The 144,179-nt window shown below is 44.6% G+C and overlaps 1 protein-coding gene across 3 annotated transcripts; it reads left to right on the top strand.

Annotated features, from left to right (window-relative positions):
* The first annotated feature begins 30,138 nt into the window (after positions 1 to 30,138).
* LOC311585090 (uncharacterized protein) lies at positions 30,139 to 143,440 on the top strand. 3 transcript variants are annotated; one of them, XM_084759884.1, is made up of 5 exons: positions 30,139 to 30,521; positions 33,167 to 33,306; positions 49,948 to 50,047; positions 142,852 to 142,960; positions 143,037 to 143,440. In XM_084759884.1, the coding sequence occupies exons 2-5, from the start codon at positions 33,277 to 33,279 to the stop codon at positions 143,101 to 143,103; spliced, it is 306 nt and encodes a 101-aa protein (XP_084616010.1). In that variant the 5' UTR covers positions 30,139 to 30,521; positions 33,167 to 33,276; the 3' UTR covers positions 143,104 to 143,440. The 3 variants fall into 3 exon arrangements, with proteins under 3 accessions (XP_084616010.1, XP_084616009.1, XP_084616008.1); XM_084759883.1 differs by having other exon boundaries at positions 30,139 to 30,562; XM_084759882.1 differs by lacking the exon at positions 33,167 to 33,306 and having other exon boundaries at positions 30,139 to 30,562.
* Positions 143,441 to 144,179: the final 739 nt, after the last annotated feature.

Raw genomic sequence — 144,179 nt, 5'->3', positions numbered from 1 at the left:
CAGCCAGGGCTCCAAAAGAGTGACAAAGCGTATGTTTACCAGGAGTGCCATATAAGGCCCCAAACCTGTCACGAGACAGGGATCTGTCCTCGGTGGCCTCTGAGGCTAGTAATTTCTGTGTAGCTACCCAGTGCTGTGAGTAAAACTGAGATCAGACACAGGAAATGTAATATGACAAACGACGATCATCTCCAGGGCTGTGCCAAAGCTCTGCCACAGGGTCCTCTCTCTGCCTCAGGGAGAAGCTGTGAGTGACCCCAGGTGCTGGACTGTAAGCCCATTTCCCAGTTCTGTCTGAGCAGGCGCTCAAGGCCAACATTTCTTGAGGGTTGTTGCTCTGAGCAATTGGTGCAGCTGGGCAGACTCAGCCCCCTCTATCAACTATGGCTCTAGCCTGCAACCCCACCTTACTTGCCTGTCCTTGCCCAGAGGCTTGGCTCCCTCTCCCCACTGCCCCACCCCCTTTCCTGATAGCCCCATCAACCCTGTACTGGAGATGCTTTTGCGTTCCAGTGGCGCCTGTATTTTCTCTCCCCCATATATTTCCCATAAGTCCCTTTTGTGTTTATGTCCCCATCCTGGTGTCTGCTTCTTTGAGGGCCAGCTCTAACATGCATACTAATTAGGGGCTGATGTCAGTGTGGTGTGGAGTCAGTACACTGTTGGTTTCTCTGCTGTGGGCATAGCTGTTCCCTTCTTTATTGTTTAATACTGGGTAATGGTCCTGGATCCTGATGCTGGGCCTGCAGATGGTTCTAGGAACCTGGTGTGCATGCAGACACAGATGCATGCACAGAGACTCGTAAGATAACAGTTAATGTCCACATAAAGGAATGCAAAATCCAGACGTGGAAGTCGATTACTTTGCCAGGAAGGAACGGAATGAAGGCAGGAGATGGGCAGGGAAGATTTCATTCAGAAAGGATATTTGGAAGAAGACAAGAGGTGAACACCTCACCTTCTCAGACAATGTCTTCAGCGTGGCCTGGGAGGAAAGGAAGAATAGGCCAGGCTGATGTCGCATCACCTTCCCCGGGTGGGTTTTCTTGCCTCTCTTACTCTTTCCTGCAATGTCGCTGAAGTACAATTGTGCAGTAGATTTGAGAAACTTTGTCTTTCCATGCTAAAAGAAACACAGATGTCATGAGTTTTCCCAAAACTGTAAGACAAAGTGTAGGCAGGCTGGCAAGCAAGTCTGGGAGGCTGCAAAACAGACAAATTGCATGCACTGGAGCCCTCAGTGCTGCTCACTGGGACTTGGATAGGCCCGGGGCTTGCCCACCTAGTCAAATGGGGCTCTGTTACAAGCCGAATCCTCTGGCTTCCTTACCTCACCATCAAAAACTCCATATGCCTGAGGATGGGACCCTGTTTAGAAACAGTGTTTAAAAAGCCCAAGAAGTTCTAACAAGGTCATTAGGATGGACCCTAGCCCAGTAAAACTAGTGTCCTCTCATGAGGACACTGCCACAGCACCGACTAAACAGGGATTGTAGGGGCTCACAGAGACTGAAGTGACCAATCATAGGGCCTGTATAGGTCTGACCTGTGTCCTCTGCGAATATGTTATGATTGTGTAGCTTGGTGCTCTTGTGGGACTCTTAACAGTGGGAGTGGGGGATGTCTCTGATTCTTCTGCCTGCTCTTGGGACTGTTTTCTTCCTCCTGGGTTGCTTCAGTCAGCCTTGATATAGGTCTTTGTGCCTGACGTCATTGTAATTTGTTATGCCACGACATCACTGTAGTTTATTATGCCATGACATCACTGTAGTTTGTTATGCCATGACCTCACTGTGCTTTGTTATGCCATGCCATGTTCAGGTGATATATCTTGGAGAACTGCTCACTTCTGAAGGGAAACAAAGGGACAGTGGATCTGGGGGAGAGGGCAGGTAGGGAGGGGGGGCTGGGGGGAGTGGAGGGAGGGGAAACTACAGTCGGGATATAATACATGAGAGAATTAAAACCACAACCACAACGAACTAGTGTCCTCATGAAGAGATGAAGTTCAGACACACAGACCGAGGGAAAACAGTAGAAAGAGGCCCAGAGAGAACAGCCATCAGTTTTAACAAAGCAGGGAGAAAGGTCTAGAACAGGTTCTTCCCACAACCCTCAGAAGGAAGAAACCTTGGGAGACCCTCCCCAGCTCAGACACACAGGCTTCTGGTGTGAGAGAGTAAGACCACTGCCGCAGTTTTGAGCCAAGCTTGAAGCAAGCTTGAAATACTGGCCAGGATGATGGACTCTTGCCAGGCCCATTCCTACGTTCCCAGAAAATGGTGATGAGTCACATTTTGCAGAGACTTAAAAAGGCAAACCCTTAAGACCACCACATTTCCCATCAGGTCCAATCAGGGACAAGCACACATCCTGATGTACTTCCAGCTGTGTACCTACCATCTACAGCCAATCAGGAACAAGCATACATCCTGATGTACTTCCAGCTGTGTACCTCCCATCTACATCCAATCAGGAACAAGCATACATCCTGATGTACTTCCAGCTGTGTACCTCCCATCTACATCCAACCAGGGACAAGCATACATCCTGATGTACTTCCAGCTGTGTACCTCCCATCTACATCCAATCAGGGACAAGCACACATCCTGATGTATTTCCTGGCTATGCATCTTCTGTCTACATGGGTCCAAGCACGTCCAATGCAGTTGGGTCAACCCAACTTGATTAGAGGAATGAAAACCTGTGATTTGTTATCTCCCATAGACACTAGCCTCCAGCATTTCATGGAGTAGCTGTCCTTGGGCGAGGGGCTTTCAGGTTAGAGGCATTTTTGTTTCATGGCTCTCTGAGGCACTGTAATTAAAACTTCAAACATAAATTTTGGTTCTCATAATTCCTGTTGCCTAAGCTACTTGAGTTTGTGACACTTTGTTATGGTAGTTCAGGGAAAGGCAGACAGTGTCCCTCCTGTTCCCGTCAGCTCTTCTTCCACCCTCAACATGAAGCTTAAACAAAGATGGCCTCTGGCCTCTGGAGAGTCATAGAGGACTTGGGGACAAATGAACAGGCTTCTGGGTGAGGACTTGGCCATGCAGATGAATTGACCAAGAACTCAGGTCTCAGAGGGCACAGATGTTATTGCAGAGGGACAGGTTAGATTAGAGCCTGGTTCTCAACCTGTGGGCCATTGCCCTCACAGGGGTCACACATTAGATAGTCTGCATATCAGATATTTACAGTATAATTTGTAACAGTAGCAAGTTTACATTTATGACGTAGCAACACAAATAATTTTAATGGTTGGGGCTTCACCACACCATGAGGGACTGTAAAGGGTTGCCACGGCATTCAGAAGGTTGAGAACCCCTGGGTTAGAGAGATGAGACCCGGGTTAGAGATAGGACTTCAGATAAAGTTCGTGGTAGCTCAGTTACACTGCAGTCCAAAAGGAAGAAAAATGAGGCGAGAAGAGGGATGTGTTGAGGGATTAGGAACCTAAAGGGCAAGCTGTGTAAAAGGTTCCCTTTGTCCCCGGGAACTCAAAATGGGAGTTTCCCAAGACAGGCCTGAGTGATACCACAAACTCACATCTTGACGACGTTGCTGAAAAGGAAGGCCTGGCTGGCCCTGGGTCAGAACCAAGAAACATGAGCAATTTTAACTTGCTAGGTGTGATGTGATGGTCCAGTCACTTTCCTGGGGGCAGATCAAGGCTTCCTGTGACAGCTACTACGTTATAGCAGATCGCGACTGTCGAGAGCTAACCAATGCCCCAGGCAGGGGGTGCGATGGGGGGTGGGGGGTCGGGGAAGGGGGGCTGCAGTATCTTATGCCCAAACCAAGTCCCCGAAGTAAAACATTTCACAACATTGTTTTATTCGCTCTGGTGTTCTTTGACATCTGGAGGGGCAGTTTCCTGCTGAGGGATTGCTCGCTTCTCGGCGCCCCCTCCTCGAGTGCTTCCAATACAAATCTGAGGGCGTCAAGCATAAATCTTCTCATCCAAGGGCGCAAAGGTAATATGTGCGCTTTCTAAAAATGTCTCTGAGGTGAGATAACGGCGCCCAGTGCATGTAACATGCTTTCAGGACTTTCTTGTTTACTTTCATTTGTGGAGTCTCCCTCCCCTGACCCCCTCCCCCATGCCTGGTGCACCTAGGAAAAGAACAGGAAAAGTGAGAGAAGAAGGACATTAATTAGCATAGGAATTAATCATCAAGCATTTCCATTCTCAGCCTAGTTTTATAGAAGCCAGAAGCCTCAGGTAAGGGCAGGGAGTGGCAAGCCCTATAGAAGGAATCTCTTGTATATAGTATGGAAGCAACACCTGTCAATCAGAAAACCCACCGGCCTATGGCTGAGGCAGGAAAGAGGTGGGACTTCTGGAACCAGGTGCAAGGGATTCAGCCAGTAAGATGTAAGGAAGATGGGTGCATGGTGCCTGAGCTTAGGTACTGAGCCATGGCAGAGTGGAAATTAGTATGAAGAAAGTACACATATGCAGCCTCATGATTATTGCAGCATTATTCCCAGTAATCAGTGTAAGTGTTCACCAGTAGAGGAGCTGATTTACATATGTGTGTGTGTGTGCACATGTGTGCATATGTGTACTTTCTTCATAGTTAACAGACAAACATACAAACAAAGCCAATCTCTGAGCCTCATTGTCGATATTCTATCAGTGGAGCTCCACCCATAGCACTAATTTAAATACATTTACATTTTGAAATAAAATTTATCATGTAGATTTATGGTTTAATACATTGTAAAATATGTAAATATATAAGAAAATTACCGTAGTAAGAATAACAATATGTTTGACATGGATGATTTTTTTTTTTTTTGGGTAAGCGGTTAAAAAAACAATTTAACAAAAAATCATGATGACAATATATTTTTAAATTTATTTTTTATCATTTTAAGTGTTTTGTGTGTGTGTGTGTGTGTGTGTGTGTGTGTGTGTGTGTGTGTGTGTGTGTATAGACATCAATGCACTTCCCACTGAGAAACCTACAAGAAGAACATTATGATGGGCGGATCTGGGCCCAGGTGCTCAAACTATGGCACCAGCCAAGGACTATACATGCAGTAAATATCAAAGCCCGACTCAGATCTAGCCAATGGACAGGACATTCTCCACAGTTGAGTGGAGAGTGGGGACTGACTTTCACACGAACTCTGGTCCCCTGGATAGGGAGGCCTGGTGGCACTCAGAGGAAGGATAGCAGGTTACCAAGAAGAGACTTGATACCCAATGAGCATATACAGGGGGAGGAGGTCCCCCTCAGTCACAGTTGTAGGGGAGGGGAGTAAGGGGAAAACGGGAGAGAATGAGGAATGGGAGGATACAAGGGATGGGATAACTATTGAGATGTAATATGAATAAATTAATTAAAAAGAAAAAAGAAAAAAGTGTAGGACCCATTGGATCTGAAGTTACAGGTGGTTGTGCGCCACCCAATGTGGGTGCTGGGAGCCAACCTTCAGTCTCCTGCAAGATCAGTACATGCTGTTAACCACGGAGGCACTTTTCCAGCCCTGTGCTTTTGTTATTTGTTAAGACCCATATTAGAGTATTAGAACTCTGAATTTAATTGGGCAAATAGAAGATCCTTTTGTTCCTTAGCTCCTGAGTGGGGCTTGGAACTCAAATCTTATATACTAGGATGCTTTCTCTGCTCATATTCCACACCTGGATTTTCATCATTTGCATAAGAATCTAAATTGTCTGTACACAAGAAGTCTTTGAACAACACACTATTCAAAGCAACACTCCGCGCAAGACCCAAAAGCCACAGGAAGTACAGAGGAAGGGAAAGTGAGGTACCCGGGAGAGATGCAGAGCCGCTTGCTCTAATGGAAGTAAGAAGGGGCTGCATTTACAGGAGCGATCTGACTTCCCCATGGTGGGTGGGTGGGTGGGGCTGGTTGCAGGGGAGAAAGGATGAGGAATCTCCTAACGGAAGGCAGAGTTGAAAAGTAAGTCCTGATAATCAGTAGACTTGGTTGCTATTTCCTCCGAGGCACTGCCAGCCTAAACTCTGGAATTATTCTCGAGGTCGGAGGGTTATCGTTTTTTTCTTAGATGGGATGCACAAATTAGATGAGAAAAGAATGGGTGGGGGAGGGCTCTGAGAACGGACCCCACAGCTGAGGAGAACCCGCTCCTCCTGGTCTCACACTCCAAGGGTTACTCTACAGCGGTGTCGCCTTGTGGACGCTTTCCCTCTCAGCTTTGGCTTTGTAGAGCGGCGTTTCTCTCAGAGGCACAGGACGCTCTCAGTGGGTTGTGATGACTAAAACGCAAGGGCTGGAAGCATTTTCGGAGGTATCCAAGTGCATAAGGTGCGACTATTATGTAACGAGTTGGAATTTTAACAATCCTCAGCACACACACACACCCTAACGAGCTCGATCCCCAGGGGAGGAGGTCAGCGCTTGTTGCCACGATGCTGCCATTACTTGAAAACATCCCGAGAATGCGCGCCTTTCTGGAAATTGTCTTCAAACCTCCTGTACTTTCTTTTGAATTGTCTTGATGATGGCAGATCTGAGTCTTTTGAGTCTGAATTCTTGCTCATATGTAACAGGTAATTTTTGAGCCATACCAGCCCAGGGGATATAGTCAACGAATTAAATAATGACATAAACCTATTACTCAACAGTCAGGCCCACCAGCTGCTGTGGTGGGGGTTCAGACTACCTCACCCTGGCTTAACTTGAAACGGAAATCTGCACAGTCCACAGTTTATTATGTGTCTTATAAGGAACCAGAGGAGAAGACGCGAAGCTCATCAACGCAGGTGATGGATGTGTATGGAGAAGGAACTGCTAACGGGCATGATCTGAGACTTGAGGATGACACATCCCATGTACCCCAAAAGCCCACACTTTACCTTACATGTGTGCTCAGTTATTAAAAAAAAGGTGGGGAAAGGGGTTCTAAAAAGACGGTGCATTTCATAAAGTAGCCACACAAGTCACTCTGGATGTTCCTTTGTTTCTGCTCTAACATCATCTGCTTATAAAACCTTTGATCTTCTTAAACATTAGCCCCCCCCTTTTTTTTTTTGGCTCTTATTGCAGCCTTATTGAAGATCTTGCTATGTACTATAGTTTCTGTTCTACTGCTGTGAAGAGACACCATGACCAAGGCAATTCTTTTGCCCGGGGGTGGGGGGGGGGGGGAAGGCACTGCTTACAGTTTTAGAGGGTTCGTCCATTATCATCACGATGAGAGGCATGTGTCAGAAAGGCAGGCATAGTGCTGGAAAAGCAGGCACCTCTCTGCCTCTTCATGTGAGTCCTCTGAGTCTCCTCTCCTGAGGTGGCCTCACGGTAGCTGGCATTCCCCAGGATGTGTGTTGCAGTTGATTGGACAAAAGGTGGATGGAGTCTTGTGATCTCATCTTGGAAGTCTCAGAATATCAATGTCAACACATGGGTGTATCAAACAAGGCATAAGACCTTTCTGTATCCAAAGGGAAATGAATCAGATTCCACTCTCTCTCTCTCTCTCTCTCTCTCTCTCTCTCTCTCTCTCTCTCTCTCGTTTTTCGAGACAGGGTTTCTCTGTGTGTCTTGGACTCACTTTGTAGAGCAGGCTAGCCTTGAACTCACAGCGATCTACCTGCCTCTGCCTCCTGAGTGCTGGGATTAAATTGACAGGTCAGCAAAGTGTTTGGCATCCTCTTTAATATTCACAGGGGGCTAAGAGCTTTGCCTGGCCTACTTTGTTCTTTTAAACTTACAGAGTGGATGCAGTGATTCTTTCTACTTTGCGGGTCAAGACACTGAGACCTTGAGAGACGGTAACACCCCTCATAGCCCACAGTTACGCTTTATACACTATATGTTACCCATTGTTGGGTAATAAATAATTCAAATTCAGTTTCCCCTGAATTTGTAGAGTGAACAGATAGGAGTCTGCCTTCTTGTAAGAGGCTTCGGGGCAGACAGAGAAAAGTGGAATGCGTGGTGGGGGCGTGGGGAAGAGCATTTACGTGCCTGCAAGAAGCAACGTGTCTAAACGCCGGGGACACCGTAAGTCATCCTTGAGCTCTGACAAGAGAGAGGGTTTGAAGCTTTGGAGGGGGTGTTCAGAAGCTCTCGGATGGAGGAGCTATGTCCCAGGGTGTCTGTGAACCACGGCTGGTAACTCCAGAGTGAGGCATTTCTTCTTTGGGGGGGGGGGAGGCAAATGAAAAAAAATACATATGCCAAATTGCTTTTTCTATTCCTCCTTTAACCTTAAAAACTCACCATCAGGTCTCTGGATCCCTAGCAATCCCGTTCATGAACTGGACCGACCAGTGGGACCCATATTTGGAATGGAAAGATTGGAATAGAAGAAAAGGAAAATGGGATTTCTGGGCCCTCCCTATTTCCCTCCTTCCTCCCTCCCCCCTCCCTCCCTCCCTCCCTCCTTCCTTCCCTCCCTCCTTTCCTTCCCTCCTGTGTGTGAATGTTATGGGAGTTATAAGCACATGCGCAGAAGCATCATACTATAACTTCCTAGCATCCGTCGCCATTTTCCCACTTGTTTGAGACAGGTGCTCTTCACTGCTGTGTGAGGCAGAGTAGCCAATCAAGAGCTTTTTGGAGAGCCTTCGGTTTCTACCTCTCATCTCCCGCTAGGGGTGCGCCAGGATGAAAGACACCATTGAATTCAACCTTGACAGGAACTCTTGAGAGTCTGAACTCGGATCCTCTGTGGGGCTGCAATGACAAACATTTGGCTTTGAGAAACTTGGAGGGAATTCCCACTCTCAACCCTTCTCCAGGACTGTGTGCTGCTGCAGAGGCTCAAAGCGTTGTGGAGGCTCCAACCGGACAGTAGATGCTGTCAGCGGGGCTGAGCTCTGCCCCTGTAAGGCAGCTCATCTCGATAGGCTTATCAAGGTCCCACTTTCTGCTTGATTGCTTCATGGATGCTACCTTGACTGATTCACAACCTATTGGAAATGATGTGAAGCAGGGCCCTTTAATAGCACTGGCTTTAGTCAATCTGGTTTAAGCTTCCATATTTGATAAGCAACAGGTTTCAAAAGGGAAATTCTAGTATATATCTGTATATATATATATATCTGCATAGATATACATATATAGTATGTATATATGTGCATATGTATAATATATATATATTCATTTTGAAAGACTGAGTAATTTGCCAACTGTTTATCTAACACAGTGCTGCACATGCGGGACACTTTATAAACAGCCCTTCTTTGCTTTTTGGCCACACATGTTCACTTAGATGTTTGTGACAGGCCAGACCCCCATACTAAGCCTTAGGGAGGCACTCATGCACAAAATAAACTTAGTTCCTGCTCTCATGAAGATTACAGCCCGAGGAGGAAAAGGACATTGAACGTTGCCCCCTAACTACTACGGACAGGTGGCTGTAAGTAGAAGATACAAGGTAGCAAGTGAAAGCATGCGTGCACTGATTTACATAGAGGGCCTCAACAGTCAGCAAAGAGGCATGAAAGGGAAGCTGGTTGACAGGTGACAGACAAGCAGAGACCTGGGGTGAGAAAGGACTCAGATTAGGGTGGAGGCAGGAAGAGATGGAACTTGGTGGTGCAGGATCTGACCCCAAGAGCAGCATTTTGAGTTTTAAATTCTCCCTGTAATGAATTTGGTTTAAGCCATGCCTTTAACATTGTCAACTTGACTGAAAGCAAAGACCTGGTTATTAAGCTAATCAGAGGCCGGAACATTCTATTCATAGGTGAGGTCTGTCTTTGCCCAGGCTGCTGGCTTCTGTCCACACTGGAGAACTGGAGAGCGGGGTTGGATGGAGGTGTGTTTTGGGGGGCTTGGGGTGGGGTGTGGAGTAATATCAAAGCACCAGCCCAGTGCAAAGATGAGATTCAATGTGAATGCATGGTCTCACTTATTATTTTAAATGGCACCATCTATTTTTAGTTCCCCATAATCAAATATCACTGAGTACACCCTTTATGAAAAGTGCCTTGAGGAGTCAAATAAGTCTGAGATGCTTCCGTTCTCTCTCTAGGAGTTTAGTGGCTCAGCAGATGAGCCAGCTTTGCGAGTCACCTCATGAAACCACAGACTCGTGCACTGAAAGTGACACTCTCCTACGTCCAACCTGGGACAGGTGCACAGATCTGTTCTCAGGAGTCACAGAGCCTTACCGCCATTTTCTTCTAATCTTGTGATTTCTGTATTGATCATAATGTGATATATATTTTCCTGGCTATACTGAAAAGAAAAGAAAAAAAAAAGCCTTCCCTTGTTTGCAGTAATGATTTCCAACCAAAAAACACTACGCGAGGAGACTACGTCCTGAAATGAATGTTTGTTAGATTAAAGACTTGGGAAACTTGAGGTCACACAGATGTATTTTCAGGTGTTTATGCGAATGCTGTTCCCCTTATCTTAGAGTTTAAGGCCATTATGTGTAGAGGACTGTTCCAAAGTGTTGCCGTCACAACTAAGAAAACCAAGGCCTGGGAAAAGCAAGGACATTTCTGCAGTATTTCGGGATTCCTTTTATTAGCTACAGGTTGTTGTTTTTAAGGTTTTGTTGTGTTATCTCATTATTTTCTTGCAAATGTCCATGAATAACACAAAGCAGTGTATCATACAAATGAAGATATCAAGGCTGCATGTGATCAGGAACTGCACCAGTTGTTTGTTTGTTTGTTTTACTTATTTATTTAGAAAGAATAGTTGATTTGAGATGAAAATATTCTGATTCCCAGGCTAGTGTTTATTGCCCCTCTCTGACCCACTAGAATCTTTGTAACAGATGTAATTATTGGCATCTTTATCTTTTAGCCTATGAGCATATTTTATCTTCCTTTCTCTAATTACAGTGCATGACAATTACTCCTTTGATCATAGCCATCATAGGATACCGTAATAGTTTTCTTTGCCTTGCTGTCGGAGTATCACGATATCCCAGGAGCTCTGCAAATGACCACAGAAGCTGTCTACCATACACCTCCAGTAGTGACCATTCAAGAATGTCACAGTCTTTCCAATAAAGGGCTAGGAGATGCAGTGATGGCTCCGCAGTGAAGAGCGCTGCTTGGTCTTCCAGAGGACCTGGGTCCTCAGATTCCCACTACCCACCTGGTGCCTCACAACTGTCTGTAACTTCAGTTCCAGGAAAGCCAGCATCTTCTTCTGGCCCCATAGGCAACACACACACACACACACACACACACACACACACACACGTACATGCATACATGAAGGCAAAATACTTATGCATGCAAAGTAAAATAAAGTAAAAAGAACTGAAGGACTGAAAGGGATTAGTTGCTGGCAAGCATCTCCTACTATGTTCTTAGTATCATAGAGGCTTGAAAACATAATAGAAAGTAGTCTGGTTGGGAAGACAAGATATCCAGGAGAGTACGAAATGTGACAGAAGGGTAGCACACATCCAGATTCATTCAAGGAAGTGTAGAAAAGTAAATCAGGAAACGGGTAGTTTGGAGCAAAGCATTGTGGGTATGAGACACACCATTTACAGTCTTCAATGGATAAGGCATGTGTAAGGGACGGATGGTGAGAATAGACCAAGACAGTTAAACAGGCCTGGCTAGCGAATCTTGGGATGGTAATGAGTATGGCTCTAACTTTGTAAGTGCATTCTCTGTTAAGAAGGGAGAATATGGCAGGGGCCCAGGGAACCTAATTATGGAGCTCAGGAGCCATGATGCAGGCCAATTGCTACGTATTTGTTATTGAAGTTAGAAAGCTGGGAGATGTTTGGTACCAAAGTCCTTAGTCATGGTAATATGGACCATCTCTCAGAGTTTACTTCCCGGGATCGTGGGATTCCAAAATTTAGTGGAATCAGGAAAGAAGCATCCTGTAGGTCAATAAGGGCATGATGCCTTGTGCACAGCGGTAGTTGATGGTTATGTAGGTGGTCACTGTGAAACTTGAGGGTCTGATTGAGGGTGTCTGATGGTTAACTGAACTTGGCCTAACAACGGAGATGTAGAGACACCCCTATCTTAGGGTTTGTATCACTGTGAAGAAACACCATGACCATGACAACTCTTATAAAGGAAAGCATTTAATTAGTGCTGGCTTACAGTGCAGAGGCTAGGCCCGTTGCTGACATAGCAGGAAGCATGGTGGCACGCAGGCACACTTGGTGCTGAAGAGGGAGCTGAGAGTTCTGTGTCCGGATCCTCAGGCAGCAGGAAGAGAGTGTCACAGTCGGCCTGGCTTGAGCATCTGAGACCTCAAAGGCCAACATCCTCCAGTGACACACTTTTCCCAACAAACCCACACCTATTCCAACAAGACCACACCTCCCAATAGTGCCAGTTTCATTCAAACTACTACACGCCCCTCCCTTCACCTACTCCATAACTTTGCACTGGACTCATCTAACTCAAGGTTTTCAAATATGTACTTTAGGATAGTGAAAATAATTATAGTGTTATGGGCTAAAAATTTGTCTTCGTTTCAAAAATCCATTCACTGGGGTCTTAGTACCCAGTGTGGCTGTAATGGGGATCAGACTTCAAAGAAATAATTAAGATTAAGTGGAGTCATGACGGTGGAACCCTATAGTGGCCTGATACAGAGATACAACAAAGAAGCACGTTCTGCCCCTCTTTCTCCTTTCTTCTTCCCTTCCATCCCTTTCTCTCTCTCTCTCTCTCTCTCTCTCTCTCTCTCTCTCTCTCTCTTTCTCCCCCCCCCTCTCTCCACCACACAAGGAATGGTTGCATGAAGACACAGCCAAGAAGGCAACTGTCTGACAGTCAGGAAGAAAATCTTCACCAAGAATCACACCACTCAGCAGTTTGACCTAGATCTTGGCTCCAGAGTTTTGAGAAAACAAGTGTGTTGTTGAAGCCAGCCACTCTACAATCTGTCATGGCAGCCCATGGCAACAGAGGTAGTGGTGATGTGCAAGATTTATGGAGCTCTTATTATAGGGGCTGAGTACTTTATATCTGCCTTTTACATACAAGAGAACTGGGGCCCAGTTGCAGCTTTCCAGAGGAAGTGTGGCTAATGCGTGTGTGAAAGAGAATTCAGTCTGAGGCCAGGCTCCCAGGATCCTTTCCCTACACTGTTGGCCACAGAGGTATTCACAGGGAACCTTACCATTCTGGATTAAGGTTCACTGATCATGGACTCAGGACCCTGCCTAGCATGTTGCTCAGGTCGGCATTGGAGGTCTTCTCTCCCCAGCTTGCTAGCTTGATCTTTTCATTAGAAGCATCAGCACCTTGTAATGTTCAACCTGATTCAGGTGCTGTTGTGAATCCAGAGCCATTCCTAGTTTTCTCTGAAAGGTAATCATTATTCGGACACTCCACCCAGGCTAGATGTTAGGGAATGCAGAGCGAGAATATTAAGGTAACTTTGAAAAAGTACAGAAATATGTCTTCTAATAATTTCGAATCTCTTCACCCCATTAATCTGTTGGATAAAACAAAGCAAAACAAAAAAGTAGTCTCCTAATATGGTGCTTTGTTATATACTATAAACAGTCATTTCTATGGGACAGAAAGGCTTGAGTTGTTGACCCTCTAGAGACATATTTTTCTTTCTATTTTCTTCTCTGTGATGTGATATGACATTATGGAACAGTAAAGATGGCGTGGGGGGTGGGGGCGACTCTTTCATGCTTATACATTTTTCCATTGCTTTTCTCATGCTATTTCAGTTGAACATTACTTTCCCAGAAAAAGAATTATTATGAACTATTTGGAATGGTCATGTTTTTACTGGGTGCTAAAGATTTTTCTCTCTAGTTTTGTCACCAGCAATAGGGAATCTGGGGAGGGGGGGCGGGGGAAGGGTCACTATCCCATAATAACTCAGTGGTGGAACTAAGAATAGTGCTCCAAAGTTCTAGTGTCCCTCCAGCAGGGGTGGAGAGGTCCGGGCAAAGCCGCACACCAAGCGGTTCTGCCTCATCACATTGCGCTAAGGAACCCTTGGCTTGGTGAAGTCAAGATGGACTTGGCGCCGAGAGCTTATCGTATGCTTTGGGAGTCACACAAAGTCATCTGGCTGAGCTCTGCACCAGATGTAGGCCTTCCGTCTTGAGGCTGGCAGCATTTACCTCAGGGGTCCACTTTATAGAATGGTTGGGTTGATGGGTTCTAAGACCCCAAGTTCCCTGAAGCCCACCCTTCACTCCACAAGTTTTTCTAAAGTTTTCTGTAGCTGTTCTTCTGTTATTTCTGTCTCTTTTTTTTCCTCTCAACACTTTGGAAATTGTTAGAAAGATAGTCGCCTTCACTAGCTCCGTCCCCTGCTGGAACTGGCAGTCTCTTGGCATCCACTCAGTCTTTGCTGCAGGCTGTATAATGTAGAAGCCATCAGCTGGGACTTTTAGTGAACTGCTCAGACTATAAGTCTCCTGAAGAAGTGGCTGACAAAAACCGAGGCAGATTTGCTGACTCCCTTTTAAAGAAAATGGTAGTCTTTTAGCACATGCGTAATTGTGGCATCTTCACATTAAGATGTCATTTTCAGAAGAAATACACCAACTAAAGGACATTGTAGAATATATATTAATAGCAATTCTAATAGGCACCATTCCTTGAGTGTTATTTAAGTGTTTTTGTATACAGTTCCACTTAATACTCTCTGGTTAATTTGGCTGAAATCCAGAAGGGGGTTGTACACTTAGCACTATTTACAAGTATGAAGATAGATTAGAACAACTTCAGAGTCACAGGGGAAGGATAACGAACTTTGAGTACAGAAAGAGCATTACGAAGCCAAAGATGGAGCCAGGGGAGTGGCACATGCCTTTGTTCCCAGCACTCAGGGAAGTATAGGCAAGTAGGTCACTGTGAGTTCAAGGCTAGTCTGGTCTACAAATCCAGTCCCGGACAATCAAGGCTACATAGAGAAACCCTGTCTCGAAGCAAGCAAGCAAACAAACAAACAACAACAAAATGAAGCCAAAGATGCTGTGGCTCCTTGAATGGTGTGGAACAAATAAAATAGAGATTATGAACAGTGGCAGAGTGTGGAGGTAACACCAGGAACGGTAGATGAATAAAAGGGGGTGGCTGGCAGCATAGGTAGCCTGATCCAGCAACTCTATCTGCCTATCCATCACCATCACCTATCCATCACCATACTGAGTCATCTTCGAAGGTTGAAAACAACTGTAAAGAGTCAAACATGTGCCGGGTGCAGTGGGGCACCCCGGTAACCCCAGCACTCAGGAGGCAGAGACAAGTAGATCTCTGTGAATTTGAGATCAGCCTGGTCTACAGAGTGAGTCCCAAGACAGCCAAGACTACAGAGAGAAAAACCTGTCTTGAAAAAACAGAGAGAGAGAAAGAGAGAGAGAGAGAGAGAGAGAGAGAGAGAGAGAGAGAGAGAGGCAGAGACAGAGACAAAGACAGAGACAGAGACAGGGACAGAGAGATAGAGACAGGGACAAAGAGACAGAGACAGAGAGAGACAGAGACAGAGACAGAGAGAGGAGCTGGAGCTGCTTGGGCACAGGGCCATTTAAGCATTCATGGGATGGAGGGCATAAAAAACTACCATGCCAAATAAAGCCAGGACTTTGTGGTGAGTGACATGGGAAATTCGGGCTGAGCCCTTAGCCCTTCTTTGAGTCCTTGGGCCACTGTTCATTGGTTGTCCCTTCCCCACTCCCTCCTCCTCCTGCACCTTCTGATCTTCTGTGCTGACCTGGCTCCTAACTCAGAAAACTGAGTGAGGGACCACAGCTCTTCTGTTCAGCTCCACACACCTGCTTCCCACATTCAAGAGGATCTTTGGTGGGGAGATTAGGAGGGACCAGGGAGGACATCCTGCAGAGATTCAATACAGAAAGCAGCCTGGACTCAGAGGGGACACAGGCTACAGAGGTGGTAGGAGAAGCAGAGACATTTCCTTGTCAGCTCATCTTGTAAAATAGAGCCTCTCACTTTGAACTCATATTAAAACAGGGAAGCAAATATTTTCATCCCAAAGAAAAATATAAGGGAATTCTTAAACTGCAGGAATCAATTTCTATCAATAAAGTTAGGTTTCAGACCTCTGGCAAGTTAACATATGAAAACACAGTTGTATGAATTGTTAACTTTGTTCAGATGCTCCATGTAGGTCAGTGGGATTCGCTGCCGCTGAGCACACTTCAGGTTCTTTGGGGGAGAGGCAGGAAGTTACCCTTCAGAGAATCGACAGCCTTGATTCGCAAGCAGGATGCTTCCCACAGCAGCGATCCTATATAATCGACTTCGTGGTGACTGTATGGGGGGACTCGTTTCCTTAACTACGTTAGTAAATCCTGAGCAATTCTTAGGAGAAGCCAGTCTCTCGCAAACAGCAGAGTGTCAGCCTCTGTGAGGAGTTAATTCAAAAAAGGGCTTCGTAGGGTCTCCCCCAAACAATAGAACACGAGCACCTTGCTGACATTCTTCTTTACTTATATAGCCTTTGGGTTTCAGTGGGAAAACCAAACAAAATCAGGATGCTTGCTAGACAACCCCGGCACATGCCAGCTTGGGGTGGGAGGAAGGGAATCTGGGAGAGGAATGTGGGTAGGTGTGGTCAGACCCAGCATTCAGGCCCTCACAGGGAGCCCCAAGTCCTAGTCCCCTCCATCCCAGCCCCATGGACCCCGGCAGGACAGTCTCAGGTCACTGGGCTGGAAGGAAGTTGGGTAGTGAGTAGAAGCTCTGGGTTTTCCCTCCGTGACCCCAGTTTCGGGTAAACATGTCTATTTAGCTACAACCACAGCCACAAGGGCCCTGGACAATTTTCTTGGAAGTCAATTAAAACAAAGTGAGTCACAGTAGGAGATAAAAATAAACAGATACCAGTTGGCTGAGGCTTACCAGTCCCTGGATGGTTTGTTTACACATTAAGAGCAAAATAAAATAAAATACGGTCAAATACTCTAGTAGTTCCTCATAATTGTTGTAATTTGACTTGTGCCACCCACAAGCCAGGAGGCTGGTCCCACTTCTAAGGGACAATTGCTGTTACCTCACTCTTAGCACTTTGCAAACTTTTTTTAGTTTGGTTTGGTTGTTGTTGTTGTTGTTGTGTTGTTGCTGTTGTCGTCGTCATCGTCATCATCGTCATTTTCTGTTTGATGCACCAGCCTATTGAGTTGCTGGGAGAAACCCGTTTTCTCCCTAGCACCCATCTTCATTGTCTGCCTCGCTCCATTTTTTCTGCTGCTATGTAGTGAGCAGGAAGAGCAGTTTTCCATAGGATCAAGAGGGATTGCCGTTTCTGTGAATGGGAAAGTACTTAGAAAGCCCACAGCCTGAATAGCAGTGGCCTGTGGTGGCCACATCCCTTATGAGAGACTCCCACCCTCTTGTCTGGATCACGTGCTGAACTGGTCTGGTGTGCTCTGTGGGTCACCCTATACACACCAAGTTGCAGTAATCTTGTAGCCTTCTCGGCCGATCCTGGAAGTCCTGTCTGAACCCTTTCCCTGTTTAATCGCGCAGGAATGCTGTTCCAAAGACTTGGGGTCATAAGGGTGCAATAAATCAATCCAGATACACCCCTAATGAATGGCAAATTAAACAACATTTGTTTTAAGTTCATAGGTCCTCTTGGAAGATGCTATTTTAATGCAAACAAAATTCCTGCCTGTCAGGTATAAAGGGCTAGAAAGGGTACAATGCAAATGCCTTGTAGTCTTCTGTGCCTTTTAAGATGAAGGGTTTGTTTGGTTTTGTTTTGTTTCTTCATCACCAGAAATATCCACAAAGTTACTTTGCCCAACTAATTGGTGATGAGGTCTTTCCGTAGCTCTTATTCTGGGACAGAAATTTTGGGTTATTGGGCACTCTGGGGTAACTTAGATCTTTGGTTCAGTTTTTACCTTGGCTTATTCAGCTGCCTCTGGGGTGGGCTGGATAGATGTTTCTGGGAGCTTGCCATTCTCCAGGCTGCAAGGTTTGAGCTAAAACAAGTCTTCCAGTCACACACACACAATTCTGCAATAATCACAGAGACACGGACCCATGGTACTGAGAAGATTAAATCAGCAAGCCCAGCTGCCGCCCTTTCCCACACCACCCTCCACCTAGGGGCTGGAATAAACTTGTTAGAACTTCATTAGGGAAAAAAAAAAAAAGACTAGCTTTTAGTCTTCCACGGCCCCTAAGCATTTTGGTAATAAATAATAAAAGGTATTTATTACACGTTACAGTGACATGGTGGAATTCAAATGCTTTTAACCATAACACTTTCTTCCTCAAATGTTGAAAAGAAAAGAGTATTAGAATTTGGGAGGGAGGAGAGCAGGAGCAATGCCTTTAAAACTTAAGGAATGTGGTAAAGAGAGCCCTGTGTGTTTTTTATAGTCACAGAATGGGGGGGAAAGGCAGGGAGAAAACACGGGCAGGAAGTCAGGGGATTAAGGCTCCAAGCCTGGCGGCTTTGCCACTGTCTGGCTGTTACCTTGGGCAGGAATTCTACCTTGCCTTGCTCTCTGCTTCTCATTTCTCTTGTGAAGAGTGAACAACCTTCCTGTTTGGTTAGCTATTCAGCCTCCTGGACCACACTCTGACCCAGGCTTTCTTTCACCTCAAAGGAGCCAGGCTCAGTACGGCTACTGGACAAGAGGCAGAGACCCAGGCTTTGTATACCTTTTCCCCTCAACATTACATACAGACTTGGCAGGAATGCCTCCTCACACGGATGTAGGCTCCCTCCCCCAAGCATCTGGTTTCAAACACAGGTTCTGCAGCACGGAGTCCAACGAGGGGGCTAGCTCTGGGTTCCCTGTAAGCAACTGTGGCCATTAGAGCAAGGCATTTAGCTTCTCCGTGCAATCAAATTCTTTTCTGGAAAATGGGGTCCAGAAAAGGGATAGGGGGTACCATAGCTCCTATGTGCAGATATTCCACTTGTGGTAGGCAAAAAGAAATCAGCAACAGTAACAAAATGATTCTACTGGGTGCAGTGATTCATGCCTTTAGTCCTAGCATGCAGGAGGCATAGGCAGGCAAATATCACTAATTTGAGACCAGCCTGGTCTATATAGCAAGTTCCAGGCCAGCCTGGTCTACACAGTGAGATCATGCATTTAAAAAAAGAAAAGAAAAGAAAAGAAAAGAAAGAGAGAGCCGGGTGGTGGTGGTGCACTCCTTTAATTCCAGTACTTGGGAGGCGGAGATAGGCAGATCTCTGTGTGTTCGAGGCCAGCCTGGTCTATAAAGTAAGTTCCAGGACAGCCAGGGCTACACACAGAGAAACCCTGTCTCATGAAAACAAAATAAAAAACAAATAAGCAAACAAACAAACAAAAAAAAGAAAGAAAAGAAAAGAAAAAAGAAAAGAAAAAGAAAGAAAGAAAGAAAGGAAACAAGACCCACAGTCCTTAAGTTCTTAAGTTTAATCTTTTTATTTTAAAGCATGGTGGCAGACACCTGTAGTCCCATCACTCAGGGAGGCAGAGGCAAGTGGATCTCTGTGAGTTTGAGGCTAGCCTGGTTTACAAAGCAAGTCCAGGACAGGCAAAGACTACACAGAGAAACGCTTTTTTCAGAAACAAAAAGAAAAACAATACCAAAACCAAAAACAAAACCCCCCAAACAAATACAAGCAAACAAACAAAAGACCCAACCAAACCACATCTCTGTGTTCTAGTAACTAAGGAGTGTGATGCTGCAAAGATGCAGGAATCCGACATCCACTGGCTGCTGTGTGTGTAGGACACAGAGGTACCATGTCTAGATTCTAACCTCCACATCTAGAGTCTGGAAGACAGCTGGAAGAGAGCTGTAGGACGCGGGAGTACGAGCCACTTTTCCTCCATTCAGCTCTCAGTGACCTGTGATGGCACTGAAGACAAGAAGTCAGAGGAAGATGAGCACAAGGAGCATGGCAGGAAGGGTGACTGTCCTCCTGCTAGTGTGAAAAAAAATTAAAATGTCAGGAAGCCGTTGCATCCCAGGCAGGCCTCATGGTCCATGATGCTGGTGGAATGCACCAGGGAAACAGCACTTAACCAAACCAGGGAGGGCTTCTTTCCTTTGCCAGCCTTGGAAAGGCCTTCTATAGCGGGGACCTGTGGACCTGTGGGGGAGATTGTGGCAGGCCTTTCATCACAGGGAGCAGAGCCATTGGCCTGCAGTGCAGAACCACCCCCTCTATCCATCTCTCCTCTCTCTTCCGACTCACACTGCTTGAGGGTATAGACCTGATAGGCTGTGGCACATAATATACAGATACCCCATATTAAGCAGGTAAGCAGAAAAAAAACCCCTAAGGCTTCCCAACACCCCCCACCCCCCTCCCGCTCTCCTCTCCTCAACCAAGACTCTATACCACTGGGCTTTCTACTAGGAGGAACTTGCTTTAGGTACAAGATGAAGGGCCACCCCTTTTTTTCTACACAGTCCAGCCGCCTTCAGATGATCACAGGACTGAGCGGCTCGCTGTAGTGATGCAGCCTCTCGGCACTGGCCTGCGCGCATGCGTTTGCGGATAGACGCCAGCTGCCGAGATGACTTTTTTTTTCCCCTCTGTGAAAGAACCTATTTCCCCAGAGAGGCCACATCCTTTCTCCATGTTCTGGAGAGGCTGGTGAACTAGGCAGATTGTTTCCCTTCCCTTATCCATTAAACGGTAGCTCTGTGCAATGTTTATCTGTCTTAACTTGTCCTTGCCTTGTGCGGAGCCCATCCTGGAAACGTGAATGATTCTAAACCAGGAGGGCACGTTTTGTAGCTCTTCAGCTGGGACTCACACTGGGGAAGGTGCTTTCTGGTTTGCTATTGGAGACACACTGGCAAAACCTTCTTTGTTTGTTCTGCACCTTCTCCCAGCAAAGAAAAGAACAAGCAGCGGGAGGGAGCCTCGCATTGGTTAATAAGGCTCTACCGCCATAGATAACGTGGCTAATGCCTGTTGCTCAAAAAGAAGCTACACTTTACAACAAGCAGAAAACTCTCAAGCCGTCTTGCCAAGGCTTTATACTAAGTGCCAAATCCTTATTACTTTCTTAGGCATTTATTGTAATAACATGAATCATGATGCACCACTCTGGTATTCACGAGGCTGCTCAGTGTTAGTCCCCGGGACCTCCGTGGAGTTGACTTTATTTGGTTTTCCACTTCCGTCTGGGAGCGAGAGCTGCATGAACTCAGACAGGAAGGCTCACAGGAGCCTGAGTGGGCTGTCCTTTCCGTTGCTGTTTCGGTCTGCCTGCGCTTTCGACTTGTGAACTGTGCAGACCCGAAACGCAGCAGGAGACACTCAACTGCAACAGGCTCTCCTTGCCCCTGTCTCCAGGCAGGAATAGGCCAGGGGTGCTACAGAAATTTGCCCAGACAATAGCAAAACTCTGGGACACTTGAGAGGACTGTGGTCACAGTCATGAAACAGTGATGTGTACGTGTGTGTTCCTGGAGCTGGGCCAGGCAATAAAACCATGTTGATGAGAGGGTTCCTAGGAGAAGTTACTCCCCAGAAAACATCCAAGGGCTCAACGGCAAGCATCTGATGTGATGGAAAGAGTGGCGTCTACGCAGGAAGAATCCTAGAACTTGTTTCAGAACCCTGCATGGAAGGCTGTGTTCTTCTACATTGTGAATGCTCATTTGGTGTGGCCGGGCTACTCACCTCGAGAGGCTGAAGTACTCTGACAGGCCCTCACAGGTGACAAAACGATCTTGAAAGTATTTAGTGTGGTCAAGGACAGAAAACGAATGGAGGTGGCAATTGAGGAATGGTGGCTGTGAGCAGCTGAGTGCCAGCCCTAAGAGTACCAACTACCACAATGCTGAGGCGCAAACACTGAAGCTGATGGTTCATTCATAGCTTGTCCAGTGAATCTCTCTGTTTTCTATTCAGTGGGAGACACAATGTCCGTTCCTAGCCTCCTTCGTGCTAATAGTTTGGCCTGAGAGACAGATACTAGTCAGATAACATAAAGTCACTCAAAATATCAATGTAGGCAAGGGTCACTCTAGCTGGGGATGGTTCGACTCTTTCAATACCTGAAAGAAGAGAAAGAGTTTGTTAAGTACTGTGGGAAAGGGGAGTGCTTTGGGCAGGGAAGACGGCATGCACTTGTGAGGCAGAATAGTAAGCCTAGCTACTCAGTCAAGAGTCACATCAGAACTGCACAGAGATCCCAGCTTGGGGGGGTGGGGTGGCGTCTATAGTATCCTCATGACATAGAACTTTCTAGAATGATGGAAATGTCCTACTGATGTGCTATTGAATGTAATAGCTATTACAAGCCACAAGTGTGGCTAGTATGAGGAGCTGACGTTTAATCCCATCAATGTAAATAAATATATACGTATGTATCTATGAATGTACGTATATAAAGCCAAATTTAACTATATGTTAGAAAGCACAGGTCTATAGAGGCACATCATAATGCTATCTAGGTTACATGGGATAAAAGACTTGTGAGAAGTGGAGGAGAAGGGGCTGGAGAGATGGCTCAGAGGTTAAGAGCCTCTTCCGGAGGTCCTGAGTTCAACTCCCTGCAACTACATGGCGGCTCACAACCATCTATAATGAGATCCATTGCCCTCTTCTGGCCTGCATGCCTACACCTGGACAAAGTACTCATCCACTAAAAAGAATACATAAGTAAATAAATTAAAAATAAAAAAGAAGTGGAGATGTTTTCCTGAGGTGGTGAGAGGGACACTGACCTCTAGGAGTTTTCATTAATTAACTTTTAGTCAAAACCAAAAGTTGATTGGGAAACCACTATGTGCCAGGCCTAAGCCTGAATCTGGAGATTCTCTGATTTAAAAAGAGCAGATTCCTTCTCTTGAGTCACTCATAGAGGGACAATGCAATGTGGCAGAGTTGACAAAGGCAGCTCGGGACAGGAAGCAGGTGGTAGCTATTCCCTGGGTCCCCCTGTGTGTGTCCAATCTGTGACAAAGGTCACGGTTTCTTTCCACAGCTCCATAGCTTAGGTCTTTGCATAAAGGGAGAGCACTCTATAAAGTGCTACACGTTTGAGAAAGAGTCCCCACAAGGTCAGCATATCAGTATTTCCAAAGGCTGCAGTTCTTCAATGTAGGTGTCGCTGCTGTGCTTGCAGGAGGGAGGCAGTGCTGCTTACAGTCTTCCCATACAGGTCAGAGGATGCTACCCAAGGAGCCGGCGAGCAGCTCTGGGTTTTAGTTAAGCCAACTGTGCTGGACATTCAGACAGTGATTTCTGCTTCTCACCGAGGCTAAGGAGGGGCCTAATAACTTGTACATGTTTTTACAGAGCACTTTTCTCTCAAACGGTACTGCTCAAACACTTCAGCACTTAAGCCTTCCTGCTATTACACGGAGAACGCCAATGGTTATTACATCATTGAAGAAAAAAAAAAGTAAGAAGAAAAACACTTCCTGATACTCAATTAAACTTATTAGCCTAAATATTCAATTCCTGCCAATACCCAATTTAAATCGTCACTTCAAAATAATTCATTTCCGATGATCAGGATCTACTAAATTACCTCCTCAAACCAATCACCTGGATAAACACTACATGCCAGGGAGAATATGGAGGATTTTCTTATTTGAGTCCCAAGATGCTTGGGACTAGGAATCATCTCCTTTTGGCACACTGGTTTTCCGATGTGTCCTGGCTCACAGCTTCTCTCTCCATCCTAGGGGTCCAAAAGGAAGAAGGCAGAAAACAAGTCCCCACCGAGCCTAGTATCCATGATGACTGCTCCGAAAAATTAGCTCAGAGGATGCAGGCTGTGTTAAATCACACAGAAATAGAGACCCTTCCAGACACTCTGAGCAGGAACTACTAAGAAACGTCTGGAAATAGGTATTAAAAAATTTCCCCCCAAGGGGATTCAGTTTACAGCCAAGAAAAGTCTTCCTCAATTAACATAGTTTATACTGTTAAACTTATGACATCATTTTCAAAGTCTGAAGCTTATCCGTGTGACCACATCTGCTAAGGTAGATAAATGTCTCTAGACTCATGAATTCCAAAGCAACCCGCTTCTACTGTGGTGTTGCTGACGTGGCATCCTATGTCCACAGTCGACGCCGATGGAAGCTTTTCCAACATGATTTGCTTATTTGTATTTGCCAGTGTGTTTTTGTGCCTCGCTCTTCCCTTCTGAGTTTAGTTTTGTTCTGGAATTTGGTACATCCTTTGGTATTTCTCTGAAGGTCTTGGTATGAAGCAGTTTTAGCGGCTCAAAGTCTGGGAGGACCTGTATTTTAATCTCATTTAAAAGTGAAATCTTAGCAAGTTGTGGAATGCTCAAATAAGTTGGGGCCTTTTAGCACAAAAAAAAAAAAAAAAAAAAAAGATTTTCTTCTGTTGTTTTCTGGGATCCACCATTTCTGTGAAGTCAGTTGTGACTGGTGAGCTCTACCCCGTTGCCATGGCACTGTCTGTAAATAATGCTCATCTCCATTAGCATTCCCTTCTGTTCGACTTGATCATTCTCTTTATCTCTTAGAGCTGTGATTCCTCGTACCAACCTCTGATTTACTCATTTTTTTTCTTTAGGTCTACTTGCAGTTTGATTTGTACATTAAAGCTTGGCAGGTTTAATGGTGATCTTTCTCACACTAGAACCTATATTGCCTCTTTAAGACAAAATTTTTCAGCCTGACGTGGTGGCGCACGCCTTTAATCCCATCACTCTGGAGGCAGAGGCAGGTGGATCGCTGTGAGTTTGAGACCAGCCTGGTCTACAAAATGAGTCCAGGACAGCCAAGGCTACACAGTGAAGCACTGTCTCAAAAAACAAAAACAAAACAAAACAAAACAAAACCACAACAACAAAAACAAAAACCAAAATCAAATCTTTCCTTTTTAGTCCAGTTTTTTTTCTTTTCTTTTCTCTCTTAAATAGTATTTTAAAAGCTCCTAAAGAACCTCTTTAGATTGCTCTGTGGTCTCTGTGATGCATTTGCTAACTCCCTTTCATGGAATTTTCCATTTTTGTTTTTGTTGTTTTATGCTCTGAGCCACCACTACCACCACCATCTCCTCCTCCTCTTTCTTTTTCTTCCTCCTCTTCCTCCTCCTCTTCTTCTTCTTCATCTTCTTATTCATAGAAGCATCTCTATGCAAAGGTTCAGAGTTCACTTCTGGACCATTTTCTCCTGTTCATTCTTCATTAATTATCAAACAGGTAGTATGAATTTGGAATCTACTCCTGGCAGAATGGTTTCTGGATTTTTGTTTTTATTTTTGAGACAGGGTTTTCCCTGTGTAGCCCCTGTCTGTCCTGAAACTCACTCCATAGACCAGGCTGGTCTTGAACTCAGAGAGCTGTCTACCCCCTCTGACTCCTGAATAGTGGGACTAAAGGCATGTATCACCACTACCTGGTGGGCTTTCTAGTTTTTGCACGTACTTTTTCCTGCATTTTCAATACCGCATCCCTGAACTGGTGGGCAGTTCATTAAGACAGAATTTCCTGGACTCTATCTTAGGCAGGATCTCAGGTCTGGTTTGATAACCATAGGGTGGGAGATTTCAACTCTCTTCCTGCATAGCTACCCTGCCTCACTCCCAGGTGTTCTATCTGACATGGCAATGAGAAATTTCATTTTCTTCTGCTACAGTGAGTGCTGTCACTGTAAATAAAAATACAGAGCCTAGATTCTGAGAACACCACCGCTGTCATTTGGTATATGGATAATTTTTGGGGGAAATTACTTTGTCTATGCCTTGTTTTCCTTAACCACAAGACAGGAATGGTAGTGGTGTCTCCCAGGAGTTATGAAGCAAGTTAATGAACGTGAGGTGCTAAGAATGGTGCCTGGGGCATGGTAGCAAGCATTAAATGTATTTATCAGCATTATTCCCTGCTTTCAAATTTGCGTATTTAAACATAGTACATTTAACTATATAGTTGTTACATACACATATTTTAATATAGCAGTTTTGTTATTTGTTATGCACATTTTTGTTTTATGTTTTCTTTTATGATTGAGTATACACACACACACACACACACACACACACACACACACACACTGCACAGATCTTCACTGCTTGCAGGAGTTGGGCCTTTCTAAGATGGAAACACAGTAGCAGGGAGCAGTATATGGGCTCTTGCGTCATACTCACTTGCTGGACATAGTTCCGGGGCCCCTGATTTCCCGAGGGCTGAAATCCTTCTTCCTCATTAAAAGCTACACTAGTTTCTGCTATCCTCCTCTGCTTCACATGGCTGTCACTGCTAATCTTCGCAAATTCATCTTCATCCTGAAGGTCTCAGAACTCCCGAGATGCTTAGATATATTTGAGCTGGCAAGAGACTTATTTTACTTCATTCATTCCTACTTACAAAAGGGTTTTCATTTTGAGTTTTACCATTTTATTTGACCACACCGGCTAGTCTGTTTAACTGAATGTGGTATTTTCACAAGGAGTAATGATCTGAGGAAAGGGGGACTTGTTCCCGAAAGTGGGATTGTGGATGCTAGTCTTGGCTCTGTTTCTGGGGTTTATTAAAAGAGTGTTTATAAAACCATGCTATTTGTATTTACCAAGAATATTAGTGGGAGGAAGGGGTAAAAAAAAATGGTCTGGGTCTCAAAATTCTCGAAGGACAAATCAATCACAAATAACTGAGACTGGCTGCAATGTGTTACCTTCCCAGCTGCCAGCCATGGGTCAGCAAGGATTTAAATGCACAGCCAGCCTTCTCTCACTCCTCAGAAGGGAATGAAAGGTCGTCTGCACACCAGCATTCTGCTCCCTGGACTCTTAAGATGGAAAGTCTGAGAGAATTATTTCACAAACCTTGTGTTGCTCTAAACCTTCCCAAGACAATTAGAAGCCCCAGGGGGCTGACCTGCCTGCCCCACCTCGAGATATGAGAAGTACATGTCTGTGTGTCTCTGTCGTTTCTTCCTTCCTTTCCTCCTCCTGTACTCTGTAGTAGTAGCTTTGCACATTGTGGCGGTACTCCAACTGTTAGGGGCCTTTACTAGGCACTAAATATCTCAGTTGAAAGAGAAGCCTCCCCGATATAATTCTGAATGTATAAGGAGTTTGACTGCATGAACTATGAAGGGGTATGCAGAACCGTGTGTGAGCATGCACACATGCTTTGGGGGCTTAGACTATGGGATAAGGCATGGGGCAGCGGAGGTCATAGATCTGCTTGCCCCATGAAACTGTCTCTGAGTGTGCGATCGTTCACCTCAATGCTAAGGGAGCAATCGCTCACACAGAGCATGGCCTGGACACGTCACAAGACAATGTTTCAGAGCTACAGGACTGATGTGAGGAAGGGTCTTTATTTGTTCTGACTTCTACAGCTAAACTTCTTACCGGCCCTCCGGTAAGAAGTCCAGGCGTGGTGGGTAGCGAGGTCAACATTTTAATCCCAGCTCTTTGATATGCATAGCATTAATTCACTCCACGATGAATCCACCAGCTATTGACCAAGTATCTACGATGTGTGAGGCTCATAGTATGCTCTGGGCAACAGTGAAGAACCATCTGGATTTTTCCAAATTGTGAGCTTACAACCAAATAACCTTGTCACTCTGAGATACATTTATTCCACTTGATAAAATGGAAAGGTCGTAGTCAGGACTAAATGAGAAAGCATGTTTGAGAGAGCTTTGTGTATGTTGGAGACCACACCCTCGCATGCACATGCACCCACACACATACCCAGGGACAATTATTCTCTAGCCTTCTCAAAGCACAGTGAAGGCCATTGAAATTGAAATGAAAGAGAGTAAGTCATAAAGACCAGAGGTTGGGTGGAGACTTTCCCAGGATACACTGGAACCCTGAAAATAACAGAATGAACCTTGTAGCGCTCACCCTTGCTTCCAGTCTGAATGTTCTGGAAAAACACATCAAGGATAACCTGTGAGAATTCGAGGTTGAGCGTGGGAATGAGGCAACACAACAGGCAGAATAATGAAAAGAGTCTAGCTGCAGTGAGAGCTAGTGCAGGCTTGTCATGCTGGCATCCGCTGCAGAAGTAAGAACATGCTCTCAGAACCAGGCACAAGTGGGCCTGGGAAGAGGCTATCATGTCTGTGCTCAAGAGGGCACTGTAGATGGGGCCAAGTAGAGAGTGGGGCAGACAAAGAAGAGCAGAAAAATTGCTGGGAGTCTCTTGCCAAGAGAGGCCACTGGGCTGAGGTCTCACGCCAGTCAGTTGTCTGTAGTTCCTGCTATCCCAAACCATGGGGGTACACGAAGAACTTGCTACAGTGGCAGGAGAGGGACAAATTATGTACTGTACTCCAAAGTACTCACACCATGACAGGAGGGTGGGGTGGGGGGGACAGAGAGAGACAAGACAGAGATAGAGAAACAGAGAAACACACACACACACACACACACACACACACACACACACACAGAGTCAGAGAGATCTATATAGAGAGACAGAGACAGAAACACACAGAGAAACAGAGAAGGACACACACACACACACACACACACACACACACACACACACAGAGAGAGAGAGAGAGAGAGAGAGAGAGAGAGAGGGACAGAGAGGGACAGAGAAACACACAGATAGAGACACACAGAAACAGAGAGACAAACAGAGACACAGAGAGAGGCAGAGACAGAGACAGAGAGAGACACAGAGACACACAGCAACAGAGAGACATATCGACACAAAGACAGAGACACAGAGAGAGGCAGACAGAGAGAGAGAGAGAGAGACAGACAGACAGACAGACAGACAGAGGCAGAGGGATATACAGAGACAGAGAGACAGACAGAAGCACAGAATCAGACTGACAGACAGACAGATATTGGTACTGTTTGTCTATTTCCATAACCTCTATGCTGCCATGATGGAGCCATCACCAGCTCTGTCTTTCCATGGGTTCTGCAAAGCCTCTCTTGTTAAATGGTTACTGGCAACTTTCCTTAATGTATCCTTCATTCATTATGAACTCAGTTTTGTTTTGTTTTATTTCCAGCTAACTTCTGTTTATACATTTATTGATCTTAAAATTATTCAGTGTGGCCAAACCCTAAATCCGACCCTTAAGACTGTCAAAGGGACCAGGCATGGTGGTGCACGCCTTTAATTCCAGCAGTCGGGAGGCAGAGGCAGGTGGATCGCTGTGAGTTCAAGGCCAGCCAGGTCTATAAAGCGAGTCCAGGACAGCCAAGGCTACACAGAGAAACCCTGTCTCAAAAAAACAAAACAAAACAAAACAACAAAACCAAAACCAAAACCAAAACCAAACTGTTTCTTTCTTTTTTTTTTTTTTTTTTTTTTTTTTTTTTTTTTTGGTTTTTCGAGACAGGGTTTCTCTGTGTAGCCTTGACTGTCCTGGACTCGCTTTGTAGACCAGGCTGGCCTCGAACTCACAGCGATCCGCCTGCCTCTGCCTCCCGAGTGCTGGGATTAAAGGCGTGCGCCACCACGCCCGGCCCAAACTGTTTCTTACAGGACATTCTCCACAGTTATGTGGAGAGTGGGGACTGACTCGGACATGAACTCTGGTGCCCCATATTTGACCACCTCCCCTTGGTGGGGAGGCCTGGTGGCACTAAAGAAAGAATAAGCAGGCTACCAAGATGAGACTTGATAGCCTACGACCATATAGTGGGGGAGGAGGTCCCCCTCTGTCATAGACGTAGGGGAGAGGAATAGGGTGAAAGTGGGAGGGAGGGAGGAATGGGAGGATACAAGTGATGGGGTAACAATTGAGTTTAATCTGAATAAATTAATTAAATAAACTTTTTAAAAAAGAGAGAAAAAACTGTTGAAGGTTCTTCTCCACATTGCTTTTGCTTTTTGTTTGTTTGTTTTTTTAAATCTTGTTTTTGCTTTGTTTGCTTGTCTGGAGTAAACTTTCCGAGCTTCCTCTGGCCTCAGCACTCACCCAGTCGGTCCATCTCCTCCACTGCCTGGACAAGCCCCTCCTCAGCTGCAAGAGCCCTCCTTTACATCGCGTCTGAGGCGAAGCTTTTTCCTCTACATAAAAACCTCCTTACCTCTCTCAGAGCACCTGTCCTGCTCTGTCATTTCTGCACGGACCAGCTGCTTGCTGTCCGTCTGTCTCCCTGGGTAAACTTGAAGCTCTAGGGAGCTCAGATTCCTTCAGGTTTCTTCCCAAAAAGCATCAATGCTTGATCCTCAAGATGGCATCCAATAAGTATTTATCAAGGGAGTTCATATAATCTTGCATCTCCTTCCTCTTACAGAAACAAAGCAAATTTGTGGGGGTGGGAGAGAGGGCTCACTATGCCTCTGGGCCTCTCTGTATGGCATCGCATGTCTGGACCGCTTTTCTCACTGATTGTACCTCAGGAGCCATGCCACTCTTCCTGTGGTTGTCTCTTTTGCTATCTTCTCCCGTATTGGTGTATCCACGCTGTCTCATAGACCTCTATTAACTTTTATGATACCATGCGCTAATGTTGTGTTTCTACTTCCGGCCCCTCCCCTTTCTGTTTCCAAACTCTCTTGGGAACAGGAAGTACGTCACATAAGCGCCAGTGCCATGCTGCAGTACAGCTACCTAACCCTTACGGATTGGTATCCATATTACAGAAAGATACAGGGGTCACTCGTGAAGATTCCGCCCAGAGACAGGATGCGTGGCAATGTCTGTCCTCGGTTCTTCCTGCCTATGAGCAAGGAGGTGGGATGCTTGCTCTCCTCCTACCGCCCGCCCGTTCACAGGTAAAAGCAACTTGTGTCCTTGCCGAGATAGGCCTTTCGCTTCCTTCGCGAGGACAGTCTTCTTCAGGCAGATTTTTTGAGCTGAATTCATCCAGAGCAAAAGCTGCTTGCCAGCTGTGGCCAAGCAGCCCGGTGCCCCTCCCCCACAGGCCTGGCCCTGTGACTGCCTAATGAGAGAGGGGTGTGAAGGCTTCCTGAGAGAAACATCTGGTCAGGACCACTGTCATCTGGGGGGAGAGGGAGAGCTCCCCTGTCTGATTGTGTGAGACTTTGGGAGACGCCCAGGCAGTAGAGGAGAAAGTGAAAAGAGGGGAGCATCCAGGCCTCCTCCTTTGCTTAACATTAAGCTTACATTTGGGCCCATGCCTGGCAACTCCAGTCCTTAGCAACGGAGCCTCACTTTCTACTAAGTACAACAAGGGCTGGACAGGAGGCTCTAGGTACCACGATCACAAAACCAAGCACGTATGCACTCTCGGGGGTCCACTCTTCTGCTAGATCTCCTGACATCTTTTAACAGTTTCCTTGAGCTCTTTACCAAAGACCTCCATGTTCTCCCGTCAGCTTCACCCCTCTCCTCAGCAAACAGGGCTGTGGACTGACTGGTGGTCCTTCATCTCTCTCCTCTCCTAACAAAACATTTCAGAGCTATTATGGAAACGGTTCTTAATGCCTATCTAAGTTTAAGGCCGAGTGAGTTGTTGTTGTTGTTTTCAACGTCTTTAGAAGACAAAGTAAGTAGCAATTTCAAATTCTGGTGGGACATCCCAGATCCCTTGGATGATTTCTTTTTCCCTTACACCCTTGGCTCTTGAGGCTTGCACTCAGATGAACGTGAGTCTGGGTTATTTAAGGGGCTAGGCTGGCTAGTGAGTTATCCATAAACTTAGAGGCCTTCTCACAGAGTGGACATTATCTTAATGGTACTGATAGATCAGGCATGTCACACATCATTAAAATGGCTGATTGATTAGGGAAAAATAATTAGCTTGCCCTGCCTTGCTGAGCAGCCTTTTGACATCCTGAGGAGGAGATAGGGAAGGGGCAGAGGCCGTTTCATCTCTTGATCATTTGTTTTCCCTTCAAGGTGATGAAAAAGGCTGCGATAACCCTCGGGGAGGGGAAAGGATATAAACAAGTCTTACTTGTTTGCCATTTCCTCAGAGGGAAGCTCTCTGCAGGCTTTCTGGAGCGTAGTCTGTTTATTCCAGCTACATAGATACACTCTTTTAAATCAAACACTCCGTTAGTGCCGCGGAGTTGTAAATCAGTGGTTCTTTTCAAGTGACTCGATAGAATGTGATATTCTGCTTCCCCGTGACAGGATATAAACAGGGAAACCTAAGTAGTATAATCCAGGCCACCACTGGCAGGCTGTGAGGCATGTAGATTCCAGTTGCTCCTCTGGGCCTTTCTCCCCTCCCCTGGCACCTTACGGTGGCTGGGCAGCATTCACTCTTTATCTGTGTGGCAAGAGAGGCTGAAGCTTGCTGTTAATGTCCTGGCGTGCTGTGGGAATTTCATGCTCAGAAACAGTCACAGCTGGGACACTTTGAGAATTTAGTGTGAAAGGGTGCCTCCGGAGGGGTGCTGCCCCTTACTGTCTGAGTGACCATAGGCACAACACTTACCAACCAAACAAGATTGTTGTCTGACTGTGCATAAGGTAATTAGTGTAAGAGAAAAATGCTTAGCCACTGGATAGAAGATTCCCTACCTTTAAAAAAGTAACGTGGGTTTCATCTGGGTAAGATTTGCTGCCTGTAAACTGGGGGGCTCTTTCAAACATGACTGAACTAATTGTCTTACTTGTTGCTGAGACAAAAAAATGCCTGGAAAATAGTTCCGAGGGAAAGGGCTTATGCTGGCTCACAGTTTGTAGGGTACAGTCCACCATGGCCGTGGGAAACAAGCAGACTGCAGAGCTAAGAGCACGAGGTGGTTGATTCCACTATGGGGGCACCGTGATCTTGAGCCTGATATCCACGCAATACTCCCCAAAGACGCTCATCTGGGGGACTCGCCTTGGCTAGCCATGCCTCCTGCTCCAAAGACTCCACAACCTCCCCCAAACAGTATTGCACACCTGGGGAGCAAGTGAACAAACATACTAGCCTATGGTGGGACGTTTTACACCTAAGCCACGGCAATGAGTTTTACTGGTTCTTAGCTGAGTGAACAAATATTATGTTGGAAGTTTGAGGAACAAAAAACATAACAGGAAAAATATCTGCAGGTTCAATTTAGGAAGGATAGCTTATTTAAACACAACAGTTTTGTTTTGCCAGGATGCTTTTAGTGTGTGTGCCCTTTCTCCCCTCTACCCTGCTTACCATGTTGGCCTTCATGCCATACGTTCCATGTCGTGATTTTATTTTCTAATGTATTTTCATTTTATGTGCGTGAGTCCCCCCCCCCCCCCACACACACACCTGGGCCCGTGGCGGTCAGAAGGGCTTATTGGATCCCCATGGGACTGGATTTAAGGATGCCTGTGAGGCACCATGTAGGTTCTGGGAACTGAACCCAGGTCCTTTGAGAAAGCAACGAGTGCTCTTAACCACTGAGCCATCTCTCCAACCCCCACTTTCTTTTCTGTTTCAGTATGTCTGAATGGTTTCCCACACCATTGAAACACATAGTGTCTGAAAGCATGTGTCAGCATGCACACGCACTTGACAACTGCTATCATCTCTGGGGAAGTCCATTAGGAAATGACTTCTAAGAGCTGGGAAGATGGCTCGGTGAGTAATTGCACTTTACCACTAAGTCTGATGATCTGAGTCCCCAGGACTCTGTGGTGGGAGCAGAGAATTCACTCTACAAGTTATCCTCCGACCAACCTCCACACATGGTTGTAGTATATGAACCTCTGTCCCATGTTAAATGAATATAAAAAATTCTTTAAATGAAAATGACACGAGAGATAACATTCAAGTTTCTCTAAAGGACACATGTCAACCGTGAAATGGCTGTCTTCAGGGCAGGGTGGGCAGCATGCTGCTTTCCAACCCTGGTACTTGTTGGTGAGGTCTTCAGTTTCTGTGTGGGCTTTTTCCTCTGGTATAGCTTTGTGTAGGAAAAGAGGTGGAATGTGGCCGTAGATTTCCGCCTACTTCACTTCCTACGAGTGAGATGTCTCTTCTGTGTTTGGCGACAAAAAGCCACATTCCAAATGCTGTTTTGGAAAATTATTCTTCAGTCTCCACAACTGGGCCCTGGGCACTTTACATCTGGGACATGGGGGTTTAGAGTGAGTAAGTGTGGTAGGCAGAGGGCGTCTACTCTCTCAGAAATAACAACTCTGTGTGGGTTAATGCTGTTCTCAGCGTGAGGTTGAGTCATTTTTAGCTATGGCTTTCCCTGCACCTTGGTTTCCTTACTTCCTCACCTGCAAAATGAAGATGAAAGCACCCCTCTCTTGAATTGTTGGGGTGAACACACGTGAAGCACTCTCAGTGCTGCTTGGCAAAGAGCAAGTGCTTTTAAGCTACCGTTATGTTCATCATCTTCACAATGTATTCCAGAATTTCTACAGTTAGACCAGCCCCACCCCCAATAGTCAGGACATTAAAAAAAAAATTTTTTTTTTAAAAAGGCAACACACAGTTATAAGAACATAAAAGGAAAGAGAAGGGAAAATAAAACGGAGGGAGCTAATTGCAGAACGAGCAGGCTTCAGGCATGAGAATGCCAAGCATGTGTACTTAAAAAGAAACTTGTTCTCTTTGTGTATGGGGGTGTGTGCACATGTGAGTGTAGGTGGCCATGAAATCCAGAAGAGGGCACTAGAGTCCCTGGAGCTAGAGTTCCAGGCAGCTATGAACTGCCAGAAATGTGTGCTGGGGACCAAACTCACGTCCTGTGGATGAGAAATACTGTATGTTTGATGGCCGAGCCACCTCTGAGCCCCAGATGCACATCTTTAAAAAGCGCCATGGAAGTTGGTATGCAGTGAGGACTGAGACCTGCTACTGGAGCACTGTGAGGAAGGGGCTCCCAGGCCTTCTGTTTTGTACCCCTTTACCCAGCCTGAAAATGGCAGGGTGGAGAGCCTAGGGAGTAAGGTGCTAACAGGAAGGTGGGAAAGCTGAAGCTGAGAAAGTAAATCAGCTAGGGTGCCTTTGTGCCTTTGGCTAAAATGCAAGTATTTATGAGTATGAATTAATGACTGGCTTTCAGGATATCCACCCAATACTGCCCACCCCAATTTCCTTCTACATTTGAGACCTAATGGTAACCACTGACCCTAGAGTTAGAAATGGAAAGATGGGCATACTGGCTCACACCTGTACTCCTAGTGCCTAAGAGACTGAGGCAGGTGGTTTGCTATGGGTTGAAGGTCAGCTTGAGTTTCATAATGAGTTCCAGACCAGCCTAGGATATCACATATGACATTACTACAAACAAATAAGCAAGGGAAAAAATAAAAGCAAACAAACAACAAATTGGACTCTGTGCCTCGGCCATTACGGCGGCCCTATTTTGGAGATAAGACAAAGAAGGGAGGCAGAGGTATAACAAAGGCTGGAAGACTGGAAAGCATCCACATTGCTTTCCCAAACCTTCTTGACCTCTGTGAACTTGAAATGATCGTATCAGGTCCTAAGCCAACTGCTTCATGAACTAACGGCTCGCCATGTTAACTCGTATAAAATGTAAGAAAAAGAATTAAAAAAAAAAAAGAATCAACAGGCTATGTTAGTATCACAGTAGTCAATTTATAGGAGTTTATAAAGCGGTTGACCAAACAAGGCTGAGACCCCCTTCTCTTCCAGGCTGGCGGCCTTTGCTTATGTAAGCGACAAAGCTTGTGGAGGGTTCACCAAAATGTAATTCCATCTCGGTCTTTTGGCATGTATAATATGTGCTTATTATTACAATGTGCAAATGTTGACCATGTTAATTAAGCATCTCTCAGCATGCTAGGGCATCTGCATTGTTTTTCTGTCACTCATTTTACAGATCGGTCCAATGTGGGCTTGGAACAAACCCAGAGAGTGATCTGGTTGCCACTCCTGAGTGTCTTTCCAGGCTGTTGACACCATGGCAAAAAACAAGACAAAACCCTTTTTTGTTTTTTTGTTTTTTAATTGAATGTGATAGAAAACAATATGATATTTAGAACATAGAAAACACACACTTGATTTCAGAAAGACAGTTTAGTAATGTTTTTTGGGGGGAAAGCTGTAGGCTGCAGTTTTCTGTTCTCTATTGCCATGGGCATCAGAGAAATACTCGGGATATATCTGCCTGTGCTGTGAACAGAGCCCAGGGATGGTGGAGCAGCTAAGGCTGGTGCAGACCCAGAGATATGATTCTCTGAGGAGATCTTACACTCTTTACAAAGAATGTGTTGTAAAAATCAGACCAGTCTGGACCAGATCCGTTTATGTTTCTAGAAGTAATATTTTCTTCCTGTATCAGGACCTTGCAGCACTGGAGAAAGTAGACGTCTCTTTGTGGTTATGGGTTTGTGGCAGTTTTGAGATACATGCCTAAATGTGTTACTTTTTTTTTTTTTCTCATCCCTGTTAGGATAGTTAACTTGTTAATGGCTAGAGACTTGTTTGTGAGCTCGCCCAGGCCTGGGAGTTGAAGCAGGGTGCCCACTGAAGCTTCCTGGAGCTGGAGGGACTGTTCCCTTTGCCACTCTGTGGCCTCTGACATGACTTCAGGGCTATATAACTTGCAACCAGCAGGTGGCGTCTGGCATCAAGCTGGTAGAATGCACACACACACAGGGACGGGAAGCCAGCTTTTCTCAACCACAGGACTCCTGTGTGACGGCTTGCTGCATCTTATTTTCTTGTGTGTGTGTGTGTGTGTGTTTGTGGTGTTTACTTGTGTGCGCGTTTGTGTGTGTATGTTCACACAAACGCACATGCAGGCCAGAGGCTGGCATCAACATGGTCTCTTCTTTCCTTTAAAAAAAAAAATCAATTCCTTGTCACTTTTCTACACCTGCTCAACTCCCTGCTACGTTTCTTATCTTCCCCTTCACTCCCACCCGCCACCACGAAGTTCCCGTTCCTTTTCCACATCTAGCTTTTTTTTTTTTTAACCCAGTAGGTTTAACCAGGGTCCCTTGCTCTCCCGGAGCTCACAAGTAGACTGTCTGGAACCAGGGCAGAGCTCCCTAAACTATAGTTAGATGCACTAAAAGATGTCTTTTAGAGCTTTGGGAATACATTATCTCAACATGTAACCAAGCAGAATCTTATTTCATTACCGTGCTATGAGCCCAGTCTCATGGCCATGACTGCCTTGAAAACTAGTGTCTGCAGGCCCCGACCTTCTTGATAGAGTTATGTGGTTCTAGACAGCTTGAGGAGAGAAAGGAGGGGCTAGGAAGAGTTGAGGTTGAGTATGTGGAGGAGGGGAAGGGGGGAGGGAAGGGGGGAGGGGGAGGGGAGGGGGAGAGGGAGGGACTCAAGATATTTAGCTGCCCTGCTTTCAGCCAGCCCATGTTGCCCTTAGAGGCCACAGGTTTTGGTAACTTTAAGGGCCTCAATATAAAAGATGCTCGTCCTCTTTAGCAGACTCTGACATTCTGGAAAATGACTGCACTGCGTTTTCTTTGCTTGCCACAGTGAGCTTTACCTTCCTCTTGCAGAACTCTCCAGCATCCCTTCCTTATAGCGAGGAAGCAAACGCATCTACATGAAGCTTGTATTTGCAGGCCTGAGCCCGGGAGTAGGAGGTGGCTGTGCTGGGGGCAGAGGCGGGAGGAGCTTTTGCTTTCTTAGCTAGCTGACTCAGAGGCCACACTCCTGTTGGCCACTTCCCACCCACAGTCATTCCTAGAACCCTTCACTTCTTTTCAACCTCACGAGATAAATAAGCTAATAAATAATACTGTAAAGAAGAAGTAGAGGCCAGCAAGACCTGTGTGGAGATAGTAGACCTCTGAGGAGAATCCAGGACTGGCGTCCATGTCACTTAAACTGCCTTCAAACTCCGGGGTTCTCTAATGAAAGGTTTTTGGCTACTTCAGACAATTCAGAGTCTAATATTTCCTCTCTAACTCTGACCCACCCCCTTTTGGCTTCTTTTTCCCTTTACTTCCTGCTTAAGCAGGACACGCTCGCGTAGGCAAAGCCCACTAGTTTGGCCTGGTTTTAAATGCAGAACAGTTCGACCTCCGTTCCCTTCTTTCCTCTTCCTCCAGTTTCCATTTGCAGCACCCATCAGTCTAGTAAGAAACCCGCAGGGAGATTGGCCGCCTCAAAAGAGTTTTGATCCAGTTAACATGTCGGTGACATCAACTGCTTTGTTTATTCAGTTTGCTTTTTATGTACGGTTAGAATGGGTCTCATTTTCACAAAAAGGTACACACACACACACACACACACACACACACACATACACACACACACGCACACACGCACACACTCTTCAAGTACAAAAGAGAAAGTAAAAACCTGTAGCATCCAAAATGTGGTGCCTCCAAAGACAGTCCTCAGGCTCCTCTTCTCTAATCAAAGAGCAGTTGGTTTGACATTTTAAGCTGAATTATTGACTAAATTTGAGAGAAATCAAGATCCTGCATGAGATCCAAGGAGGCATTTGTTAGCATCCAGGGCCGCCCTCATCTCCATGCATGCTGCACTATTTGGCAGGGTTTTTGTTTGTTTGTTTTTTCTTTTTTTGTTTTTGTGGGTTTTTTTGTAGTTTGTGCTTTGGGATTAGAGTTCTTTTCTTCGTTCATGATGCTGAGAGGGGTTTTCCTTCTATTTTTGTTTGTGTCGTGTGGGATGGCATCCGTGTTTTTTATTCTTCTGCCTTCAACAAGAAGACTTACTTCTTAAAGTCATTATATGTCTGCTTTTAATTTTCTACCCCCCCACCCCCCAAAAAAGTTAAGGGAATCATGTCTACAATTCTAGTTCATTCTGAGCTGGTGAGGTCCCTGATAAAGACGACCTTCCTAAACTGCGGTTGTGTCTCTTCGGATGATGCTTTTCCCAGAGCCCTGCCAGTCACTCAGTGCTTGAATTTTTACAGCAAAGATGGCCCAACTCCCTGGGAGCTATCAGCGCAGATTGCCCATGCTGAGAGAACAGACCGCAAATTACCCCAGCTGCTGACACTTACACAGCACGTGGAGAAAGAGCAGAGGCCAAGGCCCAAAGATGGCGGGGAGTTCCAGGGGGAGAGCCTGCAAATGGTGCACCCCTCCGGCTGCCTCCATGAGCAACCACAAACTTCTAGGTTACCCAGAGAGCATTTTGGGAGGAAGAAGAGATGGAGAGGGATGCTGAGGAGACAGGATCTGCTTTGCTAGGGAATTGCAAAATTGAGTTTAGTCAAGTAACTCCTTACCCTTTGTGTCCAGAAGAGACCGTTACTTCCCAAGTTTTAGATATCTCTGCCATCTGCCAAAACAAGGGCTTTTTAGCAAGATTACATCAGTTGTATAAAGTAAATAAGCTTCTGTTTTTCTACATCTGATGTGTGAGGTGTAAATCTTGACCTTGCAACTTCTGCGATTTTAGCTGCCTCTTTGAGCCAGAGGGGAGGGGAGCTCAGCCTTTTCTGAGCTGTGCTGCCACTGACTTGGTGTGTGGTGTGGGTCAAGGCACTTAGTATTTTAGTGTTAAATTTCATTGACTCTGAAAATAAGAGGGTGGGCCAGATCAGATCTTTTCAAATGTTCCTTTTATTTTGCCTTTGTTTCCATTGGCTACAAAGTTCGTTTGCTTAAAAATCTTACTTAGATAGGCACAGTATAATAATAGATAGTTAGATTTTCACTGGCAAAGTGAGTGGGTGGGGGGATCCGAGACCACTTTTGTTGGGGCAAGGAGCTTTGTCTGGGGTTCCCTTGTGAGCCAAGTCACTTTCACAGAGCTGTTCCTGTTCACTTTGGAGATGACTGAAAGCTATGGCTTCTCTAGTCATCTGTATTCTCTTACACTTGAATGTCTGTCTGTCTGTCTATCTATCTATCTATCTATCTATCTATATATCTATCTATCTATCTGTCTATGAGGGGGAATAAATGCCATGCCACATGTGTGGAGGTCAGAAGAGAGTACTCACCCATGAAAACAACCCCCACCCCCACCCCCAAGTTAACCATGAACTCAAAAATAGAAGCACTCACTGTAGGCTAATCTGTACGGTGGGATCTTATCCTGGGCCAAGCAACAGCCATGTGCACCAGGAGCTCCATAATCCATCCACCCCTTAGCCCCAACAACACCCCCAGAAGGTGGCTGTGATCCTCACGTGACAGAGGACACTGTAGCCCCCTAACTTGCACAATAAGATACTATTACAAAGAGAAAGGAATGTTTAAAACGCCATGTACTATCACGAGGGGGAAAAAAAAGGCCCAACTTTGTAATCAGTGAATTAAAGCAATGGGAGCATCTCACCCCCAGAGAACCTGCCATCCACTAATTCTCTGGGTGCTTCTGCATGTAAGATGGGCAAGGGAAATGTTAGAGACAGACACTCAGAATTTTAGAATTTTAAGTGTACTCAAACTCCCCGCAGCAGGGAGAAAGCCTGTGGGTATTCTGGAGAGGTTTACAAAAAAGCAGGCCGAGTTTCCCCCCACCCCCACCCCTCCACTCTGTGGACTTATATTTTAAGAAGTTCAGCCATTCCAGTCCATGCAGAAAAATACTCTCAAAGGAGTATTTACAATGTGGATCTTATATTAAACATTTGGTTTTATATACTTAAATATTTATAAAGACATATGTGGAATACATTTCAACCTACAAACTGAAGTGAGCAAAACATATCAATTTCCCTATTTCTTTAAATCAATGTAATTTTTTGTGCCTCTCGGTCTTCATCCCTTTTCAAAGATGGCAAAAATATTTACCTCCCGCCTGTGGACCCCCTCTTTCCCAGAATGTAGAATGTTTAATTGTAGTGAAGACAGGCAGCTGGGGGAGGGGCTTTAGGCTCCAGTCTCTGTGAACACTGGTATCCCACTGGGAAGCCCCTCGGCTGTACCCTGAATATTGGTGGCATCGCCTGGGTTAGAGAACCTTTCAGGGAGTCTCTGCTAGGCACATCAAGAATCCATCTCTTCTGGGCAGGGCCAGCTGCCTGAACACAGTCCCTATGGTGTCCATATCACTACCTTCCTGCTTAATGCTCTCTTGTGGGATTCCAACAAAAGGCCCCGTTTTGCCTGGACCCTTGTAAACTGATTCTGCCTGCAGTCTCCACCTGTCTCTGTTGCTCACTTCCTCAAGGGCCTTTAGTTTTTTGTTCCCATCTCCCATCAGAGAGAACATCCTCTCTCCCAATGCCTGATCTTTAATGCCTTCACTTGTCTTCCTTGGAGTCTGGGGTATTTATCTCTTGAATGGCCGTAGGTTTTTTTTTTTTTTTAATAAGTCAAGAATAGCAGCAGGTGACTTGTGGGGTGGGGAGGTTGCTGTCTTCTATCTTGCAAAGGTCTGTCTTTGGTAGCTGACTTTGTTAAATCTGTCATCAGTTTTTGATGGTTTTGTCACCTGAAAATGAGATGCTGGGATTAGAGTTCCAGTACCTCTTGCCACACCCAGAAAAAGCGAGGTGAGAGCCCAGCTGTTGTGGTTCACACCTTTAATCCCAGTCTCGGGAGGCAGAGGCAGGCAGATCTCTGTGAGTTTGAGGTCATCCTGGTCTACTGAGTGAGCGCCAGGACAGCCAAGACAACAAAGAGAAATGCTGTCTCAAAAAACCAAAACCAGGGCTGGAGGGATGCCTCAGTGCTCAAGAGCACTCTCTGCTCTTACAGAAGTCTTGAGTTCAATTCCCAGCAACCACGTGGTGGCTGACAACCATCTATAATTTGGTCTGATGTCCTTTTCTGGCATCTGGTGTACATGCAGATAGAACACTCATATACATAAAAATAAATAAATCTTTTAAAAAAACAATCAAACACAATAAAATGAAATAAAATAAAAAAAGCCAAAACACACACACCCACCCAAATAAAATGATAGCGACCTCCGAGACAATCTTATATGTATCTCAGCTCAACCTGGACGCTCTAAAATGAGAAGAGAGGGGACTCTGTTTACAGCACATCAGAGCAGTAAACATGAGTTGGGGCCACTACAAGGTCACGGCTGTAATGTTGGAGAAAGGATCTGGCCTATGTAACTCCCACTGTTTTCATATTCACTGGGAGAGCCTCTGGACCAGGAGCTATCGCTGTGACCTTGTTGAGTCAGTTGGAGAAAGAACAGCTATGCTCACATGGAGAGAACCGCATTCATGGGAAGGCCTGAAACTGCGTTCATGGGAAGGCCCGAAACCGCATTCCTCAGTTGCAATTGGCCAGTGCTCCAGGCATGAAGGAGGGAAGTTTCATCCTCAATATTTACTGAAAACAGACGCTGAAGTTTGAGAAGCAAATGTAAAGTGCTCATTCCAAAAGCCTTTTTATATACATGTTAAATCAGTTTGTGGGAAAGAGACCACAGAGATTGTTTAAACATTCGTACTGATGACACTATGGTTCTAAAATATGCAGTTCCTTGTAGTTCTATGTGGAATCAATCACATATGGAGGAAGTCGTCTTTTGAAACCGGATTAAAAGGAAATAGTTCATAACTCAGTGATATCAACATGCGCACCCGGGACTCTCTCTCTCTGCCTCCTTATCTCTCGCTGTCTGAAGACGTCGTTTCCTCACTTGGGGTGTCACGATTCAGCTATGTGGCTTTGCAGAGAGAGAATATCTAAGCGTGACTGGAGACTGGAGCAATTAGGAGTTCTCCTCCTGACCCTAGATGCCGGAGCTGAGCTGTGCTCTCTGGTTCCACTGTGAACCGAGAATGTAGGAAAATGGTTGCTCTCTAGCCTTGACCTTCACCGGAAGAAGACTGCAAGTCATTCTGTGCAGAAATCCCTCCCCAACCACTAGCATCCTGATACCCATCTTTAACTAAGTTGCCCTCAGTGCTTGACAAGGCCTCTTGTTAACCACAGGCAGTTAGCCAGCTAGGGAAAGAGCCCCTGGTCAGTTGTACTCTTTGGGAGAAATCTGCATTGGTTACCTAGACACAGTCTAAGTACTGGTCCAAGTCTCTCACTGCCCCAAGACATCATCTGCACCGAAGCTACATAAAGTGCTGGTAGGTGACCCCCTCTCCCCCTGCCCCCCATGTGTCCCACTCATGGCTTCTAAGGCAGCTGTTGTTTTGTTTTGGTTTGGTTTCTTTTCAAGACAGGCTTTCTGGGTGCAGCCCTGGTTGTCCTGCACTCATTTTGTAGACCAGACTAGCATCAAACTCACAGAGATCCGCCTGCCTCTGCCTCCCAAGTGCTGGAGTTACAGGTGGGTGCAACTGCACTTGGCTTGGCTGTTGTTTTGAAATAACAAGTCTGGTTAATTCCTTCCTTCCTCCTCCTCGTCCTCTTCCTCCTCCTCCTGCTCCATTCCTCCTCCTCTTCCTGCTCCTCCTCCTTATCCTCCTCCTCCTGCTCCTCCTCCTTCTCTTCTTTCTCTTCCTCTTCTTCCTTCTTCTCTTCTTCCTCTTCTTTCTTCTTCTTCCTCTTCCCCTCTTCCTCCTCCTCCTCCTTCTTCTTCATGATAACAGTGAGTTGAGAGTACGCACATTCACTTTGAAGTGCCCTCCCTTAATGCGAGATTGGGTGTGCGTGTGGAGATTGAGACATGAGGCAATCCTGAAAATATGAATGAAAGAGCATAAATATTTCCCCAACCTCTGTAGTCTTCATTAAAACACACGAGAGGAAGAAGCTGGGCGGCTCGTCTATATTTAATCTGGACTCTAACCTCTTTGAGCAGCATGATTAATTCTAGCTTATCATATGGAATGCCTGCCTACCTATAAATAAGTCTATTCATCTTTAGGAGAGCATAAATATGCCTCCTGTTTTACAGCCATTTAAAAAAAAATCCCTTTCATATAATTGTAATGAGATCTCTGTCCAGGACAATAGCTCAGTCAGCCACATTTCCCTCCTGCTTTTCTTAATTTCATGGTTGGGGAACCTAAGTGAAAATATGTTTCCTTGGGTGGTTGCGAACACAGTGCTAAATGGAGTGAAATGAATAATCAAAGAGAAATGAGAATCTGAGCAGATCTGAAAAGAATAAGAGAAAAGGAGGGGAAGAATGCGAAGGGAGAGGTGGAGAAGGGAGGGGGAGGAGGAAGTGGGAGGGGCTCGGAGGGAGGGGGATGTGAGAAAGAAAGGCAACAAGAGCGCGGGTGGTGTAAACTTAAGGTAGGGATGTAGACATCCTGTTTTTTAGTTGTTTTCTCTGCAGTCCCCTAAAATGCTGGGAATACCTCCCCCACGTTAATTAACAACTGTCTTACTCTTTATGTTTTCTCTTTCTTTCTTTCTTTCTTTCTTTCTTTCTTTCTTTCTTTCTTTCTCTTTTTTGGTTTTTCGAGACAAGGCTTCTCTGTGTAGCTTTGGCTATCCTGAACTCACTTTGTAGACCAGGCTGGCCTCGAACTCACAGTGATCCGCCTGCCTCTGCTTCCTGGGTGCTAGGATTAAAGGTGTGCACCACCACCACCCAGCTGGTTTTTTTGTTTTTTTGTTTTCCCCCTGAGACAAGGTTTCTCTATGTGGCTTTGGCTGTCCTGGACTCTCTTTGTAGACCAGGCTGGCCTTGAACTCACATCCATCTGCCTCCCGCATGCTGGGATTACAGATGTGTGTCTGCATCTTCTTCTCCTTCTTGTTCTTGTTGTTCTTGTTGTTCTTCTTCTACATAAGATTTAAAAATTATTTGTTTATTATAATTTCTTCACGTTACATCACATTACATAACCCCCTCGCTCTTATCTTCCTATTCTCATCCCCCCTCCCCTCTTCCGCCCCATTCCCCCCTCCCCTCTTCCGCCCCATTCCCCCCTCCCCTCTTCCGCCCCATTCCCCCCTCCCCTCTTCCGCCCCATTCCCCCCTCCCCTCTTCCGCCCCATTCCCCCCTCCCCTCTTCCGCCCCATTCCCCCCTCCCCTCTTCCGCCCCATTCCCCCCTCCCCTCTTCCGCCCCATTCCCCCCTCCCCTCTTCCGCCCCATTCCCCCCTCCCCTCTTCCGCCCCATTCCTCCCTCCCCTCTTCCGCCCCATTCCCTTCCATTTGCATGGTCTTGTACCCTAGAGTTCTCTAGACTGATGCCCACACCGAAATGTATTTTGCCTATACGGAACAGCAAAGAAGGCTGGGTTGTCAGTTGCCTTGAGGCTCATATTAAAAGATATTTTCAGGGGACTTGGAAGTGTGGCTCAGTGGTAGAGGACTTGCCTGAATTATTCATCACAATTTTAACAACAAATGCCTCAGGCAGGCGATAAATGCAAACGGTTAGGTGCGAGACGGACATATTGGCTTCTTAAAGATCATATTATTGTAGAAAAGTGTACCTAGTGTTTCTAGGACTACAATCCACTTCTTGAACTCAGGCCCTTAAATGAAAGCTCACACATAAAACTCACACATAGGAAACACATCACCAGATTTCCTTTCCTTCCTAGGTCATCCCCCATCCCCACCCCCACCCCCCTTCTTAAAAAAAAAAAGACTTTACTTCTAGAAGATAAAGAACTTGCCTTTTTCCTGAGAAATCTCTCCCCATTGATAAATAGTGAGTAAAGACAGTGTTCCCGAGGCCTGCGGAACTGTCTCGTGGGAGCCTGGTGGAGCTTATCTGTCTGTCCTACCCACAAAGAAAATGGAAGCTCAGGGCGCGGCTGAGCGCTATGCGACAGGAGGCTTCGCCTTGCCAGGCGTTTCTGACCAGTTCCAGGTCCTTACACAGAAGCCTGCTCAGGCCTGCCTTGCAAAACCCTGGAAGCACCAGCAAAACAAACAGGCCACTGCTGCCTCTCCAGCCCAGGTTGCTCTCCGTGAGACATGTTAACACGTATTCACAGAGCAATCGGGACTCGTGAAAGATGTTCAGGCGATGAGCAACCCGCAGTCTTTTCTACCACAAGTCAGATGAAACCAGTGATCTCAGCGGTTAAATGTAGGAAGACACGGCTACGGAGTGAGGAACCAGCAATCGGCTGCCACCCAGGTGCTTCTAGGCGCAGGGTCCAGACTCCAGACATTCGCCCAGAAGTGGTGGCAGCGATGAACATTGCCTTTGTCTAAGCCAGGAACCCCGGTAGTAGGAGGAGAGGGGCTTTCTGGGTAATTTGATCCAATGAAATAATGCTCCGGAGTCATCAGCGATCTCGCAAAGCAGGCCTTAGCACCAAGTTACAGGGGAGACCGTGTTTGCACAGTGTCCTTCAAAGAATCCAGTAACTAAACTCCCCTGGACGGGAGCCAAGACAAGCCTTTTTAATGCCAGATTCCACTACAGTGGGTCATGTCATGTTATTGGATGGCTCCAGTGAACTTGGGACAGGGAAAAGGGCCCGTTTCCTTTTAAACTTTTTTTTTTTTGACTGAATTATCTGGATAATCGTTTCACTTTTCAACCAAGCTTGCAAGAGCAGAGAAAACAATCTACTGATTTGGTATTGTCTTTTGGATTACCTGTAACTCTTAGAAGTAAGTGCTGTTAAACATATAACTTTTACATATTTCAAATTTTTTTTCCTGTGATTCATTCAGAAAAAATTTACTGAACCAAACTGAAGGTATGTGCCATGCCATTTGTTTGGAGTGCTCCAATGAGCTGCAAAATCCTGAAATGCTATTTCCTTAAAGACAAGTCAATATTTTAAAACACGTGCCTTTAAAACCCATGTGGGAAAGAGTCACAGGACCTTTTATGCCTTTGAAGATTGACAATGTGGAAACTTTCATTTTGTCTTTTTTTAAAAATTATTATTAAACTAGCTACCTGTCTCTTACCTGTTCCATTCATTAAAACTGTCTGGAAAGTCCTAAACAAATGAGGGTCCATGGAAAAGTGGTGTTTTTATCCACAACCTTTCATGACTGCTTGTTCAATATTCATTTCTAAATCTCGCGCGCGCGCGCACACACATGTGTATGTGTGAGAGTGCATCTGTGTGTTTGTTTTGAGACAGGGTTTCTCTGTGTAAACAGCCCTGGCTGTCCTGGAACTCATTCAGTAAACCAGGCTGGCCTCAAAACTCAGAGATCCCCTGCCTCTGCCTCCCGAGTGCTGGGACTAAAGGTGCGCACCACCACGCCCGACTCATTCCCAAATCTTAGCAGTTGCCTTGAAAACAAAGTGATTCTCATACGGCCATGGCCCATGTGTTTGTGGGTTTCTTTTCCTGGTATGATATTGACTATTGCTCTCTGTGTCTTGTAAGCATAACAACAAATGACGAATGGATGGCCCTTTGTTAAATACAAATTATATTACCCAAGAGTCAGGGACAGAGAAGTTATAGTCTGGGGGTGTTCAGTTTCCACGATAGACTTGCTGATAACCTTTGCATTGGTAAAACAAAAGCTTGTAATTAAAATATAATCACACCATTCTCTCCCCTCTGTTCTCTACAATATATCACCATATGTCTTCATTCCCTTTGTTTTTTCTCATATTCATGGTCTCTAGCCTCTCTTTAAAATGCTTTAATTTGTATATATATATATAAAACAATCTGCTCTGTACATATAATCTTACTTGTATATACATTATTTCAAGACTGTCTGCTTGGATTTGGATTACTAATTGGGGGATACTTCCTTGGGGAAGACTTTTCTCCCATTCTCAGCTTTTCGTAATCACCTAGGGATTTTCTTAATTGTTTAGGGAAGGGGCTCCACATTAGCCTACCTGTTGGTATCCCCTTTGCTCGGGTCTTGTTTATAGACAGCCATGCACGTGAGACTCCATGGGCATCGGTTCCTCTGGAATGGGAGTTACAGGTGTTTGTGAGTCTCCGTGTGGGTACCGGGAGCTGAAGCCAGGTCCTCTGGAAGACCAGCTAGTGCTCTTTACTGGTGAGCAAAACGAACCGGTTTCCATTTATGACCCACTGAACAGGGGCCACATTAACTTCCATGCTTGCAAACAACTGCCAAGGCAGCTAGTTTTCAGGGCAGAATGCTCTGGACTGAGGACTCTGAGGTTTACAGAGAGCTCCTCATGAGGACTCAGCTGGGCATTGACCAGTGCAGAAGAATACAGAACCATCTAGAACTAGAGGAAGCATTGAAGGAAATAGCTGAGCGTCTAGAAGGATCAGGGCTCAATGTCTGTTCCCAACACCAAGGCTGGAAAAACCTCTTGTGTCCACTGGGCCATTGAGAAGCATCTTGCTTCAGAATTAAGGAATAAATAACCAAGACCAAATGCTGCTCTGGCTCAGGCTAACACATTTTAAAAAGTTCCAAGGAACGTAACTGCATTGAAGAACAAAGCTCCGGATTATTTATGGGTATACAAAAATATCCAGGACCCAACAAGGTAAAATTCACAATGTCTGGCATCTAATAAAAGAGTGCCAGACATTCTAAGAAGCAGAAAAATATGACTCATTATGAGGAAAGTAATCGATCAATTGAAATCCGCCCAGAACTAACACAACATTAAAATGATCAGCTATCAATGTTGAGTTACTGCCACAGTAATCTAAAAGCTTAAAAATGGATATATACAATGCATAAAAATAAATGAACAGTTAAATATTAGAGCATAAAACTAGAATGTCTGAGATGAAAAACTCACTAGATAAGACCAAAAGCAAATAAAGCAGTATAGAAGAAATAGTGACGAGAGCTGGGGAGATGGCTCCATGGTTAGGCACGCGTGAAGACTAGAGTTGGGTCCCTAGAGCAGATGCTGAGTGGAGGCTGGGAAAACGCAGACAAGATTCTCAAATCAGGTTGGCTTGTGAGATTGGCTATGCTAGTGTAAGCTCCGTGTTTGGTTGAGAGGCCTAGCCTCATTGAATCAGGAGGAAAAGCGGTCAAGGGTGACTTTTGACCTCCGCATGCACGTGCATGCAAGTGTGCATACATGCTCATGCACTCTCATACAATATGTCTACACATGCACCTGCAAACACAGTTACACACTGTAGCAGTGTACACATAGGAAAAGAAAGAAAGGAAGAGGAGGAGAAGAAAGAAAAGAAGAAGAAGAAGAAGAAGAAGAAGAAGAAGAAGAAGAAGAAACAGTGAACTTTTGAGTAGTAACAGAATCTAATTAACACAGACAGAAAATGTCTTATAAAATCATAAAAGCTTTCGTTGTCTTGGCAACAGCTCTTGGGAGGTGACTGGCGGGTCCTTCCAGCTGCTCGGATGCCCAGGGCTTCCTTGCTTCTTCTGTCTGGGTGCAGTGACATGCGTCTTCCATGTGCATAGCTTCTCCATCTTTTCATTACACTCGTTTCCCTTTTAGCCAGAATCTCTTTCTGTTGATTGTGACCCAACAAACCCCGAAGTGATTTGTCTGGTAAATAATTTTTCTAATGAGAGCAAAACGCACCTCTCTAGCGTCCAGGTGAATGAGGGCGACTAAACCTAAACAGAACTATATTACTTTCATCTTGTAGAATGCAAACTCTATTAGTTTGGGGTTTTTCCTGAAGTTCCTACCTCTACACCACTGGTTCTCAGCCTTCCTAATGCTGCCACAGTTCCTCATTTGTGGTGACCCCCAACCATAAAATTATTTCATTGCAACTTCATAAATATACTTTTGCTACTGTCATGGATCATAATGTAAATAGCTGCATTTTCTGCTGGTCTTAGGTGACCCCTGTGAAAAGGTCAACTGAACCTCAAAAGGGTCGTAACCCACATACAGGTTGAGAACCTCTGCCCTACACTGTTGGACTGGGAATCATTTTATGGTCTACAGGTCATCAGGTTTTCTGTGCACGTCACCAGTGTGCTAGGCCACCGACCACATTCTAGAGAGAGTCTAAGGGCGCTTGCATCTTTCCCACAGCATCCTGGCTTTGATGGTGCTGTGCCCTGAGACGTTCCTTCAGACGTGTTCAACCTTTTGACACCGTGACTCGATGTCATCTTCCTGGCTCTTACTTAAATGCTGAGAGTCTCAATTCAGATCCCCGTGCCTGTGTGGCAAGTGCTCTAACTGCACCATCTCCCAGCCCCTCGTAGATGGCATTTTTTTAGAGTTGCCCCACAGCTTGCCATCCGGGAAGCCCTTCAGTCACAGCATTAAGATGGTAGGTACCAAGGTTTCTATCACACAACACAAATAGCGGGCTTCAAACCAAGCTGCTTTTCCTGTGAAGTTTATTGTTGTGAACGATGAATATTTTTAGGCAGTAAATTGCTAAGAATCCTACAGGCTTATCAAAGAGAGAGAGAGAGAGAGAGAGAGAGAGAGAGAGAGAGAGAGAGTGTGTGTGTGTGTGTGTTGTCTGTGTATGTGGTATGTGTGTATATGTGCGCACACACACGTGTTTCCAGAGGTCCATTTTGGATGTCTTTCTCAATTGTTCTCTGCATTACTCTCTGATACAGGATCTCTCATTGAGCATGGAGATTATTGATTTAACTAGACGGGCTGGCCAAGGAGCTTCAAGGATCCATCATTCTCTGCCCTGCCAGCACTGGGCTACAGGTACATCGCTGTAATCTACCTTTCTTTTTTAAACTTGGGTGCTGGGGTCAGAACTCAAGTCTGTATGTGTAGAGAGCAGAGAGACACTTGGCCAACTGAGCTCTCACCAGCTCTTCATCACATGTTCTACTTTTATATGAACAAGTTTTTCTTGTTGTGGAGACTGTTTGAGTCTCATAGATGGTCTGCAACAAAGTGCACGTTCTCCCTTAACCCTCAAAGAGCTCATTAAAATATAAACAATCTTAATGTTTGATCTGGAGTCCTTGCCTTCCCAGGCTGGGTTGTCAAAGTAACAATAAGTAATTGTTAAGTAGACTACTCATTCTTGAGAAAGGATCTATAGTGTTGTCTTTTAGCTGTGTTTGGTTCATTAAGATGACATTTTTGCATCCTGAAAGATAGGCAGTATGCTAGCCTCATAGAGAGATGGCTTCAAAACAACCCTGGCTCCCTTTATATGTCTTCATATGATTTCACTAGATTCTGCAAAGCCGGAGAGGCTACCTCACAAATTCTCCTCCCCCCCCTTCCTACCATTCCATCCTTGTAGCCACTGTACTTGCTACATATGTCACAGGAAGGGCTCTTTATTTGCCTAGTCTATTTTAACAACCAACAAATGGGTGCCCGCCGCCAAGTCTCCCGGTGCAGCAATCCAGCAAAACTTTAAAAAGGCCATCTGTCGCCTCAACTGCCTGTGGAGCTGAAGTGAAAGCTTAACTTCGTGCTCTTGAGCAAAGCAATAGGAAAGCATCCATCACTCAGTGACACGTTGGTACGGCTGTCCCAACGGACGGATGTCTGCAGTCCCGTACGCTCAGGAAGCAGAATGGATCGCCCTGGGCATACAATAGACTCTCAGAACTTTTGAGAAACGAAGAACTATTGCAGAGGGGGCCGGATGCTTCCAGAACACAAAGCTATTTCCTATCTGTGTATCTGCTGCAGTCCACGTGCAAACTGAACTCTCAGGCCTTGGTGTAGCCAGTGGATGAGGTTATTGCTTTGAGGTACTAGATATGCTCAGCTTTGACTTTCCAATTCTTAGAGTAGAATTAGCAAAGTGGCTGTGTCAGCTCACCCTGCGTGCAGGAAGCTGGCTCTGTGAGTCCCGGAATGCAGTGAGAACAGCCCTCACGATGAGCCCTGGCAACTGAGGAATTTTTATGCAGCAGCTAAGTGTGCCACTCCACTCTTCTCTCTGACAACTAAACTCACATTCGATTGCATCTTCTAACTTGCCCAGAAAATACAGATTCATCTTTGATCTCTTTTTATTCTCTCACCACCGCACCTAAAAGCCTGCTTTATTTTTTCTTACTTGCATCTGGTTCTAAAATTAACCACTGTCAATAATTTTTGAGTATTTGTTATGATATATCCTACACACTTCACAAATACACACACACAGAGATAATAAACATCACAATAAGGTAGTAGATTATATGTATATATAATATATATGATAGATGATAGATATAGAAATGGACTTAATTGCTTCACAAACGCTTGCCTGGGTCCAGGTACAGTATTATCTGGATTTTATTGACCTGAGCAACCAGGATGCAAGCAGTGCACGTGGCACGCAGCCTGGGAAGTCATGGACTCAGGATTCAAACACAGGTCATCCAACTGCAGAACTAATTTCACTGCAGATGAAGAGGTCTACCCAACACTGGTGATGCCTCCTCCACGATCCCATGTTAAAATTTTATTATTTTTTTTTTCTTTTTAAGAATTCACTCTGGACTGGGCACTGGGCTACATTTATAGGGCTACGGAAGTGTGTGAAAGTAGATTTTACACAAGTTACTTTCAGGAACCACAGGCTCTACCTTCAGCGTCTCCTGCATTAGCAGAATGTTTGTGTGTGTGTGTGTGTGTGTGTGTGTGTGTGTGTGTGTGTGTGTGTGTGTGTGTGTGTGTCAGGATTTTAGAAGCCCAGATCCCATGCCTGCTAGTCACTGCCCAGCCTGCACCAGGCTTAGCTCCTTCTGTGTTAGCGATTAGCATAGCTGAAGCTGGTTGAGAAAGGGATGGATTGCCATTCTGCTTGATAAAAACCAGGTATCCTGTATCAATAAGGAGAGAGAGCAAAGCAAAAGCAGCTCACGGTGGAGAGGGAGGGTGGTCCAGCAAGCACAGAAAGTAGGTTGGCAGCAGAGGGCCTAGGCCTCCTTCATGTGCCATGTTGAGTTGTGTGGCTGGATAGTGCATTGGTTAGCTCTCTATCCCCTTCTTCAAGACCCGGCAGTCAACTTTCTCAGAGATTGTTTTGACTCATGGTTGATGTTCTAGACCATGATTGGAAGATCTCTACTGGGTTTTGGCCGGCAGTGGGGAGGGTGGGTCTAGAAATGCTGATGAGCAGATCGCAGAACAGAACTGTGCACACTTTGGGCCAGAGAAAAAGGAAAGTTTTAGCTCTTATTACCCCTTCAAAGAATTCTCCAGTCACCCAGAATCCCCATGAAAGTCTGCCCCCTAAGGTGCTATCGCCTACTCACAGCGCTTTCCATGGAACCAAGCTTTTAACAGCAGACCTTTGGGGGAACATTTAAAACCTAAACTACACTAGACAAGCGTATGCACACAAGCACAGATGCATGGTCTCATGTTTCTGTATCTATGCGTTTGCATGCATAGGTAAAGACAGCCATGCATCACTGAGCAGTGGGGTTGCATTCTGAGAAATGCATCGTTATGTGGTTCTGTTGCTCAGATACGGATAATGGAATAGATGGTACGGCCCACTATACACTCGGACAATAGGTAAATGGCACCAAATCATTGATTAGAATGTTACCACGTGCTTTATGACTATGTATGTGTACCATGCCCTTTACGTACCCTTTTAGAGACTGAACTATACTAACTTCATTTGATACTTTAAGGTGATTATCTGGCTGGGTGTGGTGGCACATGCCCTTAACCCCAGCATTCAGGAGGCAGAGGCAGGCTGACCTCTGTGAGTTCGAGGCCAGCCTGGTCTACAAAGCAAGTCCAAGATAGTCAGGGTTACACAGAGAAACCCTGTCTCAAAAAACAAACAAACAAACAAACAAACAAAGAGATGATTTCCTATAAATTTAAAAAATGAAGAGCAGAGGCAATGGCTCAATGGTTGAGAGCACTGGTTGTGCAAGCGTGAAGACCTGAGTTCAAATGCCCACCACCTGCATGAAATCCAGGCCATGGCTGCAGGTAACCTAGGTGTGATTGGGCGGGCTGTTGGGTACAGTAGCATCCCCGGGTCTTGCTGGCTGCCAGCTTAGCTGCAGGTTCAGTGAGAGACTTTGGCCCAAGTGAATAAGGTGGGGAGGAATAGAGCAAGACAATATACACACACAACACACGTGTATACACATGTTTTACACACACACACACACACACACACACACACACACACAATGCACATGTGCGCACACCACCCCACTCACATGCAATGCACACTCGGACATAAATTTTGAAATGTAAAAAGTTGGAGCTTCTAACTTTGATCTAGTCTAAATAAGTCATCACTTAAATGGTTGTAAACACGAGACCGAAAGCTACTCTAGCAGAAAAAAATATATATGTATTTGGTGGCTTTTGGTGAAATGAGCTTCTGATGAGCGGAGTGGCTGGCTGTGCCCCTGGACTCTGCTGGTGTTAGCCTTGTGCACCGGATGCTGCCTCCGCTGCTGCTTCCCCTCTGGGCAGTGCTTTTCACTACCCTACCACTAGCACCACCTCTAGTCTCCCTTTTCCCAAGCTCCTTGCCTGATGGCTTCCGGATTGAGACTCTGCAATAGGTGCATATATTATGGAGATGCCTGCATCACCTGCTTGGGCCCCAGCTCTTAAAATAAAAAAGGTGGAGCAATGAATATGTGGCATCCTTAGCCCCTGTGCCATTGACATCATGACCCTAAGTGGAGACATCTCCAAACACAGGGAGGAAGTTCAGATGCCAGCCCACACAGAGTAGTGTGGGCCAATGCAGACAGGTATCTGACTCTGGTTGTGTTCTCCAAGATAGCTTTTCAGAAAGGAAGTCTACACGTGTTTTCTTGGTCTCAGAAATAGTCATACGTTCTTCCTAGAATCCCCTGACAGGCCATAGTGGTGAGAACGCGAGAGCAGGCAAGCCATTCCCATGGAGGAGTGCACACAGACGCACGCGCCATTGTTGTAAACCAGCCAAAACACATTCCCACTTCTCTGCCACAGTGACCCATCTCCAGTCTCCATTCTACTGTTAGACTTGATGAAGCATGTATGTGTGATAGGGCTGAGGAACTTTCTAGATCCATTGCTTTACAATAGGAACAAGGCCATTGGGTGAGTTGTAGACATCTTTCAGTCCATGACTGATGTTCATCATGTCCTGTGTCAGAAATTAAAAGGCCCATTGCACCTTCAAGTGCCAGGTAGTAGAGCCTATGTGAAAGGGCAGCTGTCTCCTCCTGAGTCGCCTCATCTAGAGTGGGGCGTTGCCGAGTTGGGTGAGGCGGTCCTAGTTTCAGCAAGACCCTGCACAAGCCTGGCTTGTGCCAACATCTTCCCAGAGCAGATATCGGGAAGACTTGGGTTTCTGAGTGTGGAAACGTGGGTGAGATCCAGAACACCTTCTATAAGAGGCCCAGACACATTCGGATACACGGTCAAATGCTGCCCTTCCTTTGGTCTCTCCTCATCCTTTGCAGGAACTACTTTAATATTGATTTTAATATTCCACAGTTTCAGAGCCTAACCTGTCGCCCCTTGCCATAGATCAATAATCCCCGTGTCCCAGAGACTCTGACAGAAGGGCCTGCCAGCTAAGGAAGCAATTCAGCGAGCCTTTGGAAGGCAGCCCAGCAGCAGCGGGAGGCCTATTAAATCCACGAGTTCAGACTCTCGGGGTGGGCATTTTCTCCCGGCGTATTAAGTAACACACCTACTCGAGTTACCGAGAGGACTAAGTAGACAGTTGTCCTTTCAGTGAGAACTGTACACTGGCCTACATTCTGTCCCTCACCCTTGCCCCTTCCAAGCTCAACCCTTTAGAGAAGCTAGGCTCGGGGCGCAGCAGAAATGAAACACAACCCGAGTGAAGACCCCTGTGGCATCTCCCAGAGAACTTCAAATGCTTGGGAGTTTGCCCGAAGTCACAAGCAGACAAACACTGAATTTGTCTCAAGAAGAATGCACTACAGAGAGGGAAACGTGTCTTTCTGAGTTCACTCTTGGAGAAACACCTGGGGTGAGGTGGGACATGGCTGGTACAGAGAACAGACTCTGGAATCCAGAAAGACGTGGGCTCTGATAAGTCAGAATTGGCCTGAACTGAGGCAGCTCTTGCTTAGGCTCTGTAAGCTTCATTTTTGTCTTTCTCTTCTGGGATAAGATTAATATAATGCCACCTCATCATGGGTTCATTGTGTGAAATGTGCGAGCTATTATTAAACGTAGAGTAAGTGATGCTATAAAGCACATGCTCTGGTACCAGTTATCTTGACGTCTTCTGGATAATGGTGGACCAGATTGCTTGATGGCTCCCTCAAGCCCCTACATACCTTTGCCTTTAAGGTAGAGTCATGTGCTGTCCACAGTTAACATATTGCTTCACATGAAACAGTTAAAAGACAGCCGCCTTCATAGACCCTTCTCCCTGGGATGGCTTTTGATAGACTTAAACTGGGAATTCTACACAAGGGAAGGTGTAGCAGCACCCCGGAAGGGGGCCTCAAAAGGAAGATGAGGACAATGTGTAAACAAATTACACCCAGGAAGACTCTTGTCCGGACTGGGCTGCGTATGGCAGCGTTGACAGAGATGGGCTAATGCTTAGCAATGGCTGGGTGACTCTGGTGGAATTTACCTCTGCTTTTGTGCTCCCTACTTGGTGCTCAGCGCGGAGGCCAGCTCTCTTCCGTGAGGATGGCTCATGGACTATTGATGGCCAGGCTCTGGAGGCCTCTGAGGAATGGGAAGCCCTCAATGAGGATGAAACTCTTCGTGACCTATTACGCTGCCCTGTCCTGTCTCAGACTCTCTGGAGTCATGAAGCTAGTGTGGCAACAAGGAGAAAGGAATAGGCCTGAGGGATGGGGTGGGCAGTCTGTCCCTTGGCAACTTTGGGGACAAGTTGAGCGGTTACCCAGGAATGGGATAATGAGCCCACCTGGGTGAGTCATTGGCTTCTTTATTCTAATCTCTTCCAAAAACCCTTTTGCCCCCTTGGCCAGGGGAGGGCAGAGCGAAGCTTTCTTTGCTTTTACCTCAGAAGGAAAATATGCTAAGGGAGTTGAGAGGAGATCCCGCCATGAAGACACAGCAAATAAATTTGGATGGAGATGGTCAAAGAATAGGGAGGTCCTAGCAGGTGTGCAACTCCCCTGAAGTATATTGTGGCTCCGAACTTCAACATATTTAACAAGAGGAGCTGTGAATAACCAATAGAAAGAAGAAAAATGAAAACCCAATAACACCCTCTCCGCAAAAAAAAAAAAAAAAACCAAAAACCCCTTTGTGCTCCAAATTTAAGAAAGGCTTGACACTTAACATTTCCTGCTTCAAAAATGGAAGTCCCTTTCATCACAGGGAGCGTCAAATAGTGAGGTCAAATCAGTACATTTCACTAGAGGAAATCCTATTCAGGGGCACAGTTGGACTTGTGAGGCATGGCCGTAGGGCCTGGTTTTTGGAGTTTTAAGCAACTTAGGCTGCTGGACACCTAAACACAGAACCACGCAGCTCGCCTCATCGGAGGCCCACTCGCTGTGGGAATCCCTGTTACCTGTGTGTGTCAACCTGCTTCCCATCACTGTAACAAACACCCAAGACATTCTGCTTTGTGAAAGGAAAGGTTTATTTTGGCATGTAGTTCTAGTGGGTTCTAGCCACAGTCCATGGACCCTGTGGCATCAGTGCTTCGGTAAGTGAGTTCATCACCATCAGAGGGCGTGTCAGATGAAAAACTACAGGAGAAGAAAGGAATTGGGCTTCCAAAATCCCCTTCAGGGATGAACCCTCAGTTATCTAAGGGCATTATATCAGGCTGAGCACTTTTAAATATTTGAACACCGGGTGCTGGAGAGATGGCTCAGCGGTTAAAAGCACTGACTGCTCTTCCAGAGGTCCTGAGTTCAATTCCCAGCAACCACGTGGTGGCTCACAACCATCTATAACATGATCTGATGTGCACTGTATACATAATAAATAAACAAATCTTTAAAAAAATTTTTTGAACACCTCCTAATAGCTCTACCCTGGCCACTACTACACCTGTCGCACGTGAGCTTTTTGGGGCACGCTTAAGATCCAAACCGTAGCACTCTAGGACCCCCTGACTGGAGGTTGATGGTGCCTCTGAGTGACCCTCAGGCTCAGAGCACTCACTTATTCCCAGCCTAGGCCGTTCCTATGTGGTGAGGCCATCATGCAGAACGGTCTTTATCGAGACAAGCCCACCCCCCTTCCCTGCAGTGTTTACCCACTGGCCCTAGTTCTGTTCTTGTTCCCTTCACATCGTAACTCAGCAATTAACAACTCTCCTGCGTAATCGCCCTTAAAATATGTGAAAATGGTCCTTATTGCCTTCCCTGGCATCCTCTTCTCTAGGATGAGCTAGCACATGCTTCTCTTTCGTCCCCATCCCTCAGTTGACATCATTTCCAGACTATTTCCCATCCCCCAAGACTCTATAGAAGTTTCTTTTCTTTGCTTTCTCCCTCTTCCCTCTCCCCCCCTCCCCTCCCCACTTGCCTGTCTCTTTTAAAGGGCTGACTTTCCTCGGAAAAAGAGCAAACACGAGTTCTTCTTTTCCAAGATTTGATTGAACTTAACCATTCCATGCGCATCGTGGTATGTGATAGTATACCATAAAACGTTTTACTGCTGTGCATTTGAATAGAAGATGGCTGCATTTGTTAAGCAAGCTCTTTCCAAACAAGTCACAGTAAAATGTTTATAACATCCCTTAAAGCATCCCACTTCATCACATAACTTTTTAATGCAGCTCCTTTGGTTTGGTTTCAGTTCTGGTTTGGGGGCCTTCTTCACTGCCCTCCCCCCTCCCCCCGCCACTGCCAACGTATCAGACTTATTCTGGAAATTCCCAAGAAGACTTTCCATTTGGAAAATTGGTTGGTCCTAAAACATCTTTTCTCGGAGACCCTTTGCTGGGTTTAGACTGTGAATCAGTCCGTGTGGAAATAATGATGCCATCTGTGTGGTAGGGCCCAGTGTGGCGCATATGTGCAGTATAAAGTCCGTTTATACGTGGTTTGAAATTGTATCCCAGGGTTTGGAAAAATGAAGACGTTTACGTGATGGATATCATGACCACACATGAGGTGTTGTGGAGATACGCATGCATTCTAAAATATACATATCTATAAGAATATACATATCTGTGGATGAGTCTAAATTGGAAGCATTGAACTATCAAAGCCTCCAGGCAAATCTCTCATAGCGATCTAATTGCATCCTAAGTCAAGGCTTGGCGTTGTTACTGTGGAGTAAATACCAGTTACGATTAGTGTAGGGGCTGCATGGTGCTGGGATCACATGATTGAGATGGTCTTACTTTAAACATTCGTTCAAATATGTGGAGGACACACAAACACGTTTCCGAAGGAAGACCCTGAGGTGCCTTCCTTCACGTTTCTGATGTAAAGCATTTACGGCTGTGTTTAACGGAAAAGGTCTCTTCCTATGAAAAGAAGCCGGAAGGAAGCCTCTGCCTCCCTGCCCCATGCATCCCGTCCCTGAAATGGTATTGATATATGGTTGTGTGTCTGCAGAGAACCAGGTGCTGGGCAGTGTTAGTTGAAGAAAACATTCTAACTGCTTGAAGGTATCAAATCGGGAACAGTTGGGGAAAGCAAGCTTGATTAAAGACAGCCGACATCATCTCAGGAAGGGGGGCAGTGCTTAACTAATCTGTTGGAATTCTTTGAGGCAATCATTGCTCCAGTGAGCTGGCTGGGGTTGGGGTTGGGGGAGGGGGAGGGGTTGAGGGTGTTGGGCGGAGGAAAGGAGGAGATTATAGCCGGAGCTCTTCAGGAAGTGCTCTACCGAATGCTCCACTGTGGGTTAAAATGTTTGAGGTCTGAAGTCATAGGAGTACAGGACAATTGACATATTGGGCTAAAACGTTGGCAAAAGGGGAAGGAAGGAGAGGGTAACCGCAGACACAAACGTGTCAGCCTTAGAGACAGGACCGCGAGGGCGGTCAGCAAAGAAGCCGCACCTGGTACGGGAGTCTGGGCTTGCAAGTGGCTAGGAAGGTCTACAGGGAAGTAGTGAGGCAGGGCTGGGGGACTCAGGAGTGGTGGACTGCAGACAGACAGATCCCTCTCAGCTTCGCAGCGATGCAGCCTGGTTTTCTCTTGTTTCAATACCTCACAAACAAATCCTCTAAAAAAAATTGTATCTACTTCCTGCTGTGACACAGAACTTCAAGGACATGCTCTGAAGTTGTAGAAAGAGATAGAGAGAATTCAAAAAGGAACTCTTGAGCTGGCGTGAGGCCTCATACCCATAAACCTCAGCACCCAACAGGCTGAGGCAGGAGGATCTCTGAGAATTTAAGGGCAGCTGTGATTAGAGAGTGAGGTCTGGTCACAGAAAAAGCGAGCCACAATGTGGATCCTTACTCTCAGTGTCTTAACACATTACTACCCAGGATTGGCATCCCATGGATAATGTGGCCCTGTCCAAACCCACTTCCACCTTCACCTTGATTTGACTACTGTGTGGCATTTGTCCCCTTAGGGTCTAGCGAAACAAAAGAGAAGGGTAGAATTTCTTATTTGTTTATAGCATTGCTCATGATCTGCAGGACAAGATGAAGGAATTACTCATATTTTTTGAATGTGTTCCTCCTACAGGAAATTTCTCCCGTCACATCAACCTCCTCCAAATCTTTCTCACAGCTTTTGCACATTATGTGTGTTTTCTCTGAAAAGACAATTAATTAAACTTTGGCTTTGAATTGCATTAGCATGTTTGGCAAGTGGTACGTCAAGAAAGTGTGTTTGATGAGGGATTTCAGGGTAGTATTTTCAAAGAATCCAATGCTAACCAGAAAAGGAGCTAGTGAAGACCACTAGGGCGCCCATGGTGCAAGCCTGCATTCCCAGGGAAGGCCCCTGAGAGCTCTGGGACAGAGAAGGTAACGGTTCTGCAGGTTGGACTTGGCCCTTGATATGCCCTGCACTATAGCAAGGGCTTCTAAGACCCCAAACTGAGCACCATTTCCAACATGAAAAGTGGAGTTTCCTATGGAAGTTATTTCAGATTTATTAGTTAAGAAGGCTCCTCCAAAACTAAGGTCAGTTTGGTGCTGGGGGCTAAGGCCCAAGCCTTATGCACTCTAGATGAACAGTCTGTGGCTGAGTTACACCATCAGCCTCCAACACAAGACTTTTTAATGCACTGATGTCTTATGAAACTGAATTCCATGATATTCACTGAGTCTGGTGTCACAACTCTGAAACTGAACTTGGCGCAGCCATTCTTCTAATCTAGTGGGTGAGGTGACCAAAGGAGGAGGTTATTACCACAAAGTATACTTCAAGATATCAATATCTATATCTATATATACATCTGTCATCTATCTCATCTATCATCTACCTCATCTGTCATCTATCTATCTATCTATCTATCTATCTATCTATCTATCTATCTATCTATCTCTATCTGTGTGAGCACGTGTTGCTGGAAGTCACCCGAGGAAAAGCTTCTCACTTGATTTTGCAGATTTCTGGAATGACATCCCACAAACATGACAGCTCACCACATCTGTGTAACTACAGTGCTTGGAAGTGGCAGTTAGCCAGATGTTGAACTATGTGAGGGCTTTGTAAGGGAGAAAGGACCACGTGTGCCGAAGTCCTATGGCCAGAGGACAGGTTTTTCTCTGAGACCGAAGTAGATCCACACAGCTAGAATAGAGTGAGGAATACTTAAAGAGAACTAAACAGAGAGCAAGGGCAGGAAATTAGCAACCTGGATGTTCTAGTCAAATGGTGAATTTAGGAAGTTCCCAGGTGCAGTGGCACACACTCATAACCCCAGTGCTGGGGAGGCACAGACAGGAGGATCTGGGCCTGCTGGCTGTGATCCAGGCCAGTGAGACACCCTGTCTCAATGAAGGTGGATGGCGTTCTGCAGGATGGCACTTGAGGCTGGCCTCTAACACACACACACACACACACACACACACACACACACACACACACACATACACACACACACACACACACACACAAATGTATATGCACTTACATACATGTGCACTTCCCTACAAATACAGAAACATCACATGAAATAAAAAACAAACAGATGGCTTAATTACTTTAGTAATTTTTTCCCCTATGGTCCTGGGGATCGGATCTAAGGTCTCACACATGCTAGGCAAGCTACCACACTGAGCTACGTCCCCAAGTCTGAATCACTTTTAATTTTTGAGATAGTTTTACCAGGTTGGCCCTAATAGCCTCAAACTTGTGAACTCTCTGCCTCCAGAAGACCTGGATTATCTGTGTACCACCAGGCCTGCCTATCTGGCTTTAAGTTAAGGACATGATAATGAAATAAAGCAAGGATGCCAAAGCTCCCTCATCTTGGGGCACAAGTGCCAATGAGTAGCTCTGAGCTTTATAGTCTTGGGGTCTACCGTAACAGTGTATCACTGGGGAAGGGCTTCCACATGGAGTTGCACTACCGGAAGTCAGAGTGCATAAGGTTGATTTCCACTGTGATTTGTGAGGGAAAGCTCCGCCCGAGGATCGTCTTCTCAATCGGGTGATGCCCAGCTCTTGTTCACTTGACATTCTGAGCCCTACTATGTGTCCTTTTAGTAGGGCTACTTGTCATATCTGATTAGAGCCTATCCTAATGGCTTTATTTAAACCTAGTTACCTTGACTAGGTTGGCCCTATCTCTAAAACACAGTGGTAGTTTGAGGTCTTGGAGTTAGGAATTTAGTGTGAGCATTTGGAGAGAAAGTCCATATCTAGTCCCCGGGCCAAGTCGATCAAAGTGTTGCAGCACGCAGAGCGTTTGATTTACAAGAGGTTGACGTACATAGCTAAAGAACAGGGGCAAGAAGAGAAAACACAGCAAAAAAAGAGGCAGGGAGGGAGGAGCCTGGGAAGTCTAGACTTGGTCTTTTTTCTGCTCTGGCCTCAATTTGGCCCCACTCCATGATTCTTGACAGACTGGCTGTACTGAAACACAGGGAGGAACGGTTGCCTTCACAGATAAGAAAGAGGTTGAAGTCACTTCCTTTCCCTCTTTACACTGTCTAACAACCATCTTCCTAACAAAGAGGATCTCCAAATAAATGCCTCCCTCTTGTCAGGGGAGAGTCTAATCCAGACTTAGGTTTGACCTTGGCTCTTTGGCGAGAGTCCCCTCGTCAGGGTATTTCTCAAGGAAAAAAAAAAAAATGAAACAAAACAAAACCGTGCTTTCCACATCCTCGTCTCCCACAGCAAATGGTCTTCTTCCTCCAGGCTTAGACTTACTGATGCTGTCAGAACGGTGCAGTATCAAACAGAGACAGCCACACATCTATTCAGTGCAGACAAAAGGAAACCAAAGGAGACAGTGGCAACAGAGGCAGATTCCAGGGCTCTCTGTGGAGCCCCACAAGGAGGAGCACTCAATCCAAGGCAACTACTGGAGGTGAATTCTGATGTGCTCTCTTTAAGCCCTGCATAAGCCGAGCAGAGCTGTGATTTCTCGCTGCCTCTGAGTGTAGCAGTTTATTAATTGTTGTAAGGGATTATCTGGGAAACACCAGCTCATCGGTACCCTCACCACTCCTGTTTAATTTCCAGATGTGCTCCGATGGTTTTTTTTTTTAAGACTATCTTCAGCAGGTTTCAATCTGCAGAGATTCAGGGACTGTGTGTTATTTTTTCTTAAGCTTGGCATTTACTTGATCTCTTTCCCCTTTTGCTAACTCTTGAGACTTCATTTGTTTCAGCTAAGGAAGAAGGAAATAGTTTTGGGCCTTTTTTTTTTTTTAAGAAACAAATGGCAACTTTCTGTGAAATATGTCAGTAGGTTGGGTTCTCCCATCTTCGTGGGTAACTCCCCCACCATGAAAGTACAGTGAGGTGAGAGGCAGTTAGGAACTAAAAATTGACGCTGGGAGAACAATCATCTGTTCTTTTAGGAAACTGGGGTAAGAGAAAATAAATGCAAATGGAGGTGAATTTTCTCGGTGAAGAAGCGTGATGCAGCTTGAGAAATTCCATTCCAAGACTAAAGCTTATTGCCTCGTCTCCCTTCTCATCAGAATCTGAGTCCCACATCCCCACCCAGCAGGGTTCGGACTTAATCTGGCTCAATATCTACCCACCCCAGAGGCCACTGCATGTGGTACGGGACCACCTCCAGCCATCTGAGGAATGCACACAGTGGTCAGTGATATCATCACAAGGTGTCATCCCCTCCCCCTCTTCTCCACTGGGAGCTCTGGGTGAATTGGGACATGATATTTTAATTTGAACTCAAGGACAGACTGAGCCATCTATAGAACTCTTATTTGTGAGTCGTGTTAACAACAAGACAGTTGCGTTGTTTTTGACCAACTGAGCTGAGTATATGTAGTCGTTGGAATAATAACTGGTGTGCAGTAGAGGGCTACACTTCCGACAGAAAATTGCTTCTTGCCTGGATCTTGACATACATTTCTACATAAGTAGGGCTTTCAGTGTCCCCTGGCCAAAGGCAGAGTCCTGCCCACAACCAGTCGTTTTTGCTCTTGTACATCAGGAGCCATTGAGATAGAGATCACGCCTACTTGAGAAAGAAAGCCAGTCACCAAGAACACTGTGCCAAACAGCTTGTGGTAGTTAATTTTGACTGTGAACTTGAGAAGATTAAAGAATAGGTAGGTTGTTCACAAAGCACGCCTTTGGGCATGCCGGAGAAGGCTTTTCTAGAAAAGCTTAAACAAAGGGGTCCAAGACTAAATAAACAGAGGGAAAAGCCAGCATTCCACGTTCCCTCTGCTTCTTGATAAACAGAGAGACTCAACCTCATGTTCCTGCTGCCTGGGATGATGGCTGTATCCTCACCACATGAGCCCAGACAACTTCTTCCTTCCTTCCTCAAGTTGCTTCCTGTCAGATATGATGAGAAAGTCATACGCGCTTATTCTAACCTTTAACCCCGTGCTGGACCCTGCTTATTGCATAATTCTTCTCACATCTTGAAGTGTTGCCTTAGGAAGGTAAAGGTTGCAATCTCCCTTGTACTAGATGGATGCTTCCAGGGTCGATTCCAATGAGTCTGACATAAAAATCAAGGCTCTGAGTCTGTCTTATACCGCATGTGACCTGTGGTTATGGGATGTTTGGTCCTGGTCATTGGCAATATAGAGTGATAGAGCTTTTGAATGTGCATGAAGCCGAGTCTTGGTAATCTCAGTAATGTTGACCCACCGAAAATGTTGAATCAGTGAAGGCTCAACTGGCCTGGAGTGGTGGCGCACACCTTTAATCCCAGCACTCGGGAGGCTGAGACATGTGGATCTCTGTGAGTTCGAGGCCAGCCTGGTCTACAAAGTGAGTCCAGGACAGGCAGGGCTACACAGAGAGACCCTGTCTCGAAACAAACAAACAAACATACAACCAAAAGGGTTCAATTCTCAAATATCCTGATTCATAACAGTAGCAAAATTACAGTTATGAAATAGCAATGAAAGTAATATGGTTGGGGGTCCCCACAACAGGAGGAGCTGTATTAAAGGGTCACAGTTTTAAGAAGGTTGAGAAATACTGGTCTAGAGGAAGCAGGGGTTGTTCCTGAAAGTCTTTAATCATAGTCTCTCCTTTTGCTTTAGATGTGTGTAAAGACACTTGCTGTGGTGGTTTGAATGTAAACGACCCTCCCACCCCGTTAAAGGAAGTGCGTCATCGGTGGGTGGTGTTTGCCATCTCAGAATCTCAAACCTGGCTTAAGGGGGTCACAGTGCTGCCGGAGGACTCGGTTGTGGAACTCTTAGTCACTTCTCCAGCACCATGTCTGGCCGCATGGTGCTGTATTTCCCGCCATGATGATGATGAGCTAAACCTCTGAACTGTAAGCCACTCCCAATGAAATGTCTTCCTTTTCAAGAGTTGCTATGGTCATGGTGTCTCTTCATAGCAATTGAAACCTTAATATAGATATTTACTTAAAGAGGCTTTATTTAATGCATGTTGTTGATTGACGAATGTTGAACTCAGGGCTAAAGTCATGCTTGAAGGAGGCTTATCCAGCACACTTCATAAGGAACATCACATTCTTGCACTCAGGAGCAACATGCAACACTATACTTGGGAACATCTTAAAATAGACTAAATCGTCAACAATATGCACCAAATGCTAAATTCTATCAGCACACATGCTGCAAAATACACATAATTTTAGTATAGAAACCAGAGGGCAGAGGAAGGGTCACAAACCCGACTGGGCAGCTCATGTTTTCTCACTGTTCCGTGCAGGTCTATGGATGATCACAAAGCCAGGAATATTGAATTTAGCATAACTAATTTTATCAAATGGGTGAACTTCTAACTACAGACCTGTGAATAATGAAGGCTTGCCGGCTTCCCAGCATGCCCCCCCTGAGCTGGCCCAGCCAAAGAAACCCCAGGCTTCAGTGGTAAAAGGAAATATTGCTCTTTCAGCCCAAGTGTTTGCAGACAAACACCACATAATGGCTAAATTCATTCTTTTTCCTTCTGCTTATTCAAACCCTCTCCCTCCAACGTTGCATTATTTAGTTTCACATGGGCTTTTAAGACTGTAGCTTTTAGAGAAGAACACATCAAGCAATTGTACAACCAAAAATACTCACTTCTTTTCTTTTCTTTTTCTTTCTTTCTTTTTGTTTTTCAAGGTGGGGTTTCTCTGCATACTCCTGGCTGTCCTGGAACTCTCTCTGTAGACCAGGCTGGCCTCAGACTCAGAGATCTGCCTGCCTCTGCCTCCCAAGTGCAGGGATTAAAGGTGTGCACCGCCACCAGCTAGCTTGATTTTGTTTCAAATTATTATTTTTCCTTTAAATAAAATTTAGGTTAGCATTCAAAATAATGGGCTTCGCTATAGCATCTTTATACAGATGAATCATCATGATGCTTCGTTCTCAATGATTCCTTTTCCTCATGGCTATTCCCCATTCCTTCCCCCTCCCCACTCTGTCTGGTTTACCCCCACCTTCCTCCCCACTCTGTCTGGTTTACCTCCACCCTCCTCCCCGCTCTGGCTGGTTTACCCCCACCCTCTTCCCCACTCTGACTGGTTTACCCCCACCCTCCTCCCCGCTATGGCTGGTTTACCCCCACCCCAGCCTTCCCGTTCTGTTTTTGATGATGTCATGATGCTTCTGGACACCCCTGGATAATTGTTCTGCTTATATCAATCAAAAGCAAAATTAGCCAGTGTTTCATCCCTGCTTAAGCTCCGGGTAGAACAGGCTCCTGGGACCTCTCATGGGTAACCATGGACCCTGTCTGTCCTAATGACTGGGAGATGGGAAACGAAGGGCAGCAACCTCCTTTCACCACTCGTGGGACACACGGTCGCCTTCAGAAAGTTCTACGGGATATGGGTCATGGCAGAAATTGTCTTTTCCATTTTTCCTTTACAACTAATGAATGATAAGGCATTACAACTAATGCCTGTGGTTCCAGAAGCCTCTGTGGAAAAGAAGATGCTTTTGGAGGAGCTGGCCTCTTTTTTTTTTTTTTTTTTTTTTTGACATTTTATTTCTGTTTCAAGACTAAAGTAAATCTTTGGACCTGACGTTCAAGGTTCTTCATGATGTTGACCCAGTTTTATTCTGTGCCAGCCAAATAGGAGGTTACTATAGATGAGCAGTAAGGCAGGAAGCACACCCTGGAGGGGCTATGGAAGCAAAAGAGGGAAAGGCCATAGGTAGCCATGTGTAGCTATGGTTTCTTGATGTGACGTAGAGCAGAGAAAGTCTGTGAGCTACGGTAGGAGGGAAGCCGAGAGGGCAGAAGGGAACGGGGGAAGGCCAGGAAGGAAATCATGGGTGAACGAGGGGGGGGGGAAGGAGGGAGGGACAACACAGATAGAGTGGGTGGGGGGAGAAACATGATTAAAGTACGTAGTATGAAAATTATTTTTAAAATAAAATAATAGTTCTTGGATAACGTGGATCTTCCATAGAACTGGGGAAGGAAGAGGCTAAATAAATGAATGTTCAAAGGGGAGGGCCATTCAAGCAGTGATGTTTGCAAGTGGGAACGTGCGGGGGATTGGTGGTACCATGAAGAAACAAATAGCAAGTGGCAGAAATGGCAAGGCTGGTCGTGTCGAAGAGCAGAGGAGACAAGTTTGGACACACCGGAAGGAGTTAGGGGTAGCTAGGCCGCTTAAAGATAGGCAGGAACACTGACACTTGGTGACGTAGTAGCAGTCAGTAAATGCTTCTGAGAACACATGCCAATGACCCCCACCCCCATCCTCCTACGTGTACTGCGGCGTGTACTGCGGATGAGGGAGGTGTGTACCAGCTGATTTTTTCCCCCTACCTAGAAGAGTGTTTCTAGTAAGCCCTCATTTGTTACTCAATGTCTTTGTTGACCACCAAGTCTGCACTAGATGTTATGGAAAGCAACAGGCCTACGGGAATAGAGGAGACTGAAGTTGAAGGGCAGGCGCTCCTCCATGCTTCCCGCACGTGCTGATGCACCTGCTTTCCTGCTCTTCCGGTTTTTGAATCTGCATCCCAGATAAAGACACCGGAGCCACTGGGCAGCGGTTCTGATGCTCAGTAACATGCAGGGGTGTGACTTTCCTTAGCTGAATGTTTCTGTGTTTCCCTTGAAGTCAGGGTTTGGGGAAAGGACAAATATGAGCTCCATCGTTGCTTCTATGTCTTCCTTAATGTCTTTGAGCCACGACTGTGTCTAGAGTTTCTTGTCAGGCTCACAGGAGTGCGGTGACAGAGGAGAGCCTCCTTTGTGATGTAAAAACAGACAAGGGGCAGATCTGTGCTCCTCCCATTTCCTTCATAGCTGTGTTGTTAGCCCACTCCATAACTCGCAGCAGCCAAGTCCATCTTAATGGGATAACTAGCTCCATATTGTGGCCACTCTGTAAGTTGTCAGATAGTTATTAATTAGAACAAGCTCTCTTCTTGAAAAATCAGGCTTTGAGGCTTGAATTTAAAAAAAACCAACAAGCCATTTCCGATGTCGCCACGGAACTTGTTACTTTCAATTCACTGTCTCTGGCAGTTTTGCAAAACAAATCTTGGACGGGGCCTAGAGAAGATTGGAATTTCCTAAAAACTTTTTTTTTTTTAATTCATTCTGGTGCCAACATCAATGAGTGACTGCGCTTGCCTTGTTTGCACTTTTACCAACTGTTTTGCTCCCCTATTCGTTGATTTTCTTACTCTGGTTTTTAAACTTGAAAAAAAAATTTTTTTTTTCAATGTTCAAAAGCCGGGGAATACTCTTGGATTTAAAGCACCCCTGTGGTCTCTGTGTGAGTGTGTCGGTTAAACTCTAGGTGGCGCTCCACATCCGGCTTGGGAAGCAGGGCACAGCGCATGCGTGGCTGTAAAGCTTGGTGTGGAATGGTACCCACAAGGAGCACACCGGCTGATGCAGGGCTAGCAAGGGAGCTTTCCGTGTGGGGTGGAGGGTGCGATAAAGCAGGACGCATGCTTGGGTTTCATTTGGGAAAAACAAAACAAAACACCATATTACAATGTAATTTACTTTTAGATTTCTCCTGGGGCCGGGTGTGTGTGGGGGGGGGTGGGGGCGATAAAAATACCCAACTCAAGCACCATGCTTCTTATCTCCCGGCCTGGGTTGGTGTCTCCTGTATTTCTTCACTGCGGTCGAGCCTCGTTGTAACAGTTATTTGTTTAATCTTTTTCCTGCTTGGACTGAAATTCCCCGGAGCAGAGACCTGGCCACGCTCGGTTATTATGTTTGGTTTGTTTCCACCTGCCTACTGTTTCATTCATTTGCTCTTTTCATTTGGTCACATTTTGTCTTGTCTTCCCTCTTCCCACCGCCGTCCCTGCGCCATGCCATTTCCTCTCCCGTTATGTACGGAAACCAATCCCACCCCACCCTTATTGATCATGAGATTTTAAAAGTGAAGAAAACATTAATGTAAGAAAACGAACGTCTAAAAGTTATCTATATAAATAGACTCAAAGTAACACTACTCAAAGGTAGGGCAATTTGGCGGATGCGCAAGACCAAGGGTGGCCTCCTGTTCGGCTCCTCCGGAGGCTCTCCTGAGGAGGTGCTGTGTCCTAAGACACACTCTGTGCATTTGCAAGGCAGAGCTGTTGTGTCTGTCCTTTCTCCTCTCCCTTCCCCTCCCTTCCCCTCCCCTCCCCTCCCCTCTTCTCCTGCTCCCCCTCCCCTCCCCTTCCCTTCCCCTCCACTTCCTTCCCTCCAAGTCCTAAAAGAAAAGAAGGAAGGAAATGGAGGAGAAGGAAAAGGGAGGAAGAGGAAAGGGAAACTAAATACATATTGTTATTCACAAAGGCCTAACTGACTCTTTGTTTCAACACAGTTCAGGTTGATAGGAACTGAAAACAAAAGTGCTATTGGCAGCCTCTCTGCTTTCCCCTGAAGTGATAAGTGGAAAGCCCGGATTTTGGAAGATTGCACCCCCCCCCTAAATTCTTACATTATTCCCAACCACAAAAACAAAACAGAGGGCTGGAAAGGGACTCCCAGGCACTGATGCCAAGCCTCATTTGTTCAGATGAAGATAATGGGGCTCTCCTCCGGTGAGTAACTTCCTCAAAGCCACTGAACTCAGGCGTTGGAGCCAAACTCCAGTCTTCGGGCCAGGTCCACGCCCTTCCCACTCACAGGATGTAGTTTTTCTCTTTCAGTTTAAATTTCCAACAGAAGGGTCCATCATAAATGTATTTACTCAACTCTCACCGGAGACCCAGCTTATAATGATGAAGGGAAATAGTATGCATTCTTTAAAAGCTTCTCAAAAAGGAAGAAAAACTTGACAGCATATAAATGTCATATCTCGTTGCATCTTCACGCGCAGGAACTTAGTCGTATTGCCAAGGCAATGAAGGAGGTTTTAGACGGGTTTCTGTTCCTTCCACATGGAGTGTGTGCTTTTGAAGTGATTAAAAAAATTTTTTTTTCTCCAATGCTGTCATGTACAACACATGCATCTGTCCTATGGAAGCTGAAATGATTGACCCTGGGGAAACCAAGTGGGCAAACCTGCCAATGACATGAACGATTTTGTTTGTCAACTATCTTAAAACAATTGGCCTTATACACATTAAACTGAAAATAGCTGGGCTATGCGTATCGTCTCATAAAACCCAAAGTCCTCTTTTAATTATTTCTTCAACATCAGGGGAAACGATTCTTATGGAAGAGACTAGAATTGCTTCAATCTCTTAAGATAAAAATACAAAGAACATGTTTTAAGTACATTAATAAAAATCTCATTAAGATATTTGATATTTTTAGTCAGCCTTCAATGTACTAAAGGGTTATATTCCAAAAGTCAGTGAGTAGTGAGTTATCTGAAATTTGGAGTACATTTTCCCATCAAAACAATATCACCCACAGTAGTTAGTCCCCAGGCTGTCCTTTCATTGCTATTTAACTCAGTGTAGCAAGCGACCATGTGCCTTAGAATTATTGTTTTAATTATAAGATTAGAAATAAATTGGCCCAAAGTTAATCAACAGATTCAGAGAGTATTTGAGATGCTAATGTCTAAGAGAAGACATTTCAGTTAGAAATATCTGAGATGGGAGGTGGGGACCTTGTTGTCTTTTCGGTAGGAGACTGTGAGGTACTTTGAAGACTTGGGAACAATACCAAGACTGTAGTATCTTTCACTGCCTCTAACCAGCATGGCAGCTTCCACTACTATCGGGAACAGGAGAGAAGAGAGCGCAGAAGTTGAGATCTTCGCACTTGGGTGCACACAGAAATTGCCTAAGCCTCAAGCAAAGGGAGTAAATTGTGATAGAGAGGAAGTGAGAGGGGACACCTGTCCAAGAGTTCTCTGTGCACATAGAAGAATGCCGCTGGTTTCCAGAAAATTCAGCAGGGAAATAGAAACATTACAGCAGTGCCTCTCAACCTTCCTAATCTGCAACCCTTTAATACCATTCTTCGTGTTGTGGTGACCCCCAACTATAAAATTATTTTTGTTGCTGCTTCATAACTGTAATTTTGCTACTGTTATAAATCATAATGTAAATATGTGATGTGTAACTCCAAAGGGGGTCTCAATCCACAGTCTGAGAACCACTGCATTGGGGGCATAAGCTGTTTGTAATGGGCATATTTAGGATTTTCAATAAAAGTGTGTTTGTTCCTCAGGAACAAGGGTTTAACAGGACCTGGACTCAGGTTTAAATTCATTCATAACTATGATGACTTAGCAATCATGCTTTACCTTGTGGGGATGGTAGCCCATACACATAACTTCACAGTGATCTATGGGATAGGGATGATGATGATGATGATGATGATGATGATGATGATGATGATCCCTTTACAATTAAGGAGACAGAGGATGACCAGTTTGTCCTCGTGATGCTGATGTGTAAGCAGCGAGGCCCGCATTTGAACCCTGTGGTCTGAACACAGGCTATGAAGCCACAACTCCCATTTCACACTCAGGCCTAACATTGCTCCGGTTGACTCCTTTGCCTCTTGCCATCAATCACTCTTCCCTGATTTCATCTGGGGCTTGCAATGCCTTCTGGGAAGTGGCTATGTATGAAGGCTGGAAGTGGAAGGGTGATCCAAGGCCTTCGGGCTCCCTTCAGATTCTACTGCCACCATGAGGAAAGTGCATCCCACAGAGAAGTTGTCAGGGTGGAAGAAAATTATGGCCAAAGGTCTCCTAAAAGGCCTCAGAGACTTGGATCTTATCTCATTCCACAAGCCAAAGGCTACTTTCTTAAATCAAAGGCTGATATGCAGCACATCTTTATCAAGTGCTGTTTTGACATCTGCTCCTCTTTGTGCAATTGGACAGGCACTCCCATTTGTCCCTTTGAATAATTTTTAAAGAGTCTTGAACTTTGGCTTGGAGATTGTCCTTTGAAATGACTTTACCTCCCTGGACATCTGAAGTCTTTTTTTTTTTTTTTTACTTCAACTTGGCAAAAGTTATTGCCCCCCATAAAACTTTACACTTACTTCTCAAAGCCATCGCACAACCCATTCCTCACACCCCTTTGCAGCAATATCCATGTCAACTCGCTAAGGGGGCTAACGTGCTAGTGCTAGTGGGAACGTAAGCACTCTCCCAGGTAGAAGAGGAAATGGATGGTATTTGATGCTGAAGTCAGCTGGTCTAGGTTCAAATCCCGGTTCATCCATTAACAAGTTACGTCACAACAGGCAAGGGTTTTTTTTTTTTTTTAAACTTTCCTCGAACACTGTTTCTTTGCTTAGAACATGAATATACCACTAATAGGGCCAACGTAACACTTGTTCTGAAGACTAAACTAGATGTGGCAAGTGGGAAACCTACTTCCAAGTAAGCCATCTCAAAGTTCAGTAAGTGTTATCACAAACGTCTCAGTGTGTAAATTATCAGATATATGCAGAAAATGGGCATGGAGGGATGTTTAACACACCATTTTTAAAAATAAGACCGACAAGCTAAAAATAGTCACACCTAACCATTGTTGATTATTGAGCCACTTGTAATAATGCAAAAAATGTTAGGCTATATTGTGAGTTTTATTAAATGAGCCATGAACCCTGCAGAGTTTGACATTTAGGGGCAAAATACATGCTAAGAAATTTTGTTTGACCCCTTCTATAAAAACAGTAGATGATAATTATCTGAGCCACTGGGAGGTTTGTGCAGTGTGGATGGGAACTGGGGCCAAGGGTGACTTTCACTTTGTTTTGTGTTTTTCTGCCTTTACTACAGTTTGTGACTTTTGTAATTAGGAAAGTGATAGTCTGTTGAAAAATGCTCTATAACGGTTTCCCTTCTCAGATGATCCCCCTCCTGGCTCCAATTAATTCAGATATCCAACTCTTCCCACCCTGTCTGGCTCGCCCACTGCCCATGGACCGATGTTCCCTGTGCACAGCTGCAGCTGGTTTTCAATGGTTGGCAGAGTCTATGGTTGGTGTTTAGACATATTTGTGTGGGTTCACTCTCATCAGACTGCGTTTTCCACGAGAGTGTCTTCCCAGTTTTTTCTGAAATTGTTCACAGTGACTTAGAAGATCTTTGTCCTAAATGCTAACGAATAGAGGCCACTGTCAGCGAATAAAACAAGCCCACACCATTCACTTCCTCATGAGCCTTAGCATCTACAGGAGCCACATCTCAAATGTTAGATGTTGGGGGGACTTATAGACTATTTGGGGATTTTGTCTTGTCTCTGTTTTTATGTGGGTACTTTATTTCCTCTTGGGACTCAGAAATACCACATTCCTAAGGCCCTTTGCATTGAGGAGGGGTTACATAGCTGTTCTAACCAATGAAGTGGGAGCATACACACTTGCAGCATTAAATATTTTGTGGGGTCCTCCATGAATTCTACTCTCCTCTGGTTTCAATTGTCTTTATAGCCCTACAATGACTTGAAGCCACAATATATTAGACCCCAAATTATGAGGAAAACCTGGATCCCCGAGTTTCTACTTAAACGGAAATCCCCCGAGTATTAAAGAGCAGCATCTAGAATGAGGGTGCATGTGAGAGAAGCGAGCTGTTTATTACATAAATGTATCCTAAGTATATACAGCACATAAAGGAATAGTATATACACTATGCATATATACTATAGCATATACAAAGAATAGAATATTAATATATAACTTAAGAAACTGTCTAATGCTTTACCCTCTCATATTTTGCAGTCTTTCTTTGCTCAGTCCCATTAGGAGCTTTGATGAATAGTAATAAATTCATTTTTGTGTTGTGATATAAGAAATTTAATTGCACAGTTGTTACCTTGTTTGACATATTCTAGAGACTTTTTTTCTCTCTAAGATTTATTTATTTATTATATAATGCCAGAAGAGAGCACCAGATCTCATTATAGATGGTTGTGAGCCACCATGTGGTTGCTGGGAATTGAACTCAGAACCTTTGGAAGAACCGACAGTGCTCTTAACCTCTGAGCTAGCTCTCTAGCCCGTTTGATGTATTCCAGAACCAAGGGTTTGGAGCGGTACATTCTCGTTCTCTCTCTCTCTCTCTCTCTCTCTCTCTCTCTCTCTCTCTCTCTCTCTCTTTCTCTCACTCTCTGTTGATGCTGATTCTTTGCCCTTATCCATAAGTACTGCAAGAGTCCAGGGCAGTGGCTAATGATTCAATTCCTTGCCAGAAAGAAGACTGATTGCATAAATTATCTAAGCAATAGTTCGGAAAGACTGGTTCCATGAGAAGTTAATAGATATCTCATGAAATTGAGCTCCAGAGGCAATTGACTTTGGAAAACACTGAGTCAAGCAAACGAGACCAGAAGTTTTCTCTTAGTTGTTGCTCTCTGGATCTGTGGCTTGGGATTGGAAGCTAACTGGATGAGGTGTGTGCATGCCACACACCTAACGATGGAACCCTTTCTTGATGGTGCCATGGTGAGAAGAGCTGCTGAAGCAACCGTAGGGAACAGCTGTGCTCTCCGCTGCATGCCGCATCCTCCTTAGTTCAGCTTACATCCATTCAGGAAACGTCTCAGCTAGCGCTGCAGCAGCGACAGTCTCAACCCATTAAACCACATTCAACAGGAACTTTCAGAGTAAGACAGAAATTCACAGACATTTTAGCTAATTCCAAACAAGAACAGGGCACATGTATTGCAGCTGAAAGAAAGAAAATATAAATAAGGATGAGAGTGGGGCGAAAAAAAAAAAAAAAGAGCCTTACTGGCCAGCATCATTTGAACCAACTGACATATTCAGCTTGGAGCATTTGCAACCACAGGGGGCCCGTTGAGGCACAGTGAACTTGGATCCTCAGATAGATGAGACATTTATGAGCGTGACTGGCATGTAAATTTATGTGAACTAGGAGAAAAAAAAAAAGACACAGGAAATAAAGTCTCAAGTTCCAGGATGTAAATTGATCACATGTGGAGGGAGGGGCCAAAGGAATTCCCACCTCATTCCAGTGTGGGGATTACATGGTGGCCAGGTGCAGCAGGCTGGACTTTTCCCTTCTTACTTTTCTTTGGCGTATCTGATTCTGCCTAAACACAAAGTGTGGTATTAGGCCGAACAAACAGAGATCTGATCCTGCCGGGCAACTCCTATTGAAAACAAAGATGCTGCAAATATTTTCAATTCTAAGCATTGTGCTTGGGGGGGGGGGGAGGGGAGAGCCGGAGGGGGGCTGTCCATTACTACATGAGAAGATTTGCATTCCCAGGAGGAAAAGAATTGAAAATGACCAACCTACACATTGTTCAAGCAAAACAAACCTGGGGAGTTTCTGCAAATTAAGGTAAGCTCATCTTTATTAGGGGGAGACTCCTGAGCTATAGTGACTCCAGTCTGAAAGGGCCATTTTAATTGTTCGAAAAGAACGAAACAAACCACAGCATCCCACTCCTCACATTCCTTTTTAGCGGAAAAGCAAAATGTGCTTTTGAGCTGCAGTCCTCTGAGCTGGCTAAATGGGAAGTCCTGGCGGAGGGCATGGCAGATTTTTATGGGCTGGATGGCTTCTCACCCTCCAGCTTTCCATGGGAAAATTTGTGAAAATATTCAACTCTGATGGTTCGGTGAAAAACATTTGGGCCCCGAGGGGATCAACGAGAGCTAAGTTTTATGGAGGGAATCCCATCTGGGACCAGAGGAATTAGGAAACAGAACCATGGGAGACAAGCAGTAAGAAGAATAGAAAAGCCAGCTTCATGGTACAACGAGTTCCTTTTTCAGCTCCTTACCGAGGTTAGGAACTTCTGCGGTATGAAGAGCAGAGCACCAAGCAGGTCAGGGACCTGCTTTTTCATCTTTTCTTTTCTTTTGTTTTATTTTATTTTTCAAGTTTAGGGCTTGAACTGGTTCAAAACTGAATTACTTGGTTGAGTGATGGTCCCACACCCCCCAGACACCCCTGCATTCCATTTGCTTCATGGGAGAGTTTTCCTCTCCTACCTAGAAGTGTTTCTGAACTCTTGGAAACAGCAGATGTTGGTGCTCTTTTCAGGCTTGTCCTCCGCCCTTTCTTACCTAGCAAAACTGTTTCCCATGATGAAAACCCTTCCAAACTCACCGCCATCTTTTCTGACTCACCTTGTCCGTGGCATCGGCTGTGTGATGCAGTTCTGTTGTCTCTCGATTGAGGATTCTAAGACATACTTCCTTTTCTGTGATTAAAAAGAGACAGACTGAGTGAGACAGAGTGAGAGATTTTTTTCTTCCTCAGACTTCCGTTACTACCATTTCTTCCTGCCTTGATGTAACTGCAGACGAAGGAAGACAATGCTTAGAATGGCAATAGTCAATCCATGGCCACGGGATGACAAGTCTGAAGCACAAGGACACTATGATACGGTTGACCAGATGGACAGACAGAAAAGCCTTGAGCTTGTGTTGGTGTCACTGGCTCTGGTTGCATCGTGGGGCCATGTGAGGCCTGATGCCTTATGAAGAGAAGCCAGTTGGACGTGGGCATCCCAACGCATCGGCATGTCTCCTCAATATTTTACTATGTGACAAGGTGACAATGTACATCAGTGAGCACAGAGCCCTGATGAAATACACGGCCTGTGATGTCTGTCTACCTGACTCATCGATGGCCACAGATACAAACCAGCATAGCCCATGGACAAAATGGAAAGCCAGGAAGTTTGTTGGCTAGTATTGACAGAGACCCAGGCCATGTCCTGTCAGTTCTGAAGGAGAAAGCCAACACAGAGGTTAAAACTCAACATGAGAGTGAACAGGAAGATTTTTTTCTTCATATTTCAATGCTTGTTTCCTTTCCCCTCCCTCAACCTTTCCCTTCTTTCTTTCCTTTCTTCCCCCTCTCTTCCTCTCTTCTTCCTCCATCTCTCTCTCTCTCTCTCTCTCTCTCTCTCTCTCTCTCTCTCTCTCTTATTTATTTATTTATTTAGTGTTTCTATGTAGTATGTGGTGTATGCATGTATGTAGGCCAGACATCAAGTTTGGGCATTTTCCTGGATTGCTTTCCATCTTTTTTTGTGAGATAGGTTTTCTGAACAGGGTTGTGAGTGTAGCCATATGTCACTGGGAGTCATGCTATTGCTATGGTCTTTCAGGAGAATAATAGTTGTAGGTTTTCCCTTAAAGACAACAACTTATCTAGTCTCAAGTTCTTGGCCACTTTAGCAACATCAGACATGAATTCTATTTCATGGAGTGGGCCTTAAATCCAATGGGGGGAAAATAGTTGGTCACTCCTGTAACATTTGTTCCACTATTGTACCTGAATTTCTTGCAGGCAGGTCACTGTTGTACACCGCTGCAGCTGGCTGTGATGCTGATGCTTCCCCTTCTTCTGTGGTAGCGTGCAGAATACTTTCCAATACCATGAATGCTTGTCAATAGGGGTGAAGCTTCTAGCGAATGCTTAGCAGGAGGGGTAGAACTTCTTCTTGGGCACCGGTTGGGTTTTTTTTTTTTACCCCATGCTCCATGACACAAGTAAGTTGTGTCTTCAGCAAGAAGCCCTGGCTATCAGGTTGTGGAAAGAAGCCAATAGTCTTGGCAACGGCCTATGATGTTGCATGGTAGGTGTGACTATGGGGACATACCCATTACAATTTAAAAAATATTTTTAAGGTTTCTGTCTTGAGATAAGAATATAGCTCAATTGATCAAGAACTTGCTGTGTAAACCTGAGGAACTGAGTTCAATCCCCAGAAGCAGCATAAAAAGCCAGAGTGGCAGCTCAGGGTTGTAATCTCAGTGGTGGGGAGGTAGAAAAAGAGAGATCCTTGGAGCTTTCTGACCACCCAGCCTAGCATAATAGCTTCAGATCTGCCTCAAAAAACAAAGTGGGCCACTCCTGAGGAATGACCCTTGAGAGTGACATCTGATCTCAACATGCACAAACACACATGTGCATTCACCCACACACCTGCATGCATACAAGCACACAAATGCATTCACCCACACACCTGCATGCATACAAACACACAAATGCATTCACCCACACATCTGCATGCATACAAGCACACAAATGCATTCACCCACCTGCCTTCCACTTCCTGTCCTTCTGCCCAGCTGAGGCTAAACAGCGCTTTATTGATGGTTGATACATTCACTCAGCATTCTTCCACAAGTGTGTGGGGCACAGGGCTTCATAGGGCACCTGGTTGTCGTGTGTGATGCTTTGAAGGCAAACACGTGTCTTTAAACATCTGTCAAAACCCATAGAATTACAACACAGGAGTGAGTCTTAGTGGAAGCCGTAGACCTAGATTGATAATCACGTGTCAGTGTTGACTTATCAAGTTTATCAAAACATGGAGTGGGTTCCTTGATGGAGGGAGAGGTTGGGTTTGTGTGTGTGGATGAGCGCTAATGGAAACGAAGTATTTCTGCTTCATTTTACCATGGATCTGAAATCGTACTGTAAAACGAAACTGACATTGAAAATAAACAAATTATTTCAATATGTAAATATATATATATAATAGAGTAGGTATTACCACATAAATAGACTAATTAATACAAATCATGATTAAATTATGTTTTAGCATTATATTCAGTTACATATGACGGAGAAAACATCAACAAAAGTAGTGGCTTAGACAAGAGAAAATACTATTTATCTCTCACATAAAACAAGCCCATAGGCAGTCCTGGGTGCTAATGGCGGTTCCATTTCATCCGTCAAGCCCAGAGATCTTACAGATGAGGCTTCTAAATTAGTTGTGATCACCATCTCAGCATCTGAATACCATCCCATGATCTCACCTGTTGGAGAGTGCTCTAGCCATGCTATCTACGCTCCAAGCAGCCCTGGGTGAGGACGTGGAGACTTTCGGCATAGCCCCTTCCTGTCACAGCCACATGCAAGAAGTTCTTTACTGTACCTCTTCTGTCTCACTGGCTGTCCTCCCTGGGCAAATAATTGTATCTATGGGTCAAAGAGTCTGGCAATATTTAACAGTTGGATTGCTATTAAATTTTTTAGATAAAGGCCTAGCTAAAACTCAGGGATTTCACCTGCGAGCGGCATTCCTGCTTTGCTGCCTATAAAAAGGTTCCTTGGACGCTGAATAAAAACCGCTGCTGCTGCTGCTCTCTTATCACGAAGGACCCGCTGTTTTATTGCATGTTAAATCCGAAGTCCCTCGTCCTTGACTCGGTACCACGGTGGCGCAGGCGCCAGAGAAAACAGCCACTATGCATGCTGTGTTGGTTAGTTTTATGTCAACCTGACACAGGCAGAGTCATTTGGGAGGAGGTTCTCTCAATTGAGACAATGCCTTTATAAGACTTACCTATAGGGAAGTCTATATAGCATTTTTTTTTTTTTAAAGAAAATTAATGATTGATTTTGGAAGGCTCAGCTCACAGGGGACAAATGCCTTCCCTGGGCAAGTGGCCCTAGATGCTATAAGAAAGCAGTCCGAGGCTGGGCGTGGTGGCGCGCGCCTTTAATTCCAGTACTCAGGAGGCAGAGGCAGGCAGATCGCTGTGAGTTCGAGGCCAGTCTGGCCTACAAAAACAATTCCAGGACAGCCAGAACTATTTCACAGAGAAACCCTGTCTCGAACTCTGCTCCCTCTCCCGCCCCCCCACCCCCGGAAATGCAGTCTGAGGAAGCATGGGAAGTTAGCCAATAAGCAGTGTTCTTCTGTGGCCTCTGCGTCGGTTTCTGCCTTCTTTTGATGATATTTTGTGATGCCGAAGGGTGAGAGAAAATAACCCCCTTTCTCCCCAAGTTGCCTTTGGTCTGTGTTTTTAATCACAACATCAGAATCATAACTAGGTCACACAGCGAGAACTTGGTAATTCCTGGGTACTTCAGAGAAGGATATGCATACGCCCATCTGAGACTCAAAGAGACTTCTAGAAGGAGAATTCTGTAGGAGGACCCCAGCATACTGTGAAAAAAAAATATATATATATATATAACAAGAAGTGGTAGAGTAGACGGCAAACTGAGTGTAGGGACCGGCATAGGAAAGAGTCAGCTGCTGGGTGACAACGGAGACTGTACCTGTCACTGGTCCATTTTTAGAGTTCACACAGGTGCAGAAATTGCTTAGGCAGAGAGAAATGGAAGGATGTGCTTGAAGATTTATCCCACGATGCAAGCTTACAGTCTGCTCACCGTCCCCGAGGGGGTAGGAGGTGGGGGAGAATTCCATTACACACACACACACACACACACACACACACACACACTGAGTCTCTTGGGCTATGTGAGAGTTCTTTTCTTTTGTATTTATGATAAAACCTCCAAATATGTATCCAAGTGGGATTACCAAGCTGGGCCGAATCCAAGGGACTTTGGTTTCTAGAACTATTTCTCATCATAAATCCCCAAACAAGTTGAGTTTTTCCGCTTCCTTTCCTAATCTACCACGGAGCACAGCCGAGTGGCTCGAAATCATCTACTTCTTGGCAGTGACTCCCATCCCAAGATGATGGAGCGATTCTTTTCCATATACATCATTATTATTTCTAGTATAAATATTTATCAAGCACTCACTGTGCAATAGAGAAGAGCTCCTGCTTGGTGGTCCTCCCAGCTCAATAACACAAAGAAACACCAGACGGGAAGAGGTGGGCTGGGACCTCGGCTGGTGGGAAACGACAGGAACAGATTCTCCCCACACCCCAGCCCCTTAATCCATGTCAGACAGTCTTTAGACGTGATCGTCATATTTCAGATAAGGTACGTGCGGTTGTTTCATGTATACAGTTTGCTAGGAGCTACACACCCCTTCTAACCTTGTCACCCGTGTTAACCCACCCAATGTTCACAGTCGTCCTGGGAAACAGATGCTGTTGTTATCTCCACTTATCGATAAGGAAATTGAGGCAGAAAGTAATTTGGCCAAAGTCAACAGGCTTGGTGGCTCAGCCGAAACTCCTAAAGTCAAAATGTCCAACCGCGGACCTGCCAGCAGGGTTGTCAAGGGTTCCTGGAAGCTGAGAGAAACAAGTGGCTGCTATCAGCGCTGCAATTAAAGCCCACACTGTGCGCCGCTGCACTGTGGCTTTCCTTTCTTGCCTAGAGGTCACCAGGATGCTTTTGTATAGCAGAGATCCCGCCCGATGCCTTTGCTGTTTTATTATGACAAATAACGTGTGATGCACCCTTACTGGAGAAAGTCAGCGAAGCACTTTGATGGCGCCAATCTTTTGTTTACTCTCTGGCTACGAGATGAGGCTCCAATAAAGACCCACCTCCAAAGACAGTTTTCACACAATTAGGAGCAGACAAAGAGGTGGAACGGTGACCCATGGTTGGTTAGGTCACGCATGGTTAAAGTAAAAGGCAGCGTGGCACCAGCTTGGGAAGGGAATGGATGGCTCAAGCCCGGTCCCCACGCTGCCCTACCCCGCCGGATCCCATTTCCTTTTTTTCTTAGACATTTCTAGTTTACATAATTTTCATGCCAAGCTCCCTTGATCAATTGTCCTTCCTCTCTATTAGAAAAGAACCCCTTAGTAGAAAGGCTCTTTTCCGGCAGGTAACCCCATCATAGCCACAGAACTAGGAGTCTTAAGTCTGCTGTTGTACTCTCCCCCATTCAAGATCAGCTTCCTCCTTGTGTTAATCTCCCAGGAAACTGTGCACACTTCCTTGTCTCCACATTCCAGAGCATTTGCACTTTTGTCTCCCCCCCCCCCAGGAAACTCGAGTGTGTTGTTTATGACAGGATTGGTGACATCCCTCCCCCACCACACACGCCAAACAACGGTCAGCCGTTGTAGGTCATCAGCTGCCTCATACATCTTAATAATCTGTGGACAACATTTTGCTGAATGAGTGGCTGTGGCCAGAGCTTTGTAGTGTGTGTCCTGCCTGTCCTCCTCCACCTGGGAGCAGAGGAAACATGGGCTTCTGCTCACCAGGACTGTTTTATAGTGACCCTCCCCTGGTCTAGCCCAGAGAAGGCAGCTTCTCTAAAGAAATTTGGATTTTAGGGAGCTTCCCAAAACCCAGAACAAACAAACAAACAAACAAACAAACAGGTAACAGCGTGAAAAGAACCAAATAAACAAGAAACTACAATTTTCTACAAGTCTGTGAGGTTTAAGACGCCTACGTAGGGCTGGAGTGATGGCTCAGTGTTGATGAGCGCTCATTACTCTTACGGAAAACCTAGGTTCAGCTCCCAGCCACCACACCCGAATGTTCACAGTCACCTATAGTTCAGGTTCCAGAGAACTCAGTGCCGGAGTCTGGCCTGCAAGGGAATCTGCACACACGGTGCACAACACAACACACACACACACACACACACACACACACACACACACATACACACCAAATCTTTTAAAAAAGGAAGGAAGTACTTGTGAGTGACACATTGTATCAGGTGTAGTGGAAGCAGAGGCAGAGTAGGGCTCAGATAAAGACCAGACCAAAATCTTTTGAGTCTTTGATTTGGTTTCATTGATCAAGCAAAAGACAGACAGATAGACAGAAAGACAGACAGACACATTAGGGGGAGGAGAGGCAGAGAGAACTGGGGATGGTAAAATGAACAAATATAAAACACTGTAGCAGGAATTACTATAGCTTTGCCTTAAAATTAGACATGTTTGTTCTACTAGGAAGCAGTCCTGTAAGTGAAAGGACAGCTTTTCATGTCTTTTATGGCTTTTTGCAAATGATTAATTAAATCCTCTGAGTGTTTCATTAAAAGTATGCATTCCTTTCAAATTAAAACGTGCACAGACTTCTTATAAATGAATTCATTGGATGAATGAAAGGAGCATTTGCTTTCAAATGAATACTCTGGCAAATTTCATTCTTGACATTGATGAAATGGCCCAATATATATTTTAACAGTGCTATGAACAAATGACAGGGCTAATTGGTTTCTTCCTTACTATTTTTGCCTTGTTTAATGCATTTATAAGGGATCCAACAATGTTAAGTGTTTTACTCCATTAAAAAGAAAAGCCTCTTGGTAATATGGGAAAACGAAGGAACAAATGAGATTCTTCTCTTGACTATTCTGTGTCTTCCCAATTCACGGGACACTTTTAAGTTCCCACAACAGGCGAAGCATCTTGCTGGATGCTGCACACGGCAGAAAAATAGAAAATAAACCATATTACTCTGCTCTGGCAGCTCAGAATGCCAGAAGAGAGACATGTGCACAGAGTAAGTACAGTATAAGACAGACTCTGGTAAGTAAGTGCTAAAATAATCAAGGTACAAAGCACCCGGAGAGTAGAAGGCACACGGAGGGATTAGGTCTGATCCAAAAGGCATCTAGAGCCACTTCTTGGAAGAGGCGGAACTGGAGTGTGGCCTTGAGAGATGGCTGGGAGTTCAACAGGAGACTCTAGGGAGACGAGGAAGGAAAGGGCCTGTGTGGTCTCTGCCCGCTGGCACATGTCACATAGAAAATACACAGATCGACTTGAAATTGATCTCAGCTATGTGACTTGGGGTGGCAGGGAGGGGAAGGCAGGGAGAGAAAGGAGGGGGGAGGTTAGGCCTGGAGTGAGGACAGTAAAACCAACAAGCATTAGACATTGAACCGATAAGCATATATTTTTTTTTAATTAATCTGCTCATTCTTCCTATTCTGGCCTTAAAAAGAACTTTGGGGCAACATTTACTGCTGACCATGATGGTTTTCTGTATTATTTATTCCCCTGCCCTCAGCCCTAAAATAGGAACTCTTTAAATGCTAAATACTATGACCTCCTTAGGGCTCTGTGAGAAGACTGGCACCAGCTAATAAAGCCAAAGAGCGCCATCCTCTGTAGCCATATCCTCCATCCTCTTGTGTGGAAACTGAGGCAGGGGTTGGTGGATCCTTGAGCGGTCTTCTCAGCCTGTCCTGATGAGCTTCTCCTGCTTGGGGGTGACAGTGGTTCCTACTGCCTTGACTTAAGAAAATTCACTTCTCTTTGGCTACCAGTTACAAGTCTGAGGATGGAGACTGTTAAAGCTGGGAGAGATGCTACAAGTATCCAGCCCCGCCATTGTTTGCAAACATTAAACTGGAAGTGAGACTCAGTGTCGTGGGTGCCTAACTTAGATCTGCTCTTTCTGTGTCACGCTTTATTTCAGCTCTCTCTCCCTGTCTCTCTCTCTCCCTCTCCCCTCCCTCCCTCACCTCTGTCTCCCTTTCTTTGTCTTTCTGTCTCTTTGTCTCTCTCTGTCTCTGTTTCTCTGTCTCTTTGTCTCTCTGTCTCTGTTTCTCTGTGTCTGTCTGTCTGTCTGTCTGTCTGTCTGTCTGTCTGTCTCTCTCTCTCTCTCTCTCTCTCTCTCTCTCTCTCTCTCTCTCTCTCTCTGTGTGTGTGTGTGTGTGTGTGTGTATTTCTGGCTTAAAGCATTCATCAGGATCATAAGGAATCGTGTATGCTAAACCAGAGAAATAAAATGCATAGCATCAAAACCCTCCCACTTGGAAAAACATTAGAATCCTGGGAATTTCTTGAAATACAAGCGAGCCCAGCCCCAGGACCTGCAGTGTAAACACTGTGGCTAATTTGTTGAAGCGAGATGCCATTGGTGATTCTCCCTGCCTTGAGAGATGACAGGGCTCCTGGGCGGAACAAAGCAGATTGCTGTAGCAGATTGCTAGCTGCAGAGAGTGATCAGGAAAACACCAGACACGGTACTGAGACAGATCATCTTTCCTAAAGAGGAGTTAAAAAAAATAAAATAAAAAGGAATTAAAAAAAAAAAACTCAAAAGGAATTCCCCTCCCCTGGAGTTTGCCTTACAGAGGGCAATCGTTTCTCTGGCTCTGCTCCTGCCCACAGACTGTTGGACAAAACCAGGGAGCAAAGCTTGGCACCCCTCATCCACCATTCTTAGAGAAACAGCTCTGAGACCAGTGGACAAGGATAAGGCAGAGAGCAAGCCAAAGGCTTGATATCACACTAGAAATGATTAACTTTTAACAGGCTTGCTTTCTAGTTACTGGTGATTTCATAAGACTTATTCATATGGCCAAAAATGGTGTCCTTCAGCACTTAGGTAGTTGTATTATTATTATTATTATTATTATTATTATTATTATTATTATTATTTATTAATAAAAGCAAAGTGTTCACATTTTCTGTAGAATAAGCTCCCTGACCTGTTAAAGTTTATCATTTTCAGTAGGTTTGAGTGGTGCTTATGCTTCTGTTTCTTTCCATTGGTTTAAAGACTATTTATAAGATCAGGATAATTTATTTGCATGGAGTATTTTTAAAATATGTTTTAAAGTTCTTATTTCCACTCATTAATAGACTGCTCCTAAACTATTTTTATTCTGGTCTTAGAGAAGAACGGAAAATCCAACGCTAGATCAGAAAGTAGCTAACATTGCCCTTCCTCAAGCTCTGGTTACCACCGGAACATTCCGGATTGCTAGCCTGTGGTGGCTCACCCTAGGGCGGAGGCCACACTGCTCAGACAGGACTAACTTCCTCTTTCACTCTTTTTTAAGCATGACCATTTTTTCTTCATAAGAATGGCATTTTAAAGGACATTTCCTTTAGGAAGTAAGACTCACTTTGGGCTTTTTAGAGTACTTGCCTTCAAGGAAAAACATGAAGAACCACAAAATGCTCTCCGAGGTTTAGTGGTAGATAGAAGTTTCTTTTTACTTTGAATTTCAGCTAGGAGAGTAACCACTATGTTGAACTTTATTTGAAATGCTATTAGTAATTTTTTTTCATATTCTAATTTTAAATGTGGGGGATAAAGAAATACTATCTCAGGAGGGGGCTGGGATCAGGCTAGAAAGTGATTAAATAACTAAATAAATGGGAAAAAAGATAAAAGAAACAAATACACAAAAATGAAATACTGTGTCCTCTAGGAACCACCTCTTTTGTACCATTAGATATATTCATTCAGTAGCGGGATAGTTATTGTTACTATATGCCAGGAACTAGTTATAATACACCAGTGAACTAGTTATAGATATACTATAATTACTTATATACACTAGTTATAGGTACACAGGAAGAAAAATGGCTGCCTTTGTTCTAGCAATGTTCTAGCCAATGTTCTAGCAACCAGTATAGAGAAGAGAGGCCCTCCCTCCCCAGCTGAGCTATTGACAGTTGACCTACAACCACCACACTTGCTTAGGATCCAGAAAGAGCAACAGCAACTGAAAAAAAACAACAGAACATTCACTCATTGAGGACAAGACCAACTATCAACACCAACAGACCCCTCAAACATTGTAACTCCAGATGCCTAGATTCCAGGGAGAAACACAGGCATGGACTGCAAGTCCATGAACTGTCTTCAGAAGCCAGTGGGCCCTGAGAAATGCAGTAGAGTTGAAACACCAGACAGAGACTTTGAAATAGCAACTATGAATAGGCACAAGAGCCTTAAAGAGGATACGAATAAATCTGTTAATGAAATTTGTGAAAACGCAGTTGAACAAAATAATGAAAACAATTTAAGATATGACTTTAAACAAGAAATAGAAACACACACACGTGTGTGCATGAACAAAATTAGAATAAAACCAGAAATGAAAAATTAAGGATTTCAACTAAAAACCTCAGAGGTAGGTCTTACTAACAGAGTACAGGGCATGGAACAGAGAATCTCAGGTGTTGAAGACAAGGTAGAAGAAACAGATACCTTGATCAAAGAAATTGTTAAAATTTTAAAAATCTAGGCACAAAAACATCCAGAAAAACTCATAACACTATGGAAAAAAAAACCCAAATCTGTAAATTATAGGGATAGAGACAGGAGAAGAAATCTATGTCAAATGCACGGACGATATTTTTAACAAAATCATAGAAGAAAAGTTCCCAATCTGAAGAAGGAGGTGTCAATCAAGATACAAGAAGCAGACAAGATCACCAAATATACAGGACCAGGGAAGAAGTTCCCCACAGCATATAATAATAAAAAACACTAAGTGTACAGAGCAAACGAAGGATATTAAGTTGCAAGGGAAAAGTCCAAATAACATGCAAAGGCAAACCCATAGACCAGCACCCGCCTTCTCAACGGAGAATATGGATGCTAGAGGGTCCTGCATGGATGCTCTACTAACTATAAGGTACCATAGACACCATCCCCAATTCGGTTCCTACCACAGTGGCCAAGAAAGGCCGTGGGCCTAGGGAAAACCTACAACTGTTGTTCTGCTAATGAAAGAGCCATAAAATGACACCCAATGTCTTCCTGTTATACCTGTACATCACAGTGCCCTTCCCAGCCATCATCAGAGATGCTTCTTGCAGTGATGGGAATTCACCAAGACCCACAACCGGACAACGTGCAGAGAGTGAGAGACTTTGGAGCACTCAGTCCTAGTGGGATCCCTTCAGATCCCTGAAGAAGGCTCGGGAAGCTATGCAGAATGCGAGGTGGGAGCATTGCAAGAACCAGAGGGAATGGATGATTCCAAGGAGCAGTGTCTTCCAGAGCGAACGTGACTGCTGCACAGATGACGTCACAGAGACTGTGGCAGCATGCACAGGATCAAGCCAGAAGGGGTCTCACCCCTAATCAAGAAGCTATCTGCAATTGGTAACTTCTGGCAAAGTTTTCTCCAGTGGACTCTCCTTGGGTACACCAACCACACTCCAGGACAGGCCCCATGACCAGGAATAGTTGTCCAACGCAAAACAGCCTCAGTGGTATTTTGTCTCGTTTTGTTTTGCTTGGGCTTTTTTTTTTTTTTTTTTTTTTTTTTTTGTCTTATTGATCTTTTACTTGTTTTTTTAGATTTCCATTTTTGTGGTATGTGGGCCTTGTTTGTTCGTTTAGTTTTGTTTGTTTGGGGGGAGCATAAAGTTGGGTGGGGAGGGAGATGGGCAGATCTAGGAGGAATTGGGAAAGGGAAAAAACATGATCAAAATGAAAAGTTTTTTCAGCCAGGCGTGGTGGCAGATCTCTGAGTTTGAGGCCAGCCTGGGCTACAAAGCTAGTTTCAGGAGAAAAGAAAAAAGGGAAAAGTTTTTAAAAAGTGGGGGCAAGAATCTGAGGGGTGAGAGGGATATGAGATGAATTAGAGGCCGGAGTGGAGGGGTATATAGGATCAAAACACATTGTATCACATATGAAATTCTCAAAGAATTAATAAAATACATCAAAAGTATATGATTATATGGTAAACTCATCAGAGATCTGGCTTAAGAGCTTAGGCATTTTGAAACCTTATGATTTGTTAATCAAATTATTGATAGTTAAACTTTTTAATAGTCAAATGTACCTAAGCTTCATCTATAGTCACTTAAATCAGTGGTTCTCAACCTTTATAATGCTACTACAGTTCTTTGTATTGTGGTGACGTCCAACCATAAAAATTATTTTCATTACTACTTCATAACTGTCATTTTGCTACTGAGTGGTGTCTCAGTTCCTAAGACCATCACTGACGTTGTGACCATATGTGACGTTGTGACCATGTGTGACATTGAGAACCATTGTTTCACAGGTTCAGTCACTTCTCTAATGGGGAGTTGGGACCATGCCTTTTAGCACATGTGTTTTGGGGGAACATCACAGACCCCCAGTAGAACAAGTAATGACCGAGAGTGGTGACAGATGTGTCCTTCCATGGGTCTGCTAGGTACTTGACTGAAGATATAAGAAACCTGTATTGGAAGACTTGAGAAGGGAAGCAGAAAGAGAAAGAAAAGCCAAGCATTAGCTCTGAGAATAGAAATTATTTCGTAAGAATCCACTTGCAGTACAGGTGTGTGAGCAGCTGTGAGAGCCTAGGGTCAGCGTGGATGCTCTTCAGGCCGCTGGGGTTAGAATCAAAGCGTGTGAATGACTTTCATTTTATCAACACTCTTTTGGTGGGGGGGTTCCTTGCTGGGGTGAGGATGCCTAACAGGAGTCCTCAGCCTGTCCTAGACGCCATCACAGAGTGAGCTGTCCCTCACCATGATCCCAGAGGTCTGTTATCAGAATAAAGAGTGATGAAGGCAAATACAACATCTGTCTACCCCGGTCCATGAAGGTATTAGAAGCGAGGTGTTTCATTTTAAAGGGTTATAATCTAGTTTGCAAGGAAATAAAAAGAGCTCACTTATCACAACGGAGGAAATGCGCCAGGAATGGGAAAATAATGACCCCCACAACTGCCAGCAAGAAGGCTGAAGTTCATCACTCTGGGGCTCCCATGGTCTCTTCTAACATCCGTTTTAAGAAGTGTCTGGCATCTTCAGCAAACTGTCAGTGGGGATAGTGGCCTCTGGCTTCCCCAGGACGGTGCTGCTTATCCCTGACTTCAGAATGTCTTCTGTTCTCACCACATTGCTGAATTTCACTACACCTTGGCCAACAAGCCTTATGTGGCAACAAAAATAACCTTAATCAGACTCCCCAGGCAATTCGCAGCCAGTTCTTCTGATGTGTGTATATTTAAGTCTCTCTCTCTCTCTCTCTCTCTCTCTCTCTCTCTCTCTCTCTCTCTCTCTCTCTCTCTGTGTGTGTGTGTGTGTGTGTGTATGTGTGTGTTTGTGCATGTGTGTGTCTATGGTTTAAGTAAGAGGAAAGGAGGACAAGAGGGAAAGATCAGGAAAACTCAGGAGAGAAGGGACCAACAACAGAAGGACAAAGGAGCCATCCTGCAGCAAAACATGACCCTCCCCTCCAGGATGTGAGGGATTTAAGGCAGTTTGGTTACTTGGAACCTGGGAATTTTGAACCATTAGTAATGAATCACATAGCGGAAGAGTCACTTTTATGGCAATAGCCCTATGTGCCCACTTAATTCTTTGGCAAGCGTTTGCTGTTTGCCTGCTTCTGAGATAAGCCTGAGAAGGCTACAGGTGTTTCCCGGCCTCATCAAGTTGCCAGTGGTGGTCCACGGCAGGTAGAGATAAGAAGACACTTGGAGGGAACCTTGATGTCACGGGGTGAGTGGGGCCTGCCATGAGTTGCTACCAAAGAAAAAGGACATGAAAGCTCCTGAAGTAAACTGGGGGCCTATGAGATGGCTCTGTGGGTAAAGACACTTGCCACCAGACCCGATAACCTTTGCTTAATTCCTGGAGGCCACATGGTGCAGAAAAAGAGCTGACTCCTTAAGTTGTCCTCTGACCTCCACATCCATACCTAGGCACGTGTGACCTCCTCCCACACTGAGTTATACAAATCAGGGATTTAGTCCTCACACTTCTGGAGGCTTGGGAGTGCCAGAAAAAGGCATCAGAATATGTGGTGTTTGTAGTGGGAGTACAGTGTAGTGGTAGAACTCTTTTTAGTTAGTATAATATTTTTGTTAATTCTTTGAGCGTTTCATATACACATAGGATGTGTTTTAATCTACCTGCCTTGGACCACCACTGGCAACTTCATGAGGCTGGGGAAACACCTATCTCTCTGTCTCTCTCAGACTTATCACAAAAGCAGGCAACCAGCAAATACTTGCCAAAGAATTGAATGGGCACATAAGTCAATTAGCTAGTGCCATAAACGTAAGTCTTTGTCTATGTGATTCATCATTAATGGCTCAAAATCCTCAGCTGACCCCCTAACTCCTCCAGATCCACCCCCAACCCCTTGTGAACTACCAGCACCCCCAGTCCTCTTCTTAATAACCCACCAAGCATCCAGTTTGGGTTTCCCATGTACTCATGGGAGTGGTAGAGCTCTTGATGGGTGAGGGGGAGAGGAAGAGAGGGAGGGAGGGAGGGGGAGAGGGAGGGAGGGAGGGATGGAAGGAAGGGGAGAGGGAGAGAGGGAGGGAGGGTGAGAGGGAGGGATGGAGAGAGAGGGAGAGGAAAGGAGAGAGGGAGGGAGGAATAGGTGTCCGGTAAGGATCTTGTAAGCTATATTCTCCTAACATCTGCTTGATACCATCAAAACCTTTTTGCAGGGCTCTAATCCCATAGAGTGGAGCCTCTATGCTCCAATATCTCCTGAAGACCCCAATTTTTACCAGTAACAAGACAGCAACTGGGTTCCTATATGGAATTTGCTATGATGCATTTAGGCTATAGCAGGAGGTAAACATGCAAGCATACAAACAAAACACCCAGAGGAAAGAGGGAGCTACATTCCAGAGCATTCAAATCTGGTAAAGAGGTACCACAAGATCCCCGCAGGAGAAGGAAATGAGTGGGATTTTGGATTGCTCTGTAAGATTTCCACCAGTTCCAAGATGAGCTAGCAGATCTACCTTGTGTTAGTCAGTCATTCCGTGCAACAGACACTCCTGAGTAACTCAGAGGCTTAGAGCAATGAACAGGCATTTGACACACAATTTCCATCAGCAGCACATTAATGCAGCTCTGTGCTAGACGCTGCTCTCCCAGCTCCACCTGTGCTGTCTTATGAGCACTCATGAGGGATGTACAGTCATCACCGCTGCCACCCACTGTCCTGTAATTCATCTGGAAGGCCCTACAATAGTCCTAGAGTTTGCACACTGAAAATGTGGTTCCCAAGTCCGCGCCCTCTTGGGATTTGCTGATCTTTGTCTCTTTTCCTTTCAGCTCGATTTCCCCTAAGCAGTTCTGTTAAGGAAGGTGAAGGCTTGGTTCTCCTGGCACCATTCATTAGAAGGACTTCTCAAGCGTTTGCTCAAAATGGGGCACTAAGTACTAAGTACTTGGTATTAATTAATGGGAGAAAACAGACATAGCCCCTGCCTCCCCTGTGTGTGCACTGGAATGGGATAAGTAGACTTAAACAAGGTAATAAGTGCATTTACTTAAAACCACTGAGTTGCTAAGTAAGGAAAAAGCCGAATATTACAGCAAATGTTGAGACAGAAGCCAACAAGACTCTTTAATAGCAACTTCCAGGAGGCACCTCCTCAGGCTCAGGACAGGCACGGAACACCCTCTCTCACTTTAACTAATACCTAAACAAGAAAAAAAAACCCTTCAGATCAAGCCCGATTCACTCCATCTCGAGGGGTGAAATGCGGCATTCTTTAATCCTTGCCTTTGGACAAACCCTTCTAAAACTGAGAACGAAAAGAATTAACTATATAGAAATAAAGACAAAGACAATGGGTGGGGGGAAAAGGGGAGAAAGAGGAGAGTAGAGGAAAAGAGGTGGGTGACAAGGAGGGAAAGAGACGGAAGTGGGGAGGGGAAATGGCGTGAAAAGGGGAGAGGAGAGTTTAGTAGTCTCCAAGACTGAATGCATTTTTGCAAGCTAAAAAGTGGGAGGCTGGGTGGGCGTGGCTAAAACAGTGAAGGCGGACTATCAATACTGCTCCCTCCAACAGCAAAAAAAAAAAAGTCTCAGCAATTGAAGGCTCTTGTTCTCTGAAAATCAGGAGCGGACCTCAGGAGGTGAATCTGAGAGTCTCTACACTTAGAGGCACACAGAACCCTACATTTTCTTACCCAGGTCTCCAGGCAACAGGTCTCCCTGCCAGGATTCCTCCTTGGGGGGAAACTTCCATGCTGCCTGCTTCAGAGGAAGTGGGGGTGCAAGGAAGCAGGGGTTGGAGCACAATTATCCGGGGAAATACAATTCCTACATTCAGAGAAAGGGGAGAGAAACAGCTGGGTGAATGAGTGAAGGCTAAAGGAGGGGCTGGGCTGGGGTGGGGGTGGGGCGAGTTGTCAGAGAGCACAGGCAGCCATGTGCATCACGCAGCCATGAAAGGGGTTTCAGCCATGGGAAACATTATCTTATTTAGATGTAAAAACAATTACTCTGGGTGTGTGAAGAATAGATTGTCACACATTTAGCTGGGTCTTCTCATGAAAAATTGTGTAGTCCCAGCCTTTAGATTTAGAGCAGAGAGGCCCTACAAGATCGTTTAGCCCAGCCCTTCCTTTTAAAGATAAGCAAGCTAAGATGTAGAAAACTTATGATTTACACAAGGTCATATAGCTAATAACTGTGTGGGGCTTTTAAACTTGGAGTTTGAGGGTGATAGATGACACATTTAAGAAATCTTTCAAGTCTCTATTTCCTTTGGCCAGAAGTGACATCTCTCTTTCCCGAACTTTCATCTCACTTTATTCCTCTCTGTTAGGCTGTTTATTCATTTGTTACCTTGACCAGAGTTCCTTCTTGTTCACTCTTATCTCTTGTGAGAGGCTTTAAAAGCAGTCCCCCGGGTGCAGGAAGCATGACGTGTCTGTGACAGGCTAAGTGTTCGGCCTGTGTTGTTAAACGGATGGGTGGGTGAACTCTCCTCATGCTATAAATTAAGTGCTCAGTGCCTGAATATGCATGTTTGGATTTTAATGGCTTTAATTAAGTACCTCAACAGTGCTGTCCAGAAAAATCAGCCAGACTGGCTGTGGGGGTAATTATTACATTTCGGGACTCATCACAGGCGCATTTGGCACCGGTACATGGACACTCGGGCTGAGTTGCAAACTTGCTGGACATGAGGTTATGCGCTGGGTTTTGGCTCCTGGCGAAGAAACATGCTTTAGGCCCTGGGTCAGTGGTGATCTCAGATCTGCACAAGGCATTCAGCACACGCAGAGGATAAACATGACTCACGGCGTCTGGGACCTCCCTCCCTTCACTGCTCAGAGATCTTGGTTTGAGGGCTGACAGGGTCTGGACACGATTCTGGGGCAGTGCCTAACTCGGAAGGGTACGGATTGTTTTCGTGGTGTTGTGAAACAGTGGAAAACTGGCAAGAAAGATCCGAGCCGCCCTGCTGCCGGGTTTCCGATGTCTCACTCCGGCTTTTCGCTCTGGCCTCTCCACCATGACAAGGGAGCCTCTGTGCTCCCGCTGCCCCCAGCTGCTGCACTGTAATGGTTATCTATCGCTGTCAAGTCAGATGTCCACAGTTACTGGTTTCAAGCCACCTCCTCGTATTATTTGTTCATGGTTCTGTTATCCGGGTGGGTCCCTGCAGGGCAATGTTCAGATGGCCTTGTCTTTATCCGAAGCTTCCTCCAAGGCTGACTTCCAGCTAAGACACAGTGGCTTTACTTAGCTGTGTGGTCACCTCAGCTGGGACAGCTGGCAACTATTTTGTCTGGCAGGCCTCCCCCACTCCCTCTCTTGGTTTCTTCAGCAGGGCGCATATCTATTCAAGGTTCCTAAGGTGAGGAAAGCAAAAGTGCAGTGCTTCTTAGCGAACCTTTCCCACAATGCCACCCTGGGTGTATTCTATTGTGACAGTACACATGTACCAGCCCAGACTTAGGAATACAGGGAATCAACTCTATGTCTCACATGCAAGGCATGCCAAAGAGTTTCTAGCCTTCTCCAGTCCGCCTCAACCAGCCAGGACACTCCTGAGTCCTCGCTGGATGTTCCCCTATGTCACATGGGGGGTTTGTGTCTGCTGCCTTCTTCTTCTCCGACTTGACCAGTTAACTTCCCTCTGTGTATTTTTCTTCAACGTCAAATGATTGTTTGTGGGCTCTATGCCCCCCCGGTTTAACTATTGTGTGTGATTTCTACTGGCCAGAATGGGCAGGAAAGTGTTAACCAGTGGGCCGAGGAGGGACATTTCTTTCAAGGTTGTGTGGCTGATCTTGGAAATCCTACTGCAAGGTTGAGCCTTGGCTGGTATCTGGGAGAACTGGGTTTGTGGAGTAATCAAGAACCGAGTAGGATGGTCACGTATACAGAAATTAGAAGAAAAGAAAAAAGAAACCGACGAGCAGGATTGCAAGGCACTGGCAGGGAGTCCAGAATCTAGGCTAGGCAGGCTTTAAACTCAGAAGAGCCTGTGTATGGTTCTAAAGCCATGGGCTGGCTGGACGCAACACTGGTAAGCTCATCTGAAGTCCAGGAGTGGTTGCTTAAGGATTTCCCTCTTGCTCAGAGAGGCAGGCTGGCCTTTTTCTCCTTTCAGACCTCGGGCTCACTGGATCGGGTGCATCAGTGTCATTTCTAGGCACAAAACTTCTCTAATATTAATGTTCATTTCTTTCCAACCCCCTCCAAGTTTACTCAAAGAAGCTTCTTTGGGTATTCCCAGCATTCCCAAAATGAGAAGAGCACCATAGCAAGTCTAAATTGCACAAGGTTTGGTTCAGACGGAAACCTGCTTTCATAGGACCAAAGGAATAAAAAAAGGAGGCTCCAGTCTGGGATTTCATTACATGCTAGGCAGGCTGGGCCTGTGTGAAAGGCCCCCAGTCAAACACCTAAGCAGCAAGCCTCTGGGCTCCTCCCTGATAACCGCCCCCCCCCTTTCCTACTTGTTGTCATAACTTATTGCTAGAGACACGGGCCCTCCTCGAGGGATCCAGTGGGAGAGGGCTTCTTGCAGTTTGGTCTCATTTCCTGCAGATTTTGCTCCATGTATCTTTTCCCTTTGCTGGTTTTGTTTCATAGAATCTCAGCCACAGCTAGGGCTATCCGCCGGGTTCCATGAGTCCTCCTGGTTTAAGGAGAGAAGGGGAAATTGTTATCAGCACAGGTTATCACCAATTGTTAAGGCAACTGACACAAGACTATCCTATCTCACGTATGTGAACTCTTACCTGCCCACAAGGTTCTGCCTTAGGTGCGGAGCTCTGCGCTATCAGGGTCAGTGTTATGCACCACGGTCAAAGGGTATGGGTAGAGGAATGTCTTGAGTGGATGTAACAACTGTCAATAAAGCACGTTTAGCCAATCAGCTGGGCAGATGGACAGGAAGTGGAAGGCAGGACTTCCTGGAGAGGGGGCGGAGCCAAGTTTGACAGTTGAGAGGAAGAAAGATGGTTGACAGTGGACAGGGAAGGAGGAAGAAGGTAGGAAGATCAGATTGGTAAGTGCTTGGGATATATGTATGTTATGAGGTTTAGAGTAGTTTATGTTGGTTTAAGAGTAGAATAGAATCAGTTAGATTCTGCCGGGCGTAGTGCTGGCAGCCTTAAAGTACGTTTCAGACTCTGTGTCAGCTATTGGCTTCTTAGGCCGAACTGATAAAATTTACTGTAACAGGTATCCTTGGAACACAAATAAGGAGTAACCTTTGAGAAGTGAGGATATCTGAATAAGAAGAGTGGAAAATGGAGGCAGTGGAGTCTAGTGGCTTAGAGTCTGGCCACAGGGTCGGGTTTGCATTTTGATTACTCTGATCATAACTCCACATGATCATGATAGCTGAGTAATACTCCTAAATAGTATCTGTCATTTACTTACCCTATCCCAGGGACTTTCTGTATTAACTCACAGTAGCCCTATCAGATAATCATTATTTTAATACGTGTTGCAAACTCAGGAGCACAAATCAGGGGGATGGAGAGAATTGTGCTAATACTTACAACATCAGGGTACTGGGGAGGTTAAAAGAGTGCACATGGGGCTGGAGGGATGGCTCAGTGGTAAGAGCACAGGCTGCCCTTCCAGAGGACACAATTCCCAGCACCCACATGGCAGCTCACAACTGTCTGTTCCAGGGGATCTGACACCCTCATACAGACATACACTCAGGCAAAACACCAATGTACATAAAAATAAAAATAAATAAATTTAAAAAAAATAAAAAAGAGTACACATCATAATATTGGGACCTACCAGAATATCCAAAACATTTGAAAAATGTAAAATGTAATTTTGAGGGTAGAAGAAGAAAGGAGGAGATGGAAACAGGGCTGCTGAGTGCCATGGTCCAGGATAAAGTGTATTCTGTAAATGATGTGTTACTAGCTAGATGCTTGACCAAATTCTCCTACATCCCTGACACTGGGCTGGGAGCTTCAGCCACTGCATAGGGAAAGGATGTTGAAGACTAAGAGGAATTGTGAGCTAGGGGTGGAGTTTAAAGGGTCTTGACCATTATTTAAAACTTGTGATCTGGGGCTGTGGTTCTCGAGAGCCTCAGAACACTGGTTAATGTTACTCATGACAGTGTAAAGCAGCCCGGTGACCCCAACAGCTGATGATTGGGGTGAAAGACTGGGGAGAGAATAAGAAAGGGGGATTTAAAATAGAACACTGGCTTAAGAAATAAACACTGTCTTTTTCTGTGAATGAGAAAAAGAGCATTACTTGATAGTTAGAAGTTGGAGAATTATTGCGTTAGGCAACAGAGAAAAGATGGATGGTTGGAAAAATAAATCTTGTTTGCACTAGCAGTGGTTATATAAATTCACACAGGCCAGGAATGTAGAAAGAAACTCTTTTGTCTCTCTATAAATGGTCAGGGCACTCATACTCAAACTGGGAGTACCATTCTCAGTCAATTGTATTCTCAGCTTTAAAAATATGAGCCTGATATTCAAATTTGGACTAAGTTTTGGCCTCTCCAAGCCTTACTTCCTAATATGTAAAAAGCAATAGAAACAAGACTGATTGGCCTTACTTATTGTGTGAGCTCAGGGAGATTCCATTTGGTTCTCATCAATCAATCAGTATAAATTCTCCATTTCTATGAGTTATCCAGAAGAGCTCTAAAACTCTTGGCTGAAGAAAAGAGTATGGGTATAATTTGAAAAGTTTTAAAACTAAATCCATAATTTGGCTTTTGTCGTAACTGTTAGAGGCTGATGGGGGGAGACGCCTATTGTTATATTCAATTCTAAAAATGAAGAGTCACTTTGTCACTTAAAATATGGGCTTGGAAATTGATGACTTTGATTTGGTACCTCAGTGGAACATGACAGCTTTGTTTAGGGAGAACATAATGAAAATACCACTGACTTCATGAGGGCCAAATAACTGGCCTCAAACATGTAAATTTATAACGTACTATTCCCAAACTTGTGAAGACCCTCTGTTCCAAGAACCCTTGTACAGAACAGAGAGCTTATATCTGCCTTAACACCTGGAGTAATTCCGTCATGGCTTTATTCTCCCTGGTGATAAGCTGTGTCTATCACCCCATTGTTCCCTTAGTGCACTACCACTGCCCCCTCAAAGACACACAAGAAATGTTTGTGGGGAGATGAGAGAGGGAGGAAGGAGAAAAAGGCCTGATGCAGCCCTTGGCTATTCAGTCTGAACTTTTTAATAAAGGCTTAAACTCTGGAGTAAGGCATGTTTCCTGTTCCTCTCTTAGTCATAGACTTCGTGGGTCAAGTCATGAGGAAGTGGGCAGATAATGAACGGTTATTCTTAAAACTAGATTAATATGTTACTTAAGCTTGTGTGTGTGGGGGCACTTATAGAGGTCAGAGGTCAGAAGTCAACATCAGGTGTCTTCTTCGATCATGCTTCAGTCTCTGTGTGTTAGACAAGGCCAAGGCTGCATATAATTGCTCAAGGCTCAGCAATTAGACTGGACTGACTGCCAGCTAGGGAAGGGACCTTCTTATCTCTGCCTCCCCCGTACTGAGATTACAGGTGCATGCCATAGTATCTGGCTTTTGAAAGTTGCTTTTATTTGTGTGTGTGTGTGTGTGTGTGTGTGTGTGTGTGTGTGTGTGCTCGCGCGCTTCTGTGAAGGCTTGAAGTCAACACTGGATATCTTCATTAATAGCTCTCCCTTTTTTGTTGAGGCAGAGTCTCAAAGTGAACCCTGATCTCACCAATCCTGCCTAGTTTAGTTAAGCAGCTTTCTCCAGAGGACCCCCTACCACCCGCCCCCATTTCCTATACATCTGCCTGGCTTTGATATGAATCTTGGGGTTCAAAACTCCAGGCTTTGTGCTTGTGTGGCAAACAACTTATCCATCAAGTCATTTGCTCAGCCCCCTCCCCCCACCCCCACCCCAGGCTTTTGCTGGGGCTTCTGGTGATCAGACTTGTGTCTTCATGCCAGCTCAGCAAATATCTTACCAACTGTGCCATTGTCTCAGCTCACATAAGTTAAATCTCCATTAAGTGCTGCCTAGAGGTCATGTGTTGTGCCCGTTGATGTCTATGCATTAAGTAATTTAGCTATCATAATAAGGGTGTGAGGGAACTTTTAATTGGCAGAAAATGAAATGTTGGGATCAGTTGCTCTTATATAGTTTTATCAATCAGCTTGTGGCTACTGGAAGTGGGGTTTGAGGCAGAGCCTTTGTGATGTCACTGCTATGAGCATATGTCTGTGGAACTTGAGGAGAACTGTCCAGTGCTATTTCTGCAACCCTAGCATGGGTCAGGGTGGAGGGGATCTTGTGGGCCAGCTCCAGAGGGCCATATCTATTTGAGATAGAGTCAGGCAGTCCTCGAGGACCCACAGGGGTCTGATAACCATGCAGTTAAGAACCAAAGTGGTCTGTGGTAAATACGAATGACCACCAGCAGTGAGGTAAGTTTGTGGTTATCCAAGACCAAACGACATGGAAACTTGACAAAGCAAATAACCTGAGTCCAAGGGTAAGAAAGGTGGTGGTGCTGATGTGACAAAGAGCGATGTGGGAGCTACTGCTGGGCATCTCAGGAAGGGAAATAAAGGCATCTTGAGCCAAAAGATGAAAGAAAACACACCAAGGACACCTAACAATGTTTTTTTTTAACATTATCACTCGCATTTCTATAATCACAAATGCCCTACTCTGTCTGTTCCCCTCAGCCAAATGTACGTGAATGAGCACACACACACACACACACACACACACACACACACACACACACACACACAAACACACACACATACTCTCTCAAACATACACACACTGCTAGCCCCATGCTGTTGGCTCCTGATTTTCATACAAAGATCTTTGGAAAACAAGGTTGAAATGTCTGGATGCCGTGCTGAACTGACAGTGTTTATGTTCCTCTATTCTTCATCTTGAGAGCAAGAACACATATTCCATTTCTTTTTTATCCCCCTCACAGCACCTATTAGTAGATACCATATGCTCTGCACGTACTTGGCACTCAATAAATGCTTGCCGAATGGCTGACTTTCTCTGCCTCCCCCACCCTTTCCTCCCCACCTCTACAGCATTACTTTAAAGATCCGCTGCAGAACTGTGGGGCGAAGTTTAAGATCCATTTTGACAAATAACCCTTATGGGTGTTTAAAGCCAAAAGATCGAATATTTAAAGCAGAAATATGAGCTGTGACTTCATGGGTGTTCTGTGAAGAGATGCATAAAGCTGTACAAATAGATAGCCTTTCAGACAGGACATAACAGACCCAGCTTTGTACATTTGCAAATATACAGAGGAGAAGAGCTTTGAACCCAACATTACCTCCTGAAATCAGTTTAAATGGAAGAGTGGAGGTGGTTAAAGCGGCTATAGATCTAAAAGGGGATCTTACAAATGCTTTTGGCTTTAAAAGCCCATGCCACTGATTGATAATATAAGAGGTGACTTTAAACCCACCCCCACCTCCTCAGTACTATCACAGTCAGGCTGGAGAATATAGGCAAAACCAGCACTGACCCCCATGGATATGGTGGGAACAAACTGACGGCTATAAAAGACATCTGGTAGACTCCACGACATGCGACCCTGGTGCTGGGAAGTCTTAGACAGCAGAAAGATGGAGGACCCCAGTGGAACAGGAACTACACATGGCTCTGCTGGGCCACTTGATGGTGACACAGGGCTTAGAATAGTCCCAAGAGGAACACAGAATCCCAAGAGAATCCTGAAAGAGAAGGGTCCCAAGAGGTTCTCTGAGCACATCTCTCTTCTACAGAGTCTATTTTTCCCAGATGCCCTGAGGCCATTTTGTCTCTGTCAAAATTCAGCTTGGGCCACTTTCTTGTTGTCCTCAAGAAGCAAAGAAGAGACGTGGGGCATACCCTATGTTCTTGGCCCCTACAGATGGTTTCAACCAAGACATTTGCCTTGTTAGTCACTGTTTGTATTTTACCTTAAGTACAACTCATTTATATGGAGTTGACCCAGTCAGTAGGTGAAAAGATAACGTGGAGACAAAAGTTTGTAAGATATTTAGACTCAAATCTACTGAACTGTCTAGCAATAGAAACTAATTTGGGCATGAGGAGGAGCCTTGGGTTCATCATTAGCGTCTGCATGCTTTTTATTCCTATTTATTCTTCACTTTCTATTTTCTGTCGATTCAAAGTAGATGAGGGACTCTTGAAATGTATAGGTGTTATACTTGCATAAGACAATTGGCAGGAAAACAGAAGTTCAGATAAGCACACGGTACTTTGGCTTCTCTTTTCAGGTGGTTTGTAAGAACTCCTATAGGCTAGGGACTTCTGCTGCTGGCATGTTGCTGGGGAGTAAATAAGAACCCAGAGACTCTTGTTTTAATTTTCATGGCAGCTACTCTTTAGGGCCCAATTTTGTATCAGGTGCTGGAAATATAAAGGCAGCACAAACATAGCCATGATCTGTTGGAGTTTATTGTCTACTACATGAGAAAATGATAAAGAATGCATGGGAGGAATGTATCATGAATACACTGCTGGGCACAGGTAATGCATAGGTCTAATGCACTGCTGGACACAGGTAACACATAGGTCTAATGCACTGCTGGGCACAGGTAACACATAGGTCTAACAGTGGTGAAAAGAGAGCACTGTCTACCTCTGAATTGTCTTCTTAAGGAGTGAGACACCAAGTGGGCTTTAAATAAACAGAGCTCACCTGAAAGGCAAAGCAACAGGAGGCAAACACAGACTCATGGGATCCTATTATCCAGGCAAAGCATGGCAAACAGTTCCACATGGTTGCAATCTGGGGGAAGAAAGGAAAACTGAGAGCTTCTCTAGGGCACTTCTGTTTGTCACTTGTTGACCAGAGCGAGCCACATGGGCAGCTCCACTGTTGAGAATGTTTACAAGATTCTGATATGACTTTCAATATGACCACTTAAAACTTCCTGATGATGTTAGTGTAGAAAGGAGAACAGACAAAATCTCAGGGATAACTTGTATTTCAAAGTCAGCCAGAAGAACCATGAATCACTGTCTTTAAGTTCAGACTGTACCCTCCAGTCAGTGGGGAGTCACTCAAGGGTTTTGACCAAGGACCTCCTATAACTGTATCTTTAATGCAGACAGTAGACAGGAGAAAATTGGTGGTGGAGAGACCAGGTAGGAAAACACTGACTCCAGGTGAAGTCCAGGCGAAAGTGAGCAGAGGTTATATATATATAAAACATCAGAGGTACAGGGAGAAGGCACAAGGAGGGAAACACAAAGAAAGTTGCCTGTCAGGCTAGTTGAATAGTAGGAGACAGAATTCAGAACCTCTAACTCAGGTCCACAGACTGTAAAACTCTTTTCTGGGGGGATGATAGCTCAATTGTTAAGAAGAACAGTGGCTACTCTTCCAGAGGACCTAAGTTCAATTCTAGGACCTACATTGTAGCTCACAGTCATCTGTAACTCCAGTCTCAGGGGACTGACACCCTCTTCTGGCTTCTGCAGGCACCAGACACACATATGGTATGAAGATGTATGTGCAAGCAAAACACCCATACACATAAAAAATAAAATGTTTTTAAAAAGAGAATCTTTCCTTATTATTTATTTGACAAAGCTGTTCATTACAAAATCATTATGATATATAACCTGAAATGTTGAATGAAATATTATGCAAATTATCATATATGTTATCTCACATACTTTAATCTTATGGTGAGAATAGTTAAAAATCTTTTCTAAAAAGTAGTTCTTAATTATACAATATTGTCACTATGATATCTATCAGATTTCTGTCCGAGATCTTTCATCCTTTTGACTAATCTCTCTCTGGTGCACCTGAGGCCCTGATAAGCTCCATTCTAATTTCTAAGTCTATGAGATAGATTTTTAAAAAATTACACATATGAATTAGATGATGTGTTCTTTGCCTTTCCACACCTGGCTTGTTTCACACAGCATAATGTTCTCTACGTGCATCCCTGTCTTCACAAATGATGGGGTTTCCTTCTCTTTTTGGAGCTGAATAATGTTCCTTTGTGTGTACATAAGGAGTTTCTTTATCTATTCATCTAAAGGTGCACATATAGGGCATTTCCATAATTCTCACTTATGAATAATACTATAGTGAATGCAGGAATGCAGATGTCTCTTTATATACACTAATTTCGTTTTCTTTGGCTATATACTTAGTAGTGGGAACACTGGAGCATATGGTCAGTCTATTCTTGCTTTGTGTTTGTTTGTTTTTGTTTTTTAAGGAATGTCTACATTTTCTTTCTCTTTCTCTCTTTCTTTCTCTCTCTCTCTTCCTTCCTTCCTTCTTTATTTTTTTGAGACAGGGTTTCTCTGTGTAGCACTGGCTGTCCTGGAACTCACTTCATAGACCAGGCTTGAACTCAGAGATAAATCATCTGGCCTCTGCCTCCGGAGTACTGGGGGTACCGTGACAGGCTATATGATTGTGTACATTCCCACCAACACTGTACACCCCTTAACTTTTCTCTGCCTCCTTTCACAATTGTTATATTTTGTCCTTTTTATAGCAACTGTTCTAATGTAAGTGCAGTGACAAGATTCAGCCAGATTAAATTCCAACTCTCCCAAGCCCCTCAGATCTCCACACGAGGCCAGATCATCATGCCTAACATCCTGAACTGAAAAATCTGAAAGGAAGAAAACACTCGTGGGATGGGCTAACAGTTCAAGCTGTTGACTGAGTTTTCTTTCTGTATCCCAGCAGACAGACATCTTGGGGCTCTTTGCCTCATGAGGGTTCCAGGACAGGACTTCTAGGTAAAACCTGGGGCAAAGACAAAAGGAAGACAGTTTGAAGAAAGGATAACTTTCCACCCCCTTAGGAAGACATTTTCATCTTGTCACTAAGAGGCACCACTCCGGTGAGGAAGGGAACAGCTTTGTGGTACCTGGGGAGGGCGGGGTGCTGAGTTCAAGGAGTAAGGCTTAGCAATGCCTACAGTACTCCCCACAGATCACAGGAAGACTGAGCTGATGAGAATAGATGACACACAACACTGGATGGTCTCAAGGTCTGTTAGAAAACAGTACTAAGGGAGACCAGTTGACATCAGCCAGTGGACTATCTCTTAAAAAGGGGCGAGTGGCTGCAGTATTTGACACACACGTACAGCATAGCAGAATACTGAAAACAAAGTTTAATGCTATGAGAAGTAAGGAAAAGCTACAATCCATGCCTACACGTCAGCCCTGCAGTGGAATCTTGTTCCATAACAAGGTTTTCTAGTGTCTCAGAAATGGGGAACCAAGAGAGAAGCCAGAGCACTTTTAGAGTGACCTGGTCCTCTCACTTAGCTCACTTAAGAGACAAATTCAGGCTGTGTAATGAGTTGAGACTTATGGACAGCCGTAGTCCTCATTCTTGTGACAGTCTCAAATAATCCAGGTCGCCCTCAGAAGGCTCTCAGCACCACTCAGCTGGCTGTCTCAAGACAAATGTGTTGTTCTTAGAACATCTACATCCCGTTCGAGCTTTCCCCCTTCCCTCAGAAAATGCTCAAATCTTCATCTCTGCTTGTGGCATTCATGCAAAATCCTCCTCTCTGTAAATTTTCAGGGCTATTGACATTGTGTAGAGCCTGAAGAATTGGCAAAACCAGCTTCATTCTTCTGTTTAGCATTTTCTTCTATATAGCATCCCCGAGGTGTGATCTGAGCTTGGAAAACACATTCATTGTGTTTTCTTTCTTGAAATAATATGTCAAGCCTTAAATGTGGCTACAAATCAGATGTTTGAAAGAAAACTCACCCTGTAATGGAGACAACTTAGCAAGGTTGGGGAGTAAATGACTATGTTTCAAAAATTTGGAGGGAAATATTTTTTCTTTGTTCTCTTTCATCTAGTTTGCCCAATAAAGATCTTCTTTCCCTATTTTCATACCATTTCTCATTTTCTTATGCCTGAAAGGGCTTTGTTCTATTTTTAAAATATTACAATTTGAAAATAAAGCTAGGAGAATTCAACTAAAACAAATAATAATCAAAGCCATGCATGGTTCATGTGCCCAGACTAAGCTGTATTTATGGAACAGATGGCTTTTTTCTAGGAGACCGATGTGTAAATTAAGTTGCACCAAGGCAAGTCAAATTATTCCCTGGCCATTTGTAGTATGCGATGTTTTATGTGACTTTCTACCCTCTTATTCAATAAAACAATACGTACTTGTATAGCAGCCAGACGGGATGGTGATTCACACACATCCAGAAGATGCCAAGTACAGTCCCTCCTGCAGGAAGCACACTCACCATGTGTAATGAGACCCTTTTGGAGTTCCTGAAGTGACTCAACTTCAAACTGAATACAGCGCTGACCTGAATATTCACGTGCTCACAAGACTGGATGTACTCCAGGACCCTCTGCTTCTTTGGAATTCCCACTCATTAGAAGCTCAAAGGCCCCTCCTTGTTAGGTTTAAGCCAGGCATAGTTACTCACAGAACTGATTAAAGACTTTGGCCTGTCCCTTGTGAATAGAGAACAATCCTGACCATTCTGGATGTAGCTAGCTGCAGATTTGATGGAGACCTCCCATCGATCTTTTCTCCAAAATTTCGCATGGTTCTGGACTGGGTGTAAAATGTCTCCCAGCTCCTGTGTCTGAATATTAGGTACTTGCCTGGTGGTAGGAGTTCCTGCCTCATGCTCCACTGCTGTGCGTGCAGCTGTGCCAGCCACCAGGCATCCCTGCCACCCTGAGCTGTATCCTTTGAGCCAAGAGTCACCATAAGGCCTTCTTCCCATAAGAGAGCATAGGTTGTGCCTATCAGGTACTTACTCACAGCAATGGGAAAAGTAGCTGAGCATCTGTCTTTGACAGTTGGTTTTGCAGTGCTGGGAATTAGGCCCAGGGTCCCCACAATGCTGTGTTTATCGTCCACCACCATGAGCTACCTCCCAAGTATACCACTGCAATTTTAACAAAAAGAGGGACATTAAACCAGGCTCGTCAACAAAGCATTTGAAAATGTAGGGCCTGGCCTCTCTATGAAAAGAAACTTATAAAAATCCATAGTGTGCCAGGGATGGTGCTTTCCCAGCACTTGGGTGGTGGAGCCAGGAGGATTCCCAGCTGAGGACTAGCTTAGGCAGCATGGTGACATGGTTTGGAGTATGTAGTAGACATCAGATCGTCAGAAATCAATGCTTCTAAACTCGGAGAAACAGAATTGATGTGGCTGGCACTACAGAGGCACTAAGAGTTCCTGAGACATCAGGCGTTCAACCACAAATTTAAGAGCACTTCTGAACTACATAAGCATTTCTACCTAGAGACATATAGCTGCTACACCAGTCTGAAAAATAGCAACCAAACCCATGGTTCTTGGGACATAACTGAAATTGTAGGTTCTGGGTAGGATGGGGGAGAGGGAAGCAGCTACCACAGTTGTATTGGGCCAGGCCACTGAAGAGAAAGAAAGTTGTATACTCATCCTGAGGCAAGCTCTCCAGAAATAAAGCTGTGTGAACAAACACGAGGCAACAAAACAAAACAAAAAACTGCCAGAGGCCATGCATTCCCTCTCCACCACACCTAAATTTTTAAAAGTCACACAGTGTATGGAAAACTGAGATTTGAACCTAAGCTACATGCACCAACAGCTAGATCAGGCTCCATCTGCACTAAACTTTTGGGGGGCAACAGAGTACATGCTTCGGTGGTTATTCTAGCTCCAGAGCTTGATTTCATCAGAGAGTTCCAGGCCAGTAAGAGACTTTGTCACAAATAAAAGTGTTTGACTATCTGAGGTGCATGCTCTTTTTCATGCGCGTGCACACACACGCACGCACGCACGCACGTGCACACGCACACGCATGCACGATGTGATTGTAAGAACCCACTGTGTGCTCCAGGGCAGTGGACCTGGAACCTGGTAGGGACAGCGTCAAGCTCCAGCCCCTTCTGGCATCAGAAACTCTCATGGGGTTGCGGAGGAATGATGCTCCCCTCCTGGTGTTTAATAATCCTTCCAGGTGATTCTGATGGAGCTAAAGCTGGGCACCTTCTGCTTAGGAGCTTGGCTGTGACAAGCTCTGAGGTGCAGTGAGGGGAAAAAACTCAATCATATGGAAGGTTGCTGTGCCAACTGCCAACCAGAAACAGAACCCGTCAGAGCTGATCCCACAAGTGCTCTGTAATGAAGGGACCCACATATTTGTCACGGAGGAGATAAATTGGTATTTTATGGCTAATGGCACCTCTTTAAAATAATTGATAAGCTGCTTAATTTTGAATTGTTATCTCTGCTGTGAAGGCAACTAGAAAGGCCTTTCTCCTAATAGCAGAGGCCAGGGGAATGGGAGAATTTGATTGGTCAATTTGAAAAGACCCTCCTTGTGGGAGAAGATAGAATCATGCCCCACTTTCCTGTCACATCTGTTACAAAAGAGGTGACTTTCTTTTCAAGAGGTTGTTGGGCAACACACACATACACACACACACACACACACACACACACACACACACACACACACAGCTTATACAAAGAACCCAGGGAATAAAACATGGGGGAGGGCTGGAAGGAGGGGTGGGAGTGGGTGACAGGCACTGAAGAGAGCCGAAAGCACTACTATTTGACCGCCACAGTCATCTCAGTGTGAAGCCAAGTTAAACTCAGGACTTGCTAGTTCTGTAACCCAAGAAATTACCTTTTGGCTTGAGTTAGCATGAGTTGCGTTTCTGTCTCTTAAGACCAAGGGACCTTGATGAATACAGTCCTTAGATAATTTACACCTTCGTGTGGATCCCAGACGTTCTAGTAAACACTTTCTGGGAAGACACGGAAAAGACTGTTGTTGGACAAGTAGTCGAGAGATCCGAAGCAAAGTTTGGGCATTATGTGCCGAACTAATGCCCATTTAAGAGATGAATATGTTTGAATTAGTAGAAGCCTCAGAGATGATTCTGTTCATGTCTTGATTGTAGAAAAGATACATAAACAGCAGACAGGCCGTATTGAACTGTCCCAAAGGGCCTTTAAGTTATTGTCTGTCTCCATTGTGTATGTTAGGGTGGCTTAGGCTACTGGCACCTCAAACTCTTTATTTTAATCAAGAGCTTCATGGTCATACACCACAGAGCCTAGGGAAAGGCCGTGTCCCCTGCTGGTGGGCCCAGAGATTGATAGCAGCTGAAGATTTTTATTTATTTATTGGCTTAGGTTGGTTCACATTGTAATCCTCACTTTCAGGAGGCTGTGATATAAGGGTCACATGTCACTTGTGAGGCCAGCCTTAGGCTACACAGTGAGCTCCAGGCTAGGTCAAACAAAAGCAACCCATAAGCAACCAAATAAAACACCACAACAAAACCTAGTTTGTGCCATAATTCCAATGCACTATTCTCAGCTTGTCAGCTTCATGACCACTAAGGAGTATTTGCTTAGGGTCATAAGATAGTAAGAGCAATCCAAAAAGTCAAAAAACTAGAACTAAAAAAAAATTTCCTTTTCTGTTAATTATGTGTAATATGAAATGCTAGGTAGAATGCCGAGAACACCCATGTGGAAGCTCTTCTAGCTGCTGGCATGAAAATAAATCACCAATGAGAACACTTTCTTTCAGTCAAAAAATACTGACCATTATATTTCCTGGGGCCAATTCACACCTTCAAAAGGTACTGGTTAAAAAAAAAATCTCATTTAAAATTTAAACTTAAAATTAGATGTTTAATATAAGTGCCAAGACACCCTGTGTCTCCTAAATTAAGAAATGTCTTCAAAAGATTGTAAAGCCAGCCACACTACATTATTTAGAGACATATCAACTGTCTTCTCCTTCCTTTAATTTCCTAAGGAATTTGATAACAGATAAATACTTTGAAAGTGAAGGTTTGATGGTTTTATTTGTTTGTTTGGAGGCATATGTCTTAGTTACTGTTCCATTGCTATAAAGAGACAACATGACCAAGGCAACTCTTATGAGAGAAAGGATTTAACTAGGGTCTTGCTTATGGTTTCAGAGGTTCAGTCTGGCATCATCATGATGGGGATCATGGTGGCAGGCACTGGAGAAGTAGTTGAGAACTGCATTTTGATTCTTAAGCAGAAAGGTGTGTGTGGGGGGGAATAGTGGTAGAGGGGGGTTTTGGGGAGATAGGGAGGGGGAGGGGAGGAGGGAGGAGAGTGGGAGGTGAAAGGGGAGAGGGAAAGGGAGAAGAAGAAGGGAAGGGAGGGGGAGGGGAGAGAAGGAGAGGGAGAGGGAGGGAGAGAGAACTGGGCCTAACATGGGCTTTTGAACCCTCAAAGGCCACCTGCAGTGACACACTTCCTCCAACAAGGCCAGTCCGTGTAATTCTTTCAAATAGTTCTTCTCCTTGGTGAGTGAGCATCCAAACACAGCTCTTTTCCAGTAGCCATTTTTTGCTCAAACCTCCACAGGAGACTTTTAAAGAAAGAAAATGATGTGACATGCCTCTGTCAGGCTAATTAATTGTTTGCCTTTAGGCCTCTCTGCAACACTGGTCACCAGTCTCGAGTCTTTTAGTCCTTTGTTGTGGGATGCGGGGGAAATAGCAATGTGTGGAGGAAGCGGACTTCTCTGTAACTCAGTCTTGGGGCTCTGGGTGAGCCTCAGTGACAGCACATGGCTTTAGCATGTATGAACCCTAGGTTCAATATCCAGCACAGACATTGAAATAAATCCAGTAAAGGGAAATCTTACTTTGACTATTTTGTTTTTGTTTTTTACTTGTGTGACACCATCATAGAGACAGAAACACATGAAAATGTCTTTAGGTCAAAGATTCTAACTGAAGGTGTGATTACTTGGACTTTAAATCACTGTCCCTAATTCTCTAGTAAAACCAAATATTAATATATCTAACACGGTAGGGTGCACTGCCTATGGCTTTTTAAAGTGACCAAATATCTAAGGGGCCAAACACTAAGAAATCTCATCTTTAAGGATTTAAAGAATGTTTAGACCAGACTTTATTTTTATATAGCTATACAATTTATATGTTAGATGACACTATAATGATTTGATAGAATTTTAAACAGAAGGAAAACACCCTAAAGTTTTGAATTAATAAACCTCCTTCTCTTCTGTTCTTTTAATTTTGAGATTATGATTACATCTTTCCTCCTTTTCCTTCCCTCCCTCCAAAACCTCCCTTTGTCTCCTCTTATTCTCTTTCAAATTCATGACATCCCCTTTTCACTAATAGTTACATATATCTATATCATCTATATCTATATCTATACCTCTATACCTATGTAGCTATTTATAGAAAACCTGCTCAGTCTAGGCCAACCATTGGGTACCGGATAACCAATCACTGTGCTTGTCTCTGGAGAAGATGTCTCCCACTCTTAGCATTCCTCAGCAGCCTGTAGTTCTCTGTGTAGGTTGAGGTGGTATTCCACTCCCCACCACCACTTTGACATGTATGCTGTCTTTGTTCATGTAATATGTAGGCAGTCATGTTGGCGAGAGTTTATATGTGAAGCTTCTGACTCTATTAAAAGACATAATCTCATAGCAAACGCCCTGGCCCTCTGGGTCTTACAGTCCTTTCGTCCCTCTCCCACAGTGCTCCCTGAGCCTTAGGTATTTTTGTAGATGTATCCCCTGGGACAGGACTCTACAACTCTGCATTTCCATTGGTTGTTGTTTGCTGTAATTATCACCATCTGTTGCAAAGAGAGGTAGGTTTTTTTTTTGTTTTTTTGTTTTTTTGTTTTTTTGATGAGGGAGGACTACACTTTGCTGTGGGTATAAGGACAAATTTGAGGTTAATCTAATTAGTAAAGTGGTGGTTGTAGATTCTCTTCCATGATCCATGACTCCGCTAGTCCTGGATAACTGGCTAGGCTGCCAGCATCAGGCATGGTTTCCCTCTTGTTGAGGGGGTCTTAAGTCCAGCTAGAGAGCTATTGGTTACCGCCAAAGTATGCCTGCCACTACTGCACTTTCAGGCGTATTGTGCTGTGCTGGTCGTTGCCGTGGTCCATAGGCACTGTCGTTGAGTAGAATTGTTGGTTATTTTCCTCCTTTGGAAGCTTGCATAGTGCCTTCTGGTACCATGAGAGCTAGTGAGTTCCAGTTCAGGGCCCTTGCTCTAAAGTGCATAGTGTCTTCAGTAAGATGCCAAGGGGAGAGAAATTTGCCTCCTACCTCTGGAGGGTATCCAAGGAAAAAATAGCAATAGCTTACAATGTTTTGGGAGTGTCTTGGACAACCCTAACCAACAACCCAAAAGAGACCTTCTCATGCCTGATGTGAGTGTTTTTGTTAGGTGGTCTTCGGCACTTGGAGGGAGCATTGTCATCCCAGATAGGAAAATTGCATTTAAACTATATATGTGTTTTTGCACATAGACTTACATGTATTGTAATTTTTTTAAGGCAGATAGTTAATAGTGTAGCTTCTGTGGCTTTTTCATATATCTTTACTGTTGTTTTACCCTCCTCCTTTTATATTTTATCTCCATTTTTCCTCTCTAATTATTGCCATTGAATATATAGGTGTCAGGGCTACCTACCACTCTTTGCTTTTGGCGTATAAACAAACAAACAAACAAAAAATCAACATATACGGTTTGCAGCTTTGTGGGTGAATTTAATTCAAATTTGTTTTCTATAGATTCAAATCAATACTAAGTATTTTGTGATTCTCTCTTGCTTCTACCCTCCCTCCCTTATTTTTTATCCCCCCCCCCCCCCCCCGTGCCCCCATCTACAGTCAAGAAAGAAAAAAAGTTCATTTATGGGAGGAAGGAACCCACTTGGAATGTTGATGCCAGCTTGGGGTTCCTGTCTCTGTGTGGCGGCTGGGCATCCCTGGAGTGTGGGAGCAGTTTCTGGGAGGTCCAGAGGCTGGGTCAGCCAAGGGCCTTCTCTTTCCATTCAGCCTCAATTTGACTCTGAATTCAGCTGACTACACTTAAAGGATTTATTGCCATCATTTTGTTCCTTAAATTAAGAGTCATTGTGGTGACAACCAACCACAGCAATATGGACCAACCACAAAGACAGAAATTACTTTGTTAAGTTTCAAAAGAAAAGATTTTTCACCAGGGAACTGCTCTGTGTAGATGATGTTGTGGGGACATTGGTTTGAGACACGTTTTCTTGCGACTGTGGTAAGGTATGTGTGCCCCTGCTGAGATGTGAGTCACACCCTGTGACAGGAAGCTGTGGATAATTTCTGTGGGTTTGGGGAGGCTGTGTTAAAATCCTCAATGCCGTGTGTTCCCTATGACTGGTGGCTGGCTCATCACTTGACTCATGTGCTCTTTAGGGAGAGGTCACTCCAATGTAGCTTTTAAACGTTAGTAATAAAGACACCCAGCTGCTCCGATTCCTAACACCACGGCGACGAGAGGATGCACAGGAAATGGAGTCAGTGCTTTGAATGAACTTTTTCCTGAGGTCATCTCTTCCTGTCCTTCTGCAGAATTACAAAGTAACTAACTGTTCTAGGCTTCCAGACTTTGTTTCTTTACAAAGACCTCCTTATTTTAAATGACTCCCATTTGACCGCAGTAGGTTAGTAGATTTGAGTCAACACTTGAGTCTGTCGTTGCCGCTTCCCAGGTTAGGCACAACAGCTTTGCTGAAACTGGCCCTCTATGGGATAGCTCTATGGGACAGAAGAAGGGGTCTGTTAGGGATCAAGGTAGCCATATTGATGTTTTAGGTGCCTGTGAGGTAACTGTGTGGAAGTAAGTCGGAACTCATTGGGACTTGGAGTTAGTGGGCAAATGAGGTGTGAAGTAGTTTCCAAACATCCAAGGCCAAGTCATCAGTCCATTCGAGATGACCACTGCTGAACCGGTTAATTGATTAATATGAGTGGGAAGGCATAGAGTCCTTTGCTTCCCAATCCAGCATGCCAACTGAGCGTGGCAAGAGAGCTACTGTTCCCTGTTCTGAGTCTGCAAGGCTTTAAGCTGTGAGACGCAAAGACTAAACACCTGGCAGTTGTTCCAATGGTTTCTCAAGAAAGCTGGCCTTGTCAGTCTTGTAGTGCGCTAACTCTTTCCAGTAGTCTAAAGACTTGGCTAAAGACCCCTGCACCCAGTACAAAGCAATTAGTAGTTTAAAAGTTGGTTTTGCTGTTGATCTGCTACGTGTAGCAACCGTTAGAATTCTTTCTGTCAAAACAATATCAGATTTTCTTTGGATTCTAATCTTTTGATTTTTAATCTTTCTTCTCCCTTCCTGAATTTTCTTACTCACTTCTCTCAAGTTTTGGGAAAGGATGAAAGAATGCGCAAGGAGAGGCTAGGGAGACTGGGCTGCTGGGATGACGCCTACAGAGCAAGCACGCGGGCCTGAGCTCAGATCCCCAGCACCCACATAAAAGCCAGACAGGGTGCCCCGTGTCTGTAATTCTAGGCTTGAGGAGTTGGAGACAGACAGATCTCTGAGGCTCATTCACCGTCCACCCTGGCTGAATCCATAAACGCCAGGTTCAGTGAGAGACCCTGTTTCAACAATAAAAGAGAGCGATATGAAGGGAAGACACAGGAGTGTTGACCTTGGGGTTTCACAGCACACCACATACACAACAGCCCCCTTCCTCCTCCCCTTCTCACGCCTCTCTCTCTCTTCCACACAACAACAACAACAACAACAACAACAACAACAACAACAGAAAGAGCAGAGGAAGACTTTGTCTTGTGTGGTGTTGCTGTGTTTAGCACAGTGTGTAGGCTAAAACATAAAATAGATTTTTCAGTAAATTTTACTCCAATTCCCGTTAATGTCTGCCTTCCCGTGACGTTGATGTTCCCGGGACTTTGATTCTCTTTCAACAGTATCCCTAGTCGCTGAGTCCTGGTAGACAAGTGTAGATGGATGTGAGAACTGTGCTGCATCTCCAGCCACATCAAAGTGTCCACATCAGCTTTAGATGAAGAAGATCCCAACTCATTCCAGTCTCAGAAGACTGAGCATGCCCAGTAATGGACAGACACATACATTCTTCTGTAGGCCCACGGAGAATCCACATTTCCATGGCAGCTTATAAATCTTCCTCACAGGATGAGTCCTTCCATCAGAAGCCATCATGGGCTTCTTGTTTTCCTGTTAAATGGCAGGGAGTGAAGTAGATGTTGTCACTCATGTCTTAAGTAGACACAAAAAGGAGAAATTGTGAGCATAGGGCTGGTGAGAAGGCTCGGAGGGTAAAAGCACTTGCTGCCGATCCTGACGACCTGAGTTTGAACCCCATGAGAGACCTGATTCCCACAAGTTGTCATGCTCACCCCCCCACACACACACACACAACACACACACACACACACACACACACACACACACACTAAATGTAAAAAGATATTTAAGGTTTAGAGGTTTTTATCATTATTTATGACAGTTATAATACTGATAGTGTACTGGTCTACTGTGCTTTGAAGAAAGTGTAAATATGTGAAGGGCACCGTGAATCAGAGAAACATCCCCTATACAGGAAAAGAATGAGTTTTCAGTGGGGAATGCTAAGGTCAAGAGTAAATGCATATTTAGCATGTCCATTAATTATAGATGTATTTGTCTGGTTTTTTTTCTTTCTATTCTACAGTGAGGACACTTAAGTTTTTTTAAAAACAAGCAATATTCTCAGGCATAGTGGTGCACACCTTAATCCCAGCAATTCAGATGTGGAGGCCCGTGGATCTCTGTGTCTTTGAGGCCAGCCTGGTTACATAGTGAAACCCTATGCTAAAAAAGAAGGAGCCGAGGAGGAGGAAAAGGAAGAGGAGGAGGAGGAGGAGGAGGAGGAGGAGGAGGAGAATCAAATAACAACAAATAAACAAAATAAAGAGCAAGCCGTATTAGAAGTGTTTTCTAAAGAACCCTTCTCATGCACTCAGCAAGATTATCTATGCATTTGAAAATGTTCTGATAGCAGAGATTGTTATATGTAGCTACTGCTGACCGAAGGCATGTAGGTGCCTGGATGCCGTCTTTTCAACTGAAGGCAAGCTGCCCTGTTCAGCTGTTAAATTCAGCAATAATAAATGCTCACAATTAATTGCCAGGAAGACATAATGCAGCAGAGAATCAAGGAATACAATAAAATATTTTAAAAATAATTTAATAAAACCAAGTGCCTCAAAACCAATAAATGTCAAAGATCAAACAGCCTGAAACTGAGACAATATATCTCGCTATGATTTTTATTTAGATAAGCAAGATGGGAGGAATTCAAAATAGCTGAGCAACTCCTGTGAACTTGGGTGGCTGCCCCTCTATATATAGTGTTTTAATTGCTCTCCCTTTGTTAGCCCATTCATCCGTTTTCGATTCCAGAGATGCCCAGGGCACTTAGACCTTAAGTCATTCAGTGGAGGTGGCAACCCCTGAAAGCCTGCTTCCCACAAGGAACTGGATATGCTTTAGGATTTATGGGTAGTGAGAGGAGGTTGTGGGGCTTCAGAAATGGCCGGAAAATCCTTGTAGGTAAAACTCATATTTCTTGACTGTAGTTCTACATTCATGTGTAAAATCTCAACAGTGAGTGCAGAGCCATTTCTTTGGCCAAAGATAAATTACCGGCGTCTGAATGATCCATCTTTTTAAGTCACATACAAATCTCTTATTGAGTTGGACAATCGTTTAATTCTTTAATAATTACAGAGAAAGGCATTGTAATCTAACCAGGAACAACAGGCCAGGAGCTCCCAGATATCAAAGACTCCGGTGACTGTCCGGTATGGATCTCTTTTCTTATCCTTTGCCCAGAATTTAAAACAGGTCTCAGCAAAGGACCTGACCCTGAAGTTGGGACACAGGAAGACATTGCAGCCACTAGGTGACCAAGAGGCAAAGGAAGACCAGTCACAGGCCCTGCCCTAAAATAAAACTAATTGTCCCCACTCTCTTGTTATACAAGAAAAGTCATTATCAGTCTGCCTAGGCTGTTATGGGTTGAGTATTCTGTACTTTGTAGCAAAGTGCACTCCTAGCTGAACAGGCTCAGCCTGTTGGCCAGGACAGCCTGAAGTCCGTGTTTGGTTAGAAATAACCCCTTCAGGTTTTGGGAAATAGGCTTAAATTTAGGTGTAGAAAGGAAAGTGACAAAACAAAAACAAAACTGAACAACAACAACATAAACCAGCCAAATCAAAACAAATGAATTGATCTAGGGGTTTTTCTCTCCGTCAGTTTTACATTTCTTATGACTTGTATCCCGTACATCTATCCTCCAACCCAAATCACTTAATTAAGTGGGACTCTGAAATCTTGACTTCGTAAAATCCCCTTCCTTCAATCCCTTGCAGCTAGCTGACTTTTGCTGATGCCTTCCTGGGCCGCAGTTTTCTACTTCAGTGAGTCCTTCTCCAGCAACCAGTGCGCTAATCGTGACCCTTTCTTTCCACCTTCGCTTTCCATTTTACTGTGCCCAAGAGTTCCATTGGGCATGCTTCTGCATTCCCTCAATTCCTTTTATATGTCCTAGTTAAATCAAAGAAAAAGGGGGGGGGGGGAATAAGGATCCCATAAGGAGGGTGGGAGAGCCCTCCCTAGTGAGCTTTAACCTTTTTCTCTCTCTTTTCACCTAGCCGTCCCACCCACACGACCCATTTTGAAATTAGGATCCTCAAATCCCAAAGGTGCATTATCGTTGCCTGTTTCAAACTCATCCCTTCTCTAACTTGCTTTCTCCCTCCTTAAGTTATCACTTTCTTCTCTTGGCGCTGCAAATTTGCAAAGTGTTTTCGGCACCCACCTTTGGGCATTCACCCAGCTCCTTGGTGCTCCAGCCCACATGCCCCGCCTGCCCATTTTCTGTCTGCTGGCTGCTCTGTGCACACTTTGGCAAAGATCACCATCTCTCTGTGCTTTTAAAGAGGCGAAGAGCCCCTTCCTTTGTGCTCAAACACCACCTCCTCCCAATTCTTTGGGGGACATTTCTTTGCCAGCAGTTTGCACTTGTGTGCATCAGCAGCACTTTTCTCCTGGAGAAGCATCCCTGGCTGGCTGTGTTCACAGCACGCTTCCGCTCCAACAATCCTTTCTTCGGCAAATCAGACCTTGTCTCTCATTTCTCCACTTCCCGTCAGAGAAGAATTTCTCCAAAGACTTCTCTGAACATGCCGTCAGCACCTTATCACTTCTCCCTCACTCACTGCCCCCAGGGACTGCCATTCTGGCTTTTGTCCCCATCACTCTACTCTAACTGCTCTGTCCATGGTCACCCTTGGCCTCTGGGCTTCTCTGACACTCAGGAGCCCTGCATAGTAGTGTAGTGAGTCACTCCCTCCTTCAGGGAATACCCTCCATCCACTCCCCACATCCCTCCTACTGTGCTCTGCGCTTCCCTCCCCCTTCCCCCCCCCCCCCCCCCGCTCCCCACCCCCCCCCCACTCTCCTCAATTCTAGGTGCCCTTAGCTGGAGTCTTGTTGCTTGGCCTCTAATTGGGAACTATTCTCTATTTAAATTGCTGCCCCCCCCTCATTAGAGCCACACAGATTCACGTGGCATCGAATAGCATAAGGGTGCTTAGATTCACACATCTTTATTTACAACCTTGATCTCTTTCTTGAGTTCCAGATATTTATATTCAACTTCTTGGTTTATATTCCTGGCATCTTGATATGTCTAATAAGGATATTAAACTTCAGTTATGGGTAAAAAAGCATCATCCCTTGTCCCTCCCGCTGTCATGCATATGCTAGCTACCCTTTGTCCCTTGATTCTTCTGTTTTTATAAAGGGTACCGGCTTCATCTACTAACGGTATTTAAGGGTAATCTGAGGTTTTTCTCTTTTCCTGAAACTCATACATCTAGATCCTCCCTCTGCTGCTTGTCCCAGAGTGACAGAAAACCCATCTGCTTCTCTCTGTCCTTCACTGATGCTTTTTGACTAAGTCTCTCTTGTCCTAGGTTCCTATTGTAAATTCCTGGGATTCTTGCTCCCTTCTAGTGTCATTCTGGACAGAAGATTCTCTTACAAGCTGGATCTTTTAGAAGTAAGCGTGTGGGCAGGAGAGATGGCTCAGCAGAGCACAGACTGTCCTTAGAGAGGATCAGAATTTGTGTAATTCCCAAAATTAAGCTGTAAGCCCCACCTTCCCAAGGACCCGTTAACTTCCTGGAATGCTGGGAGTTGTAGTCCTTTGTAAGTAACAAAGCCTCATAGAAAAGCACAGTGGCCTATAGGTTGGTCGTTATAAACCTCTGCATCAGGTGTCTCAGGGCCACTCAGTTGGAAAATGCTGGAGAGTGGTCCTGACCAAAGTTCATCTTTATGTCAGTATTTAATACTAAATAAAGTTTGCTTTAAATTTGGCCCAAAATGGTGGAATTGTATTTTCCCCTTCTGGTGACTCTTGGGATTAACAGTTGTGATTGCAACTTCAGAGTATCCAGTGACTTCTGGCCCCATGGACACCTACCTGTATTCAGGTGCACATTTTCACACTCAGACACACAGAATTTAAAATAAAATCTTGAAAAATAAGCAGAGAATGTACATTATTTTCTTTGGCTCACCAGGCGGTGCCTGGTGTTGGTCTCCACCACCCTGTAGCTCCTTTCCTACAGTCTTCCCCACACCTCATTACAATCCAGGAACCGACTCTTTCTTAACCTCAGACCTTGACATTTCTTATGTCTGCCCTTTCCTCTCCTCTTAAATGACTGAGCCATGCTTATCCATGACTTCTCATTCTAATTCTCTTTTCCAAACAGGCTTCCCTGGCTATGTTGCCTAACCTGGCCTTACCCACTAACTGTCTGTCTTATGAACTGGTTTGAGGTTTGCAAAGCCGTTGTCACAATCCATACCTACTATGCCATTTGCTTATGTGGTGGCCATGCTAAAGACTGAACCTTAGGGTTCCAAGCATGCCAAGGAACTGTTCTAACACTAAACTGTGTCTCTGGGCTCCTCCTCCTCTCTTCCTTTCTCTTACCTAGCTTTTAATATTGAGATAGAATCTTGCTGAGCTGTGCAGGCTGGCCTTGAACTCATCCCATAGCCCAGGCTAACCTTGAACTTGCAATCCTTCGGTCTTCGTCTCCTGATTATACTCAAGGCCTGGATTTGCTTATTTATTTGTAATTCATCTCCTGAACTAGATTATAACATCTGTACCCCCAAGTTCACTTCTGTCTCCTCAGTGAGAAGCACAGTAGGAACTCAGTAAATTCTATTTAAGATGAAGATAATCGAGAAGACGGATTGTTTTCTCATAACATAAAATCCAAGAATGTCATAAAGTAAAAAGTACTTATAATCATTTAACCCCATAATTACATCCACTGAAGAAGAAAATGATGGTAAATAGTAAGTGACCCTTCTACAGCCAAGGTGCTACAACTCACTTTTGTCCAGTGGTAACCTCCTCAAGTTCTTCAGGAAACTGAGGCAGGCCAATTCAATCAATAAAGGAATTTTTAGAAGTCCTGGGGTTGTTCTCATAATTAAAGAGAAATCTGTTGCCTTGGGGTTAGAGAGGACAGAACGCAGTGTAGCTCCAGCTGTTTAAGGAGTAGATGTCCCTGTGCCATTGGCTGGCTGCTGGGGGCCGGATGAGTTAAGCAGATCCCTCCCCCTCACTGAGACTGTATGCTACAGTCATGATCACATCGGGAGAGAGAACGGAGAACCTCCATTTGGGTCTCATTCCCATCCCTCACCAAATACCAGTCCTGCCAATGCCGTTAGCTATGGGGGTTGATTTCCCTAATGGAAGTGCATGTGCTGTACCATAGGAGGAGCAGGTGCTAGGCAAATGCAAACAGCGGGTGCCTACAGTGCATCAATAGACACAACTGGTAGGAGCCATGCTGGATGCCAAGATGTCAGTATCCAGATAAGCCAGGCCCCAGGCTGGCATTGTTTCTCAACGCCAGTTACTTGGTTCCCTTTCCAGAAGGCTTTATGCTAATTTCCCCATGTGAGTACAAAGGCACAGGAGACAGAGGGTAGAGTGTCTGTGATGTGAGCATTGCCAGCTCATGTTGTATCTCACTTACTGTACAGCATGACCTGCTCGTTCACTTGTTCCTGTTTACCCGGAGGTCAAGTTCCTACATTTATGAGCGTTCCCTCTCTCTCTCTCTCTCTCTCTCTCTCTCTCTCTCTCTCTCTCTCTCTCTCTTTTTCTCTCTCTCATCTCTGTCTCTCTCTCTCTCTGTCTCCTCTCTGTCTCTCTCTGTCTCTCTCTCCTCTCTGTCTCTCTGTCTGTCTCTGTCTCTTCTTTCTCAGCTCTCAAGAAAGGTTGTTCATTTTTTTTCTTCTGTTGATGCTTCTGCAGCTAAGCTAAAGAAACTGCAATAAATTGAAGATCAACTCTCCTACTGCATCGTAAGGTCCTAGGCAGGGATTGAGAGAGACTGTTGGAAAAAAAATAGTCATCTCATTACATTTCCTAGATTCGTGACATTACCTGCTCTTTCCAGCTCATTCTTCCTGTCCCAAACATAGCTACGGATGACTAACACCATAAATTCAGCCACCTGGCATTCAGGCCTACTTACTTGGATTATAAAAAAAACAAAACGGAGGTAAAAGAAAGAGAGAAAGACAGACATAGTTAAGGATTTTTCAAGGTGGAAATATGCATTTCAAAAGTACTTGGGTAACCTCTCCTTTCAGGAGGCCGCTCCCTAGCCACTCCAGTCCTGGGTCCTCCTGCCTTCCTCCACTGGGACTCAAGATGGCCTCCATCCTCCTGTGCCCTTTCTTTCCTTCCTCCCTCATCCCCTTTCTTGTTTTCTAGTACCGGAGATGAACTCTGGATCTCACACCTGCTAGGTGCTTCAAAGATGGAGACTTTAAAACAATGGGCCCTTGTAGGAGGGAACAATTAAACCAGGACACTGAAGGAGGAGGACCTGACCACCTCCGAGGGGCGGGGTATATGCCACTGTCAGCTGCCTCACAAGTAAACTGACTTGTGGCTTTCATTTGATCTCTGCTACATGGTTGTGATTCTACTTAAAGGAGAGCAGAGAGACTATAGCCACTTTTCTCCTTCCAATCCTGGCTGCACAATCGGTTAATCTCCTTTCCCTTAACACTTCATGTGCCACCTTCCTTTGAAACACAGTGCAACTGAAGTGGCAGGCTTGCGCTTATGCCTGGTGCCACCTCCAACATCACACGGTGTCCCCAACGCTCTTTCTACTTTAGAATGATCTGTACAGAGCTACAAGTTGAGCTTAACTCGATAAGTCACAGCAATGGAATCCCAGAAAGTTCTGTAGAGCTGCATAGAACACAGGAACAGTCAGGTTGTGTTCCATGCTAAGGTGTTTAATTTGAAACGGCTGGACAGCAATTGAGTAAATTCCTAGTTAGCCACAACATAGGCCATGAGGCAACACATCCCCAAATGTCTGACTAATATTTAATGTAGCCAGCTCCTTATCTGGGAGAAATTGATATGGAAAGAAAACGCAAGCTATAGCCACGCAAATTGTCCAGATACCTCCACACCCTCCCCTGCAACCTCCCCTACCAATGCCCCCACCACCCCGCTACCCGCCTTGACAAAACTCAGTGGCAGTTGTGAAGCATAGTGATGCTGTTTTGGCAGCTGGGTACCACTGAAGATCCACCCTAAGGTTAAGTTTTTCTTGTATAAATGGTGGAATCGCTTCAGATCAGATAGTCCCATGTGCTGAGCCTCGCAACCCTGTATCTGTGTGGTAGGCTGTATGATATTGCCTATGCTCTAGTTGGCACAAACTGTGTTTAACACTGTCCCTTTCTAGAAACTGTAGGAAGAAAGACTCTAGGAGCCCCCCGGGAGCCTTGGTGCCTGGGACTAAATCACTTACGTGGGCAACACAACAACACCATGAGGAGATTTTTCCGTTATCTCAATTCTCAAGGGAACCGGGATTTAAAAGACCCAGAGACCTGCCCGAGGTCACACAAGAGTCAGTACCAACCAAAGTGACATCAGAGCCTGAACTTCGGATCACTACAGTTCTGTCAACGTTGCCAAATGATTGACAGTTATGTGGTCCAAACAATGATCACTCAGCTGCCAGATACTGTCTTACTAGAAAATCCCTGATTGGGTCTATTTTACCAACGAAGACTCGGGAGCCCGATCTTGTGGTGAAAATCCTGCTAGCTCAGAGAGGCAGAGAGAGAACCAGTTGAACTTCCTACTCAGCTCACATCCCAATGGAGACTCACTAGTTAAGCTGACAACAGCCCAGGAGGAAAAGGTAAAAAAAGCCAAAGGCTCACTCACTAGTCCAAGGCCCAAAAAGCCAAAGGCCAAGGAGATGAGGAGCTCAAGAGCTAGAGAGCTAAGAGCCAAGCTAAAACCTCAAGCTAAAAAGTTAAGCTCAAAGACCAAAGACCCCTTTTACTTACACAGACTCTTAAATGCCCTTCAACTCAAAGCCCCTCCTGCTCTTTAATCCCTGTCAACTGGTTTCTTGCTCTGCCTCTTGACCTAGGGTTAACTTTATTAAATTCTGTATACAGAAAGCTCTTGGATTAAAGGTGTGTGTTAGGACTGAGCCACACCCTAATCACCTGTTTACAATAAACAGAAAGTTCTTTAGGGCTCAACCACAAGAAACAGGGATTTACAGTTCAGTTTCAGGGATCGCATTGAGATCAAATATCCTGCAACAGCCAGGGATGAGCATTGACTTCTCTCAGTCTGCACCCAAGAATATGTGTCCCCAGAGCCCGAATTAACAGAGGGAAATGAAAAAAAAAAATTAGTTAAAAAAATTATATATATTGGCATTGTGCAAGTCTGTAAATCGAGTCACACTTGATTTTTGTTTTGTTTTGTTTTGTTTTTTCAAGACAGGGTTTCTCTGTGTAGCCTTGGCTGTCCTGGACTCGCTTTGTAGACCAGGCTGGCCTCGAACTCACAGTGATCCGCCTGCCTCTGCCTCCTGAATGCTGGGATTAAAGGCGTGCGCCACCACGCCCGGCTTTTGAGTCACACTTGAAACCGGATCTATTTCTCAGCTTCTGAGTCACAAGTGAATTTCTCTTGTTGTTCAAGCAAAACTGATGTTCAGGCAGCTAGGCTGACGTGGAAGAGTATGGAGAATCATGCTTTGGGCACAAATTAGGACAAGAGGAAGCAGGTCGTGGCTGTAGGAGACAGACTGTGCTAAAGAACTGCAGATTGTATTTACCACAGAGACTCCTTTCTTGAAGCCTCCTGGCTGTCTCTGTGAGAGTGGGAATTAGCATATGCTAGGAGCACCGGCATTTGCAGGGATATGTTATGCTAAGATTCTAAAGAGTTACAATGCATAGGCTTCTTATCTTACTTGTGAGCTCAACCCCCTTCCAATCTCTATCTTCTGGACAACCCCTTTCAGTGAGGCTTCTAGAAAGTTCACCTCGGAAAGAGTGAGTAGCTCTCAGGAGGATCTACAGTCTCACCTACAGTTTTACATGCAGTCTAGCTTTTAAGTATTTCAACTGACTCTTTCCCCTTGGGGGAGGCTCCTTTTGTGTTGTGCTAATAAAATGACATTCGGTGATGCAATGCATACTAATTATTATCAGTGGGCTGAGTTACAGGGAAAATACCACTTTGCAGTATTTATTTATTTTTAAATACAAATAAGCAAATGGAGTGTCTGTGAGGACAGAAACAGCATTCCTTCATCCAAACGCCCCAACCATTATAAAAAGCTCTCTGGAGACTGAAGGCTCAAAAGCCTGGACTCACTGTTGTCTTGGGCCAACTGAACGGTGTAAAACTGAATAAAAAGGGAGGAAAATGAAGGGAACTGATGAGAAACAGAAGCAAATCATCTTAACTTCACTTCTGTGACTTGAGGAGGCAGAAGAGACAGCCACTGACGTGCATAGATACAGGAGGTGCATGTTTGGGGAAAAAAAATCAATATTCTCTTTTATTGAAGGGAAGCTGTTCAATTTAGCTAGAACAAGATTAGCATTTGTCAGTGATAAAACATTAAGGGTCCAGATACACGATTAGGTTTTAATAGGGAAAGTCCACGGCAGTATTCCCTGTAAGCCTGCAACTTGTGTCCCTGTGCACCATCACCCAGAAACACCAAAGAAGAAAATCACGCTGCTTGGACGTTTCGCTATCAGTTGCAAAATCCCTGTAGAAAAATGCTGAGTACTCTTAGGGATGGCAACTAACAAATGTGTAATGTGCAGAGATATCTGTGCTCAGTGGTATTTGGCCTGGGTTATACATGTTTTGAGCTTTGAGACTCTTAGAGTGCATATAATATTTAATTGACTTTTCTTTGGCAATATCAGCATGTTTGTATTATATTGGTGGGACTCCCTCTGGTGTATAACTTAACACATGAAAATTCTTGTTTCTGTCTTTACCACGGTCCCCTCGCAGCCCGATGGATAAGGCGTCTAATTATGGAAGACTGCAGAAGGCTTTGGATCAAATCATACGTTTTTATTGAAAATGAGGTCATGTTGGGTTGTGTGATATAACAAAATAACCAGCTAACTAGTTTTCCAAGCCAAACAGAGTAATTAAGTTCAGTAACCTGGTTTCCTCTGCAGGATCCATAACTCAGACGTGGTGGTCTGGAACAATATTGGTAGAAATTCTGTATGTTATTATTGGACATTTAAATGAATGTTATTTCTAGCTAAGCTGCATTTCAGATAGAATTTAATTTTATTTCCGGTTTTATTTTTTGTAGCATTGCCTCGAAATGCTTTTGCCTAATAATCTTCGAAAATTATGTGGTTTAAACAATTATCACTCAAGTAATGAAAATCACATTATTACAGATAAACAAGAAATTGGAGTAGTGTTTTAAATAATAACTTAAGTAAAATTTCAAGCCAACTAATAGTATTAGAATATTTTAATAGAGTTTCAAATGTTTCATTCAAGCATTTATTTCAAATATACTATCTTGCAACATCATTGAAATGCTCGACTTTTAATACATCCCTGGCTCCCAAGGCTGCATGCATTTCTTTTATGCCTGGGAGACCTAAGGGTTGCGTCTGACATAAGCAAGTATGAGATTCTTGGGAATGAGGAGATGGCTCCCCTGGTAAAATGCTCACTGTACCAACATGAGGACCTGAGTTCCCAGCACTGACATGAAAAGCTGGGCACACAGGCACACACATAACCTCAGTGCTAGGGAGGCAGAGGCGGGCAGGCTCCTGGAGCTTCCTGCTAGCCAAATAGGTGAGCCTTGGATCCCAGTGAGAGACCTGTCTCAACAAACAAGGCAGCTGGCTCCTAAAGACAGCACAGAGGTTAGCCTCTGGCTTCTACCTGTGTATGCACACACATGTGTATGTATACACATACACACACACGCACACACATACAAGTTGTGTGCACACATATACGTACAGAGAAATACAAAATGTTTGCTGCATTTAGGTTGCTTTGTTTAAATTGTATTAAGATAATACACTTAGAAAGAAATTGGTAGGACCATATGATCCTTTCACGATTGAATTAGCATTTTCTTTGTCACCTCCCAGGACTAAAGCAGTAGGTCCTTTCAGAACATGGACTGACACTGACTACACATTTCACATTCTTGGGTTGATCATGAAAAACTCTTTCGTAGTTTAGCTGCAGTCCACTAGATAATTTTTCCACCCAACATTTATGCCTGAGAGGAGTGTTGCACAGTGCAGCACTGTAGAATTTTCATACTCCTCCTAGGTTTACCACTGACGTGACTTCAAAAATACGATATTGTCAAAATTGTGCTGACTGTGAAATTAAAGTGCCTTTTTTTTTTTTTTGGGAGTATCCAGAACAGCTGTATTGAATAGGCTGACATCTGTGAAATCAAAAGTGTATTTTGAATTCAATTTTCAAACCAAAGTATTCAAGTAAGCAAAAACTGACCATGTGTTAAAGACACTTGAAGCTCTTCCGCTAGTAACTGTTTATCTACATTTTAAAAACTTTGTTTACATTGTAGAAACAGCTGTGTTTAAAAGGGACACGGCAGAGCAGACTAATTTATAATGCAAAACTCCATCCTTTAAAAAAAAACCCTCATGTTTGAAAAAAAAACATACTTCAAAAGAGGGCAAAAATGATTAAAATAGACACAACCATTTGTTTAAACTATGACTTTCTTAAGAAAAAACAGCCTAATGTAAACTGGCCTGGGCATGTCCCAAAGAGCTGCTCCATGTTAAAGCCTCTAGGAAAGCCTTCGGGGAGGGAGGGATGGGCAGCAAGCAAGTGAGAAATTGACCATAACAACAGGTCACTGACATCGAAGAAACAGCACAGAGCGAAGGAGGAAATGGTAACTATTTTCAAAGTGTGCCAAGTCAGTTCAGTCAGAGGATGAGAAAACAGCCAGTGACTAACCTTGCTTTAAGTGATCTCTCCAGGGAGAGTGACAAGATCACACTCGACCAGCATTTGCCATTAGGTTCCTGGCTGGAAACTCATGCACGCATGCACACGCACACACACACACACACACACACACATGCTCTCTCTCACGCACACCTGCACACACATACACACACACACACTCATGTTGTTTTGTATATGTTTTATGGTGTAGTGTCAAGCTCGTTTTAATCCATTAAAATATTTTGAATTGTATAATTATTACTTGGACATCCTGTGAGCCTAAAACCTCTCTTTTACCTTCCCATTGCATTCTCTCAGTCTGGTGGCCATCTCCCTTACAAACATCTTCATAGGTTCACAAGCTGCCACTTTGTCATCTTGCCTCTTGGCCATCTCCAGAGCTGTAGGTGGCATGCTTTGTCCACTGTTTGTTTCGTAGTTATTTCCAGAATATCCATCTCTGCAGTGCTCAACCTGTGGGTTACAACCCCTTGGGGGCAGGGCGTCAAAGAACCCTTTCCGAGAGGTTGCATATCAGATATCCTAAATATCAGATATTTACATTGAGATTCATAACAGTAGCAAAGTTACAGCTATGAAATAGCAACAAAATAATTTCATGGTTGGGGGTCACCACAAGAGGAGCTATCGGCTTTAGAGGGTCACAGCGTGAGGGAGGCTGAGAACTGTTGGTCTGTCTGCTGTACTCAGATGTAGCAATACAGTCTACGTATCTTGACGAGGCAAAGAAAGCAGGGTTTCCCAGGTTGCATTTCACCCTGGCCTTTGGTGCTATCAGGGGTTAGCTAAAATAGCCACATCTTAAGGGACCCATGTGGATAAATAACCATGGATTGGGCTGCAACGAGGCTTTATCAGATGCCAGAATGGACAGCTGACAAAACTGTACCTTCCCTCTCACACATGACAACCCTGAAAGCAAAAATGGAGCCAGACCCACAGGGTAAGGACCCAGCATAGAAATGGAATTCAACTAGAGAAGCGAGGCTCCACCCCCCACACCTGACCCAGGAGTGGTATCGGCAGCTGTTCTAATCACAGTGGACTTTAGGAGAAAGTGTGATTTCCTTGTATCTGTGGAAGATGGATGGCTTAGTTATGGTTACTACCACTGCGATAAAAGACCATTGGCAAAGCAGCCTGGGGAGGAAAAGGGTTCATTTGGCTGACACTTCCATATCATTGTACATCATTGGAGGGAGTCAGGACAGGAACCCAAACAGGGCAGGAACCTGGAGGCAGGAGCTGACGCAGAGGCCATGGAGGAGTGCTGCTTACTGACTCGCTCCCACCATGGCCTGGGCCCTCCCCCATCAGTCACTAATTAAGTAAATGCCTTACAGCTGGGTTTCACGGAGGTAATTTCTCAACTGAAGTTCCCACCTCTCTGATGACTCTAGTTTGTGCCAAGTTACCATAAAATAGTTAGCTCAATATATACACAATATATACATCACTATATCTATATTACATATATAGATATACAGTTCCCCCCTCCTCCTCCTCCTCGCTCCCCTCCCTCCCACCCTCTCTCCTTCTTTCCCCCTTGCCTCTTATTTTAAAATATATTTTGACATCTATTCTATACCAACTATCATAGGAACCAAAGTCGATAACACCAAGTAAACGAAGTCCTATCCCTTTAGAGAGCTGGAGAGAAGGGTAGGAAAGAAGGGAATGCGTGGAGGATGGCGGGAGGAGGGTAGACAAGGAAAGGGTTAGTCAGGAGTGGCAGGTACAAGGGGATAAAATGGAGACAAGCATAAGAGGATGGTGGTAGTGATGAGGTTACCATCTTTGCCAGAATGGTCAGACCCCTGCTCTGAGTGGATGTCATTAGTCAATCCAGCACGCAGCACACATCTCCATGAGACACTGAAGTGTGTCTACTAGCAATCCGTGGAATGAACACTCAGGGTAGGGAGCCAGGGGAACACAGCTCTGAAGACATTTATAAACCAGCTATTGTATGAATAGAGACACAGCTCAAGTTAACACCCGAGAGAAGTCTGTGTTCATGACATGACTTTTAAGTATTCTTTGGACATCGTAGATATAACAGCAAAACTGTATTTTGGGAAAGTAAATGGCATTGAAAGTAATCATTTGTTCTTGTTACAGAGCTGTGAAGCTGAAATAGGAAGGCATTACTCATGGGTCTGTGTCTGTGTCTTTGTGAACGTTTGCCCTTGTCATGCTTACATCATCTATACCCACACGGACATCTGGATATGCCACTTACCCTGAGTATACCCATCCCCCACAGCCTGTAGCCTGGTCCCCAACAAACGCTCACGGTGGTGAAAGTAAGTTAGAGCTGTAAATGACACTACAGACAAATCTAAAAAAAAAAAAAACCAACAACAACAAAAACCAACAAAACAAAAACAAACAAACAAACAACAAACGTAACAGTGATAGGGAAAAAGTCAGGGACTACAAAAAGGATAACAATTCACAGGGATTATGAAATATAATATAGTACTTTTATTTAGAAAAATATTTATGTGCATACATGTTATAAACAGGGAGATAATTTCCTAGACACAAAGGGACACACTAAGGAGTGTGCGGTGGCTTTCAGCCCTATTGCTGAGGTACCTTTTTAAGTTGAGTGACAGATCATAGATGCTGGCATTATTATTTTCGTGTATAACCGAAATATTTTCCTAAGAATGTTGCTACAGGACTAGATGACCAACTTCAACAACCTTTGAAATATAATTAATTAGACAAAGCTATGTTCTTCCTTGGCAATTTTGTTTTGTATTTTCCCAGAATATTTAATTTTCTTTTGGATCCGAGGTTTTCAACTTGTGGGTTGTGACCCTTTCGGGGTTGAATGATGCTCCCACAGATATGCTGCACATGTGATATTTACAGTCCAATTCATAACAGTAGCAAAACTGCAGTTGTGAGGTAGCAATGAAAATAATTTTATGGTTCGGGGGGGGGGGGGGTCACCACAACACGAGGGACTGTATTTGGAAGAGTTGCAGTAGCAGGAAGGCAGGGAACTGCTGTTTTAGATTGATCTAACTGACAAAACCATCTAGAATCACAACATGATACCTAGATGATTAAATAGCTTTCTCTCCCAAACATGAGCAAGATAATAACGAAGACTATAATGCAACTCTGTTCAACATATTAAATCATACTAAATCTATAGTCACATATGTGAAAAGTGGTAAGCCCCGGATGGAAAAAGAGTTCACATCAATCTCTTTTAATGATACTGACTCACTTAAAGCTCTTATGTGTTGTTTAAAACATTTAAATTTTTATAGGCTGGGTTTCTTCTTATAAAATGCGAGAGGCAGACATGCTGCCTTCCTTCCTGTGACTCTCAAATGCACTTGTAGGTCCATCTAGCACAGTGGTTCTCAACCTCCTTAACGCCGCGGCCCTTTAATAAGGTTCCTCATGTGTGGTAAACCCCCCCCCATCATAAGATTATTTTCATTGCTACTTCATAACTATACTTGCTACTGTTATAAATTGTAATGTAAATATCTTATATGCAGGATATCTGATGTGAGACAACAACCACCCCACCCCCGCCCCTCGCAAAGGGGCCATGAGAAACACTGATCTAGCAACCTTTTTGGAAGGATCTGGCTGGACACAGTGGGTACCCTTCAGGGCTTAGAATCCCAGATGAGAATAATGATTGTAGCATCCTCACTGGGCATGCTGGGAAGTGCTTTGTAAACTGGCCGGTCGTTTGCCAAAAATAGTAATTCATTTCTGTACCAGTCCAAATGCAAACTCACTTTGAGGGACTATTTGCACTGGTAAAGAAGGCAACAGCAACACGCGCGCACACACACACACACACACACACACACACACACACACACAGACACAGACACACACACACACACACATGCACACATGCACGCACTCAGTTCATATGCAAATGCAAATCAGTTCATATAGCTGTGATTTATCAGGTCTATAGGAGGCAAGCAGTGAGGTCCAGGGCTTGGGGTGATAAATGACTTTCCCCAGCCTTGAGGCCTGGTGCTTAGATCAGCACAGGGTGTGCTGTGTTGTAGTTAAGGGAAAGGACATTGTAAAAGAGGCCATTGTAGTTACGGGAAAGAGAAACACAGTGCATTCCCAAAACAGCAAGCATAGGTTTAATTCATCCAACCTGGTAAGGGTCATTTTGTTAAAAACATCTTTCCAATCATGGTTTTTATTAAGTGTGGAAGCCTTCCTTGTTCCTTTGGGTTAATGTAGCTTTCAACTTATGTAGAAGGACTTGGGAAACAGTGAGAACTAATACATAGAGTGGCAGTGCGACAGCAATGTTTGCTAATTATCACCCAGGTGGAATCTGACCTCTGGTAGCTATTGCACTCGGGTCACAGCATCGTAGGTCCTTGTCCACAGCTGTCTGATCATAATGAGACATCACTGTGGGAAACCTCATCTAAACAGATCATTTCTAAGACTAACCCATGAACAAACCAGCAAAGAGATTACAGTACTCTTTTTTTTTTCCAGCAAGCATGGCTTTCTAGACCTCAAGTTATATAATTTTTTTCATTTAGTTTGCTTTCCATTTTTTGAAACAATTATGCTTCTTTCTTCACTTTCTCTCTCTCTCTCTCTCTCTCTCTCTCTCTCTCTCTCTCTCTCTCTCTCTCTCACACACACACACACACACACACACACACACACACACGTTAGGTTGAAGTGATGATGTCTGCCAGGTTTTATAAAGTGCCTGGCATCCTCACTGGATCCTGCTTGAGAATAATGTTCACTAAGAATCCTTAGTGCACCACTGTGCTGCTTGAGAAGCCTAAGGTTTCCTTAAGATATACTGAGATTTTTGTTTGCACCGAAACACCCTGTCATCACATCCCTGTCATCACCTCCCTCTCCTTCAGCGCTGAAGTGGTGCTTGTTGCTACCTATGTCGTCATTGTTTTGTTGAGAAATAAGATGATATTGAGATTTAGGCTAACTGTTTCTCAAGCAAAGTCAATCCTAGTGACAGTTTCAGAAACAAAGGGATCTTACTCTTGTGCCTCTGCTTTCTTTGTGTTCTTGGAGGGGAGGCTTCGGGAGCAGCGCGCATGAAGATGGGACTGTTTTGGTGGAGGAGACAAGTCTGATATTCCAGGGAAATGAGAAAGGAATAACGGATGTAAAGTCAAGGTGAGAACGGCGCACACCCCTCCCTCCCTCCTTCCTCCTCCCACTTCAGGTCGAGTGCCATCTGGAACACTTTAACCCGTTCCTCAACACTTTACTTGCCGAAAACAAAACCTGCAGAATTTGATCTGCTTGCCCTCTGTTTGGGACAACAATAGTTAGTCCTTACCTCCCGTGAAAACCAATAAGAAGCCAAATAAGTTATCGTGCATTGCAGGTTAAAGTATATCACCCTACGTGCCTTGGTTCTTGATAAATGAGAGTTCCTGCCCCTCCCCCCCTTTTTTTTTACCACCCACCCAGCTGGGTTCTATTTCTTGTGTTTTACCTAGTCCATTAACATTGAGTTCAACCAGGTCCTACTTTTCCAGATCAACCTGAGAGTTACTCAAAAAACCATGGATTCTCTTTCATCTGAACTCAACACACCCACTTTCTGCACAAGGGTGCACCAGTAGACTTTTGTCTTCCCACATGGCCATCAGGGTCGTTCTGGCTGTAGGGGGCACATCAGAGACCTGAGACCACTGCTGTCATTTCCTCTCTCTGCCTGCCCTGCGCTTGTTGTTCACGCTGTAGTGGGGCAACACCTCCTCGGCTCTGCTCTGGAGCCAGCCTGTTTCCTGGTTTAGTTTCTCAGATCTCAAGCACAGAAGAGATCTTCTTCCCCACCTTCGTGCCAGGGCCTCTACTTCATACTTTTCTCTTGAAGGCCACTCAAGAGAAGGCCGGTCACCTCACACTGGGTCCCATGCAGCATAGGAACCAGTGGAGTAGTTTTCCTCCTCGCACTGGGCTTGCCAAGACTCTCCTTTGCTGCCCCAGCCTTGAGAACATCCTCTTACTGTTGTTCCCAGATCCTAGTCGATCCCCTCTTTCCTCACTCACTTCATCCATCCTCTGGGCTATGCCTAAGTCTTGGGCTCCTCAGGCAGAAGTCTTGATGGATGGCTCTGCCTCCTAAGGGGTGAGCATGGTCCCAAGCTTTGAGACCATCCCTTTTTAAAAATTTTTTATTTATTTTTTATTTTTATTTTTTTACGGTAACGTGTATGAACATGTCTTCTTCAACGTCTGCAACAGAAATCACAGAAGCGGCAATAACATGCCAGTCATTGTTCTCATCGACAGAGAAGCAATGTAAAGTCCAGGAGTACCACAAAATGCCTCTCTTACTAGGCTGCAAGCCCTAGGTTATGTTTACAGAAAGAAACCAGTCACCAAATTTTATTACTAGTCAGAGGTTTCTTTTAGAAAATGTATTTGTTATAGCGCTTTGGGCATTAAGATTAGAACTATTGCATCAGATTTTGTATGTCAGGCGACCAAGGAACAAGTCCGCACAGAGAGGCTGGTCCAGAGGACAAACTCTAGCCAGAGCGTCCATCTTGTTTGTTCTCAGTAGTGGTGGTACTGCCCCCTAGAGGCCTTTTCAGAAATGCTTGGGAGGGTTGATGGCTTCCACAATTGTGGACTGCATTCCTTACCCTCTCACAGAGCAGGTTGGCTAAATGCCCTACAGAGGAAGTAAGTCCAAAAGGAAGTCAAACCATCTCTCTTTAAGCATCTCCCCAGTCATATAGAAGAGAATTTGTCTGCAGTTGTTTGGGCCTAATCCCATATGCTACAAAGTATTAAGATATGCTGAAATTTCAGAGTAACAATAAACCAAAAAGCAAAAGAAAGATACACTTGGCTTTGTTAAAGTCACTCTCAAGTAAGATTCATTTGCATTCTGGAAAAAAACGATGCCTGTAGCTACTATGCCTGACCCTGTCCTGAGTTGGCTGGACTGCAAACCTGTTTGTCAGCATCTACAGATGTCCCAGAAAAGCATTGAAAGAGAGATCTAAGACATGCATGAAAAAAAGATAGGAGGAAATTTTCCTTGATACCTTGTTGCTTTCCGAATCCATGTCATAGTATTAAGAACTATTTTGACATTGCAGTTATGAACATGGACTAGATCATTTGCAAGAATTTTTCCAGACTTGGAACTTATTCTTCTTTCATGTTTTCCATACTTAAATCAAGAAGACTCCTTTCGCTTGATTATCAGATAGAAAAATGTCTAGCCTGCTGGTCCTTAGCCAGCACCCATCACTCCTTTTTGCTCCGGTACCCATTCCTACACCCCTCTCTCATCTCACCAAACATCTTGTCCAGACTGACTTGTGGCCTTCTGAACCGCCACTTCCTGAAAATGAGGGCAAGCGTGAAACATCTTCAGTGCCTTGCTGTCCATGTGTTTCTATATTGAGGCACATGTCATTTTTATGATGTTGTTTTCCCTCCCTTGCTCTTCTCCCAACAGTTTCATGCTATAGGTGGTGAATTGCGTTGCCTGTACATCTTACTTTAGGATTCTGTTACCTTTTCATTGCTGTGACAAAAAGCCTAAGCAAAGCAGTCTGCAGAAGGAAAGGTTGTCTTGGATTAATTTCTAGACTTTCAGTCCATTGCTGCTTGGCTTCATTAAGTCTGTAGTGAGGCAGAACATAATGATTGGGAACGCAGAACACAGGGATGCTACTCACCTCTTAGAAGCCCGGAAGGAGGAAGGGGGAGAGAAAAAGGAAAGTGCCAGGTATAAGAAAAAGTAGACCCTTCCCAACCCCCAAGTCCCGTGATACACTTTCTCCAATTGGGCTCAAGTTCCTAAGGTTTCTACTATTGCCCAGTAGCCCACTAAGTTCTGACCGTGTGAGTGGGTGAGCACATTCAAAGAGTAAGCGACCTGTGACCTAATCGCCTTCTGAAGACTCCAACTCTGAACAACACCGTGCTGGTAACCACTGTTCAATGTTTGAGTTTTGAAGGGGTAGACATTCAAATAGAAACGGTAATAGGAATGACAAAGGGTGATAATTAGAGGAAGCGGTCAGTTTTATCGGATTGTTTTGATTACCCTAGACCCATCACATTAGCCACCTTTATCCTGAAAAGAACGTTCATCTGGGAAAGCGTTTGAAATTTAGAATATTTTGTGGCTAGTCCAGTATGAGTAATAGCCAATCAAAGTGATCCAAGATATTTACTGTAGCAGATTGTGTCGTGTGAATGCTGGCCTTTACCAGCCAGTCCTGGCTTATCCAGTGACCCAGTCCCAGCAGAGAGGTGTGAAGTTACATTTCTTCACCTACAACGATGGTACCCACATGTGGTGGTGTGAATGAAAATGCCCCACTGAGCTGACATATTTGGATGCTTGATCCCCTGTTTCAGAAGGTAGAAGCATGGCCTTGGAGCAGGTGTGTTACTGGGGTAGGCTTGGAGATTCCAAAAGCCCTTGACATTCCCAGTCAGTTTTTTACCTGAGAAAGAAGTAAAAAAAAAAAAAAAAAAAAAGACAAGAGAGTGACACCAGATGACAGCATTGCATTGTTTGGCATGGTGAGCACCAATTAACATGGGCAGGATATCCAATGAGGTTGTGTAAGACGGAAGTATGACAAACCTTGAGGATATTCTTCACAACTTGAGATGGTCTAGGGTCTTGAAGGGAAGTCACTGTGATAGAATGCAGTTGCTATAAGGGATTCTCAATGTCGCTGTGCATGGAAGCCCAGGGGCAAAGACAGGCTCTCTGGTGATTAATTTTAAAAGTTTCAGGGTACTAAGTCACATGACAGTTCCCACAAGTTGTAACAGTTTCATTTCTACACTTGAGTCTCTGGTGAAGGGAGAAGACTTTTACTGCTTCCTCAAGATCTTATTTCTGCCTTGTCAAAAACCACCTTCAAGAACAATGTATCTTCCCTAAGCCACTAGCTTACACTGGGTTGAGTGGGTGAGCAGTGTCAGGTCATCCTACTAGGAGGAGGAGAGCCCAAGAAGCACTGTAGAATAAGAAGTTCTTTTACGATTTAAGAGTTGCCCTTGGAAATAGGAAAGAGACAGGTAAAAGAGACAAATGTGAGAGTTATCATACCTAAGAAAACAGGAGACCTACAACCAGGTTTACTTTCAGCACAGATAATCCGTGTGAGATTGAATACTTTGAGTCTTCTTATTTGACAACTGTACAACTTTAGTAGAATACATACAACTTTTTTTCCCCTTAAAAGTCTGTGATTTTCAAAGTTATTGACAATCCAAGTACATATCCTAAATTAATTTCTATTAAAGGTTAGAGAGGAGAGAAGTAGCCACTGACAGCAGGGAAGTCAAAACGCAAGGCATCTGGTCTGCTGATCCTGAAAGATAACAGAGAGATAAGAGCAGGTCATCCATTTGGGTTGCCTGATCTTTTGTCCCCGATATGATCAGGTGGGCAGGACTTGCTCTTTCATGTCTAACACTCTCTGCTTCTGCGTTTTACAGTCTTGCGCATGGAGGGGGCAGGTTTGGATGGTATAAGGGAAGAAAAACATCCCTCTAAAGGTATCATAGCCAAATATCAGTGTTCTGGGTACTGGGTACCACACCCCAAAGAAGCTTTGCAATGAAGTGTGCCCATTGATGGATTTGTCTTCCCACAGCTCTCTCTCGAGTCGCCTCATTACCATTGTTATATGCCATTTTGACATGCTTAGGACTCAGCTGTCCCGGAGACCTTTAAAACCATCTAAAGGGTGAACATTTAAATATCTATTGACATCATTACTTTATGAAATTTCTTAGAGGGTGAAACAAATTCTTTTAAAACAAAACAGTTTTTTATTAAAGAGAGCAGTGAATGAAAACTGGAAAAAGTTTAAATGCCAAGTAATAAAAATTTAAAAGTCAAGTAATTAAATTGAAAAAATGTTCTAATTTGAAATAGATACTCTGTTTAATGTTTATTACATATGGTATACTTGTAAGCCAACAATTAATTAAGCCAAAAAATAGTAAGCCAAACTAGTAAGCCAAAACATAGCTTTCTAAATATGACCAGTTTAAAAAGAATGTCTTAATTTGACACATTCCCAAATGTCTTAGGAAACCCAGGGTTTCTATATGACCAGACATACTTATAAGAAAAAGTGTCAATTTTATGAGTAATTTACCAAGCCATTTAAAGGAAAGACAATTGTGTTAGCTTTATGTGTTTGCCATAACAAATTACCACAAAGTTGGTGGCTTGAAAAAACAGAGAGCCCACAATGGTCTCATTTGGTACCATGGTGCCAGCAGGGCCTTTTTGCCCACTGGAAGAGAGCCAGTCTCCTGGCTCTGCTTAGCTTTCTAGCCCTGCTTGCTTGTCTTGGTTCATAATTCTGCCCTCCCTCTTCAGAGGCAACAATGTAGCATCTGGTTTGGTTCCTTTCCTCCGGTCTCTAGCCATCTTCTTGTGAACTCTTGCTATTGTAGTTAAGGCTCCTTGCAACAATCCAGACTGGTGTTCCCCCCACCCCCACCCCCACCCCTTCATCTCAAGAACTTTAACCTAGTTGGCAAAGTCTTGCAAAAATCTTTTGGTTATAGGAAGCAACGTTCAGATGCTCCAGGAACCTGGATCTGAAAGGACGGTATTATTATTTAATTCAGGAGAGAGGCTCACGTGTGACTTATGTCAAGGGCAGATGGTTTGAAGTGCTAGCTCCAAACTGGCCATGATCTCAGGTAATTATATGAGTAATTTAAAGTGCCAAATTTTCTAAAATAGGAGTTCATGAGAGATACAGATAAACGAAGGAAGCAAAGATCAGATAGCTTTGGCTCATTTCCCTCTCAAAACCAGGAAAATAGACACCAGGTCTCTTCCCTCAACATTTTCAACAGCCTTGTCACTACTGGTTGTATTCACTGACAGCAATAAGTGTGCTGTCTTCTCTCTCTCTCTCTCTCTCTCTCTCTCTCTCTCTCTCTCTCTCTTTCTCTCTTTCTTTCTTTCTTCCTTCCTAGCCTCCCTCTCTCTTTCTTTCCTCTGATCAAGAGTTTCAATAAAATCACAATTTAGCTGAGCTCTCATAATCCAGTACTTAGATTTTCTTCAATGATAGTGGGTGAGGGTAAGTGGTAGAATAGAAAGGCCTTAACATCTCTTCCTCTTCAACTTGAATATCACATGATGATTTTATGTGTGTCTCACTCCTACTTTAAAATACTTTCATGGAATCTAGAATGGACCATAGCTAAAGATCTGTCTTTCCATTTCAGCCTTGCTGAATAAATCAAACAGATTGATGGCCTAAGTTTTCCCAATGGCTGGAAGTAAGCAGATTTTGTAGAAACCAAAAAAGAATTTCTTTGTGGCAGGATATTTTATTCCAGTGTGATCCCTGAGATTGTGAACTGTAAAAACCTGTCTTTTGTTTGGTGTGGTTGAGCCCTAGCACACACCTTTAATCCAAGAGCTTTCTGTTTGTTGTAAACAGGTAATTAAGGTGTGGTTCAGCCTTCCCTAGCAAACACCTTTCACCCAAGAGCTTCCAGTACACAGGATTTAATAAAATTAACCTTAGGTCAAGAGGCAGAGCAAGAAACCAGTGTGTAAAAATAGAAGGAGCTCTTTAGCTTTTATCTCTTTAGCTCCTCAGCTCCTTGGCCTTTGGCTTTTTGGGTTTTGTGCTAGCAAGCCTTTGGCCTTTTCTTCCTGGGCTGTCAGCTGAGCTAGTGAGCTTTTTGGCCTTTTTCCACTGGGATGGCAACTAAGTAGGAAGGTCAACCGGGTGCTTTCTCTGCCTCTCTGAGCTAGTAGGTTTTTCACCACAACATTGGGCTCCTGAGTCTTTACTGGTAAAATACAAAGACCTGGGATTTTCAATGAAAATAACATCTCTTGCTTTCTGTGAAAAAACAAAACAACAACAACCAAACCCACTATATATTAATGATTAAAGAAGGATGCATGCCCTACAAACTCAGAAGGCAGTTGAGTTGGTAGGTCAGTCCCACCAATAATTCTTTAGATAATCATGGATTCTGAGTCCAATTTTTCTAGTTTATTTTCAGTGGTTAGTACTGTACGATGAAAACTATTATTGGGAGCCCTCATCTTCCATTTCTAGCTCAATAATACATAAAAGAGACTGGCCTCAGAGCATAAAACCTTTAATCCTTTCCCCTCTCCCACCACCCCAGACTCTGAGTTTAGGAGCCTATGTTGTTTGTTGTCACAAGAACAAGAAGAAAAGCACAGGGGTTACCGCTTCTCGCTCACATGTGAACCACTTGACAATGCTTCTGCTTAGCGTGCTCACTCTTGGGGACAGATACAGCCCTCCTATGTCATATTCTTATCACTGTCAGTACCCTTCAAATGAGACTGTTATTGGTGAAGGGATACACCTGTCACCTACCCCGTCCCCAGGGATTGTCATTCTAAATACCACCTAGCAATCTCAAAATTGTAAGAGACCTCCTCTAAGACAAGGCATTCTTGCTTCGGAAGAAAGTTGTTTATTTTGCTGTTGGCAAAGGCGGGGGGGGGGGGACCTTTTGTGAATGATTTGCTTAAAATTTAAGTGTATAGTATTGCCGACAGCGAGCTGAAAATTCATCGCACCGTGTACTTACATTTTCTTTCTTGAAGGAAGGTTGTCTGGGGATTCCCCAGCTTTCTTCCCTTTGCCAGTTATTCTGACCCCGAGTGGGGATCCCCTCAAATGCCTTAGCCCACCTCCTCCTGTCCATTGCTGCCACCCAGGCACTTGCTCCCAGGGCTTCCAAGCCATGGGTTTGTTTGGAGGGCTCCTTTCCAAAACAAAGATTAAAATGCCTGTTCTCTTTAATAGTTGTGCTGAACATTGCTGCTTGTTAATGTTCAGGCACCGACAGCGCTGGGAAGAGTCATTGCTTGTGTCAACCCATCAAGTAGTCTAAACACGCTTGTTGGAGGCTGGCCAACCCTGGACAGCCATTGACCACAGATGCGATTTGGAAGACCATTACAGCTTGTGGACACAAGAGGTAGCTCTGCTTCCTGTCTGGCTCGCTTCCCAGGGATCGGCCCCAGAACCACCAGACTTCAAGGCCAGTGGGGTTATGTCCATTTGCAGACAAGATCTGCCTTCTCTTTTGGGATCAAAATAGAGATGGATGTTAAAGGCTCAGAGAAGCCAGAAGTACCACCACTATCTGGCCCTCAGCAACTGTAGGTTTACAATTTAGTTCTTGTGGTTAAAAGGTGCTTTCTTCCTACTTGGAGTTTGGATGAGAGGCTGGATCTGTAAGCGGTCCCTTTCTTAGACCATTGGAGCACTTTTGCAGGAAGATCTTGGGCTTTCATTGAAGTACGTTTATTCCAGCCAACCATAGGGGTTTCTTTAAAAATTTTTTTTTCTTTTAATGAAAAGCTTTATGGTCGGTCCACACTGAGATGGAGGATGCAAAATCATTAAGTACGCTCTCTGGCCATAGCAGAAACAAACTTCGGAAAAGAAATTTTGCAAGACCGTAACTAAGAAATTTTTGTGAAATTGTCTTGCTTTCTGACTTGGGAATTTTCCTTGGGGAAAAAAAATAGTCACTGTACATTACATCCCAAGTCTAATTATTATTTCACTAATTATTTGAGAACTTTCAATCAAGCACTCACTGTGTGCCGGGAGCTGTGCCAAAGCGTCAGAAATTTAAAAAGGAAACCACATTGATACTTGCTCCAAGGCAGATATATACTTAAATAATTGCTGTGCTATCATGGAGAGGTATAGAAATGGGGGGGGAGGGCGAAGAGCACCTAGGAGAGGCTGGGGAGACTTGGTTAAAGGAAGTTGTATTTGATGCGAACTTGAAGGGCTGTGGGAATTTGTTGAGTGAGACTCTCTCAGGAGGATGAACGGAGGCAGTATATGGCTGGGGCTGTAGAGGTGCTAAGGCTGGCGGCCAGGTATGGCGGCCCAGAGAACACCCCACCTTCTCCTCCCTATCAGTGAATGATTAGGGGTTTGCAGCTAGAACAGGTGGGACAGACCAGCAGGTACCGGCATTGATTGGCTGCGCCCTCCCTGCTTAGATTTTATCCTTTGCCTAAAGGCAGATGACTGAAAAAGCTCACGAGAGAGAAGCGACATGATCAGGCTTGCAAACAGAAACAAACAAACAGACGAACAAACGAAACAACAACAGCAAAAGCCTCATTTTATACAAGTGAATGCACAATGGGATCCGAGAGCTGCTCTCCGCTGTAGCTGTGACTGATCAGAGAGCAGAGAGGAGGCCTCTCTTTCTCTATCGTGACCTACGGCTGATGTAAGGAGAGTTTCACATTGTTCAGACACGGGCAAGCCAATGGGAAATACACTGAGGGCCCTCATCGTTTTATATCTGCCCACCCCTCACCTGTTCTCGCTGCCTCATCTCCAGAGTCCCACAGGGGGCTCCCTGCTTTTTCGACCAGTGATCATAAGCTTCTCAAAGCACACACAGGCACGGAGTGGAGCTATGACAATGAGAACGGCGAGGCACTGACGTAAGACTACAGAGATCAATGGAAGACGCATTTCATTCAGAACCAGACTCACGTGAGAAACCTGCCTTGATCCGTAGGGTGCAGAGTGATCAAAGAAGGTTCCTGGCACCAACCTCCCCACTCCACACATATGTGCACACAGGTGCACATGCGCCCATGTGCGTATGCACCTACGCACATGCAAGCTTGCATACACACAGGCGTATTCACACCATGCCCACCCCCACCACACACACACACACACACACACACACACACACACACACACATACACAATTGGTAACTTTTATATCTCTGTTCTCTTTTTCCACCCTTCAAGAAAAAAGGGATTTGCTTTGGGATTCCCATAAATTGAGTAGACGGAGCTTGTGCCAAGATTCAATGGACCAATGAATGAATTCTCAATTTAAGTTACTTCTTTACTAGGAAAATAAGCCATAATAGTGCAATGTTCTTACTGGGAATCTCCCAGTGCTTACTCTTGGAGCCAACCTAGGAAAAGCAGTGAGCTCATCACAGATTTCCTGTTGTTTAAGGGGCCAGAGCATCTGAAACACAGCCAGTTGAGCCTGCAGAGAGCAGGTCGGTGTGGGCAGTCCACTGAACACACCACCTGGAGGACGGAGCCTAATGTCAAAGGCAGGGTATGGTACTCATTTCTGGACAGTTCCCGGCTTGACTCAGTCCTAGAGAGAAGCACCTGAGGTGGTTTTAGTTTTTGTGAAAACTAGAAAGTGGAGGGGGGAAAAAAAAGCAGGAGCATTGCAGAGGGTCATCAACCCAGGACTGCTAATGGCCAGGCCACACCCAGGAGCATCAGGCCACACTCAGGAGCACCAGGCCACACCCAGGAGCACCAGGCCACACCCAGGAGCACCAAACAAGCCCTAAAACGAAGAACATTTGTTTCCTTCCTCCGTACGTTTTCTTACTTTGAAGATGTCTATCAAACTGGGGTTAAACCGTTATTACCGTGTAATGGGTTATTCTGCTGTCTTTAGCTTCAGTTGTGGCTGTGGAAGGACTGGGAGAGAAAACTCTGGCAAGCGAGTCACAGAAGCCTTTCCGCTGGTGATTTCGCTCTCCCGCACTCCCGCACTCCCACTCTTTGTTTTCCTCCACGAGGATTACAACCACACTTATGCTTTATTAGAGCCATGATAACCCTAATAGTAAAACTCACAATAGATACAATGAATAAAAAAAAAATGTCAACTAAAATGACACCAAGCTTAGAGAGCCAAGTATTTATTTCATACTTTGCCAAAGAATTCACTTAAACTTGGATACAGACTTTTCTTCATCAGTTCGCGGTCTCCTGTGTAAATTTAAAAAGTGATACAAAAAAAATGCGGGTGACAGCATTCCTAAAGCTATTTTATTCAGAATGTAATGCTTCCCTGACATCAGAGGGGTGGCTCAGCCTTACACTGGCTACTCTGCAGAGCACCCACGTTCCATTCCTGCCACCCACATGGTGACTAACAACCATCTAAAACTCCTGTTCTGGGGGATCTAGCACCCTCTTGGGTCCTCCATGGGCACTACATGCACATGGTGCAAAGACAGCACACACAGGCAAAACACCGATTCACATAAAACATGTTTTTGTTTTTGTCTTGAGACAGGGTTTCTCTGTGTAGCCTTGGCTGACCTGGAAGTCACTCTGTAGACCAGGCAGGACTCCAACTCACAGAGATCTGCCTGCTTCAGCCTCCCAAGTGATGGGATTAAAGGTGTGCACCACCACACCCGGTTAAAATAAAGTCCTTAATAAATCTTTCTTTCTTTCTTTCTTTCTTTCTTTCTTTCTTTCTTTCTTTCTTTTAAAGAACATAACTCTTCCTAATTGTTTTTGAAAATCAGAATAATCAGGCTACAACAAGTAGTCATATTATTGTTATTTAAAAAATGTCGTTTTGAGGGCTATGGCATGGTTCTGTGGTAGAGTACTTGTCTGACATTACTGGGACTTTGTGTTTGATCCCCAGCACTCAAAACCAAACAAACGGAAAGGCTTTCGTGGCACAAAACTGCTGTTTTGTCATCTCCCAGACTGCCTCAAGTACCGGCTTCCTCTTTTCTCCGTCAGTATTAATCACTTTATCTAGCCAGATCTTAGGGGACCCTTTCCAGACATAAGCCAGGATTTCAACTTCTTCCTCAAAGTGTCTCTTAACTGCCTGTTGACTAAATCGATGAAGGGCTGAAATAATCCAGTCATACTCTCTTTCGGAATGTCAATCTAATTCAAGGTCCTGTGAGCAGGAGCAGCGGGCGATTCTTCGGACAGTTATCTGAAGACTCCAGCGGTGACTGCGAGATGTCATCGGCTATAAGAGTTCAGAGTTCTCTCATCTGGATGTAAGTAAATTCAGGGGAGGTGAGATGTATCTGAGAACTGGAGATTCACATTCAAGCCCATTTCCGCTATCTGCAGGGACTTAGTGTGGCCATGCCGGAAGGAAGCCGTAGCTGGGGGCTGGAGAGTCCTCATTCGACCATGACTCCTGAGTCTGAGGACTGCACGGTGGACACCTCGGCTTACTTCAGTGTCTTCTGGAGACCTGATACGCATTTAAAGGCTCTCTGCAGTTCCTCACAAATGGAGGGACACAACAGACAGTTTAGGAGTCTTCTAACTACCTCAAGAGGGAATCTAAGATGCTTACTTGAAAATAGATATGTGGAAGCTGCCCAGGCCGCTAAATCAGAGTTTTGTTTGTTTGTTTGTTTGTTTGTTTGTTTGTTGTTTTTGTTTTTCGAGACCGGGTTTCTCTGTGTAGTCTTGGCTATCCTAGACTCGCTTTGTAGTCCAAGCTAGCCTCGAACTCATAGCAATCTGCCTGCCTCTGCTTCCCGAGTGCTGGGATTAAAGGCGTGCGCCACCATGCCCAGCCAAATCAGAGGTTCTTAACCTATGGGTTGTGACCTCTTTGAGGATTGGATGATCTTTTCGTGGGGTCATATATTAGATATCCTGCATATCAGGCGTTTACATTACAATTTATGACAGGAGCAAATTTACACTATGAAGTAGCAATGGAAATAATTTTGTGGTGGGGGGGGAGAGTCACTACAACATGAGGAGTTGCAGTAAAGGGTCTCGGGGTCAGAACAGTTTAGAATCGCTGCTCTATATGAAAATGAGGCCAGTTTCCATGTTAGCTCGCGGAGGTTACAGTGGGGTATCATTTAATGATCAATCATACTTGAATATGGGAGGAAGCATCAGCATCAACAAATGCTAGCATGTTTTATAGGAAAGGGAGAAGAGGGAAAAGGAGGGAGGGAGGGACGGGAAGAAGGAGGGAGGAAGATAAGGGGGTGCGGGGTGGAGAAAACTCCCATGACTGTACATCTTTGTTTAGTACAAAAATAAAAGGGTGCAAGAAGTTGTAAAATCCTGTCACCTTCCTCTTTGAAGAGGCAGCTTAGAGAGCACAGATGCTGGGACCCCAGGGGACAAGCAGATCTTCCTCAGTTTACTGTGTTCATGTTACTTGTGTAGGGCTGTGGTCCTAGACTTTCCAATTTGGAGCCCAGAACCTGCCCCTCTGTGTTTCTCTCCCCAGGAAAATTA

The sequence above is a fragment of the Acomys minous genome, assembly GCF_964271855.1.
Source record: "Acomys minous genome assembly, chromosome: 15".
Lineage (NCBI taxonomy): Eukaryota > Metazoa > Chordata > Mammalia > Rodentia > Muridae > Acomys > Acomys minous.
The sequence above is the reverse complement of the archived record's forward strand: the minus strand, read 5'-3'. Positions and strand labels throughout refer to the sequence as shown.

Coding starts and splice junctions, on each gene's coding strand:
- LOC311585090 (XM_084759882.1), top strand. CDS start 30,527: ATGCTTGCTCTCCTCCTACCGCCCGCCCGTTCACAG. Junction 50,048..142,851: donor CTGCCAGCACTGGGCTACAG/GTACATCGCTGT, acceptor ATCTAATTCAAG/GTCCTGTGAGCAGGAGCAGC. Junction 142,961..143,036: donor CAGAGTTCTCTCATCTGGAT/GTAAGTAAATTC, acceptor CGCTATCTGCAG/GGACTTAGTGTGGCCATGCC.